Source organism: Hylobates moloch, unplaced genomic scaffold, assembly GCF_009828535.3.
Source record: "Hylobates moloch isolate HMO894 unplaced genomic scaffold, HMol_V3 SCAFFOLD_18, whole genome shotgun sequence".
Taxonomy (NCBI): domain Eukaryota; kingdom Metazoa; phylum Chordata; class Mammalia; order Primates; family Hylobatidae; genus Hylobates; species Hylobates moloch.
Window position 1 is genome coordinate 63,272,215 of NW_026652293.1, and position 138,107 is coordinate 63,410,321.

At 43.4% G+C, this 138,107-nt stretch overlaps 2 protein-coding genes and 1 pseudogene across 4 annotated transcripts; 1 reads left to right on the forward strand and 2 right to left on the reverse strand.

Annotated features, from left to right (window-relative positions):
• Positions 1 to 5,171: 5,171 nt before the first annotated feature.
• LOC116457836 (small ribosomal subunit protein eS24-like) lies at positions 5,172 to 5,578 on the reverse strand (annotated as a pseudogene).
• A 29,253-nt stretch (positions 5,579 to 34,831) lies between these two features.
• Positions 34,832 to 85,611, forward strand: COG2 (component of oligomeric golgi complex 2). 2 transcript variants are annotated; one of them, XM_032137341.2, is made up of 18 exons: positions 34,832 to 35,050; positions 51,801 to 51,962; positions 53,097 to 53,162; positions 55,505 to 55,585; positions 56,833 to 56,936; positions 60,852 to 60,960; positions 61,530 to 61,709; positions 63,694 to 63,818; positions 66,489 to 66,615; positions 70,425 to 70,564; positions 75,093 to 75,154; positions 76,620 to 76,771; positions 78,463 to 78,660; positions 79,596 to 79,668; positions 79,947 to 80,086; positions 81,530 to 81,669; positions 83,005 to 83,185; positions 84,924 to 85,611. In XM_032137341.2, exons 1-18 carry the CDS (start codon positions 34,979 to 34,981, stop codon positions 85,023 to 85,025), a joined length of 2,214 nt encoding a protein of 737 aa, XP_031993232.1. In that variant the 5' UTR covers positions 34,832 to 34,978; the 3' UTR covers positions 85,026 to 85,611. The 2 variants fall into 2 exon arrangements, with proteins under 2 accessions (XP_031993232.1, XP_031993231.1); XM_032137340.2 differs by having other exon boundaries at positions 34,833 to 35,050; positions 79,944 to 80,086.
• An 8,161-nt stretch (positions 85,612 to 93,772) lies between these two features.
• AGT (angiotensinogen) lies at positions 93,773 to 105,782 on the reverse strand. 2 transcript variants are annotated; one of them, XM_032137343.2, is made up of 5 exons: positions 105,691 to 105,782; positions 101,627 to 102,485; positions 97,566 to 97,833; positions 95,819 to 95,963; positions 93,773 to 94,955 (listed from the first exon to the last, which is right to left on the reverse strand). In XM_032137343.2, the coding sequence occupies exons 2-5, from the start codon at positions 102,480 to 102,482 to the stop codon at positions 94,767 to 94,769; spliced, it is 1,458 nt and encodes a 485-aa protein (XP_031993234.1). In that variant the 5' UTR covers positions 102,483 to 102,485; positions 105,691 to 105,782; the 3' UTR covers positions 93,773 to 94,766. The 2 variants fall into 2 exon arrangements, with proteins under 2 accessions (XP_031993234.1, XP_031993233.2); XM_032137342.2 differs by lacking the exon at positions 105,691 to 105,782 and adding an exon at positions 104,276 to 104,296.
• Between the last annotated feature and the right edge of the window lie 32,325 nt (positions 105,783 to 138,107).

Consider the following 138,107-nt stretch of genomic DNA (forward strand, 5'->3'; position numbering starts at 1 on the left):
GTGCAATGGCGCGATCTCGGCTCACTGCAACCTCCGCCTCCTGGGTTCAAGCGATTCTTCTGCCACAATGTCCCAAATAGCTGGGATTACAGACATGCACAGCCACGCCTGGCTAATTTTGTATTTTTAATAGAGACGGGGTTTCTCCATGTTGGTCAGGCTGGTCTCCAACTCCCAACCTCAGGTGATCCGCCCACCTCAGCTCCTAAAGTGCTGGGATTACAGGCGTGAGCCACCACGCCCGGCCATAAGGACATTTTTTGTGAGCTGAAGATATGTGGATTAGGGAAAAAAATACTAAAATATTCAGGTGCATTCTTAACATTTCTATGATTAAAAAGTCAGCTTTGAGATGGGAGGATCACTGGAGCCCAGGAGTTTAAGGCTGCAGTGAGCTATGATCGCATCACTGCACTCTGTACTGGGCCACAGAGCAAGACCCCATTTCTAAAAATAAAATAAAAATTTTAAAAGTCAGTCTTGTATTAATGGATATTCTTTTTTAGTTTTAACTTGCAAATCTCTCTAAGAAATTAATGACTTTTAGATATGTTTGGTAGGCTTCGTAAGTTTCAGATGCAACATCATAATCTTCAAAAGATCTGTGCTTTGAATTTATAATAGTTACTCCATGTTACAGTTTGGAGGAAGATAGGTGGAGGTAACAGGTGGGGTGGACAGAGCCTAAGTGACTTGCTCAGGGTTACCAGCATGATCAGGGGCTTCCAAGGTTTTAAAGTTTAAATTTTCACGTGGACGACATGTTCTATCCTAGAATGTAGAGGGCAAAGAATGGGAAGGTAACTATAGAAACAAACAGCTTAGCTACTAAAAGTGAATATTACATAAATTAAAAATAAGTAGTTTTGAAGGTCATATCTATAGGTCAAATGAGAATTTAGGACAGTGCAGAAGAATCCCCCACCGTGATAATCATGATCCTCTCTCCATCTTTTAGTCTATCACAGTGGAGCTTCAGTTTTACTGTGCTCTCCAGCATTCGTTCCAGAAATTTGCAGGAAGTTGTCATAGAAATGGGATGGAAGCCAGCTATGTTATCTCTCCAAGCTTCCCCAGTGTGACCCTGATTTTATCCTGGAGCCAATTTTATACATTCCTTTCTTTCCCCATCCCATCTGCCCATCATAAGCTGCCCCTGATCTGCAATCATCATGGGTGGCTAAACATTATTGCATAATCGGTCCTGGCCATAAAACTAGAAGCACAGCCACATCTTCAGGATCATAGCAATGCCAAAGTGAACATTCCTATGCAAATACCCTGTTGAACATGTGCAAGTGTGTGTAGAATGGGTTTCTTCAGCTCTACTTTCAACGAAGGGGTGAGGATAAGTACTACCAAGAGGGTTACAATGGAGGACAGAAGATCTGGGTCCAAGATCCTGCTCTACTGCAGCAGCACTGAGCTGGCAGAAAGCAGCAGGCAAACACCTCCTTCTCCTTCTTATTAGGGGATGTGGAGAGGCACTGCACAGGGAAGCGAGGCAAAGCAAGAAAAAAGTGAGCAGCTTCCCTCACAGCAGCAACCAAGTCACACTGCAGATGGTTAGACAGGCAGGCCTGCGTTCAATATCCAGTTAACATTGAGCAGAGACTGCCTCCCACCTGCAAACCAGGGAAAGGAAAGGAAATGGGCTTTGTTATCATTGGCCTCATTGACCAGTGGCTCTCCCTTTTTTATCTCCAGAGCTCATTTGTTGTCCAGACACCCTACATCTGCCTCTAACTGAAGCCAAAGGTAGAAGGTTAGAAGACTGGCAGCTTAGGGACATAAGCAGCGGGGCTCTTGCCTGGATACGGTGCCAGAGACTTGCTGTCTGCTCTTTTCTTCTACCATCCTATCCCACTCCCACCCAAGGGCTCTACAACAATAGGCTCTTAACAGGATAAAGAAGCCTTAGAACCATCCAAATCCATCCTAAACTGTAGGTGTATCAGTCAGGGTTCTCCAGAGAAAGACCACCAGTAGAAGATATATAAAAAGAGATTTTTATAACATATTGGCTCATGCAATTATGAAGACTGAGAAGTCCCATGATCTGCTGTCTGCAAGCTGGAGACCCAGGAAAGCCAGTCGTGTGGTTTGAAGGCCTGAAAGCTAGAGGCCTGGTGGCATAGATTCTATTCCAATTCTAAAAGCCTGAGAACCAGGAGAGCTGAGGGCAGGAGAAAATGGATGTTCCAGCTCAAGCAGTCAGGCAGAATTAATTCAACTTGCTTCTACCTTTTTGTTCTATTGAGACCCTCAATGGATTAGATGATGCTATCTGCTCTTCTCAATTCACCAACTCAAATGCTAACCTCTTCCAGAAATAATGTTTAAACAGCTATCTGGGCATCCTGTGGCCCAGTCAAGTTGACAGATAAAATCAACCATCCCAGTGGGTAGAACAAATACAACTCCCAAGAGGGAGACAGGGGCAATCTTTAAGGACAGTGCTTTCTCAAGGGCAGGAGGAGGGAGGAAGCACCACCTTAAAGAAGAGTATGATGGAAAGCAGGAACAACGGAATCTATTCCACACACATATTTGCACATGTTCAAAAGGGTACATGCCCAAGAATGTTCATTTCAGCACTGTTTTTAGATAGCAAAAAAATAAAAATAAAAAGTTGGAAACCATCTAAATATCCACTAATAGTGGGCTAAATAAATCAATTACAACATGTTCAGATTATATTATTCAGTGAATACAAAAAATATATGAGATTGTTATGCTCTTCAAGCTATATTATTAAGTTAAAAAAACTCAAATTGCAGATTAATAATCTTATCATGCAAAATATTTTTTAAAATTTAAAATTAGGTGTGTAAATAAATTTAATTTACATATATCCATGTACAAAAATGTCAGAAAAAGGTCTAGAAAAGTATATGCCCAAGTGAGGAGACAGTAGGGTTGCTGTGTCAAAGGGGACTCATAACATTTTATTCAATAGGCTTGATTATTAGAATATTTTCCAGTAACTGTGTGTTTATGTATTATTCATGTAGTTATAAACAAAATTGCCTTTGTAAAAGCAGGTCTGACATTTTGAAATGTGGAGCTGTAACTGATCTGTGAACCACAGGAAAAAATCAAAATTTATCCATTCCATCCTTATATTTTTGTTGTACAATGCCCTTGACAGAAAGTGGAGGTAATTTCCAAAGGCACCCTGACTCCCAGGAATCAAGATGGCCAAAAGGCATACTAATTTTCTGTGTTCAGTTGACATTTTGTTATCCAACTAAATGGACTCTTATCTTTCAGTTCTTTAAGGTTTAAAGGTCTTCCATAAAGACCTTTATGGAAAGTTTTGGCAGGAAACATCAAGCTTTGCAAGATGCACATTATATGACCCTCAAGGATGGAGCCTAAGACACTGTTTCACATTTGGGGTCTTCTCGCAGCCTCTAGTCCATGTTTTCCTCAAGATGGAGGCTGACCCAGTGTTGGTTGGCTGGCTCCCAAAGATTCTTCAGGGACATTGGCACTTTGCTTCCTTAAGGGTGCTAGAATACTTACATAAATAAAGAGCTTACTTCTCAAATATATGTAAATCTTAGGGTACTTTGATTTGGATGTAGCTTGACTTATTGTAATGTATTCATGGGTTTTTAGGTCTTAAGATTTATATTGAGAAGACAGTGGCAAAGCATAGAGCATATAATAATCTTCAAACTGGCGACAAGGAAGGGTAATGAAATAATAGAACCAAGTAGCAGAAACCACAAGATCAAAAAGAAGGAATGGGGCTGGGCGCGGTGGCTCACACCTATAATCCTAGCACTTTGGGAGGCGGAGGCAGGTGGATCACCTGAGGTCAGAGGTTCAAGACCAGCCTGGTCAACATGGTGAAACCCCGTCTCTACTAAATACACAAAAATTAGCCAGGCGTGGCGGCAGGCACCTGTAATCCCAGCTACTCGGGAGGCTGAGGCAGGGGAATCATTTGAACCCGGGAGGTGGAGGTTGCAGTGAGCTGAGATCACACCATTGCACTCCAGCCTGGGTGACAAGAGTGAAACTTGGGCTCAAAAAAAAAAAAAAAACAGAAGAAGGGATGAAGAATAGATAAGTAATTTTGTAGAAACTGAGAGAGAATTCTCCCAGAGATGAAGTTATTGTATTTTTTTACTCCTTTCTATTGTCTCCTTTGCTAAAATGTTCCCACCTCCTGACTTAATAAAGAAATCCACAACCCTGTCTCATTCGTAAGTAGCTATGACGCATCTCTCTCCTTTCATTCCCAATCAGTAGTTGTGAATGGTTTCCCACTATCATCACCTTCACAGCTATTCAGGTACATTGGTGAGACTGCAGCATCAGCATGGCGGCACAGTATTAGCTCAGATAGACTCCATCCCCTAGGATATTTCTATAGAAGAACTTTTGTGAGAGAGTGAGTGGCTATAGGAAGAGGGTTTTCTAAACGCGGTGGGGTTTGGGAATGGAGATGTTAGGCTCACCTTTGACCCTGAGCTAGGCAAGTGGCCAGAGGGATGAGAAAGGATGGATTATCTAGGTCTAAACTATTAATAATATCCTCGCATTTGAAACTGGCCATGGCTTTCATAGCTTCTCTCATTCAAATTTGTATTACATGTCATGGCCAGTTTAATCTTCCAAACATTGTTATTACCACCTAACTCTCCTGTCTGAAATCAGTCGTGGCTGCCTTCTGCTTGTACAATAAAGTCAAAATACATTAGCTTGGCTGGCAGGGTCCTCTGGGAGTGAGCACTAATTTAGATCTTCCCAAAGTCCTGGTGTTCTAGAAATGCCTGAATCCACACCTACCCTTGTGCTTCCCACTTTGTACAAGTATTTTCACTTAATTCTTTCTATAAAATATTGTGGGGCTTTGTTCTGAAGTTGGCTCCTTAAGAAGAGGAAATGTTTCAGGACAAAGGCAGACAGCTGTCTCTGCTATTAAGGCTCTTTGATTTGGCTCGGTACATTCCAATCTTGCTTCCGTAAACCATCCTCATTTGCAATCGTGTTATCCACCACCTGAGTCCCACTGTGGTTACCTAGTTCTAATCTCTCCACCTGATTCTGGGGAATTTCAAGGTCTAAGTGGCAGCAGTAGGATGCCTTTCTTTCACTTGAAAGTTTTTAGTTTATTAATCCACACAATGTCTGCGGATAACATCATTGCAGCATCTTTACTCCTTTGGCTTTTTGCCAGCACCAACATTGGCCTTTGCCAACCCCCTGAGTTTCTTCATTCTATTCTTGCATTCGTCTCACTGCTTTCTTGAGGTCTTTTTCTTCTCATGGAGGCAGGCCATGTCTTGCAAGTCTATGTTTGGGTTCATGGTTCTTTACATAATCCAAAAAAATCATAAATCACACCAAAGTCAGCTATCTTGCCACCACCAAAATAAGTTCTGAATCCAAATACAAAGATGACATCCAATGTGGTCTTGTATATTTTGACTAATTTTTCCAGAATTTCTGTCTTAGGTACTGTTGCCTTCCCAGTGTTAAGGATATCTATGACCATTTGTTTCCTTTGAAGTAGTTGGTTGGTCCTGAGTTTCCTGGTCCAGATAGTTACTGTGTCATTCATGATGGCAGGTGATCTGCAGGCAACCAGGGAAGAAAACTCAGGAGGATGCTTTAAATCAGATGAGTCTATCTGTTTCTGAGCCCCAGATTGACACTGACCTAGTATGTGTATATGTGTGTGTGTGTGTGTGTGTGTGTGTATACACATACACATTTTATGTGGTATTCATTAATTCTATCTATGGCTATGTAACAAATTACCCCCAAACTAGCAGCTCAAAACAAGAAATATTTAAGTAATTATTATTTCACACAGTTTCTGAAGGTCAGAAATTTATAGGCAGCTTAGTTGGGTGGTTCTCTCTTAGGGTCTCTCATGAGGTTGCTATCAAACTCTCAGCTGGGGCTGAAGTCATATGAAGGCTGGACAATGCACTTTCAAGTTCATTTGTGTGATTATTGGCAAGTCTCCATTCTCTGCAGGGCCTCGGTTCCTCACCACATGAGCCTCTCTCTACAGATTGCCTGGGTATCCTCAAAAGCCAATGATGAGAGAGACAGAGAACAAAACAGGAGCTGCAGTGTCTTTTGACCTTAATCTTGGAATTGGTACATCATCATTTCTGCCATATCCTATTGGTCACACAGATCTGGGAGGGTACTATGGAAGGGTGTTCACACAAGGACAGAAGGATATTTGTGGTCATTTTGGTGGCTGGCAGCCACACCCAGCCATGTTTTTATGCCTTCCCATACACATTCTAACATCTTTGAAATTGGGGTGCATCTTATAATCAACGGTATGTCATAGTTTAATTGGCAAAATCTCTAGTTAGTGGTATATAAAGTAATCATGTGTCTTATAATTGTATCTTATTCAGGGAAACATCCCATAGGGATAGGAGGCTTTCTGACTCCTGGCTACCTGTCTCAACCATGTTGCTCATGGTCCCATCGAAAGTCTAGTTCCTGTCCCACCATATGATGCTCAGCTCCTTTTCTACACCCTTGCCCATACCGGTCCTTCTGAGGTGGCTTCTTCATAACTTAAATGACTACATCAGGCCTAAATCCTCCAAAAGCTTTCCGTGACCACCCTAGAGCACCATAGTCTCAGTATCCTCTGTAGTCCCATAACACTTGTTAATGATTCCATCCATTCGGTGCTTAATTTTGTACCTTGTAGTAATTGTTGAGGTTTCATATGTACCTACTTCACACGTACGTGCTGTGTATATGCCCAGTGTGAACACTAAATGTTGCTGTATGCATCTGGATTCCTGTTTTCTTTCTAAAGCAGAATTTTGGGACTCTTCATAAAACAAAAACAACAAATCTCTGCTCCTTGGGTGAAATTTTATAGCTAATCTGATAGACAAAATTATAATAATCAGAAATGTACAACTACACAAAAATGTATAAGTCAAAGATGCAAAGGCTGAGTTAGAGCACCTCAGTTTCCAACAGTTCATCTACTTCATGATTGTTTTGTTCTCTGTAACATCTAAGTTATAAGATTTATTTGAACATGACTTCTGTGCATTCCATTGCACCATGGGGTGGGGAAAAAGGTGTCTGGTCTATTTTTGCCCACAAAAATAAGAATTTTTTCTGGGAACAGGGTTAGGAACAAAAGATCAGTACCTAACAAAACTCCTGTAAGTGGTTTAGCTTATTGTCTTATAATATTTTTCAGGATTCGTTTAAACAAGTGAATTGATTTCATCTATCTATCTATCTATCTATCTATCTATCTATCTATCTATCTATGTTAAGGGAGGTTCAACAGAATGCATATTATAAGAAAAAAAAGTTAAGGGAGGGTAAAATATATGAACTTCAAATAAAACTAACTAGAAATCCAGCAGACAGTATTGCTAAATTTGGGTATTTTCTTTCAGTTCCTTGGATCATTTACCATCCGCTTCCTCATAAAACAAGCAGTTCAGGATTGTTGCTGGAAATGCATTGGTAAGGCCCAGCCCAGCTCTACTCTGTCACTGGCTCAAAAGCACTTCTATCACCAGATATATATAAGAAAAAATGAATCATCACTTCTACCTCATATCACATCCAAAAATTATCTAGAAATGGAATATAGGCTTACACACAAAAGCTAAAATTATAAAACCTCTTTAAAAAGCATAGGGCAAAAATCTTTATATATTTGGGATAGGCAAAGTGGGTTAGGGCAGGTAGACTGTTCACTGGTCACCACTTTTCAATTCAGAGGGGCAGGAAGTAAGGCGTTTCCTTTCAGTCTTGGGTCTAAGCTGTACTGACCCACCTAGCCCTAAATACCTGACACATTTAACTGAATTTGGTTGGTATCTATTCTCAGTATAGGTTAGAGCCCAGAAAAGGGGATGATTCACTGGCACCTCCTCTGACATCTAAGAGTGCATGGATCTAATGTTCTTTAGTTCTTCCAGGCTTGGGAATAACTATCTTATAGATGACATTACAAGGGTGGATGAGATAGTGTCTATAAAACACTCTGAGATCTCTAGAAGAATGATGTCTAAAATTCACAAGGGATCACTACAGGTAACTACTCTTCACAAGAATATGTTCTGACTTGTTGTTTCCAAGAGTCTGTCTTCCATATGTCTTGGGATGTCTGTTGTCTTACTCTATTTTGTGCTGCTGTAACAGAACGCCACAGAATGGGTAATTTAAAATGAACAGAAATGTACTTCTCACAGTCCTGGAAATTGGGAAGTCCAAGATCGAGGCATTGGTATCTGGCAAGGGCCTTCTTGCTGCATCATACCATGGTAGAAGGCAGAAGGGCAAAGAGAGGGAGAGAGAGAAAGAGGCATACACTTATCCTTTTCAGGGTCAAATTCATCCTTTTATGATAAGCCCACTCCCACAATGCTGTGGTTTGAATGTGTCTCCCAAAGTTCACATAGGGGAAACTTAATTTCCAATGTAATAGTGTTGAGAGGTGGGGTCTTTAAGAGGTTATTAGGTCATGAGGGCTCTGTGCTCATGAATAGATTAATGCTATTATTGAAGGAGTGGGTTATTGTGGGAATAGGTTCCTGATAAAAGGCTGAGTTTGGCCCCCTTCCTCCTTTCTCTCACCCATGGGGTGACTTCCATCATGTGCAGGAAGGCCCTCACCAGATAATGGCACCCTGTTATTGGACTTCCCAGCCTCCAGAACTGTGAGAAATAAATTTCTTTATAAATTACCATCTGTGGTAGACTTTTATAGCAGCACAAAACAAACTAAAATGCGTGATAATGAACCCACTCCCATAATAATGACATTAATCTGTAAGGGCAGAGCCCTGATGGCCTAGCCACCTCTCGTTAGACCCCAACACTATTGACCTAGGAATTAAGTTTCCAATATATGCTTTTTGGGGGACACATTTAAACCACAGCATCTGTGTTTAAACATTTATAGTTAGTTTCAGGGTTTGTGGGTGACTCAGGGAGCTGGTAGGTTAACACAATATACACGATATACCCTGCCTGTTCTGTGCCCTCTGCCTTCCTCCTTATTGTCTAGCTCCCCTTGAGCATGATGACAGACAAAATTTGTTTAAATAAAGCAATTGAAGAGCTCTTGTGTTAACTTGGTCCCTGAGTGTCTAAGTCCCTGAAACATGAAACGGAGACATGTCTTCAACTTAACAACATCACAGCCTCCATCCCTTGCACACCATGGGAAGCATTAATCATATTCATTAAGGATCTAGTTGCAGAGTATATATCAAAGGAGGAGGACAGAAGTGAGGGAAAACAAGAATGTTTAACAAATGAACTAAAACAATTATGCAGCCACCCACTGAGTAGAGAGCTTTGAGCTCTGCTTCAAACGGGTTATGAAATAACTAACTGAGAAACTGTATTGCAATTGAGCTGGACAGCTATTTCAGAGAACTCTTTCACAAGATAAGTCAACCAACATCACTGGTTAGAGAAGTCTAAAAGGTGCTCTGTTATCAGATCTCCTGTGAGTCTACAATTAGCAATTTTCTGTCATTTTTAGAAGTTCAATAATAGCCATATGAAGACATTAAAATGCTGCCTCTGGTCATCTTGTGACAGTTACATTTGTTATAATTTTTGACTGCTCAGCATCTCCTGGCCACTCTTCCTATGTTGAGGAATCTCCCCTATTTTACCTTGCCTCCCCAAAGCAGGAACCAGAAATGTTCTTTCCCATCCTACCTTGGCAACTTTTGGAAACCCACCTCCTCATGATGGGCAAGACTTCTATCATGTGGCTGGAAAGAAACATCTATGACATTTATATTTATTCCATGACCCATGTATCATTTTGTAGGCTGCCAAACATTCAGCCAGCAAGTGAATGGTCCATTTATTTGCAATCTTGCTTCTTACCTCTAAAAGCTAAGAACTGTCATTGCTACCAAAGATTGGTACAGTTAAGCATGGGCATGTGTCCTACGTCAATCAGACACATTCACATGAAGCTTCAATGGGGAAAGAAGAAACAGGTACCACGCAGACCTGTTTCTAAGAAGGATGGAGACACAGTGTTGGAGCCTTACAGCAAGCTTGACCATGGTTCTCTCCAGGCCCACAGTTGGGGTATCACTGCAGTGTTTCTCTGGAATGCTTTGTGGTGTAGCATGTCTGGCTCTGCTGGGGGCACAGCTATAGAACCTGGCTTTGACCTTCCTGTGTTCTTTAAGGTCCCTGATACTCTTTAATAAAATTCTTTCCTGCTAGTTAGAATGCTGAGTGATACACAATGCTTTTTAGAAGCTAAATAAGAGGAGAACATGTGACCGTTTTAGAAAGCTGTTAAAAGTTTATGCCAGTTGGGCAGGCACAGTGGCTCATGCCTGTAATCCCAGCATTTTGGGAGGCCGAGGTGAACAGATCACCTGAGGTCAGGAGTTCGAGACCAGCCTGGCCAACATGGTGAAACCCCGTCTCTACTAAAAATACAAAAAAATAGCCAGGCGCGGTGGCATTTGTATGTAGTCCCAGCTACTCGGGAGGCTGAGGCAGGAGAATCGCTTGAACTCAGGAAGCAGAGTTTGCAGTGAGCCAAGATCACGCCACTGCACTCCAGCCTGGGTGACAGAGGGAGACTCAGTCTCAAAAAAAAAAAAAAGATCGTACCAGTTGATGGTGGCAATGGCAGTACTCAGCTTTTAGAGATAAGAAGCATTGGCCCAAGCTTGCAAGTAAACAGACCACTCACTAGCTTGCCGTATGTTTGGCAACGTACAACGTAATACATAGGTTACAGAATAAATGTCATAGATGTTTCTTTCTAGCCACATGATAGGAAGTCTTGCCCAGGATGAAGGGGTGGGTTTCTAAAAGTTGCCAACACCACTTTTAGTGTAGGAACTCACTGAAATAATCCCTGTGCCCTGTACTGTGACATTAGACACTGGTCCGTTGGGAGGGTAGAGAGACACTTAATTGGTGATTAGCCGCTGAAGGCTGCAGAAGACTTCAGCTGAGTATAAATATGACCCGGGAGAGATAGTGCATGGAAGTGACAGACCTGTGCTATGATTTGAGCCCTTCAGCTAACCAGCTCAGAAAATATACCGTCCTTCCATCTGCAAGGAGCATAATACAGGGTGAAATGATTGTATAGGATTCCCCAGACAAATCCTTTACTATAATGTCTTTCTACAAATATTAGGCTCTGAACAAACACATAGAGCGAGCCACCTGCAACTGTCAAAACAGTTTATAATCTTTTGCCAAATATTGCTAAGCCCAGTTTATGGGCAGGTATTGATTTTTTTAGGTAGACATACCTTTGGCACCCTAATAAGTTCCCCTAAAGTTAATTTTAATATTCTGTGCCAGGTAGGCTGTCTTGGGTCAAAGAAAGTCTACCAATCTCAGGAGATCACAGCCTAGTGTAGGAAGACCTAGGGAAGCTGAGATGAAGGTCTCCATGTTGGCTGCCACCCTGGCTGGCACTCAAGCACCTGGAGAGTTTTCTCTAGCCGTGGGTTCTTTGGGGTCACTCTCAGCAGCAGGCACCTGCCTGGCTTTCATGCTCAGTCATTGTTGTGATTCGGCTCCATTGTCCCTTCTTCCTCCACTCCTGCACTGTGAATTACCTTCCCTCCTGTCTTCAGAAATCCCTCTAGTTTATGGCTTCTGCTTACTCATAAGCACTTCTGCCTTATGGCTTCAGTTGAGTGCCTTTTATTTGTGTCTTTCAGCTTCTGCTCCTACTCCTGACTGCTAATATCGATGACACCAGTTATCTTCAAATTCCTCATAAGAGGCTCCAATGACTTCATTTAGCCACTCTGCACAGCAGAGCCTATTAGAGCTCTCCAGCTGTCCTCCAGAATGCAGACTCCAGCCCGGATAATATGGTAGATGTAGTGGTGTGCCTTGCTTCACCCAGCCAGTTCCCCTTTTGTGTTCCATATTGCACTACACCTCACAAATGGGTGCTTGTGCTGTACTCGTCAGCTCCTTCTCATATATTAGAGCACAGAAAAGAGATAGACAGCTAGCTTGTGACCATTCTGAACTTGCAAGTAACAAGTTGTGCAGAGAGTATCTGGGCAGATTGTATTTTCCAAAGATAACTGCACCAATACATCTCATCCTGCATTTTCTCCTTAGAGTGGGAAGTTGACACTGTGGGTCCATGGTCCTTCCTGTTGAATCTAAGCAGGCCTGTGACTACAGTGGAAGGGAAGCTACCTGACTTCCAAGGCTGACTAATAACAAGTGGTAAGGCTTCCACCTATCTTCTGGGGCCCTTGCTCTTGGAATCCAACCGTGACGCTTGTGGAGGTGTTTCAGCTCAGCCCTCGCTGATGTCCTGGCTGACAGCCAGCATGAACCACCAGATGCACGAGCATTCAGATGATTCCAGCCTTCAGCCCCCAAGCTGCCCCAGCTAATGGTGAGTGGAGCAGAGACAAACCATCTCCACCAAGTTAAGCACAAATTTGCAGATTTATAAGAAAAACAAAAACAAAACAAAACCAACTCCGTCTTAATCATTTAGGTTTGGGGTACTTTGTTACCCAGGACTAGACAACTAAAAGTATCTCTTACCATCTCCCCAGTGATCTTATCCCATCCACAGATCCCCCTCTTTCCTGTATCCTCACCATCATCATCTCCACTGGCTCCTTAGCCTCAGCCTTTAAATGTACTTTATCAGCTTCCAGCCTAAAGGAAGAAAAAAAATCTCTTTATCAAGTCAGATCCCTTCTTTCACTCTTATCCACTAGCTCTGTTCTTTCACATTCAAATTTACTAGAAATTTACTATAATTTATTACTCAATGCAGCTACCTTCAAACTCCTCTGAGCTACTCTATTTACCACAAGCAAGCATTTTCCCTCTGCCCAGTGAGCTTCTAGTTCCAAAACCAATGGACAACACTCAATATGTATCTTCCTACTTGTCTAACACCGCAAATCTCACTGTGGGATGTCATCTGCTCATTTGCTCCACTACTACCAAAATGCCTTCAACTCTTTATGTACTGATGTGCAACTCTTATGCACTAATGACTCAGGGCTGGAAAACAGCTGGGAGGAAAGACAGAAATGTAAACCAAAGAAAATGACTGAAGCAAGTCTCAACCAATTTAGAGGTTTATTTTGCCAAGGTTGAGGATGTGCCTGGGAAAAAGGAACACAAATCACAGGAATATCTGTGATTCATGCTTTTTCCAAACAGGGTTTGAAGACTTCAATATTTAAAGGGGAAAGAGTGGGCAGCAGAGGAAAGAAAAAGAATAAAAGGAGGGAAGGGTAGACAAAAGGTGGCAAGTGGTTTCTTTTGAGGCTGTACAGATCCCCATCCTTCCTGTATCCTCACCATCATCCTCTCCACTGGCTCCTTAATCTCAACCTTTAAATGTACTTTAGCAGCTTCCAGCCTAAAGGAAGAAAAAACAAATCTCTTTTTTTTTCTCATTCTTTTTGAGGCTTTGATTAGCACTCATCAAATCCACATTTTATATGTTAAAGGAGTGGGTAGAGGAACACAGTCAACTATGCACTTGTCTCATGTTCAGTGAGTTTGCATTTTTATATAAGATAAAGTAAACAGAGACCAGGGGAAGCATTCATGAGGCATGTATTTGTCTCAGGTGAGTGGAGGAGGGACTCCTAGTCCTGCCTGTCCTGCACCTGTGAAGATAAGCTCTTAATTTACATTGTCAGGGTGAAATTCACAAGAACTCTGTTTCAGAATAAAGATCTTGGGGCCCCCAATGAATTTTCTCATGAGCAAATTGTGAGGGAGGCCACCTGGGGAGATATGTGACCTTCTATCTTTGCAGCTATCTACTTAGGAACAAAATGAAGGCAGTTTTTGCGTGACTCAGTTCCAAAGCTAAACTTTTCCCTTTGGCATAGTTTGGGGTCCTGAATTTTTTTTATTTTTCCTTCATGTAAACAAGTTAGGATTTATTGAAAGACTTCCAAGTGCCAGGTGCCTGTCTAAGCACTGTCAAGCAATAAAATTTCAACAAATTGAGTTTAATTATCTAACTGGCTTTTATTAGCAATTCATGAATTGGGCAGCATCCCATTTATGAAATAGAAAGGTGCTCTACTGAGCTGAGCAGAGGAATTTGGCTTTACAGAGAGCAAATGACAGAAGAAAGCAAAATCAAGGAACAAAAAACAGATTGTTCATTTTAAAATTATTTTCCTTATAAGGTTAAGGCACATGGGAATTCATTATCATGCTGCCTCAGGCTGACCAGGCCCCTTTGGATTGATTACTGTGAATCTTGCTGTTTAGGAAAACGTCCCATATCTAAGTTCAGTTTCATTACATGGCACTCAGCATGAGTGACTCCATTCTGGTTTGGTTTGGTCTGGTCTGCTGGGGATTAGTGCATGAGCTCAGTCAAAAACTATGGCCTCCCATAAATTTCATTTCACAGCGCTTTTGCCTAGGTTGACAGTAAAGAAGGAAAAGTGTAGTAGAAATGTGGTAGCTGGCCCCAAGCTGGCCCCCAGAGATCCTCACTCCTGGAACCCATGCCCCTATGTGGTCCCTTTTCACAGTGAATAGAGCCAACCTGTGTGACCAATAGGATACCGCAGAAGTGGTGGTGTGTTGCTTCTAAGAATAAGTAATAAAATGCATTGCAGCTGCTGCCTTGGCTTCTGGGGAAGCCAGCTGCTGCATGGTTAGATCACTCTGCAGCAAGGCCCCCACAGAGTGCAACTGAGGCCTCCACAACAGCTGGCACCAGTGTGACAGTCACGGGAATAAACCACCCTGGAACTGGATCCCATCACCCCAAACAAGTCTTCAGATGGCTGCCAGCTCAGCCAACATCCAACTGAGCCTCATGAAAAATCCCAGACATGGTGAGCTCCCACAGACAAGGGAATCAACTTCATCTTTTCTTTTGTTTATATATCGATTGTCAGTTAATTTGCAGACCCCTGGTATCTGGACCTAAGTTAATAGAGGAAAAGTTTTTCTCCCAACAGTAATATAGCGCCTTCAAGGAATGCCATAGGTATCAAAATAAAATAGAAATAATAAAGGAGTACCATTATTAACTTGGATTTAGAGAACCTTAACCCTAGAATCCATTTTGTCCGGTTCCCTGTGTGATGTAGAAATGGAATTCTGCAACTTCTATCAGGGGCTGAGCAGTACTTTTAAGCCACTCTGAGACAAGAAATGGCACATACATGCTTGAGCCAGTGAAAACTGGCTGCTGTTAACAAGGAGATCTTTCAGAAAAATTCTTCTGAGCCAGCCTATGCCTGCCACCTACTCTCTTATCTTCAGTAGCTGATTAGCCCCTCTAGCTCTCAGTTCTGTCTTTCTCTTGGATTTAAGATTTCTAGATGCCCCTAATTACCCTTTGCAAACAATATATTTCACATTACCATCTTGCGGTGCAAAACCGGGTAAAACTGTTCAAATCAAGAGGACTGTGATTTCCATTCCAATTTGCAGGAGATTCGGTCTTTTCTTGCTCCATTATCCCATCTAGATAGTCCTGAGATGCCCCTGCGTGGCCTGTGCTGGTTCCTGGCATCTGCTCCTGCCATCAACCTTCCCCTTCCAGCTGGGAGGTAGTGAAAATGCAGGCAAGGGTGGCTTCTTTTGCTGTGGCCACTTAGCCTTCTGGGGGAGTCTCTAGACCTCCAGCCCAGAATGCCAGGGAGATCTAACTGGCCTTGAGATGGGCAGGCCCATAGTGCCACCCAACAAGGGCCCAGTTGGCAGTGCAGTCATGCCTCTCCCCACAGGTACCCTTGCCCAAGGCTGGACGATGCCCCTAGGCACCTCAGGCAGGCTAACTGGGCTACAATTTGGTCAGCATTGTAGAGGTGCTGAAAATCCCAGCGGCACACCTCATACGGGAAAACACACCCAGGGCTTAATGGAACCCACCTTCTTGTTTTTTTCCATTTTTTAGAAAATTGTGGAAAATATACGTAATATAAAATTGGCCACTTGTTATGGTTTGAATGTCCTTCCCAAAACTCATGTTGAAACTTATCCTCAATGTGGAGTATTGAGGTGAGGCCTTTAAGAAATGATTGGATCATGAGGCCTCTGCCCTGGATTAATCCATTCACAGATTAATGGATTAACGTTATCATACAATGCCCTGTGCCACCTGAGGATACCACAGAGAGTCCTCACCTGCAATAAGGCTCCCCTGACCCCTGACAACCATCATTCTACTTTCTGTCTCTATGCATTTGACTCCTCTGGGTACCTCATATGAGTGGAATCACACAGTCTTTGTCTTTTTGTGACTGGCTTATTTCACTTAATATAACTTCCTCAAGGTTAATCTATGTTGTAGCATGTGTCGGAATTTCCTTCCATTTTAAGGCTGGATAATGAATATGCCATTGATACATTTTGTTTTATCCATTCATCCATCTGATACAGGAGTTAAGAGGAAATCACTTAGGCAGATAGTAAGGGTATGGAAGTCCTCGGTAAGGCTTTTCTTTTTAATGAAAAGCAGCCCAAATCATTTTCTAACAAAGAGCAGCCTTTAAAGTCGAGCTGCAGACATAGGCAAGCAAGTTGGGGGCTTGCACGGGTGAAGGCCGGCGGGAACTAGGGACTAGACATGCTCAAGATGGCGGCTCCATCATCCATTCTCTGCCAGCCACGTGTATAGTAAGAGTAGACAAGATGGCACCGGCCACGGAGAATTCATTTGTGTAATAAGATTAGAGTGGCGCGACCAGCCTTCCTCGTGCTATGACGTGCGATATGACGCACGCTGTGACGTCACACCTGATTGAACCAGTCAGTGAGGCCTGGGTAAATAAGACACCACCTCCTCAAGCTGGACTATAAAATCCCGTGCATTTGCCACCAGCCGTCTTTTCCGCTGGGAGACCCCTTTCTCTCTATAGAGAGAGCTGTTTCTCTTTCTCTTCTATTAAACCTCTGCTCCTAAGCTCCTCGCATGTGTCTGTGTCCCACATTTTCCTGGCGTGAGAAGAGGAACCCCAAGGTATATACCCCAGGCAACGTAGCCGCGTCACATCAATGGACATTTGGGTTGCTTCCACCTGGCGACTGTGAATAGTGCTGCTTCGAACACTGGTGTACCCTCTCTTCTTTTGAAGGGAGTTTAGTGGCCTTCAGTTGTCACTTAAGCAAGTCCCTGGCAAGCCCCAAAGCTGCCAGTCAGAGTAACCCTTCCAGCTACACAGGCTGATCTTATCTCATGACATTTCCAGGGTTGTTTTAGTGCCCCCCTTGTCGACCACCTGGGCAGCCCACCCCTGAGTCTGGCTTTGAGGCAGAAGTTTCTGCTCTTTCTGACAAGAACCTTTCAATTCGTGCACACACAGCCCTTCCCTGGGACATGAGTCTGCGTTGTTATAGAATGGCCGACAGAGCTCGTCTATGTCAGCTGCCTCCAGCCCAGAACCAAACTCGCCTTGTGCAAGTCTCCTTGGGCCCCCATGGTGGATTCTCTCTCAGAGCCTCAACGCTCTTCTGTGGTTGGGGCCTTAATTATCACAGTCACCCCTTCACATTCTGATATTTTTCGCTACTTTTAGGTGGGGAGACAATATACTGCCATCATATGGCAAAAGGAAATGTGGCTTCTCCATTTTTCTTGTCTGTTCTTCCTCATAGACCCCCACCTTGCAGGGAAAGCAAGGGGTGGGAGAGTTTAAAGATTTCAGTCTCTTCTAGTTTAAAGAGAGTCCTGCTGACAACTGAAATGCGGCTCCCTCTCAAGGCCGAGTTAAGCCCTCCCATTTGTGTGACCCAGTTCTTCCAGGTAAAGGCACCCTTTTCCGATTTGTCCTCCCCATCTCTGCCCCACAGTGGTGTGGGCTGGGTGAAGACCCCAGGGCAGAGGGGCAGAAGGGCTCTGGATCTGTGCTGCATCCTCCCGCATTGTAGGTCTTTGTTGGCTTGTGGGTTGTCATGGACATATCTAGTGGGCTCCGCTGCTGAAGTCTGGATCCTGTTGTAAAGTCCCAGTGTGCTGTGGCCTTATCACATTCCCATTCCTCTTACTCTCACTTTCGCTCTCCACCAGGAGTGGGGGCCTCCTATAACCTCTGCACACCACAGGCAGCCGTGGGGAGCCAGGAGCTCTGCCGCAAGTTCAGCCAGCCAGCTCTTCACCCCCACCTCCCAAAGCCTCCTGTACTCAAAGACACGAAGCTTCTTGGCTCAACTTGAGAGTTGGAAAGAGGATTCTCTGTGTGTGAAAGAAACTTTATTCTAGAGTCTATCAGGCCTGGCTCTTAAATGGTTAAAAGAAAGAAACTTCGTCTAGCTGTAGATTTAAAAAAACCCAACTGTGAGGCTCAAAGACGATCGATGACTATTTTGATTTCGGTGGTACCTGCTGTCTTTCCTGAGACTGATGATTTGACAGTAGGAATGGAAGCCCACATGGGAATGTAATTTCATGCCAAATTGAAAATGTATTGACTTCATTTTTATAAAAGATAATCTTCATTACCCACAGTCAATCTTAAAGAGAACAAGAGGGGTTTCTGTTCTCTTCCCTTTGGGGGACCCACTTCTGGTTCTGCAGATTGTCTCACTCACTCCCAGCAAACCTAACCTGATCACAGAGTGGACCTGGGCCCATTCATGGAAAAAGGAGGAGGGGGAGCTCAAGTCAAATGGAAACGTGTTATAGTCTCACTACCAAATAATGGGTGTACTCTTGCTTTTCTTTTTAAGAAATTAAAATGTAAATTGATGTTTCCATCTTCAGAATCCAAAACTTGCCAATACCCCACAAATGGCCGACTTCAAATATGGGAAGCTTACTAACTCCCTGTTTTGGCTCTCTGCCATTTGGACAATGTTTACATCTTTCACTCTGCATCCTGTGTCACAGATGAAGCGTGAGCCATTTCATGTGCTGCTGTTATTGACCTTTTTATTTTTATTTATTTCTTTATTTATTTTTGAGACAACGTCTCGCTCTGTTACTCAGGCTGGAGTGCAGTCCTGCATTCTCAGCTCACTGCTACCTCTACCTCCTGGGCTCAAGTGATCCTCTCACCCCAACCCTTGAGTAGCTGGGACCACAGCCACTCAAAAAAAAAAAAATAGCCCTGCTAATTTTTCCGTTATTGTTATTATTTTTTTTGTAGAGATGGGGTTTCACCATGTTGCCCAGGCTGGTCTCGAACTCCTGGGCTCAAGCAATCCACCCACCTCGGCCTCCCAAAGTGCTGAGACGTGAGCCACCATGTGCAGCCTGATCTTTTAAAACCTGGGAGGCACAGCAAGAACTCTGGAAACCAGAGTCTTTGAGTGAGTGATTCCTTCTAGAATACCTGAAACTATCCCCAAAGTCTTTTTTTTTTTTTTTTCCTGAGATGGAGTCTCACTCTGTCACCCAGCTTGGAGTGCAGTGGCGCGATCTCGGCTTACTGCAACCTCCGCCTCCCGGGTTCAAGCAATTCTGCTGCCTCAGCCTCCCAAGTAGCTGGAACTACAGGCACACACCACCACGCCCGGCTACTTTTTTATATTTCAGTAGAGACAGGGTTTCACCGTGTTGTCCAGGCTGGTTGCAAACTCCTGACCTCAGGTCATCTGCCTGCCTTGGCCTCCCAAAGTGCTGGGATTACAGGTGTGAGCCACCACGCCCAGCCACAGTCTTTTATTTATACCTGCTTTCCCTCAAGTACTAATGGAGGTTCATGAATTGTAACAAATGTACCCTCAGGTTGGGGATGTTGACTGTTGGGGAGGTTGCGCATGGTGGGGGAGTGGGGAAGGGTATATAGGAAGTCTCTGTTTCTTCCACTCAATTTCGCTGTGAACCTAAAACTGCTCTAAAAAATAAATTCTGTTTTTAAAAATGGAAAAAAAATCCAAGATCCATCATGTGTAAAACTGATTAAAGTATATTTCATTACTATAAATTTGTAACTGAAAATTTGTAATATTTACTTAATTTTTAGTCAATGAATAGGAATCATAAGTTGATACAAAAAAACTTGGAATGAGGAGTTATATTTGACAATTAGAGAGTCAGCATCCAAATTATATCTGTTTTATGTTGTATTCATTTGTATTTTGTTCCTTGAGAAAATTTTGATTACAAAGGTAAATAATTACAAATAAAAACTGACTCATAATATTTTGCCTTGAAATCTCAAGGTATTCTTTAATCTAAATTGAAGAAAAGGTAACAGAAAATCTTTGCTTCAAAGTTGAATCACTAAGAATGTCTAATACATGCTTACATTCCTAAATGCAAACATAAACATTTTATAAGGAGTACACAAATTTACACCATGATGTATAATTGTACGCCATCGTGTGCTATTACATGGCTGGCTATCCTGTCCTATGGAGAGCATGAGGATCTCAGGGAGGAAGACAAGTTGAGACTTGCCCGTTTGAGCAAAGTTAGTGTGCATTTAACACCTTCGTCTAAGGTCTTGCAGGTTAGTACAGACCAAGGCATTTTTGACCAGGCAGCAAGGGGAGCCAAAAGCCATGCCATGCTCTGCCCCCAAGTCATGCACCCAACACAGAGCTGCATCTGCCCAGAAGAAGGAGTTTCTTTACCTAATTCGCATGCAGGTGCCTTATAAAGACAATAAGGCACTATATAGTCAGCAGTGAGAGGTATAGTTGTGTATTCACGCATTTCAGTTTTATGTGCATGAATAGGCACAGGCATGAATTTCTTAAAAGAGCAGTTGAGAGTTTCAATTTTTCTAACTAATTACATATTTGGAAGATCAACTATATGCACAATAATGACGAGAACAATTTTATTCAATAGTCTGCACAAAGATAAATTAATCATGGCTGCATAAGTTAATGTAGTGGTATTCTTTAAAGTGTCAAAATTCAGTGTATAATACACCTAAGAGTATTGTTTGCATCATTTTAGTAGAAAGAAAATGAATATTTTAAAGGCATTTAAATGAAAACTAAATGTGCAGTCCCAAAAACTATGGAATAAAAATGAAGTCACATATCCATTAAATCGAAATTAAATGACTTGAATATTTTGTTTGATTGTGTTGTTTTTACTAGAGACAGGGTCTATCACACAGGCTGGAGTGCAGGGTGCAGGGTTGTGATTATGGCTCACTGTAATCTCGACCTCCTGGCCTCAAGCAATCCTCCCACCTCAGCCTCCCGAGTAGCTGGGACTACAGGCACATGCCACCATGCCTGCCTAAGTTTTTAAAATTTTTTGTAGAGACAAGTCTCAGTATGTTGCCCAAGCTGGTCTTAAACTCATGAGCTGAAGCAATCCTCCTGCCTCAGCCTCCCAAAGTGTTGAGGCTACATGGGTGAGTGAGCCCCTACTCCCAGCAAAATGATTTCAAATTCTTACCCACTTCCCTAGATGTAGTTTGAAGGTCAAAGATTGCTGGGCTGTTGGTTAAGATATCCTTGCTGGTACTGCTGCCATTGCAACCACAACAGTGTGCAAGGGGTATTATGGAATCATAAAAAAGAGACACCTAAACCTGATTTAGGAGAAGATGCTGAAAAAATGCTAGGAAAGATTGTATTAACCCTGCCACTTATTTTCTGTATTCTGTTGCTTTTATATCTGAGGCCTTGCTGACCCTGGAGGGACTGCCCATCCAGGACTATTTAATTCCTAGAAATATTAAATGACTTGCCATGGAGTGTGCCTTTCATATGAAAACCAACCAATCCAGAGCCCACACCCCACAACTCCCTTTCTTATTGGGCTCTCATACGTAGGGCCACTATTCTCCTATCCTAATCACCTCATGGCCAGGTGTGAGACAGTTACAGATGACCTCTGTGCCCCAGAGCCTGTTGAAATTATTCAAACTACACCATCCTAGAGCTGCTTCCCTGTCTCACCCATTCTTTCCCACAAAACCACCACAAAAGCTCTCTCCCTGGATCTCCTGACCAACCCTGGTGCTTCCCCATGTGGCCCTTTGTGATATGATATGCCCCCTCCTCTTGGGAACTGTGAGTAATAAATGATCTTTTCAAGGATAATTATCTCCTGATCTGCTGGCCTCATTACACTTGAATAATAATAAAATCCACATGTTAAAACAAAGACTTCCTGAAGGAGGTAATGTATGAGATAAGGTCTGAAGAATGTGGAAGTATCAACTTTGTATAATGAGGCAGCAAATGGTGTTTTAGGTACAGAGAGCAGTATGTGCTGGAGATAAAAGAAGGCAGAAGCCACCCAAGAATTTAAGTAGCTGACTGTGGCTGGATCACAGTACATGAGGAAGATGTGGGTTAAGGTTGAGTTGAAGAGGTTGGCAGACAGCAGATCTGGAAGGTCTTTATGTGCCATGTTTAATAACCTGCAGAAACCATCAGCTACTGAGTTGTGCCTGACCACTATGCTTTCTCATCTTCCTTCTTCTGCAGACAGCCTGCTAATGTCTGTGGGATATTTCTCCCACACTTTATTCTGTCTGGTTGGGGACATCTGATTGGTCCACCTGACCAAATTTGACCAATCAGAATCTTCCCTGGGATTGATATAGAAATGGTGAGAAAGATGCTGTCTTTCCACAGAAGCCACTGGCTTTGGTGGATGTGATTCCAGAGCTGGCAGTGGTGGTCTTCCCTGACACTTGAAAAGATGCTGACTAAAGAAGAAAGCAGTCCAATGGAGACAAGTAGACATGAGACACAGACAGTGAGAAAAAAAATATTCCACTGATTTTAACTCCCGATTTCTTGATCCCGAAATTCTAGTTTTTCTGCTTCTCTTTGAGTACTATGAACTACCATAGAATCCTTTTCTAGATGAACATGAAAATTCCTTTTTTAAAGTTTTGCTTTGTATTTTTTTCCCTTTTATTCAATCCAGTTTGTTTTGGATTGCTGCCACTTGCAACTAATGGGTCTTAAAAAAATCCTTCCCTAAGGAAATTTAGAGATCTTGAGTAATTTTAAGTAGGAGAAGGATGTAATGGGATATATATTTTAGAATGATCATTTTGGAGTTAATGTGGAGAATGAATTGGTGTGGAGAGAGAAGGGAAGGAGACATCTGGCTGGAGGTGGGAAGACAAATTGGAAAGCTTTTGTAGTAATTCTGGCAGAGTATGGTGAAGGCCCAAAACAGAAGGGAAAACTGGGCAGTTGGAAAAGATTAGATAGATACAGAGGCGGGATGATTAATGAGATTTTGGTAAAATCTGAAATTGTTAGGCTTCTAATACACTTATTTTAGGATTTAACATTATCATCTTTAGAAAATTGTCTCTAGTGGTGATGATACCATAATCTTTTCAGTGATTAAAGGCAAAAATCTTAATCTGGCTTGGTTTGTAAATAATCAAATGGAGTTTAAGAGCAATAAGCAGGGCACAGTGGCTCACACCTGTAATTCCAGTATTTCGGGAGGCCGAAGCGGGAGGGTCACTTGAGGTCAGAAGTTCAAAACCAGCCTGGCCAACGTGGTGAAATCCTGTCTTTACTAAAAATACAAAAATTTGCCAGGTGTGGTGGTGTGCACCTGTAATCCCAGCTACTCAGGGGGCTGAGGCAGGGGAATCGCCTGAACCTGGGAGGTAAAAGTTGTAGTGAGCCGAAATTGCGCCACTGGACTTCAGCCTGGGTGACAGAGCGAGACTTCATCTCAAAAAACACCCAGGAGCAATAAAAAGCAATTCAAGGGTTTGGAAGGGTGGGTGAAGGGGAGTGATAGCATTCCTCTCACATTTTAAGAATATCCTTTGACTGCTGTGTGGAGAATGGCTAGAATGAAGGCAAAAGTGCAAACAAGGAAACTAGTCATTCTTCAATATTTATGGAACACCTACTATGTGCCAGGTACCATACTAGACCCCAGAGATGGAATAATTAATAAGAAGGATACAGTTACTGGCTCCGTGGAGCTTCCATTTTAGCAGGGCAGTCAGACAATAAGCAGACAAATTATCTATCTATCTATCTATCTATCTATCTATCTATCTATCTATCTATTTATCTATCTATCTATCATCTATCTATCTATCTATCTATCTATCATCTATCTATCTATCTATCTATCTATCTATTTATCTATCTATCTATCATCTATCTATCTATCTATCATCTCTATCATCTGTCTATCCAACCATTTACCTATATCTATCCATCTCTTTCATCTATCCATTTATATCTATGTATCTAATGTGTCTTCTATCTGCCTACTTACCTATCTTTATCATCTATTTATCTGTCTCTACCATCTACCCATCTAGCACCTATTCATCTACATATCTATCTCTATCATCTGTGTATCCATCCGTCTATCCATCTATCATCTATCTATCTATGCATCTATATATCTGTTCATCTCTCTGTCTATCAATCTATCTTAGGAGTTGATAAATGTTAGGAAAAAAGGTAAAGCAGGGTATGGGGCATGGCAGGTGGAGGTTTACATTAGCAGGTTGCTATTTTATTAGGGCTGTGTCAGGGAAGTTTATCTTATTTGAGCAAAGACCCAGAGGAAATAAAAGTATGAGCAGCAGTAATATCTGCAGAAGAGCATTCCAAACAAAGTAAACAGCAAAGTGAACATGGGAGCCTGCCTGTTGTGTTTGAAGAAAGGCACAGGGATCAATAGGGATGGAGCAAGAGGGGAAGTGGTAGGAGACAGGGAAGAGAGGTAGTGGAGACCTGATCACGTAAGTCCTGAAAGGCCTTTGTTAGGATTGATCCTTACCTCTGTGACCAATGAGAAGCCATTGTACGGTTTCGAATAGAGAAGAGGCCTGCCTTGGCTTAGATTTGAAAAGAATCCCTCAGGCTGCTTTGTGGAGTATAGCCTCGCAGGAGGATGAGCAAGAGTAGAGGGAAGGAGACAGTTCGGAGGCTGCTTGCGTTCATCTAGATTAGGTTTCACAGCCTCTGCACTATTGTCATTTAGGGCCAGATATTTCTTTGTTGTGGAGGCTGCCCTGTGTGTTGTATGATGTTTGGCAGCACTCCTGGCCTCTAACCACTAGATGCCAGTAGTGACCCTTCTCTCAGTGGTGCCACCAAAGATGTCTCCAGACATTGCCAAAACCCATGGGGAGAAGAGTGGACAAAACCTTCCCCAGGTGACAACCACTGATCTAGATGACTGATGACATTGGCATGGACCAGAGCAGTAGATGGGCAGGTGGGGAGAAGTGGTGAGATTCTGTATGTGTTTTGAAGGCAAAACACACAAAATTTGTTGATGCATTATGCGCGGATCCTGTGAACAAGATAAGGATTGGGAAGATTTTAAGATTTTTGGCCTGAGGCACTGGAAAAATAAAGCTGCTGCTTACCAAGATGGGAAAGACTATAGGACGAGCAAGTTAGAGGAAATCAGGAGTCTGGTTTTGGATGTGTTGAATTTGAGATGCCTGTTAAATCCACATGGAGGTGACAAGTAGGCAGTTGGATATATAAGTCAGGAGTTCAGGAATGAGGTCCAGGCTAGAGACAGAAATGTGACAGTCATTAGAATAGAGGTGTTACTTAAAGCCCTGAGGCTGGGAGAGCTTGTCCGTGCAGGGAGTAGAGATAGGGAAAGTGTGTTAGCCAGCATTTTAAGATGGCCCTCTGACATCTGACCTATATTATGTCCTTTGAAAGTAGACAGGACCTAGACTTGCTTCTAACTAGTAGAATATGGCGAGGTAAGGAGTTGTCCCTCCTACAAGTACACCATGTTACATAAGTCTGTTTTTTTGCTGACTGGAGTCAGTGGCTCTCCTGCTGACTTTGAAGAAGCAAAGGGCTTCTTGTCAACCACTGTGGAGAGGTCTCGTGGCAGGGAACTGCAGGAGGCCTCTAGGAGCAGAGGGCAGACTCCAACAGATAGCCAAAAAGAAGCTAGGGCCCTCAGACATATGGGTGCAAGAAAATGAATTCTGCCAAAAACCTAAACGAGTTTGGAAACAGATTCTTCCCCAGCTGAACCTGCGGATGAGAACATAGCCCAGTCATGCCTTCATTTTTGCCCTGAGGGAGACTCTGAGTTAAGCAAAAACAGGTCTGAGTTCAGGAGCACATTGGTGCTGAAAAGTTGAGGTCAGGACAAGCCAACAAATACTGGCAGAAAACAAAGGCAGAGTCAGAAGCTAAGTGAATAAAGTGAAACATTTCGAGAAAAACAGAGGGACTACTGTGTCAATTGGGATGACAGGTTGAGTAATCTGAGGTCTGAGAATGACTTATGGGATTTGGCAAAGTGGTAATTAAGAGTGACCTTGAAATGACCTTGAAAAACAGCTGTCTCCCTAGAGAAGTGGGACTGAAAGCCTGATGGCAGTAACTGAGGTTAAAACACACACACACAAACACACACACACACATCAGGATTTGGATTCATATGGGAACAGCGATCAAGTCTGCATTCTGTTTTGGAGGTAACATCAATAGGACTTGCTGACAGATGGAAATAGGGGAAGGGAGAAGTCATCCCAAAGGTGGAAGCCCTAGCCACTAGGTAGGAGGGAATGCCTTTTGCTAAAATGGGAGAAAACCAGGAGAGGAACAGGTAGAGGAGGGAACCGGTTAAAGTTACGTTAAAAACCTGGTGTCTCTAACATATTCCCATAGAGAAATTCCATAGGCAGTTGGATATGAGTCTGAGCTCAATAAACAGGTCAGGATTAGAACTTCAGAGACTTCCATTTACAGAAAGTACTTAAACCAATGATACTGTCTAGAATCATCAAGAACAGTGGTTCTGAAATTGAAAGATGAGGGTACATAGGAGGTGGCGATTTTGCTTCCAGGGCACACTGGGCAATGTATGGAGGCATTTTTTATTGTCACAATTCAGGCAAGGAGTGCTACTGGCAACTAGTGTGTAGAGGCCAGGGATACTGCCAAATATCCTACAATACACAACAAAGAATAATATAGTCCAAAATGTCAGTTGTGCCAAGGTTGACAAATCCTGGTCTAGAAAGCACGTGGCTATAGAAGGAGACTCAGAATCAAGCTCTGGGGAATCTGAAAATGTGGAGGTCAGATAAGAAAGGGTGACCCTTAAGGGAGATTTAGGATATAGGTCCAGAATGGTAGGGAGAACACCTACGTGACTATGATAAACTAAGAAAAGAACAGGAAGTGAGAACCGGGAGACCCTGAGCACAGGTTGCTAGGAGTAGATGTCTTTGCTCACACACCTCCTGATAGAATTTATGTACCATCTTGAAGATTTTTAAGTTGACACCTGAAATAGTTCATCATAAGTCTATATTTTTTTAAATTATTTATAGGCTGAAAATATTTAGTATTTTAAAAATATAATATAGGAAAAGATTGACCGGATTGGAATAAAACTTGCCTGATACAATTTACTTTTTTTTAAATGCTAGCTTTCGGTTATTTTGTTTATTTAACCATACTAAATCTGAAAAACATCTGTTAAAATGCTGATTTGTGTTTCTATACCCATTGTATCTAGACAGTTTTGATAGTCCCTCAAACCAATTTAGTTTAATTTAAAAGAATCAATGTCACTAACCCAAAGGGATTCTGCTTTTCTGATTTCAGAGCATGTTAACATTAACCCAAAGACTCTTTTTCTAATGATACCCTTTGCTCTTAACAAGAAAGAATGGAAGTCCTAAGTGTTGAAGTTTCTGCTAAAAAATTAAGGGAGACCAGTTTTTTGGGGCTGAGCTCCTGCGCTAGGCCTCAATGGACCAGACTCAACCAAAATGGAGTCACTCGTGCTAACTGCCATTTAATCAAACTGAAACTTTGAGGAAGCAGATAGATCCCCAAACAGACCAGTTTTTTCCTGAAAACAGGAGATTCCAGTCTACTTGTGTCAGCATCATATGGAAGTTTCCCCTGCTTTAACCCCTACAAAAGTCACCTCCTGAAGTAACCTGATGTTAACCAATCAGCTTCTTTTTTTCTATTGTTCTGGTTCCTTGTTCCCACCTTACAAAACCCCCCACTCTGCAATTTCCCAGTGGGACCTCTTGTTCTATTTTTTTTTTTTTTTTTTTTTTGAGACTGAGTCTCTGTCTGTCGCCCAGGCTGGAGTGCAGTGGCGCAATCTCTGCTCACTGCAAACTCCACCTCCCAGGTTCAAGTGATTCTCCTGCCTCAGCCTCCCGAGTAGCTGGGATTACAGGTGCCCGCCACCACACCTGGCTAATTTTTGTATTTTTAGTAGAGACGGGGTTTCACCATGTTGGCCAGGCTGGTCATGAACTCCTGACTTCAGGTGATCTGCCCACCTTGGCCTCCCAAAGTGCTGGGATTACAGGCATGAGCCACCACATCTGGCCCTCTTGTTCTATTTTGTAGGATGGTGGCTGCCCTGATCCATGAATCGCAAATAAAAGGAAATTAGATCTATCACTAATGATATCTGATGCATTCTTGGGCATACCAGTTTTACTAAAGAATGTATATGGAAAGAGAAGATCTGGAAAGAGACTCTCTTACAATGATCTGTGCACAAGACTGTATAGCGAGTTTTCAGGTATCCCCAGGGGAATGGTAACCAAGCTGGGCAACCAGGGTATAAAGAAGTATTTTACAAGCTATACTGTGAATGACGGCAGGGCAGGAAACTCAGAGGTTGCTGACAGGAGCGGTCCATTAGAAAGTAGGCATTGAGGTCAGGTGCAGTGGCTCACACCTGTAATCCCAGCACTTTGGGAGGCCGAGAAGGGTGGATCACTTGAGGCCTGGAGTTGAAGACCAGCCTGGTCAACATGGTGAAAACCCATCTCTACTAAACATACAAAAATTAGTTGGGCATGGTGGTGCATGCCTGTAATCTCAGCTACAGTGCCACTGCACTCTAGCCTGGGCTACAGAGTGAGACTCCATCTCAAAAAAAAAAAAAAAAAAAAAGAAAGAGAAAAAAGAAAAGAAAGGAGGCATTAAGTTACCTCCCAGAGTGGAGTCCTGGAAAGGGCTGGAGAGAATGAGTCCCAAGCACCTGAGGAGGGACCTGCCTGTGTGACAGCGGGGATACTTGCCCCCCTATGACATTCTCTCACCACTCTTCTCACTAACTCTGCTTTATCTCTAGTGAACTTTTAGTTTTTATTAGTTTATTGTGCATCTGTTCAATTACAATGGAAATTCCATGATGAGAGGGACTTTTCTGTATTGTTCATTACTGAATTACCAATGCTCAGTGTATTGCCTACCATAGAGTAGGTGTTTAATAAATGTGTGTGGAATAAATGATAAAAAATGAAAATACCTGGACACAGATATAATATAGATTTGATCTGATGATAAGAACATGTGAGAATTGTTGTGCAATTTGCTTCTGTTTCCCCAACAAAAGGTGACAGAAGGGCATGAGCTAAGACGGAGGGTGCGTTGTGGGGAAGAAGTAGGGGAGAAAGTCGCAGCAAGTCTTGAAGGCATGAACTAGTCATTTTCATTAGAGGGAAAGCAAGCCCGCTGGAGATACAAGGGAGTTTGCAGTCACTGCTGAATATTCTGCTGGGGCTCAGAAACTGGTGCCCTGAAATATGGCACTTTGACACGTTGAACTGGAGAAGCAGCCTCAAGGTCTCTACCACCCCCTCGTCTTCTCTGGCTCCAGTTCTTTGTCTCTCCTAAAGCACAGGATGAAGTTCTCTGAGGTTCCCTAATATACCTGGAAGCCAGACCCCCAAAGAGGAACACAATTGCCCTCCACCAGTTCCCTGAAATCCCATTCTCTATCACAGGAAAGAAGACTGAGGAGTGCAACCACATCTGGATGGACTTTTCCACAAGACACTATCTGCCTCTAGGGCTCATCTAAATTCCAAAGAGAATCACTTTCAGGTTAATTTCTGTCTCCTGGGTCCATTTGTTTCCCCTGTAAATTATTTCACTCCTACACCCCCATCTCCCCACTTCCCAGTGAAGAGCATACCTAAGCATCAACCAGCTGGCTGTTTTGGAGTTTTCATGTTTTGTATGATTCTAGTGCACATGTGTGCACATAGTAAATTTCTGATGCTTTTCTCTGTTAACCTGTCTTTTGTTGTAGGAGTGTCAGCCTTGACCCCTTATGATAGGGAGGAAGGGGATCACCTCTTTTCTGCCTCTACACCCATTTGAGGTTTGTGGTTGAGAATTTTAAAGTGCAACCGGTTGGCTCAGTTCTGTGATTGATTTCTGGGTGTTTGGCTTATGCAGCTGGCATTTGGTGGAGCCATTTATCAAGAAACAAAATGAAGGAGGATAAGCAGGCCTTTCGGGAAAGATAATGAATCAATTTCAAACATGCTGAGTTTGAGGCATCAGTGGGACATCAAAGTGTAGTAGTATTATACATGGGTCTAGTGGAGCCGGGAAAGAAGCACATGGTGAAGATGTGATGGGAGAATTGTGAGTGTGTGGACCAGAGCTGAAACCCTAAGGGCACAGCTGAGATGACTGTGGGAGAGGGTAGCATGGAAGAGAAAGGTTAGCAGAACCCCAAGGAGCACTAATGTGAAAGAGTCACGTACATTTATCATGCTTGAAGGTCGTGTCTCTCTAAGCAGATTCTGAGCTCTTCAGGGTCAAAGGCTGGGTCTTGAGCTTCATTCATTCTTAGCCCCTGTCATAGTGCTGGCCACACAGAAGACAATTCTGAAATTCACTCTGATTTTATTTCTCTGCACTTTCATTTATGAGGATCCTATCACAGTTTATGATTTGAAATGCTGCTAAGGGATAATTTTTTAAAATCATAACTTTCATATGCATATAAAAAGAATACTTGTAAAGATTTGAATTCAGTACTTAACAAGAGAACTAGTAAAATGTTACCACCACTTCAAGAGACAATCTAAAGGGCAGACAAACATACAGCCAAGGATGTGCGAATGAACTTCCCTAAGATACGCAAAACTGGCTTTTTTCAAAGGAAATTGCGGTAAGATGGGCAACTGTACTTTCACAGGATAAAATTTATTTGCATTTTATAGACAAATGTTACTATTATTTGCATTGCTATCAGTTATGCACAACTTACAGAGTTGTAAAATAGCTTAAAGTCAAGAAAGGCACAGGATACACCATACAGTCACATCTGGAATGGCATGCTAGACTGACTCTTTTTCCTTTGAAGACAACTGTAACCTTCTTGGTTCATTTCAAAGTCACAATTTCTCCTGTAATGCTAAAAAGGAAAAGATATTATCCCTACCATTTCTATGAGCGGGGTCTATTACAAAACATAGATGGAAGTATATTTGGGTATTACTATAACATTTCCTAGTTGATGAGGGAGACGAGGCCGAATTGGGGACCCCCCTAACATAATGTCTTCTAATTGGCATGGGAAATGTTCACGAATCAAACCAAACCACCTCAAATCCACCCTGGAATGAGGCAGAGTTATAAACAAAATACAGAAGATGTTGAAATAGCCCAGTTGGTTCATTGAGCTTTCCAGGTCAGAGTGCAGGTCCTGAAGGTGGTGACTGTCTCCCCTGTCCCCTCCTGCTCCACCCCTACCCCCATGTCTGCCCTCCTCTAGGAATGCAGGACCGTCCGACTGTATCCTCAGCCTTCAGGTCAAGCACATGATCCATTTAAAAATGGAAACCCTCCTATCCTTTGGTAGTGAATAAGGGCGACTCTGGTTGCTTTTGGAAAATTCAGCTGCTTTAGTCCAACAGTTCAGGAGAGGATCAGCATAAGAACTTGGTGATGATTACTAGAGAAAATGCTCCTATGATTTCCTGAGCATAATATTTCCCCTTGCAATTTTTGAGTGTTCTGTAGCAAACCTGCCAAAAATGTGGAGCCTATAAATAGGGGAGAGTGGGAAGAAAAAAAATGGGACCTGTCACAATGCCACTGAAAATAGGGAACTAAAAATTTTCCAGAGATGCAAAGTCAAAGGGGGATTAATATTTACTTAGAAATGAAGTAGCAGGTGCATGCTTTATAAAGAAAAGCCAAGAAAGGATGAAATTAGGGGAGAGACTGAAAAAGATGGAAAAATGTGTCAACTAAAGTCTCATTTTGAAGAAAGTTACAGATCAACAAAGAGGGAAAAACTCAGGTACAAAGACTCCATATTATGTCTTGCATTGATTAGGTAGGTGTTTTATATGCACTTTTAAATTTTCTCTTCCTGCAAATACTGTGAAATAAGTATCACTACCAGAGATGACATTCAAATATTTAACTGCAGACAAATATTTAACAGCACAGACACTAGCCAATCAGAAGCTGGCTACAGGAGCCCTGCTAAGCCAGGCACTAACCCTCTAATGGGTGGATCATGAGGCCAAGGTAGGGGTCAGGGCAGCAGCAGATTCTGTACAGAGGCCGTTCACCAACCTTTGAGATGTTGCAATATTTACCAAGTAGCGCAGCTGAAATAGTGTGTGCCAGTTGAACATCAGCTCTGAGTGGAAACCCAGGGCCATGTCCTCTGGGCAGGTGTAGGCTTTCTCTCTTGCCTTTGTCCTCTGTAGAGTATGATGCTAGCATTGAAGTCTTTCTTGTTGCGCCTGGCTGTGGTGGTCTGCACCACTATCTGTGTCTCCAAGCCGCAGCCCACTCCATGGGGTCCTGATGGTTGCCTGCTGAATCTTGGGAGGACAGCAGGCAGCAGGGACCCTCAATTGCTGTTGCCACTTAATCCCTTTAGCATCCTCAGGATAAGCCCAGTCTGTACAAATTTAGGTTCATTTTATTTCTAAAGCCTCAGGAACAATGTCAGAAGGGAATTACAGTGAAGAAAGAAAGAGTTCAAGTTCCAGCTTACCTAGACTTCCTGCAGAGCCTCGAAAGAGAAGGCAGGGTTGCAGATATCTTTGTTTCATCTGTCCAGCATCCTCTCCCGTGCCTTGGTATGGGGCTTTGAAGCCAGGCTGCCTGGGTTTGCAACTTGCCACTTATTAACAGTGTGACCTTGGGATAAAGGCCCACCTTTCAGAGCCACTATAGATTGGTTATTAGAATTGTTGGTTTTGTTAGGTGTTAAAAAATGTCAGGGCTTTTTTTTTTTTCTTCTTTTGATGTGTAAACTGAGGTATTAGGAGATAGGAAATGATATGGTGTTTGGAATTTGCTTTAAAACATATTCCAACAAAAGGGCTGGACTCAGTGGCTCATGCCTGTAAACCTAGCACTTTGGGAGGCTCAGGCGGGTGGATCATCTGAGGTAGGGAGTTCGAGACCAGCCTGACCAACAGGGAGAAACCCCATCTCTACTAAAAATACAAAATTAGCCAGGCATGGTGGCACATGCCTGTAATGCCAGCTACTCGGGAGGCTGAGGCAGGAGAATTGCTTGAACCTGGGAGGTGGAGGTTGCGGTAAGCAGAGATCACGCCATTGCACTCCAGCATGTGTAACAAGAGCGAAACTCCATCTCAAAAAAAAGAAATATATATATATATATATATATAACAACAAAAAAGGAAGGTCTTGATGCGGTGGATGGGGAGGGGCAGAGGAGACAGGTTGAGATGGTTGAAGCGAGGTGCTAAGTACATAGGGTGGGGTTCTTGCGCTCTCCAGACTTCTGTGTATTTGAAAATTTTCATAACAAGAGAAAACAAAAAATTAAACAGAAAATGAAGTTTTCATTTCCTCTAGCAAAACAAACATAACAGGGACTTAGGATGCACTTTTCCCGATCGCTCCTCTGGCAGAATATTTTGATCCTCCAGCTAGCTTCCAGCTCTCATCCTGTTCATCTGTTCTGTAGACACTGGCAGGAAATAGGCTTTTCAACAGGGCCTGCTAGGTCCAGTGCTAGGGAGTAGAGCGTTTTGGATTCTATGCCCACATTTTTTTTTTTTAAGTGACCAGTTTTCTACTTGAGATACTTGAAATACAAAGTCTCATGGTGAGGTCTTACCCTCTGCTGTCCCATTCCTTTTTACGGGCCATCATGGCGTTAATCTTATCTCCAAGGAGAAAAATTGGGAGGAGAGGCCTAGATTCCTCAATAGAAGCCGGAAGGAAAGGTCTGCAGAATGAAGAGTGTGAAGTGAGGTTTACGGTTTGAATCATCCGAATGTCAAGGAGAAAAGAAGAAAAATGAATCATCATCATTTGACCACGGTATTTACAGCTAGCGGAAGGGACGAGAGGAGAAAAAAGCAAGGGAGGAGAAAAAGGAACAACGTCTCAGAATAAAATTGGGGTGGGTGGGGGGAAGAGGAGGAAGACAGTCTGAGAAAATGGTTTGGTTGCACCAGTACTGGCCGCAACACAAAAATTTGTCCGTTCCTGGTTGAAATTAAAAATAAATATGCATGCACATGTATTTGTCTGCTGTGTTTAATCAGATAGCGAGGCACTCCTTTAAGCACCTTGAAGACCCAAAGTTGCGCTCAGAGGCTGCCCACCTGGAACGGAGCCCGAGGTTGAGCAGGGAGCTACTCAGAGGACCCAAAGCCGCCTAGCTGACCACCTTCTTCCTTATGAGTTCCCAGTAACGGAGCCCAGTAGAGGAGACGCTACACTTCTCTGTGGGTGCAGAGGCTAAGGGCAGGTGTCTCCATAGAGGCGTCAGCGCCCACCAGCAGCAGTGACCGCGCACAGGGAGGTGAAGAATGCGACCACAGTGATACGTCCAACCTGGAAAACGGGCCTGAGAACCAAAGGGCCAACTTCTGGCCATGCATAACGAAGTAGAGCAGTCTCAGGGGAGAAGGCACTGGAAAAGCGTTGCAGGCCAATTTTTCCCAGTAGAAACGGTGGGGTGGGAGGGAGACCCGCTCACCCCTTTTGACCCACCCCTGCAGCTCAGCCACGCCTCCTAGGGAGGTGGGCAGCCTCGCAGGAGCCCGCACGAGGCTGCAGTACCGCCCTCCGCCGCATGAGGGCAGCACGGCCTGCCCGTGCAGCAGCGGCGGACCCCGCGCCCCTCTTGGCCAGAGCCAGGCGCAGGCCGGCTTGCGGTGCCGTCGTTCATTGGCCGCGGCGCGGGCGCTGCCATGTTGGCGGAAGCGGACCCCCTGTGCCGTGGAAACTGGCGGTGCCCGTGGCCGCGGCCGCCGAGTCCGTCTGCGCAGCCTCCTGCGTTTTCTCGCTTGCATCTTGGCACTGAGAGGCGGTGGCCGGCGGGATGGAGAAAAGTAGGATGAACCTACCGAAGGGGCCAGACACGCTCTGCTTCGACAAGGACGAGTTCATGAAGGTGCGCGCGGCGTCCGCTCCCCGGAGCCGGGCCATGGGGGTGCCTCTGCCCTGTGCCCTCTGGGGCCCTCTCTTCGGTCTGCTGCTCCTGCCCGCGCACGCTCAGTGTCAGGTCCTCCGCCGAGTCCTCGCTGCACTTCGCAATGACTCTTTTGGCGTCAGGTTTGGCGGGTGCAGCCTGGAGAAAGCACTTCTGTAAAATAGTGCATGTTACATGAAAAGGCCTGAAAGTTCTGGGCAAGTGGTTTTGAGCTGAATGTCAAAGCCGCTGTTACCCGTTCCTGTTACCATGCAGTGCAGTCAGATTGCCAGTCCCCTTGTCGGAAAGAAGCTTGTTGAGCGGGGCCTTGGAGCTCATTAAGTGTGTGTTGAATAAATCTCTGAGCCCACCTACTTTCCTAGGGACTCGGGTCGGAAAGAAAAAGAACTTAATCTGAAGTTTTGCTTAACATTCAGCTAAAGCTTCCGGAATGGGATATTTAGAAGCTTAGAGCATTCTTACTGGCTACTGCAGTACGACAAAACAAACCACTACTCTTTAAAGAAGTTGCTCTACTTCTTTTTACATGATGCATTTAAAGAAGTTGGTATAGTTGTAGGTCATAAACTTAGAGAAAAGAAATATAAACTGAAAACACTTCACTGATGATAAAGTTCATCAGGCACAGCCTTGAAAATGGCCAGGCTTTGAGTGAGAGCTAGGACGAGCTTTGCTCCTATTTGGTATATTCCTCTGGGTCTGCACTTAAACCATTCAAAAAATGTTTATATTTAATTTCCTGAGGACTAGGATTTTTGACACCGTTTAGTAGCTGCTTTCTGTGTTAAAAAGCGAAAAGTTTTAGCTTGTTAGTAGACACCTACAATTTTGAGCAAGTGAGTTGAAATCTTAACTCTGCCTTTCTTGGTGACTTCTGTTTTCTATTTTTCTAGATTAATTAGCCTGTCTCTTTTTGATAATATTTGCATTCAGATTACATCTCCAAAGCTCTGTTTTTTTAAAAAAAAAAGTATATCTGTATCTTCTCCAGTGTGACCGTATCATTTTTCATATGTAGGACTTACATATACCCATGAATGATGTACCTTATTCTTGTAAGTGATATTCCTATTAGACCACTGTATTAAAAGGTGTAACTTCATTAGGATGTCTGAAAGAATGTACAGGATCAACTCATTGATCCAAAAACCCTTTGTTTTGCCTAGTGGCTAAGAACTACCCTGAAATGAGGGTAGAAAGAAACAGCTAAGGGTACATGTTGGGGAGAGGTGCCCTGGAAGAGGAAAGGCCACACACAGAGATCAGGGGCCTTGTTGACGTCAAGAATCTTGGAGTACAGGATAATCTCAACTTGTCCATCTCTTGACTTCTTAAGGCTCAACACCGGCATCTTCTCTGACTCACTAGCCCCACCACCTTTCCCACTCTGAGTTGACAAAATGCCTTTGGTAAATGCAGCCTCAGGAAGTGAAATCACAGAAATATAAGTTCTAAAATAGAACTTAGAGTGCAAACTGGGGGGGTGGCTAGAATGCCAGCAATTGCATATTTCGTGGCTCTGTGAATATGCCGTACATTTTGTAGTGCTTATAAAAGTGACAACATACATAGAAGAAAATACATAGAACAGCTGTTCTGTGTAAAATGTTGATTTTTTAGGTGGAGCTTGGAGATAAAAGTTATTTGCAAATTTGTGTTTCCTTAAACGTATAAAACTATATATAAGTTGCACTTCCATGGCAGAAAGGATGGTTGGAACACTTGTCGTCCAGGCTCTGTTTCTATGTTTGTGTCTCATTCAACACATTTTGTAATTGGATAGGTTTTGTGCGTGTGAGAAGATTGCGATATGACATTTGCATTAGGAGATTTGAGATTGCTTGAAAATCCAGATTTGAGGTTGCTTGAAATCCACTCTCTTCTGGTATTACCTCTCTTCTGGTATTGATGGGAAACTGTGTTTAGGTTGCCATAGATCATGAGGGCATGCTAGTGCAGTAGTAGCAATTGTTCAGTCAGTGGGCATTCCATCATCACCTGCTATGTGCAAGTTGCAATGGGCCTTGTATACTGTACTGACGGATTTGCACTTGATGCAGTATTCATCGTGGAGTTATAGTCAGGTTAAAAGCAGGAAATGACCTGATCATGTATGTTGCAATTGGAACTGACTGGTGGTGGGAGGCTACTTAAAAAGTTATTTCATTGGTTTTTATGAGATCTGAGAAATACAGGAGGAGATAGTTTGTGAAAAATATTATGTAAATGATCAAAAAGCAGGAGTGGCAGATGAACGAATCACTTAAGGGGTCAAAGGTGGTGGTGGCATGATACTGTTGACTTTGTCAGCTTAATAAAATATACACACTGAGCAACATAGTGAGAATGCATTTCTACAAAATATTAAAAAATTAGCCAGGTGTGGTGGCACATACCTGTAGTCCCAGCTACTTGGGAGGCTGAGGTGGGAGGATTACCTGAGCCTGTGGAGGTCAAGGCTGCAGTGAGCCAGGATTGCAGCACTGCACTTCAGCCTGGGCAACAGAACGAGACCCTGTCAAAAAGAAAGGAAAAAAGAAAAGAAAAAGTACAAACACTCTTACAGAGGGTTGACGATCAGTAGATGAATTAGGATGTAAGATACTGGTAGTAGGAGAGAGGTGGTAGGCTAACAGGGATAACTTAAACCCACTTACCTAGGTGTGCTGTGGAAATCACATCCTTATGTCTCACGTATGACTTCATCTGTTTTACAGAAAAAATAGAGGCCATCAAGCGGTAGCTCCTTCATCTTGCTGACAACAACCTCATTCTTGCATTTGTACCTGTTCTCACTCCCGTCATTAACCTGTTGTGTAAGGCAGTGGTCCCCAACCTTTTTGACACTTTTGGAAGACAATTTCTCCATGGACCAGGAGTGCATGGGATGGTTTTGGGATGATTCAAGTGCATTACGTTTATTGTACACTTTATTTCTATAATTATTACATTGTAATACATAATGAAATAATTATACAACTCACCATAATGTAGAATCAGTGGGAGCTCTGAGCTTGTTTTCTTGCAACTAGACAGTCCCATCTGGGGGTGATGGGAGACAGTGACAGATCATTCGGCATTAGGTTTTCATAAGGAGTGCCTAACCTAGACCCCTCGCATGTGCAGTTCACAGTAGGGTCCATGCTCCTATGAGAATCTAGTGCCGCCACTGATCTGACAGGAGGCAGAGCGCCGATACACAGTGGCTGTGAATACAGGCTGCGCTCCTCCTGCTGTGCCACCCAGTTCCCCACAGGTAGTTGGGGACCCTGGTGTAGGGGTCTTTCCTTCCTCCTGAGGTCTGCCTCCCATGCCTGGATCCAGTGCCCTCTCCCTTCTCAGGACCCTGTTATTCCCACCCTCTCCATACTCCTTCCCATTGGCTTTCAGACACACTCCTATTTTAGTTTCTTCTACTGGACCCTCCAACCTCCAGTTAAAGCCCATCGCTCTCTTCCATCTTACAGCCAAATGCTCAACGGTTGTCTTTACTTTCTCTCCCTTCACTCTTAAATTCACTTCATTCTGGCTTCTGGCCCCATCATTCCACTAAAGACTTCTCACCAAAGTTAACTAGATGGAAGTCGATCCACCAGACCTTTTCTGCTTCCTTCCTGACCTCAGTAGATCAAATGCTCCCTTCATTTGCTTTCTGAAACCTGGTGCTTTCTGGTTATCTTTTGGCCTCTCTGGTCTCCTTGTCCCTTTTGCATAATCATTCTCCTCATAGCCATTAATTGGTGGGTTATGGACTCAGCCACGTGTCTGTTCCTTTTCACATGCTGTGCACTTTTCCCAGGTGACCCACTTCATGCAGCTTCAATGACCACGTGTAGACAGGTGAAAGGTTCATACTTCTGGCCCAAATATCTTCCGATCTGCAGCCTCATGTGCACAGCGCCTTGACATCTCTTCTTGGCTATCTCTCTGGCACCTCAAACTCAGCATATTTAAAACTGAATTTGTGGGGGGAAGATGAAAAAAACCAACCTCCTCTCAAACCTAGCTCTATTCTGGTATTACCTATCTCAGGTAATACTAGACTTGAGGTAGTCCATCCATCTGGTTGTGAGTCAGAAAACCAGGAGTCATCCTTGATAACACCTCTCTGCCTTCACATTCTTCAAATCCAATCTGTTACTAAGCCTTAGGATTTCACTTCCCAAATATCTCTGAAATTTGTCTACTTCTGTCCGTCTCCTCTTTTCCCACTTTCTGACTCATCATTATCTCCGGCCATTATAATCTAGTGGCTTCTTACTATAGTCCCCTGGCATCCGTTCTTGCCTTTTTCTAGTCCATGTTCTACATCACAGGCAGGGTGCCCTTTTCAAAACGCATCTCAGTGCTTGCAGGTAACAAGTGCTTGTATGTAATCAGACTGCCACCTGTGTACACCATGAAACCATGAGAAAGCATTTTCCAGAACATTTGGAAGTATTCCAGAGCAGCTTATTGCATTGATGGACAGTTTCTATTGATTAGTAGCTATCTTGGTTATCAGATTGAAAAAACATAGCATATATAGAGTTGGGTACTATCTGTGGTTTCAGGCATTGACCATTGACCAGGGGTCTTGGAATGTATCTCCCTCAGATAAGGGGACCCCTTACTGTAGTTCTGAGGCTCCTCTGTATTCTAAGTGTGTGAATAGGGAATATTGAAACAGGAGGTGTGTCCAGGAGAATAATGCCTGGCTGATTGAATAGCAGTGACCTGGAGATGTGGGCCCCAGTTTCAGCTCTACTGACCACTCGTGTGATTTTATGCAAATCACTGGCCTCTGGGCTTCAGTTTCCTCATTTGTGTCATGGGGTGATGCTTATCTCGATACTCTTTGCAGTGTTTCTGGCTCTCGTCATTTTATGTTTCTGCGAATAAAGAAACTTACAGTTGCCCCTCAGTATCCGCAGAGGATTGATTCCAGGACACCTCCCACCCCTTCACAGATAGCAAAATCTGCAAATGCTCAAGACCCTCTTGTAAATGGTGTAGTATTTGCATATAACCTACTTACATCCTCTGGAATACTTTAAATCACCTCTAGATTACTTATACTACCCAATACATTGTAAATTGTTGTTATACTGTATTTTTATTTACATTACTTTTTATTTTTTAATTATTTTTTTAAAGAATCTTTTCAATTAATGGCTGCTTGAATTAGAGGGTGTGGAATGCTTGGATACAGAGGGACAACTGTAGCAGATTCTTCCACTTTGCAGATAAAGAAACTGAGGTCCAGAGGTGTTGTGACTTCCCCCCAGAGTCACACAGCTAACTGGGGCAACCCAGGGCCCTTATCTCGTGACTCCCAGGCTTCAGTACTGGAAAAATAATTGTGTCATGCTTTCCTTTCTAGATGGTAGGATCTTTGGAATGTGTGATTTTGAATACTGAGAACAGTCCAAAAATGTCACATAGTCCCTGTGCTAAAGCACATGCATTTTATCAGTAGGGACAAGATTGAGGGCCATCACTTATTTAAAACAAATTGTAACCCATCTAGTGATGTGGACTCTTGGCCTGTAGATGAGATACAGGAAAGCGGATGTAAGCGTGAAAGCAGCACAGCCCAGTGTTGCTGAGTGCCCGGCACAGCATGTGCATCATTTCACCGCAACTAAAATGCTGACCTTACAGGTTCATGGTTTCATTTTCGGTCTTTATGAAAAGCTTGAGTTCTCTTTGGCTTCAGTTTGCAACAGAAATAAAGAATGTATTTGAGACTGATTGTCACAGAATTTTCTAATTACCCACATGTGGAGCGATTTCCTAATGTGAAACACTTTTCTTCATGGTATGAGATCAGTACCATTGGACATACACAGTTTATTCAGTTGGCCTTTGGTAAAAAGAAGTTCTTTGGTACGCAAAAAAAAAAAAAAAAAAAAAAGTTTTTTGAGCAGTTCTGGCTTTTGATTTTCCAAGTCACTTCTTGCAATATTATAAAATGTATTACTTGAATAAAATGTTGAACTCATGGTCCCTTGAGTTTTTATTACTTGGGATATTTCTTTGTTCAAAGTTAGATAAACATCATGTAAATAGATCTTTGTTGTTTAGTCGTATAGCATTTAACATCAAATTTCTTTGAAGGTTTAACTAAACAAATTAATCACAAAATGGGGCTTGGGCTTCCTCAGGTGTCCCTAATTCACCCACAGCAGTGAGCACTTCAGAATGAGATCATTCTGCTTAAGAGCTCAGGAAATTAAGTGAGAAAGTAAGCTAAAGACCACATAGATTATCATTAGTGTTAAATTGGGGTAAAAAGGAGAGAGAGAGAGAAGAAATCAGCTAGGACAGAGCACAAATATTTGTTAAATGGAAGTGAGAGGTTGTAGGTTTTCTTTGCCTTCTCATAAATACATCAAACACAGGTACAGTATTGAACAGAGGATTTAGACATAAAATCGATTAATCCATTTAAACATAAGTTATTTAGAACTTAAGTGCTGCTATTTCATAAAACTTCTAAGATCATCTGTCCATAGATGCTGGAAAGCACTTGAGCATACATTTTTAATTTCTCAAGCTTCAGTAATTTGGTAACCAAATAAAGGTTTAGAATGAGCCTTGGAAGACACGAGTTCCAGACTAACTGGGTCATGTGTCAGTGGAGCCACCCTGCACTGGGGACAGCACTAGGTTTGAGGGCAGGGGCTAGAGGGAAGAGCTCCAGGGACGTTTTTGCCCATAGCTTGCTGTTGTGAGGAAGGGTTCCCTTCCCACAGTCTTTCCCATGGCTGGTGCCTTCATGACTTTCAGATCTCAGCTCAGATTCTGCTTTGTAAGGGTCTTCTATCCCCTTTTCATCACTCACTTTCATAGGGTTCCATTTTATTTTCTTTGTAGCACTTACTACTATTCATAATGTTTGCTTACATGTTTATTTTCTCATTTCCCCATTAGAATATATGCTCCTTGAGAACAGGAATGTTGTCTTTGCTTTTCATTGCTGTGCCCCCCTGTAATTACAGCAGTGCCTGAGTCACACTGAATATTTATGTATTTATTGGGTTTTACTTTTGTTACTTATTTATTTTATTTTATTTTAGATTCAGGAGGTACATATGCAGGTTTGTTATGTGGTTATAGTGTGTAATGTTGAGGTTTGTGCTTCTAGTGTACTCATCACCCAGATAGTGAATGTTGTACCCAGTAGGTAATTTTTCAGCCCTCATCTTCCTCTATCTCTTCCCGTTTTGAGTCCCCAGTGTCTATTAATTCCATCTTTATGTCCACATGTACCTATCATTTATGTTCCACTTAGAAGGGAGATTATGTGGTGTTTGACTTTGTGTTTCTGAGTTAGTTCATTTAGGATAATGACCTCCAGCTCCATCCATGTTGCTGCAAAAGACATGATTTCATCTTGTTATGGCTGCATAGTATTCTATGGTGTATATGTACCATATTTTCTTTATTCAGTCCTCTGTTGATAGACACTTACGTTGATTCCATGACTTTGCTATTGTGAATAGGGCTTCAATAGACATAGGAGGGCGGGCGTCTTTTTTTATATAATGATTTCCTTTGGGTGGATATTCCCTAGTAGGATTACTAGGTCAAATGATAGTTCTATTTTTAGTTCTTTGAGAAATATCCATACTGTTTTCCATAGAACCTGTACTAATTTACATTCTCACCAACAGTGTATAAGCATTCCTTTTTCTCACATCCAGTGTTGTTTTTTGACTTTTTAATAAAAGCTGTTCTGATTGTTGTTAGATGGTATCTCATTGTGATTTTAATTTGCATTTATCTGATGATTAGTTACGTTGGACATTTTTTCATATGTTTGTTGGATGCTTGTATGTCGTCTTTTGAGAAATGGCTGTTCATGTCCTTTGCCCACTTTTTAATGGAGTTGTTTTTTTCTTGTTAAGTTCCTTGTAGACTGTGGATATTAGTTTTCTGTTGCATGTATAATTTCCAAATGTTTTCTCCCATTCTGTAGATTGCCTGTTTACTCTGTTATTTCTTTTGCTCTGCAGAGCTTTTTAGTTTAACGAAGTCTCATTGGTCTATTTTTGTTTTTGTTGCATCTGCTTTGAGGTCTTAGTCATAAATCCTTTGCCTAGGCCAATGTCCAGAAGAATTTTTCCTAGGTTTTCTTCTAGGATTTTTATAGTTTCAGGTCTTACATTTAAGTTTTTAATCCATCTTGATTTAATTTTTATATATGGTGAGAAATAGGGGTCCAGTTTCATTTTTCTGCCCGTAGTGAATATTTAATATTTATCGAATATGCAGGGGCATTTATTCTTATCTGTTGGCCCTCTGTCTTAAAGAATGGTTTGAAACACACAGACCTACAGGAGCTCATACTAATCGTTTATGACTTTCAACCTGTAGTTTATTTAGTCCACAGTTTAGCACATAATATTTTGTATTGGTATTTATCTCAATGAGACTGAACATGTTTTGAGTGCAGAGATCACGTCTTCAGCTTGGTGTTGCCTCTTAGTAGTACCTCCCATCATTATGAATACAGAATGATGATGTCTGGGGGATTTGGGTTCTGTCACCGCTGCAGTAGCCAATGATTTGATAGTTTTCTGTATTTGGGGAACATTTTTTCGGCGTTCAGCATGGGACAGCTTGGAGAATTTTGCTCTTCCGTTAAAAGTTCTATGAAATTTTCTCAGTGTTAAGGATATTGATATTTGGGTCTCAGGGAAGCCGTAAATGATTACTTCCCTAGTTCTCTTGTGTTAGTCATTGTTTGCCATCCTTGAGTACAACTAGTTATTAGAGCAGCTAAACTTCTAGACTTTATTTGGTTTTAAATTTGATTGTCACTGCTATTCTAGTTAATGGTTCTTAAGTTTTCCACAGCTGGTTTGTTTTGCTGTCTTATTATCCTGTATTTGATTTGTTAGTCAAGTTCTAGCTGTTTGGGGCATTTGTACTTTACCTGGGTTTAAGTCAGAAATATCTCTGAGTATAAAGAGAAATGATTTTTCTTTTAATTTCTGGACTTACAGACCATAATTCTTGACTTCTTCCAGCTTTTCAGACACAGGCATATATATTTTAACAAGAAAAAGGTCTACTTTTAAAAATATTGCTTTTTAACTAAAATAGCTTATTTTCAAAAAGTGGGTACTATTCCATTCAGGAAAAAAAAGTTTATCTACCTTAGTATTTTTTAATTAATAGACTATTTTTTGGAGCAGTTTTAGCTTTATAGAAGAACTGAGCAGAAAGCACAGAGGTCCCATCATCCCCTCCTGCCTCCCCCTTCACAGTTTCTCCTAGTAACATCTTGCATTATTATAGTACCTTTGTTACAATTGATGAACCAATATTGAGGCATTATTTTTAACTGAAGTGCCATAGTTTTTATTAGAGTTCATTCTTTGTGTTCTACATTCGATGGGTTTTAATAAGTACATAGTGTCATGTATCCACTATTACAGTATCATACAGAACAGTTTCACTGCTTTACAAATCCCTTGTGCTCTGCCTGTCCATTCTTCCCCCTCTCCCAGCACCTTCAGCACCCCCAGCACCCTCCCATCCCTAACCCCAGGCAACTACTGATCTCTTTAGTCTCCGTAGTTTTGCCATTTCCTGATATGTAGTAGGAATCATACAGTATATATAGCCTTTTCAGATTGACTTCTTTCACTTAGAAATATACATTTAAGATTCCTCCATGTCTTTGTGGCTTGATATAGCTCATCTCTTTTTATTGCTGAGTAACGTTCCATGTATGGATATACCACAGTTTGTTCATCTGTTTACCTATTGAAAGAAATCATATTTGCTTCCAAGTTTTGGCAGTTAGAATAAGGCTGCTATAAACATTCACATGGAGATTTTTGTACGGACATACATTTTCAACCCATTTGGCTAAATACGGAGCACAATTGGCAAGACTGTTTAGTTTTGTAAGAAACTGCCGAGCTGTCTTCCAAAGTGACTTCCATTTTGCATTCTTACCAGGAATGAATGAGAGTTCCTACTGCTCCATAACTTCAGAAGCATTTGGTATTGTGTTTTGGATTTTAGTCATTCTGTTCATTAGTGTCTTGTTTTAATTTGCAGTTCCCTAATAATAACTCATATTGAGCATTTTTTCAGATCTTTGCTCATTTTAAAATTAGGTTTGATGTCATATTGTTTGCCCACCCTAGCTTTATTTAGGTATGATTGTCAAATAAAAATTGTGTGACAAATAAAAATTATATACAGTGTGATGATTTGATAATGTGTATACATTGTGAAATAATTACCATAATCAAGGTAATGTATTCATCACCTCACATAGTTAACCCCCTCTTTTTATAGTGAGAACACTTGAGATCTACTCTTAGCACATTTCAAGAATACAGTATATTATTAACTATAGTCATCATGCTATACATTAGAACTCCAAAATTTATTTATCTTATAACTGAAAGTTTGTATCATTTGACATTACTCCCAGCCCCAATCTCTGTTCTCCAGCACCTAGTAACCACCATTCTACTTTTTGTTTCAATGAATTTGACTTCTTTATTTTTTGTTTTTTGTTTTTTGTTTTTTTTTTTTGGAGACAGAGTCTTGCTCTGTTGCCCAGGGAGGGGTGCAGTGGCACCATCTTGGCTCACTGCAACCTCTGCCTCCAGGTCTCAAGTGATTCTCATGGCTCAGCCTCCCAAGTAGCTGGGATTACAGGCGCGTGCCACCACGCCAGGCTAATTTTTGTATTTTTAGTAGAGACAGGGTTTCACCATGTTGGCCAGGCTGGTCTTGAACTCCCGACCTCAAGTGAACCACCCACCTCAGCCTCTCAAAGTGCTGGCATTACAGGCGTGAGCCACCGCGCCCAGCCAGAGTTTGACTTTAGATTCTACTGAGACACTCCATATTAGTGCGTGTCTAATTTTGTGCTGCTAAAACAGAATACTTGGGACTGGATAATTTATAAACTATAGAAGTTTATGTGGCTCACAGTTTTGGAGGTTGGGAAGTTCAAGATCAAGAGGCCACATCTGGTGGAGGCTTTCTTGCTGTGTCAAAGTGGGGTGTAGGGCATCATGTGGCAGAAGTTGGATGGGAGGAGCATACAAGAGCAAGAGAGGGCTGAACTCACTTTTATAACCCCCTCTCAAAAATGAATCCACTAGCATGGTAACAGCATGAATACATTCATGAGGACAAAGCCCTCATGACCACTTCTTAAAGGTCTCCTCTCAACTCTTGTATTGGAGATTAAATTTTCTTGTATGTTTAAGTTCTTTGTAGACTCTGGATATTAGCCCTTTGTCAGATGGACAGATTGCAAAAATTTTCTCCCATTCTGTAGGTTGCCTATTCACTCTGATGATAGTTTCTTTTGCTGTGCAGATGCTCTTTAGTTTAATTAGATTCCGTTTGTCAATTTTGGCTTTTGTTGCCATTGCTTTTGGTATTTCAGATATGAAGTCTGCCCATGCCTATGTCCTGAATGGTATTGCCTAGGTTTTCTTATAGGATTTTTATGGTTTTAGGTCTTACGTTTAAGTCTTTAATCCATCTTGAGTTGATTTTTGTACAAGGTATAAGCAAGGGGTCCAGTTTCAGTTTTCTGCATATGGCTAGCCAGTTTTCCCACCACCATTTATTAAATAGGGAATCTTTTCCCCATTGTTTGTGTCAGGTTTGTCAAAGATCAGATGGTTGTAGATGTGTGGTGTTATTTCTGAGGCCTCTGTTCTGTCCCAGTGGTCTATATATCTGTTTTTGTACCAGTACCATACTGTTTTGGTTACTGTAGCCTTGTAGTATAGTTTGAAGTCAGGTAGTGTGATCCCTCCAGCTTTGTTCCTTTTGCTTAGGATTGTCTTGGTTATGCGGGCTCTTTTTTGAGAAGTTTTTTCCAATTCTGTGAAAAAAGTCAGTGGTAGCTTGATGGGGATAGCATTGAATCTGTAAATTACTTTGGGCAGTATGGCCATTTTCACGATATTGATTCTTCTTGTCCATGACCATGGAATGTTTTTCCATTTGTTTGTGTCCTCTCTTATTTCCTTGAGCAGTGGTTTGTAGTTCTCCTTGAAGAGGTCCTTCACATCCCTTGTAAGTTGTATTCCTAGGTATTTCATTATCTTAGTAGCAATTATGAATGGGAGTTCACTCATGATTTGGCTCTCTGTTGGTCTGTTATTGGTGTATAGGAATGCTTGTGATTTTTGCACATTGATTTTGTATCCTGAGACTTTGCTGAAGTTGCTTATCAGCTTAAGGAGATTTTGGGCTGAGACTGTGGGGTTTTCCAAATATACAATCATGTCATCTGCAAACAGAGACAATTTGACTTCCTCTCTTCCTATTCGAATACGCTTTATTTCTTTCTCTTGCCCGATTGCCCTGGCCAGAACATCCAATACTATGTTGAATAGAAGTGGTGAGAGAGGGCATCCTTGTCTTGTGCCAGTTTTCAAAGGGAATGCTTCCAGTTTTTGCCCATTCAGTATGATATTGGCTGTGGGTTTGTCATAAATAGCTCTCATTATTTTGAGATACGTTCCATCGATACCTAATTTATTGAGAGTTTTTAGCATGAAGGGGTGTTGAATTTTGACGAAGGCCTTTTCTGCATCTATTGAGCTAATCTTGTGGTTTTTGTCATTAGTTCTGTTTATGTGATGGATTATGTTTATTGATTTGCGTATGTTGAACCAGCCTTGCGTTCCAGGGATGAAGCCAACTTGATTGTGGTGGATAAGCTTTTTGATGTGCTGCTGGATTTGGTTTGCCAGTATTTTATTGAGGATTTTTGCATTGATGTTCATCAGAAATATTGGCCTGAAATTTTCTTTTTTTGTTGTGTCTCTGCCAGGTTTTGACATCAGGATGATGCTGGCCTCATAAAATGAGTTAGGGAAGATTCTCTCTTTTTCTGTTGTTTGGAATAGTTTCAGAAGGAATGGTACCAGCTCCTCTTTGTACCTTTGGTAGAATTCAGCTGTGAATCCGTCTGGTCCTGAACTTTTTTTGGTTGGTAGGCTATTAATTGCTGCCTCAGTTTCAGAACTTGTTATTGGTCTATTCATGGATTCAACTTCTTCCTGGTTTAGCCTTAGGAGGGTGTATGTGTCCAGGAATTTATCCGGTTCTTCCAGATTTTCTAGTTCATTCGCCTAGAGGTGTTTATAGTATTCTCTGATGGTAGTCTGTATTTCTGTGGGATCGGGGGTGATATCCCTTTATCATTTTTTATTGCTTCGTCTCGCTTTTATTCTTAATTAGTCTGTCTAGAGGTCTATTTTGTTGATCTTTTCAAAAAACCAGCTCCTGGTTTCACTGGTTCATTGACTTTTTGAAGGGTTTTTCCTGTCTCTATCTCCTTCAGTTCTGCTCTGATCTTAGTTATTTCTTGTCTTCTGCTAGCTTTTGAATTTGTTTGCTGTTGCTCCTCCAGTTCTTTTAATTTTGATATTAGGGTGTCAATTTTAGATCTTTCCTGCTTTCACTTGTGGGCATTTAGTGCTATAAGGTTCCCTCTACACGCTGCTTTAGACGTGTCCCAGAGATTCTGGTACGTTGTGTCTTCGTTCTCATTGGTTTCAAAGAAAATCTTTGTTTCTGCCTTCATTTCATTATTTACCCAGTAGTCATTCAGGAGCAGGTTGTTCAGTTTCCAGGTAGTTGTGCGGTTTTGAGTGAGTTTCTTAATCCTGAGTTCTAATTTGATTGTACTGTGCTTTGCGAGTCTGTTTGTTATGGTTTTCATTCTTTTGCATTTGCTGAGGAATGTTTTACTTCCAATTATGTGGCCAATTTTAGAATAATTGCGATGCAGTGCTGAGAAGAATGTATATTCTGTTGATTTGGGGTGGAGAGTTCTGTAGATGTCTATTAGGTCCTGTTGGTCCAGAACTAAGTTCAAGTCCTGAATATCCTTAATTTTCTGTCTGGTTGATCTGTCTAATATAGACAGTGGGGTGTTAAAATCTCCCACTATTACTGTGTGGGAGTCTAAGTCTCTTTGTAGGTCTCTAAGAACTTGCTTTATGAATCTGGGTGCTCCTGTATTGGGTGCATATATATTTAGGATAATTAGCTTTTGTTGCATTGATCTCTTTACCATTATGTAATGCCCGTCTTTGTCTGTTTTGATTTTTGTTGGTTTAAAGTGTGTTTTATCAGAGATTAGGATTGCAACTCCTGCTTCTTTTTGCTTTCCATTTGCTTGGTAAATATTCCTCCATTCCTTTATTTTGAGCCTATGTGTGTCTTTGCACGTGAGGATGGGTCTTCTAAATACAGCACACTGATGGGTCTTGACTCTTTATCCAGTTTGCCAGTCTATGTCTTTTAATTGGGGCATTTAGTCTGTTTACATTTAAGGTTAACATTGTTATGTGGAATTTGACCCTATCATTATGACGCTAGGTGGTCATTTTGCCCGTTAGTTGATGCAGTTTCTTCATAGTGTCGATGGTCTTTACAATTTGGAATGTTTTTGCAGTGGCTGGTACCAGTTTTTCCTTTCTACGTTTAGTGCTTCCTTCAGGAGCTCTTGTAAGGCAGACTTGATGGTGACAAAATCTCTCAGCATTTGCCTGTCTGTAAAGGACTTTATTTCTCCTTTGCTTATGAAGCTTAGTTTGGCTGAATATGAAATTCTGGGTTGAAAATTGTTTTCTTAAAGAACGTTGAATATTGGCCCCCAGTCTCTTCTGGCTTGTAGGGTTTCTGCTGAGAGATCCGCTGTTATTCTGATGGGCTTCCCTTTATGGGTAACCTGACCTTTCTCTCTGTCTGCCTTTAACATTTTTTCCTTCATTTCAGCCTTGGTGAATCTGATGATTATGTGTCTTGGGGTTGCTCTTCTCAAGGAGTATCTTTGTGGTGTTTTCTATATTTCCTGAATTTGAATGTTGACCGGTCTTGCTAGGTTGGGGAAGTTCTCCTGGATAACATTCTGAACAGCGTTTTCGAACTTGGTTCCATTTTCCCCGTCACTTTCAGGTACACCAATCGAATGCACATTTGGTCTTTTCATCTAGTCCCATATTTCTTGGAGCTTTGTACTTTCCTTTTTATTCTTTTTTCTCTAATCTTGTCTTCTCACTTCATTTCATTAAGTTGGTCTTCAGTCTCTGATATCCTTTCTTCCACTTGATTGATTCAGCTATTGATACTTGTGTGTGCTTCACGAAGTTCTCATGCTGTGTTTTTCAGCTCTGTCGGGTCATTTATATTCTTCTCCAAGCTGGTTATTCTAGTTAGCAATTCGTCTAACCTTTTTTCAAGGTTCTTAGCTTCCTTACATTGGGTTAGAACATGCTCGTTTAGCTTGGAGGAGTTTGTTATTACCCACCTTCCAAAGCCTACTTCTGTCAATTCGTCAAACTCATTCTCTGTCCAGTTTTGTTCCCTTGCTGGTGAGGAGTTGTGATCCTTTGGAGGTGAAGAGGCGTTCTGGTTTTTGGAATTTTCAGCATTTTTGTACTGGTTTCTCCCCATCTTTGTGGATTCATCTACCTTTGGTCTTTGATGTTGGTGACCTTTGGATGGAGTCTTTGAGTAGATGTGCTATTCCTTTCTGTTTGTTAGTTTTCCTTCTGACAGTCAGGCCCCTCTGCTGCAGATTTGCTGGAATTTGTTGGCGGTCCACTCCAGACCCTGTTTGCCTGGATTTCATCAGTGGAGGCTGCAGAACAGCAAAGATTGCTGCCTGTTCTTTCCTCTGGAAGCTTCGTCCCAGAGGGGCACCTGCCAGATGCCAGCCAGAGCTCTCCTGTGTGAAGTGTCTCTCAGCCCATACTGGGAGGTGTCTCCCAGTCAGGATACACAGGGGTCAGGGACCCACTTGAGGAGGCAGTCTGACCCTTACCAGAGCTCATATGCTATGCTAGGAGGTCCGCTGTTCTCTTTAGAGCCATCAGGCAGGGACATTTAAGTCTGCTGAAGCTGCACCCACAGCCAACCCTTCCCCCAGGTGCTCTGTCCCAGGGAGATGGGGGTTTTATCTATAAGTCCCTGACTGGGGCTGCTGCCTTTTTTTTCAGAGATGCCCTGCCCAGAGCGGAGAAATCTGGCAGTCTGGCCACAGCGGCCTTGCTGAGCTGCAGTGCACTCCGCCAGCTCCTGAAGATCTTGTTCAATAGAATACTCAACATCCATATAAAACATGAATGCAAGTTTATATGGATTATGAAAAGACATCCAAGTTATATTGTTATATGGGGAAAAGCAGTTTACATAACAGCATGAATATTAAGTTTCTGTGTATTCATGTGACATATAGAAAAACATCTGGAAGGATGTGAATCACAATGTTAGGTAGAGAAAAAAATTAATAGTGCTTATCTCTACAGCATGAGAATTTCAGTGATTTTTTTTTTTTACTCTGATGGAGATTTTTAATGTAATTCTTTGTTGTTTGAAAGTTCTACATTGAACATGTTACTTTAAAAGTAAGGGGAAATGTTTCTATTTTGAGGAGAACCTGATTGAATTGTGTTGTTTTGAAAAAGAAGTTCACTTTTAGAATTTTAGGCAACAGGAGAGGATGGTCTCAGTCAGGGGCCACCCTTCTTGGCACCTTTATAACGCAGACAGACACCTTCATACTGTCATGTATAAGCTGAGATACTTTCTTCCTGCAGCAGCATGGCCTTGTAAATGACGGGAATGGGCTTTCTTACTCTTTCTTCCATTTCATTTGTATGTGTCACTCTGATATCATTGCCATAATTTTTTCTTCTCTGGTTTTATTTTTCAGGAAGGTTTCGATGTCGATCATTTTGTGTCTGACTGTAGGAAGCGGGTCCAGCTGGAAGAACTGAGAGATGACCTGGAGCTCTACTATAAACTTCTTAAAACAGCCATGGTCGAACTCATCAACAAGGATTATGCAGATTTTGTCAATCTTTCAACAAACTTGGTAAACTAAATCCATGGCCCCATTTACACACGTACAATTTCTTTCTCACTCATACTTATTCTTAGAAGTGTTGTGTGTTTTTAGAAACCTTTTAGTTGATGTCCTCACAGAAATTTGAAGAGATCACTAATGTCATCAGTAAAATAACCAAACTTTCTTGTTATACAATTTTGCTTTTTTACTGATTTAAGACTATTCTAAATTAAATATTTTTTGAATTTGATATTATTAGTGAAAAACAAAGGCTAGCAATAGCAGACTGGTTGTTTTTGTTAGCTGCTGATTACCATGAAATCTCTCTGGTTTAGACCAATTTGCAAGAGCAAATATCAACTGTTCTTAAGGAAGTGTTTAATTTACTTTCAGATACATATGCTAGCCAGAGCTAGATTGAGAGAACATTGGCCAATATTGATCTTTAGGAGGCTTGGTTTTATAAAATGTAAGAATAGTTTGTCATGAGCATATCAGCTGTTTATAAAAGTAGGTTAGAAGTGCTTATGTTTTAATACTCCCAAAGTTTGCCTTTTGGTCATCCTGTTCCTATTTTATTTTACTTTTAAAACTCTCTCCAAAGAAGTACAGAAAGTAGCCATCTCCATGGAAATTTTAAGAAGCATTAAAATTAATGAGCCGTATTTGCATTTGGGAAATGTACATCTAAGATAAATGTTGTAGTAGGATTAGAAACCTAGAAAATTATATTTCTATTCTGTTTCATTTGGATTTTTCTCAAGGGTTATAATGGTTAGGATAGTTATACTCCTTGAGACTTTCACATCAACTGATTGAATATTGTAAATTACGGACAGATAGCTCTTTATCTCCAGTTAAAATTTCTCAAATTCATTAAAATATTTTATTTAGAGGCAAATTGTGCCTAAGGAGGCTTTTATTTATTATGACTTCTCTTAGTTTTATAGTTTTCATGTACATCAAAGGTTTTTTCACGTTCTAGCAACAATATTTATTATAAAATAACATTTGTTATTTAGTTACTTAGCAATATATGGTTGTTCATTTTGTTGTACAGAAAGAATAACCTAAGTCTAGCACTGCATTGATCATTAAATAGATACTTAGCTTTTACTCTTGATTGTGAGGTGTGTGTGCCAACGTGATTTCTGCATTTAGGTTGGCATGGACAAAGCCCTCAACCAGCTTTCTGTGCCTTTGGGACAATTACGAGAAGAGGTTCTGGTAAGTTTCCCGAATAACATTAAACAGTTTACCCTAAAGCATGATATGCTTGTTTGCCCCTCCAAAAAAGAATTCCTTTAATCTGTTAGGTTGTTGCTTTTTGTTTTTTGAATGTTTAGTAATTATAATACTCATCCTCAGAAAAGTTGTAAATCATTCTCTATTTTTTGCATGTGATACTGTAACCAAAAAAAATTATGTTTGATTTGAATATGACAGATTCTTAGAGTAGACAGCCTTAAAATGTGGGGAGAGGAGAAGAAGGCTATTTGAAAACTCAACTTGTTACTGTCAGCTCACTCATATGTAGGTAGTCACTAATTTAAGAATAGCTTCCATTTTAAAAATTTGTAGTTTTACAAATATTTTCCCAAATAATATTTTATATATTGTTAGGTTCCTAGACTAGTCCACAGAAGCTCTTTAAACCCTAATGTAACCAAAGGATAATATACAATTAATGTAATAACTAATTGTATTTATTTTAATGTTTCTATGAGATAATGTCTGCTGTGAGTTGGGACTCCCCATGTCTCCCATGTCTAAGCCATTGGAGACAGGGACTCCATCCAGATGAACAGTAGAGAAGGGAATTTTGGCATCATTTTCAACAGAAAAGTGTGCTACCCTGTCCTGTCCCTGCTGGTCCACCCCACAGTCTGTGTCAGGCACCCTGACTTCCATGCTGTCTTAGCATTGATGAACTGTCATAAACTTGGTTCATTGCACCATTATTACCTGTGTATGTCACCATTAGATCATGCGCAGCTTGTGTAGCCTTATGCACTTAGCCCCTAAGACAGTCCCTGGCACATAGTATGCTCACAGTAGGTGACATAAGGAAACATTCAGTGCATGTGTAGTGCTGAAAAAAAAAAAAAATGCAGAATAATAGAAATGTCAGTGTTTAGAAGTCCATAGGAATGGCAGGCAAGAAATAATTCTTAAAGGAGAGGTCTCAAGTTGTGCCTTGAACTAGCAAATATTTTCAGATGCTTATGTCTTGTTTGATTTTTTTAAAAAGCTTTTAAAGTACTTCTTCTTGGTATGGAAGGAAAACTGTTTTTGTGATCCAGTGTTGAATTCCACACTCTGGGTGGCTTTTACATGGCTCTTGGGTGGCTCTCCTGCCTTCTTTTCAGTGTACCTCTTCCTACCCCCAGCCTTGGAGATAGGGTGTTTTCCGAGCCTCAGTCCTCAGTCCTCAGCCCTCTCCTCTCCTCTCCCTCCTCTCTTCTCTTCTCCCTCCTCTCCTCTCCAAATTCTCTCCCATGGAGGTGGATTTACTCTCCCAAATTCTGCTCTGTCATTGTTGACTGCTCTCTCACCTGCAGGCTCTAGTCTTTTCTTTGCCACCTGCCAGCACCATATGCTCTCCCTCCTTTCACAGCTGTCTCTATAGCCACCTTTTTCCTGATTGGTTTAGCAATAGACCTGTTCTTCCTTTTTGACCTCCAACTGGTGAAGCTACTCTGTGAGATTCTGCAGTCATTGAGAAGTGAGACTATTTCTATCTTGTTCACCATCGCATCCTCATTGGCTTGCACAATAGCTGACATTTAATAGGTATTTTGTAACATTTGTGGGATGAATGAATTTATTTTTCTATAGAATTTTTGTGATTTCTCCAGTTTATTCTAGTTTTTCCATTACTTTCATTTTGGCCCTAATTTCTGATTAATTCATTAGCTTCTGGACAGGTTTCTCCACCTACGACCTCTCCCTTTTCCTTGCCTCCTGTTCTTGACTTCTTGATTCTGAATTTTCCCAGAACAACTTTTTCATGATATATTAGTACTTAAAATGTGTAGAATCTAGCCTAAAGTCTTACCTTGTCATAGCCCTCTTGAATTAACCGTTCCTGTTTTATTTCTACTTTTGTCCAAATTGATGCCTACAGTACCCCCGGATGTATTCCTCACTGGCCCTGAAATATGTCATAACTGTTCTATCTTCCTGCCTTGTCTTCTGATAATCTTTTCTCTTCGCTTGTCAGCATCCACAAATTTTTACAATCTACCTCAAGTCTCATCTCCTCCACCAGACACCCTTATACTTTGACTCAGGTTATCCTTTCTTTACCCTGACCACCTGTGATGCTCGTTGTATATATATTAATTTTCTTTTGGCAGGCAATCCTGTATGACCTTGGCTTTATATGTCATTTTCCCCCTAAATCTTGAGACACAAACAGCAATTGTGTCTAATATTTTGTAATTTGTCAATATCTGTGTAATACTGGCCTATAGGTGTTAAGTCCTGTGGAATTGAATTAAATGTGTAAATTTCATAATGTTACAAAACAATCTCTGCAGTACTTTTTTCTTTTTTGTCTTTTAAAGAGCCTTAGATCGTCTGTCAGTGAAGGAATTCGGGCAGTTGATGAACGAATGTCTAAACAAGAGGACATTAGGAAAAAAAAGGTATACTCAAATATTACAATATTAAAGCATTGATTCACTGTAGCACCTTGTAGTAACAAGCACTTTCAGGCATATGGTCTGATTTACTCTTCTTGATACCTTTGCAGAGAGGAGTGTGATGTCTGTCTTTTATATTAAAGTGTTTTCTAAATGTATTTATTAGATGTATTTATGTATTTATTTTTCTTTTGATAACTTTAGTACCCAAGCACACTTTTTAAAATCTCAAGGGAGAGAAGCCTGTTTTAGAGATTTTCTGTTTAATTCTCCTTTAGATGCCTTCTCAGCTTTTGTCCAAAGATTCAAGAATGTAGTGCATTGCTAGAAAAGATTGTCCACTTCATGAGAAGGGGATTTTTGCCTGTTTTACTCACTTAATATCCCAATGTGTAGAAGAATGTCTTGGTTCATGGTAGATGCTTTGTAACTATTTATTTAATGAATGACTTTATTTTTGTTATTTTAACAATGAGTTTTTATAATGTTCCTTGATAATATCTGCCTTGTGTAATAAATGTCTTTAATGAATTGGCACTTAGGTTTATCGGTATATCATGCACATGTAAATGAAGAGGACAAATATGATCGGAAACTAAAAACATGGAAAAAGGATCTTACGAACATAAATGTAGTACCAAAATAAAGGTTTATTTAAGATGCGGAAAAGAGTCCAGGTGTGGTGGCTCACACCTGTAATCTCAGCAGTTTAAGAGGCTGAGGCAGGCGGATCGCTTGAGCTCAGGACTTTGAGAACAGCCTGGGCAACATAGCAAAACCCTGTCTTTACAAATAATACAAAAAAATTAGCCAGATGTGGTGGTGTGTGCCTGTAGTCCCAGCTACTTGGGAGGCTGAGGTGGGAGGATCACTTGAGCCTGGGAAGTTGAGGCTGCAGTGAGCCAAGATCACAGCACTGCACTCCAGCCTGGGTGATAGAGTGAGACCCTGTCCTAAAAAAAGATGGGGAAAAGAAAGAGGGAATAAGGATATAATATAAGAAACCAAAAAAATAAGTTTTTTTTTAAATTCTAAAATTGTGATAGGATATTGAAATATGTTTGTTCTAGAAAGCCAAAAGATTTGCATTCTTGGGAATTTAGTGTTATGTAGAAATACTAAAAATATAGAATGCTATAGGTAATTTTACGTTGACTTTTGACTTTGTATTTTCCTGCACTTAGGATGAAGAAATAAGATAATTAAGATTAAACATGACAAAAACTTTTTTCCTTAATTTTTGTTTATAGATGTGTGTATTGAGGCTTATACAAGTTATTCGGTCAGTTGAGAAAATTGAAAAAATCTTAAACTCTCAAAGTTCTAAAGAAACATCTGCACTAGAAGCAAGCAGGTAAGTATTTTTTTTACTAAATAATTCATAAATTAATACTTCACATTCAGGGTAAAAATTTTTTTAGTTAGAACTCATTTCTGATAAAGAAGAAAATCCCAGTCTGTGGCTTAGCGTTTTTAAATGTAGCTCAAGCAAAGCAGACTGCATGAAATGGTAAAGCTTATACATGTTATTATACAGCCTTGATGGTCATAGGCCACTGTTCCAACACAGCACCTTTCAGGGAGTCAGAGAATGTGTACTTTCTGTGGAAGGTTTTTATTTTTGAAATTGCCTTACCCATGGACTAGTAAAATCCCTACTGACCTTCAAGGTGTGGAATAGCATTCATCTTATTTAGACAGGCCCAGAGTATTCCAGTTGATGTATCTTGTGGTTCAAAATGCATGGGTGTTGTATCATTAAGAAATAGTACAGGACACATTTCACTGAAATTTATAGACAGCAAAGAAAAAGCTTATGAAATAAGCAAAAGATGACTGTTTCCTTTGTTATACTGTAGTGTCTTATTACCTTCCCACACTGAATTTAAAATCAGTCAGGTAGTTGAGTGACTCAGAAAATGAATTGAATGGATCATTATGAACATTAATGGGAAGCCCCATGGTGCAGTGGAAAGACCATGGGCTTAGGCTTACGTTGCATGTACCAGCTGGGTAGCCTGAGTCAGGTTACTTCACTCTGTGTCATCTCTCATATAAGGCTAATAGGAACTTCACTTGCAGGATTGGTAGCCAGAGAGTAGATCCTCATACATGTCTAGTTTGGGCCTAACACAAGCATCTCTGAAAGTCATGTTGATAGCCATCATATTTTTCCTTGACTAATATGGGATAAGCTACAGGAAAACCAAATGGAGTATACCTGCAGTTCAAAGTCCTGATCATACTATCAAGAGAAGTTGAATTTCTTAATTTTAGGAATCAGAATTTTAGATCTGGAGAGACTGTAGAGACAGTATGCTCTGTATCTCTCATAGATGAGGAGATGAGGGATCCCAAAAGGAAATTATTCTCATGTCCTAGGTCTCTACTTTCTTTCCTGATCGAGATATATAAATAAGTGGTCAATCGCTGCCATCTTTTTTCTTCAGCCTGTAGTACTTGTGCTTCTGTCTCTTCTGCTTCCCTTCATCTGCGCTCATCAGAGTCCCTGTCAGTATCAGTTCTGAGAGCCCAGTGGAGCCCTGTTCCACTAACTGCTCTGCTTCTGTCTTCCACTCAACAGCGTTGACAGCCCCTCCCAACTGTGTCCTCACTCGGCATCTGTGATACCTGCCTCCCCGTTTTCTTTTCCTCCTTCCCCATTCCTACTCTGTTCCTTTGATGGACCCCACTGCCCCTTTTCATGCCAGCTTTCTCCAGGGCACTGTTCTTGGCACTGTACTCTTGATCAGCACTTTCTGGGTAACCTCATCCAACCCCATGGTTTTAATGGCCTCCTGGATGCTGATCTCTTTATCTGCAGATGAACTTCTATAGTCCTCAGACTCATCAGTCTGATGACTGCGGGGAGTCTAGCGGACGTTCTCCAGGCACTTCACATTCATCATATTGAAAACTGAGCTCTCATCTTCTTTCCCTGCCTTTCTCCACCAGCAGAAACATTTTACTCCTCCCTTTCATTTCTTGTCTTAGGAAGCGGTGCCTTTATTTCCTTCAGTAACCAGGTTAGACATCTTGGGGGAGTCGTTTTCTCCTTTTTTTTCCCTTCATCTCCTTCTTTCTAGGCAAGCCCTGGAGAGTCTGCTGCTGTAGTGTCTCTGAGATTGAGAAATGTCTGCCTCCCCCTCTCAGTTCTCCCACTGCCTCGTTTCAGGCAGTGGCCTCCTGACTGACCTCTCATTTTCTCTAGGACAACTAACTCTGTAGCTGCCACATGGATCTTTTAGATTGGTCTAATCACATCTTACTATGTGATTGGGAAACAATGGTTTCCCAGTGCTTTTAGGGTAAATCTTAAACTCCCAAGCTGCTCCTTGCCACTTCTGTATTCTTCACTAAAGCTATTCGGAACTACTTGTGGTTCCCTGACTGCCCTGAACATTGCTGACTTATGCTTCCTTAATTTTACTATGTATGGCCATTCGTTGTACTAAAAGCCCTTCCTTTAACTTCCACCTCCCTTTCACCTGCCTGATTTCTCTTTATTCCATCCAAATCTAGCTCAGAACATGTTAAAGTATGGAAAGTTTCTGAATACTGTGCTAAGTGGAAAAAAAGCAGGTTATAAAACGATACGGATTTGTTTTGTAAAATTTATTCTTCTCTTTTGTGTGGAATACTGTTGATCCCTTCTGCTTTCTTTAAAACTGTCTCACTCAGTTCTGTGAAAGTACAAACAAGACGCTACAAGAGTTCCCTTCCATAAAGCTCAATTACAAGACCACCTCTTTTAGGAAGTCTTCCCTGACCTTTCAGATTTAGATGCTCCATCTCCATGCATTCATCAGGCCTCTGGGTCATCCACCAGACAACTTAACGGTTGAGACTGGAACTGTTGATTGACTTGCATGCCTTCTTCATCGGTCCGTAAGGCCCCTGACATCTTTACACCCACAGTGTCTGGAACTAGTAGGTACCTAAGAAAAGATACCAAACGTCTCCCACTAGTGGGGAATGGGCTTCTGATGACCTCAGTGATGTCTGTTTCTAGACATACTCTTATATTATTGTATTATATTCAGTATAATAGACACTGCACTCTTCCTTGCTCCAAATCATCTTTGAGGAGCTTTTCTTAAATTTAGATCTGCAAATTTGAGCTGTAGTGAAGGTAAAACTAGAGCAATATTACTGAATAGTAGATATACCATGCTTGTTAAGCCAAGAAACATTTAGATAATTTATAAATAATTAATTCACACGAGATTATTCAGGAAAGAGTTAGGGATATTCAAGACAGAGTTCACCTTTTTGGTTGGTCACAGTGGGCAGTTCCTGTTCCTCTAAACTAGTTTGGATGCTACAAATACAGAACTGGGTAGACCACTGATGGTCTCAGTGCAGCATTTTATATGTCCTCATGATATGGACATTTTTCCTCACTAACTGATGAGCCATCAGTGTACACAGGATGCCTCAGTATACACAGCAGGTGATTATGCCTTTATACTTCTCCTCTGCTATTTTACTTCCTTTTGAGTGATATTGACACTTTATAATATGTTTGGGGGGAAAAAGTGCATGTATTATATTTTGTGCCAGATACGTAAAGAATGCCCTCTCACTAGGACCCAGAACATATAGGTTGACTGCTCTTGCTGTTTGGTAAATGTTATTTTAAAGTAAGTTATTACTATTTAAATTTAAAATAAGATATTTTGAGATATTTATTGCTGCTGGAGGGTCAGTTTCATTTATTGAGGAGACAAATATATTTGGTATTTTAGAAATATTTAGAGGTATTTTAGCAAGGAAAGTGAGGCAGGCAGAGAAGTGGAAAGGATTCAGCTATAAGAAGTGAGATGGAAAGAGAAAGAAAAGATAAGGAGGGAGGGGGGAATGGGGAGGGGGGAAGAGGGAAAAAGAAGGGAGGTTAAAGCTGAAGAAGAAGGTCATGAATGGGAGAGCTTGGAGTCGGTGGCAGAAACACATATTGCATGTACACAGGCCTGGCCAGCCCTGCTGCTGTCTGGTCCCTGTGGGTCAAGGCCAGGCAGCATCGGCAGCTTGTACTCAACAGATTCCCCAGTGCACTTAGAACATGCTGTGCATATGGCTTTTGGGGAACATTGACTGATGGCACAAAAGACGCTTTAGCTTTCACCTTGTAACAAGGTGGCCACGTAAAACACTCTGACAAAAGTCAAAATATAGTGGTTATGAACGTCTCTCACTGCCAGGCGTGTGATGTATTCTCGTGGAAATAGAGACCTTGGGATTACACTTCTGTAATTGTTTTCTCTACTAGCCCCCTTTTGACTGGACAAATTTTGGAGAGAATTGCCACAGAATTTAATCAGTTACAGTTTCATGCTGTTCAAAGCAAAGGCATGCCTCTTTTGGACAAAGTAAGACCGGTAAGTGTTGTTTTGGATTTCCACAGTTTGATGTTTAGGGACTTGCTAAATAATTCTGGTTTAAACTAGTAATATTGTTGATCTACGGGGTTTTGAAGCAAACCTTGCAATTATTTTCAATTTTTAATTTTTTGGGCCCCAGCTTCCTAAGTGTCACACATTATAGATTTTGTGTAAAGACTCAGTCACATTCTCCAGATGATAAGAGTAAAATTAATTCTGAATTTCATGGAATTGGACATATTATATGATGTAGATAATTAATTTATCCAAAGCCCTTAATTGGATTTTAAATCCGTGATGTTTCCTAAAGATTGACTTTGTAACTTAAGAGGAAGATAACTTTTTTCTCATTCTGTAATTCTGTCTAAATTCTTCTTTGATGAAGCAGAGATTTACTTATAAAGTGATTGGGGTGAGGGGTTCATTATTATTCTCCAGGAAAAGTTATTATTTTTATTTTATCTATGTCATCATCTTTGGTGTAAGAGGCTTGTTATATATCTATTTGCAGTTTCAGAAATTGTTACAACTAGAGCCTTTTTTCACTTACCCACCTTTTCTTGCAGCGTATAGCTGGCATTACAGCCATGTTACAGCAGTCACTGGAAGGTCTCCTATTAGAAGGCCTTCAGACGTCTGATGTCGATATAATACGGCACTGCTTGCGGACTTATGCCACGATTGACAAGACACGGGACGCGGAGGCCTTAGTTGGCCAAGTACTAGTGAAACCATACATAGACGAGGTCTGTACCTCCTTCAACAAACATTCATGAGCTTCTGTTCTGTCTTTGACTCTTTACTGGGTGTGAGGAAGATAAGAAGAGAGAACAGAGATCTTTCTGGAAAGATTCTCAGTTCCTACAGTACCAGCTGTAAGGAAGGCTTGGTCTCTGTGGGTTACAGTTGGGAAGTAATGTTACGATGCTAGGAATTGGGCGTGCCCTCTCAGGTGTCCTAGCAATGCTGTGGCTCAGGCTTCAAGGGCGAGATTCTCACCTAGGGAGAATGTGTGCATCCACGTGCTTTTAGGTCAATTTTATGGGAGGCGATTGTTCCTCAGTAGTTGTTAAAAGAATGTTTTCAAACTACTGGTCTTGTGGGTGGGCTAAGGCAATTAAGCAGTGACAATACTGCAGTGTACGAGGAAGGTGCAGAGGGTGCTTGAGTGTGGAAAGGTGCGTGAGTGGAGTAGACAGTGGTACCCTCAAGTCTTCAGGGAATAAATGGCATTTGGCCCAAGTCTTGAAAAATACAGAGGAGTTTGCTAGACCAGGAAGGTGAGAGGAGGAATATTCAAAGATCAAGGGCTTTTATAGCAAATTAGCCGAGTAATACCTTAAATCTAGAACTTGGCTATGCAGTATCCTTCACCTAGTAGGATATAGTTAAAATATAGGAAATAAGTATATCCCGCTTCTGAGCAGCCAGAGTATAGATTGCGCCATATAAAGTTGCTGATATTCAACAGTTTCTGACATACAAAAACAGCAGCTTTGTCTGCGTCAAACTGAGAGAAGTCACTGAGCCCGTGCTCGGTGTTTGGGGACTTTCCTCCAGTGTCCTGTCAGTATGAATGTTCTGACTGTTAGTAAATACAAAGATTTTACTCACGTGATTTCAGGGTGAAAGTCTTGTATTTTTTAAAGTGGAAAGTTGAGATTCCCAATGATAAAAATGAAATGTAGGGACTAATTTTAATAATGATTTTGGCCTTGTTAAGATTATTAAAAATAAATGATCTTTCAGTTCTCTGTGTTTATATCATGTTATATTCCATAGCTGTTTCTATGGGGGTGAAAAAAATTATGTACATTATTTGTCAGAAGTGAAAATTTTTGTTTGTGGTTCGGGGGACAGGGTCTCACTGTGTCGCCCAGGCTGGAGTGTAGTGGCATGATCATGGCTCACTGTAGCCTCAACCTCCTGGGCTCGAGCAGTCCTTCTACCTCAGCCTCCCAATTAGCTGGAACTACAGGTACACACCACCATGCCTGGCTAATGGTTTTTATTGTAGAGACGAGGTTTTGCCATGTTGTCCAAACTAGTCTTGAACTTCTGAGCTCAAGTGATCTACCTGCCTTGGTCTCCCAAAGTGCTGGGATTGTAGGCGTGAGCCATTGTGCCCAACCAATGAAAATATTTTAGTCACTAACCTATTCCTGTTTCACTGAACTGAATCTAGTGTGCTAAATTAATATTTGAACTTTCAGTGGCACATTAAATTCAGTAGCCACATTGTGTTTTATTTAAACTCAACTTATCTTGTCATATCATTCTTGACTCCCAATTTTATCACAAAAAATAAAATAATAAACTAATATATTTTCTTCTATCTTTCTCTGCCTCAAACCCTTCCCTAATCTGAATGATGGTAGAAGAAAAGGCCAGGATGAAGACAGTGAGGGGTTGTGGTGGAGAATCGTGTGCTCTGCTTTCAGTCTTTTTTTAAAAGATTTTATTTTATTTTCAGACTCACAGGGAAGCAGATGAGAGTGCATGGTTTATCAGCCCATGTCTCCCCCACAGTCATAACTGTGCAGCCTAATCCGAGGAACTAGTTTTGAATGCGACCTGTTATTTACTTCACTGTTTAGAAAATGTGTCACAGGGAGGAGGGTGAGCGTGAGGAAGCAGATTTGTAAAGTTTTCTTTATTGTTTTCTCTGAAATACATAGTTTGTACTTCCCTTTTAAATGCTTTTTTAAAAAATGATATTCCTTTTAATAGGTGATTATAGAGCAGTTTGTTGAATCTCATCCCAATGGCCTTCAGGTCATGTATAATAAACTCCTGGAGTTTGTTCCTCACCATTGCCGCCTTCTTCGAGAAGTCACAGGAGGTGCCATCTCCAGGTAATTTAAACGACCCCGTGTGGACCCCCACCTCCCTTTCAGTGACCGCACCTGCTAACTGGAGGTGCACGACGGACGATGACTGTCTTGTATGAACTGTCTTGTATGAATCCATTATGAATCTTGTTATTTCATTGTTTCTACCCGTGGTACTGTGAGGCAGGTTCCATTAGCCTTATTTCAAAGTTGTGGAAACTGAGATGAAGCTGAGACTAAAGACATTTCCGAATCCAAAGCCTAGCCTTTCTTCTTCTCTGCACTTCTTCCTAAATTTGGTTTGAAGTCAGAATTGCTTTCCTTCCATGATTTTAATATGTCATAATCTGTCTATAAATATTAGTTCAGTTTAATTCAACAGGTTTTATACTAATTGTGAGGTCATCTTCAGTTTTTCCTCCTTTTGTTCAGTTTCCATGACTTCCTGATTCTCTTTCATAAATATCCCATTACTTTTCACCATTGCCATTGTCCCAGTCCAGGCCTTGTCATCTGCTGTCCACAATAATAGAATCTTCCCACCCTTTCTTCCTGCTTCCAGTCTCTCCCTCTCTTGTCTAGGCTTCTGACTGTCATATTTACCCAGAAATCTGAGATTCATAGATTTCTTCATAAATCTTTAGTGGCTTCTCAGTGCGCATGGAGGAAGATCCAGGCTTCTGGAAGCAGGGCAGGAGGCCCTTTTTGTTCTTGCCTGGTAGCTCTCCACTGTAGAACTCTCTCTGCTGTGGAACTTTCCCTCCATAGCCCTGGATGCTCCAGCCACACAGTGCTAGCTGCCTTTCCCCAGCTCCCTTGTACTCATGTGCTTCTGCGTTTTTCCTCTGCCTGCCCTGCCCTTCCTGTGCCCTTTGTTTTCCTGTCAAACTGCCTCTCCACATGAAGCTCCAGCTCAGATACCACCTCCTTCAAGAGACCATCCTTGACCAGGTGTAGTGGCTCACACTTGTGATCCCAGCACTTTGGGAGGCCAAGGCGGATGAACCTGTGTTGCAGGTTCTGCATATCCCTTTCCTTCCCATGCTCGGCTCCTGGCTTCAGATTTCCAGCTTGGTGCTCCCCTTGTCACTCCTTTTTTTTTAATCATGTGCCACCCTTCATGAGCTTTATAACTGGCAACACCAACAACATTCGTGATTTCTCCTCCAGAGAATACAGATGAGCTTTTCTAATCCGTCAATTGTTAATCTTGCAGGTTTTACATTCTCTCTTTGGGGCTTTCATTAGACATTAACTTTGGGAATGAGGAAATGTTGTCATTTAATGGTGATTATATTATGTATATCTGTAGTTTGGAGTCCTCAATTTTGTGCTTTGTTTCTCTAGATACCTTAACAGAGCCTGCTCTTACTATTATTTGAAAGTGTATAATATGATGTGTGGAATTGGATATATGAGAGGCAGTCATCTTCTTTCCCCTTCCTGGCCCTCCTCCACCCCCACCAGTAATTTCCTAACAATACTTAGGTGAAACTATAATAACATTATTTGCTAGCTCTTCCTGGACAGTGAAGCAAAGCTTCCTTGATAACTTATCTGTCTTGATAGTTTTTGTTAAGCAGGAAAATTACGAAAACTTTTAAAAAATTTATTTTAATACTTACCAGAATGTTAAGTCCCATTTTGATATGGCGGCTTAGCTACAAAACTCCAGTTTTGCTAAAATAAGAACATTTATTAAATTGTTTGCCATTTTAAAAAAATTACCTTAAAATGGAGCAGAATACACAATATGAAACAAAGTGGGCAGATTAGTGAAATGGTGTTTGCCTAGAATGGAAGTTTACGGGTCTTTGGGTTTGCGAGCGACTTAAGGAATCTCACTTATTTAACCGTTACTAACATAGGGCTTTTACTATATGTTAGGCTCTATCCTAAGTACTTTACAAATACTACTTCTTATAATGACTTTGTGAAGTTGGTACTATGATCATCACCATTTTGAAGATGAAGAAACCAAAGCACAGAGAAGTTAAATGATTTGCCCGCGCTCCAATATTTGAATCGGGCACACTGGCTCCAAAGTGCACGCTTTCCCTCAGTGCTGCCTGTCATCTACATTTGGGAATTTGGAATTTAAAAGTCTGGTGCTAAAAAGAGACAAAATAAGACAGGCACACACACACACACACACAAAACATTAATCTGTTAACAGGTTTTTGTGTCAAGATTGGTGATAAGATTTCACATTTGATAGTCATAGAATTTTAGAACTGAAAGTAACTTAGAGATAGCTCAGTAAATACAAAGCTGTTAGTAATTTATAAATTAGCATAATTTACAATGCTGTGTGGTTTAGTGGTGTTCAGTAACATGAAGGTTATTTTTCCTGTGGTATTAGACTACTGTACTTTTTGTTTCCAAGGTAGAAGTATAAAGGGGGTGGGAAGTATTTTAGAGGGAAAAGTGTACCAAGGTGATTTTTTTCCCTTAGCCTTGACACCAGGTGGAGGAGTCAGGATCCAGGAGATTTGCCAGGTTTGAGGTGAGACTGAGATTAAGGAGTGAAATAGAAACTCAGTCTAGAAACAAACTAAATTACAAATATGGTTTTTTTAAAAAGTTGAAATAAGTTTTAGACTGCGGATCTTTTGGCAGAAGCAACACAGTGGAAGTTTGCTCTTTGTAAGTAGATTATGGTGTATTTTACTGATATGTGCCCTTATTTTACAGTGAAAAAGGCAATACTGTTCCTGGATATGACTTTTTGGTGAATTCTGTCTGGCCACAAATAGTACAAGGATTAGAAGAAAAGTTACCCTCGCTTTTCAATCCTGGGAATCCCGATGCATTTCATGAGGTATCTCCCTCCATCATCTTGATTCTTGAAGATGTTAACCGGAGACTGGAGAAATACCGTGTTCTCTCCTACTTAGTCTTGGTTCTGTGGTTTATTAAAAATAAAAATTTGAGTTGCTAAGTGAACAGTTACCTTAAAACACACACATCATCTTATCCAAGATATGATCTATGATACTTTTAGGAATAAGAACATTTTCATTTTATAATATAAAGTATAATTAAGGCTAGATACAGGTGTGAGTAGAAATGTACATTATTTTGTAACTTTCTTAAAAACATCCTGAGGACCATTAAAAGCCAGTGTTTTTGCGGTTTTCTGTGAAAAATTAAGTTTGTACATCTCTGCCATGTAATTTTGAATGAAAACAAAAAGTATTCATTGAATGTTTTCAAGCAGCAAGTACAAAGGAATTGGTTGGATTTTAAAATATACTATATAAATGTCCTTTATGATTTAAAAAGTTAGAAAGCCCCAATATTTATTTCCTTTTTTAATTTATATTTTATTTTATTATTACTATTACTATTTTTGAAACATGGTCTTACTCTGTCGCCCAGAGTAATTATGGAGTAATTATATATATGCAGTGGCATAATTATAGCCCACTGCAGTCTTTGACTTCTGGACTCAAGCGATCCTATGCCTCAGGCTGCTTCCTGAGTAGCTGGGATTTCAGGCGCACACCACCATGCCTAGTCAATTTTTCTTTTCTTTTCTTTTCTTTTCCTTCTTCTTCTTCTTTTTCTTTTTCTTTGGAGATGGGTCTCACTATGTTGCCCAGGCTAGTGTTGAACTGGCCTCATGCAGTCCTTCCCCCTCAACCTCCCAAAGTGCTAGGATTTCAGCCCCCACGTCCAGCCCTATTCCACCACCCCTGCTTCCCCCCTCCCCCTTAAAAAAGTAATCATTATTTAAAAGATTTCATGGTTAGGATTTCAAAAGTTAATGTATAAGTTTGTTTTCCATTGTATCATTTTAAAGGCTCAGCCTGTTGGCACTTTTCTTCCTTCTCCTTCCCTGGATTTTGGTTTTTGGTTTCTTATGCAGTGAGATAATCTTTGTTGTTTAATTAGGTACTTTATTAAATTTACAGTGATTCTAATTGTCAATGCATTTGACTCTTATTTTGTACTTTCTCTTTGTTGCAGTTTTCCTCCCTTATTTCCTTCCTCCCTTCTTTTTTCACCTTCTTTATATTTTAGACTTTTGGGGATCTGTTTTCCATCTTTATTCCATTTTGTCCCCTCTACTAATTTGGAAGTTGTGCCCTTTATTTCTGTATATATTGAGTAACCTTAGTGGTTACTTAATGGAATCTAAAGTTGACTGATGTTCTTGAGCCTTCTCCTGGACAGTAGCGGAACTTAGAGCACACTAACGCCAGCCATCCCTGCTCATAGTTTATATTTTTGTTTCCTCGCGCGTACTCCTATTTTGTTTTTTTTTAATCTTAAAAACTGGGCATTTTTATTGTTTTAAATAGTCATCGTCCTCTGGGAATTACCCTAAATGTTTGTCATTGCTTACTGTTCCTTTTTGAATGTCAGCTCATCCTTCTTGAATCATTCTTCTGAAATTCATGTTAGAAGACTTTTTAGTAAGGCTCTGTTGATGATAATTTACTTTTTTAAATAATTTCTCAGTTTGTGTTTGTCTGAAAATAACTGTATTGCTTCTGTTGGTAAGGTCAATTTGCTGGATATATTAACAGAATTCTCAGCACTTTGAGTATTGTCTTTTGAGTTGCATTATTAAGTTAGCTGTTAATTTAATTGTTATTTCTTTGTAGTTAATGCCTTTTTTCTCTGGCTGCTTTTAAGATCTTCTGTGTGACTTTGGTGTGCTAAGTAAGTTCTGCTATGATATGTCCAGTAGAACTTCTTTTTTTAATTATTATCCTTAGGATTTGATAGGTTTTCTGAATCTGAGAATTGGTGTCTTTCATCCATTCTGGAACATTTTTATTTATTATTTCTTCAGTTGTGCTTTTCTTTCATTCCTCTTTCATCTCCATCTAGATCTCTTGTTTAGACAGGCTCACCCTATCCTCTGTATTTGCTGCATTCTCGATAATTTCACAGTCTGTCTTCTAGGTCACTAATTCCTTCTTTAGTTGGGTCTAAAAACTTTTCCACCTGCACATTGAGTTTCCAGTTAATTATCATATTTTTTTATTTCTAGAAGTCATATTTGTTCTTTGTCTAGCCTCCCTGGTGAATTTGTTAATTAATTTTTTAAGTGTAGAGAGGCACAAGATAAGCATAAACAGCCTAGGGCCCAGCAGGTTTCCCACAGATAAGACAACACATTGGGAGGTTTACCATCCCAGAAATGCAACTTACCTTATCTTTTGGCTGATTGTTCCATGTTACAGTGCATTGAATAACAGGATTGTGCCATTTTCAATAAATTTTGTAGCAACAACATTTGTGATTTTAAAAAGTAGGGCTTTTTAAGTAAGATAGCATAAAGAGAGTGAAATAATGGCTTTAAGCAGTAGCAATTGTAAGCTTTAAGCACTAGCAAATGTAAAGACGCTTTACAATTTGCTATGTGCTTTAGAGACTCATATTGACCGTGTTTGACTCAGGAAATGTTTCAGCTCAGAAATGAATCTTTCTGATAGAACTTGACTGTAGAATTTTAGGCTAATACTTAACATTTGTGAGTATAGTTTCCAGCAGATAGTATTCATTTATTTCCAGAAATACTTTCAGCTTTAAGCCTTAATGTAACGTGCTTCATGTAAGAGGGCAATATCTTTATATTTGTTTTAGCATCCATTATACGCAGAGGTATAGTTTGTCCCAAAAGGGAAGAATAATCCCTATTTTTGTCCCAACTCCACACACCTAGACCACCCTCTGGGATAACATAAGATAGCCCAAAACCATTTGAAATAGATTTAAAGCCTGTAGTTTTTACTACTATAAGATCCTGTCTAAGCACAGACTTTAGCATATTTAGATTAATGGTTCGATGACCCTGGATTGAGCCCCTTTTAATTGAGAAGAACATAAAAAATTCAACAGTGTTCTTAGAGCCTGGGGGCTTCGGGAATAAAGTACCCACAAAAGCAACATGCAGCCGCAGTTTTGCTCAACTGACTGACTAGCATTCTGCTTCCTCTACCTCCTAGCTTGTCTTTTGAGCAGGTTCTCTGTGAGCCTCAGCAGAAGAAGAAGTGTCATTTGTAAAATGGGGGATGATGATGATGATGGTAGTTGCCTTGTGGGGTAGTTTTGTGGGTTAAATTAAATAAGACAATTCTAAGCACAGTGTGTTGATGATAAATGCTACAAGTTAGCTGCCACTCTTAATGGTTTTGGTACATCTCCCTGTCAGTTTTCATGCTATCTGATTTATAAAAATAAAGTGAATACTCACATGGTTTGATTATTTCTCTTCTCTCTCTCTCTTCTTCAGAATTTTCTCCTTCTTTCTCCTTTGTGAGGCAATGATGAATTATGTCATTTAATCTGCTGTCAATTCTAATTCCAGTGGGCTGGGGTAGGGGGCCCTAGAACGTGAGCACTGCCATTTAAAGAGCACCAGACTTAGAGTGCCTGGGTCTCAGGTGGGCTTTGCCATGGAAGACACGGAAGACATATCACAGAACCACTTTGGGTATTTATGCATCTTTAAGTGGGGACATTGGAAGGAAGATCTTGTACAGTCCCTGTTAACTCTAGAAACTGTGATTCTTATGTGTTGAGCTTCTTTATCTTGATTACAGTTTTCAGTACATGCTCCCTGTTCTAGTTAGTTTTCTGATAATGAAAATTTTCCATTTGTTTTTATTTTAGAAATATACCATAAGTATGGATTTTGTCAGAAGATTTGAACGGCAATGTGGATCACAGGCTAGTGTAAAAAGATTAAGAGCACATCCTGCCTATCATAGCTTCAATAATAAGTGGAACTTGCCTGTTTATTTTCAAATAAGGTTGGTCATTTATTCACCGCCCCCCCCCGCACCCTTCTAAAACAGAATGTGAATGCCAGTTAAGGATATTGCCTCAGTTAGTGGCTCCTTTTCTCTGATCATCATAATAGGCTTTGGGAGACAAAATTGAAAATGGAGAAAAAGATACAAGAAGTATTATAGTTGCCAAAGTCTGGCTTGCATGACAAAAAGATAAGTTTTCTTTTTTGGTAATTGGAGAGCTCAGAACACAAGAGTTGGAAGGAGCTGACTCCAAGCCCAGCCTCATTCCCACCCACCGTGTCCTCATTCATTGTGAAAAGAGAAAGTAGGAGTTAGACAGCAGCTCTTTTTTTCCATTTTCCCTGTTTCATCGTCTGCCTCAAATAATGAACCTGTCTCACATCTGTTTTTGGTCATCTGAGATACTTCTCCCCTAGAGGGAATGGGGAGAAGCAGAGCTTTAAGTGTTCTTTGCAGCTGGTTCCACCTATTAGTTTATGAGAAGCCTAGTCATTATTTTGGCCTCCCTTATCATCTTTGTGACATTTGTGCCCTCTATTCGGGAAAATGGTGACATTTTTCTTCCAGGTTTCATGATGATATCACCTTTGTTAATAAGCCATTCTATAAAATACTTGGGGAAATTAGGATGACCCCTTAACATCATACACTGCATTGGAAAAACAATGATAATAGCCATTTTTGCAGATTCTCTTGAATGAGGTCATGGTATCTTCTTCCATAGAATGGCATTTTACTTGAAATGCTCTTTGAAGAATCATAGGCTTTTTTATTTAAATTGCTGGATGCTTTCATTAATTATGATGCATTCCTTTCCCCTGCAGTTCTGATGAATAATTACGGAGAGGGAAATCAAGAATTAGGTACCCTGATGATAATTGCTTGAGATGATTGAGAATGTATGTAATCATCTTTTTATAATGAAATCACAGTTCTCAGAATGAAGTAGTAAGGTGCCCTCTCACTTACAATACGGTGTTTTATGCTAAATTTTCCAAGATTGCATCATCACGTAGTTTGTCTCTCAGCAGGAAATTATGGATTTGTTCATCTAAGATATTAATGGGATGCACTGGAAATAGTTGGTATATGATAATCAACATCAAGCCAGGGCAAGAAGCCTTTTTGATTTGTGAGCAGGATTTAAAATAGCAAAGCATCATTTTATAAAATGATACTGCTATGGAGAAATAATGTTTACATTTGTCCATCTCTTTTTGTCGTCCAGGTTTGGTGTTAGATTGCTTTAGTTATCTAATGCTGTCACCTCACAAACATACTTCTCTGCTTCCTGCCTCCAAACTCTTTCCTGGTCCGTTTCCTCAGACCCTGGGACCCATGCACCATCACCTCACTCTTCCATCCCACCACTGCACCTCCTGGAGCCCCCATGGGCTATTTCAGCCCATGCTCTTGGCTCTGCCAGGCTGGGCCCCTTGGTGATGGCACAGCTTGGCTTCAGCTGCATCTCCCTTCATTCAGTTTCTCTCAAAGCTGGTAATTGGACCTTAAACCACGTTGAAACTCAGCCAGTTCCCTGAAAGTCTTTTTTACCTTCACCAGATTCCAGCCTTAAGCCTTCAAAGGAGCTGATTAGCCTTTTTTAAAAAAACCTCTTTTATTTAAAAATTCACGAAATTTTTAAAAAATACGTTTGAGTTATGGAAGTGTAGAACTTGTCTTTAGTACATTTGTTTTTCCATCTAAAAAGTAAATTCCATAAAGACTTTGTAGAACTTTTCTGTTGATTTTTATCAGGTGTTGGGTTGTTTGCTCTGAAGGATGATAAAAAGTTCCGCAAACATGGTTAGGGTCAGAGTTGCATTGTCATCAGATTCATTTCAAGGTCGTTTGAAGTAAACCTAAAGACAGTGGGGTGGTGATGGTTGGACATTTCCTGAGAAGAAATATTAATATTGCACTCTCAGTAATAGTTTTCTGCTCCTGGATCTGACTATATACCCACATCCCAATCATCTTCAGGAAGAAGGCCACCTCCCCACCCCAGCCCTCACCACAATTCTTGTGAACACGTTTTGTATACTCTCACTCTCCCTGAGACCCCACTGTGTCTACATTTCATTTGCACCTACGGGCATATTGAAAAGTAGATGAGGACTTAGTATCTCATAGGAAGAAATTAAATGCAGATGTGATCAAAACAGCCTCAAATTATAATGAGTCAGTGGCTGCCTGGAAACTGCAGGTGTTAGCCCTTTAAATGCCAAAAGCTAAATTTCAGTTTGCTGTTCTTTTTAAAATTGAAATCTTTCTAGTACATTCACATGTATATACTGTATTACATAGTATATGCTGAACAGTCTTATGATGTGGAATCTACATAGTAGTATTAAGGTGCAAGTAGCCCTTTCCTGTTCCTGCACTCCTCTCAGACATGTGTATCCACAGAGACGGGTGCACTTATGATGTTTCCAATACTTCAGAGAAAAAAAAAATAGGCATCACTATTATTATCACCATTGTTATTTTTATTTAAGTGTTATTGTAGACCTGTGATGTTCGTGGAGGAATATGTCTAGAGACCTTCCCCAGGCCTATATTTAAGAATTTAGAAATGTTTGTATTTGGGGTCACCCTTCTTACATGGATCCTGTTGAGAGTAGAATGACATTCGATGTGCACATGAAAACCACAGCATGGCTTTTCAGATTTCAGCAGAGGTTCCCTCTCACTTTTGGCCATTTTCCAAGAAGAAATATGATATGTTGCTTCCTTTCTGGAAGTTACTGCACAGCAGACCTGTGTGGGGGGCTGGTCCCCTGGCTGGGGAGCACACCTAGGCCAAGTGACTCAGGCAGTTGTGATCATGCATCATTGTCCCTGCTCACAGACAGGCAGAACCTCTCTGTGAAGTGCAGGGGTCAAGGTTCTGCTGCATTTTTTTGGTCCTTTTTCATTTGTATGCTTTTCAGAATTATCATAAATATACATAAAACTTTGTGTCCCATGACTTTGCATAGTACTAAATTATACCTGTTTTTCCTTATTGGTTTATAGCATCAAGTTTCCACATTAATACTGCATACTAGCCCATTGAATATATCGCAGGTTCCATAACTGTGTTCTTTTTTTTTTGGCCATTTAGGTTGCTTCCAGTTTTTCCCTGATATAAACAGTGCTGTGCCAGCTATCAGGCCTTTTCTGTATCAGGGCTAACTTCCTGTATTTTGTTTAGATTTTGAAAAAAGGCAGGACGTGGGGGTCTGAGATTGAGCTCTAGGTGCTGGTTTGCTGTCCCAGGTACAGAGCAATCCCATCTCCCTTGTTCCCGTGCTCAGTGTCACTGCCTCCTCTTACTGCTGTTCCTGGGCCAGTTTCCAGTGCTCTCTTATCCCATTTTTCCATCAGTCACTTGTTCCTTCTGTACCTCTCAACTGCAGCTTGAAAAGAGTAGCCTTTTGTAAGCTTCACTGGGCAATTAGAGAGTTCCTTTCCTTCCATGGGGCAGACGGGACAGCTACTGGAAACCAGCCAGCTCTAATGGTCCAGGATAGCCTTAGTGTCTTCAGTGCTCAGCTGTGTTGGGTAGGGCTGCTGCTTTTTGTCTCAAGCTGTTCTTTTTACTCTTCCGACAGTTGCCTTTAGCTCAGTCTGTGAACCGCTCTGTAAAAGCACATTATGTACTACAAAAAGTAATTTAATATGAGTTGGATAAATTGATATTGAGTATGCATCAGAATTCATTACTAGTAAGGCAATTAGCAGGTGACAAAAGAGCATGCTAGTAGAGATATATGAAATGGGAAGAGTTATATAGTTAGAAAACAATGCCTGCAAAAGCAGCTAGCTTAAAAAAACTATATAACACATTTGCCATTTACAAAGTCATAAAAACATGTCCATATCCATTATTAGAACAGAAGTCTGTGACAGGATGAGCTGAGGTGCCAGGTGGGCCAGCTGTCATCAGGGAAAAAAGAACGCACATCTAGGAAGCACTGGTACAGACACTGAGCCGTAGAACCTGAAGGGCAAGTACCATGGACGTGGCAGAGGGTCACAGATTAGAAGAGCACCAAGCAGCGAGTTCTAGTTTTAACTGGCTACTTCCTGTGATTTTTCTCAAGCTGCCAACATAGGTACAGAATGCAGCTTTCTTAGCTTGGGGACGTTTACCTTCCTGTGATGGTGTTAAGATAGATGGGTTGGAGGAACCAAAGTTTTATGGCCTTGAAGTGAATAGAGGATCATAATCAGGTGCCACTCACCAGCAACAACTTCTTGATGGAGACTTAACTGGCAGTTTGTTTAATTTGAGAAACATGGAGTAAGTTATGATTCAGACCAGCTGCAAATAACAGAGAACCCTTATATAACAGTGGCTTAGTCACGATTTCTTGTTCAGTTTAAAAAAAAAAAAGGCTGGGAGAATAGGCATTCCGAGGCTGGACTTACCAGCGAGTGACAGAGGAAGTTCCTGTTACTTAGGAAAAACAGAGAATGGATAGGGAAAGGCATCTGTCAGAGTCATAAACACTAATTTGTGTTCTTGTTTTTATCTCAGATTTAGAGAAATAGCGGGATCCTTAGAAGCAGCACTTACAGATGTCCTGGAAGATGCCCCAGGTAACTCCCTTAAAGTGATAAGTGGCATGGTATCCTAAATGAGTTCATTCAGTTCGCCAAGTCAGCTAGATCGTAATACTCTGAGCATACTTTTACTGTTTTGTTTTGTTTTTTTTATCATACAGTAAGTTGGACCTTAAAAATCATTTAGTTTGACTTCTTTTTTTGGGTTTTTTTTTTTTTTTTTTTTGAGATGGAGTCTCGCTCTGTTTCCCAGGCTGGAGTGCAATGGCATGATCTTGGCTCACTGCAGCCCCTGCCTCCCAGGTTCAAGTGATTCTCCTGGCTCAGCCTCCCAAGTATCTGGGATTACAGGTGTACACCACCACACCTGGCTAATTTTTGTATTTTTAGTAGAGACGGGGTTTCACCATGTTGGCCAGGCTGGTCTTGAACTCTGACCTCAAGTGATTCACCCACCTTGGCCTTCCAAAGTGCTGGGATTACAGGCATGAGCCACCACCCCCAGCCTGACTTCTTTTTTTTTTAACAAGGTAAAAATAAACCAAATAGTTTTGGTGTATAGAATATCTTGCTTTATAGAGATGAAAAAGGAATAAGAATATAGAAAACAGACCTCATTTTCATTCCTGAATATAACTTGTCCAGGGGATATGGCCTCTTGGTGTGCTTATGTGATCAGCTGTTTTTTTTAGCAAATTGGCTGTGATCTGCCTTCCTCCCAGGCTGAGGACTGGTCTGCATGGTAGAGGGTCAGGGTGCTCCTGCCTCTCACTGAGAATGACTCACAGCTGGAGCATGCATCCTGGGCCTCCTGTGCCCTGGCCACCTATCCTGGGATGTTGGGCAGGTAACAGCTGTAGGTATGTGGACTTACCAGTACATGTTTGCATACCCTGACAGCCTCATTAATTTTTGTATCATATATTTATTCCTAGTGACCACTGAAATACTGTGTGCTGATATCTAGGTTCCTCAACTTAAATTTCCACTCTCTTTTACGCAGCTAAGTCTACTGTCATTTTGAATCAATTTTAGCTTCAGAGTTAGTTTTCATCTGTCTTTGCCAAAAATGGTCATATGTAGTTAACTTCTTCTATAAAAATAAGAAGTATGTTGAGATAGAGGAAGACTCTTGTGAAACAGGACAAATTTGAAACTGAAGTTTAAACCTCTGCAAGTGATTGCCACTCCAGCCCATGTTTGTCGATTTGGTATAAAGTACCTATTAAACATTATTTCTGAATGCTATATGTGTTTGATGTTTATCCAAACACCTGGGAAATAGTGTCGTGTAAAATTGTGCGTGGCGTGAAGGATGTGGTAGGGAACATGGATTGTGGCCACTCCTCATCTCTGTGCCTCCAACAGCTTTGCTGACCACATGGTTTTCTTCAGAAGGCCTCTTTCTTTACCTTTGAATCGTACATCGAAAGTCTCACATTAGATTATAGCCTAAAATTGCCTGAAATTCCTTAAATGTGTGTTGTTGTTTTTTCTCTAGCTGAAAGTCCATATTGCCTTTTGGCTTCTCATAGAACTTGGAGCAGCCTTAGGAGGTGCTGGTCAGATGAGATGTTCTTGCCATTACTGGTGCATCGCCTGTGGAGACTCACTCTGCAGATTTTGGCACGATACTCTGTGTTTGTCACTGAGGTAAGGGCTGGCCGTGGAGCTCATCCATAATCAATACTGATAAAAATTAAAGATATGTTAGGCTAACTCCTTAAGATTTTTGTAAATGCCGTGAGAGGTTAATTCAGGAGACCACAGTGTCTGACTTCCCAAGATTGTCTCCAGCTCTGTTTCTGTGTTTCATTTTTACTCCTGCAAGCATTGCATTTAGGGGTGTCTATTATCACAAACTTGTTTTGTTGAAAAGCACCACTCTGGCAAGTCCATTTTTTTCCTTCTCAAAACCAGAATCTTTGAACTGCCTCCAAATTAAAAAAAAAAAAGATGTTCATTTTAATTTCAAGGTGATTAGAAAATGATTAGACATAAAAATGTATGCATTTTAATACTTAATATTTGGAAGTTTACAAAATGATATTGTCATCAACATAAAAAGGTATTAAAATTATCTTTTCTTTTTTGAATATCCTTTTCCCTTTTCAAATAATCAAATGTATTTAAATGCCCCTGATGACTTATTAATACTCTACGAAAAGCCAGAAATTCTTGATCCACAAGAGCGTTGGTCCAGTCCAGTGCTGAGCACCAGCCCAGCGGGTCCTTGCTAGGACCTCGGATTGCAGTGCTGCCCTTTCTCTGGGGACAGCATGAGTAATAGACACTCAGGTAAACCAGTCACCGCAGTGTGAGGAGTATGCAAAGGAGATGTGTTGTAAAAATTAAAAAAGACAACATGGAGAAAACAGCACACTTTGAATGAAATCTTTGTAATTTGGAGTAAGAAAGGATCCCAGTCCTCCTCTTGCAGTGTATTTTAATGGAAAGAGTGTCAGCTTTGGAGCTAATGTCAAACGTTGGCTCTTCAACTTTTAAATTCTGTGGATCTGGAGAAATTAAGCTGAGTCTTCATCTGGAGAATGGGAAAACAGCTTCTAAACGTGGCTGTTGGGAGGATTCATTTGGACTAAAGCTCCTGTCAGGTAATGGGAGTCTAGTGAAATCTAGTTCGTCTTTCCCTTTTGCCTTCCCTCTGCTCAGAAGGGTCTTAGTGGACCACCCTGGGCTGTCAACTGTTTCTGAAGACCACTGTATGATTCCCCTGACAGAGTGGGGTTAGGACGATTATTCAGTTAGGCTAAGCATGCGTTCTTGCTAGCCAGAAATTTTCCATTTATCTCTAATAGATCACTTTGCCCTGAATGCTCATTATCCCATTCTATCCCACTCTTTTCTTGATGCTAGCTTGCTTCTCTTTGATTTTTTTCCCTTATAAACAATGTTACGCAAAGAACACTTTGTTTTTTGTATTGGAAGGTTTGGATTTTGACATTTTACCTTTATTAATTATAATTACAAATGTATTATGGTATGTTATTTGCCTAATTGATTTTTTTTAAACCTGTGATGTCCCCAAAATTAATTTTATTGTGGTTTGGGCACTTTACTTTTCACATGTTGTTTTTATCACCAGAAATTAGACAAGTTCCAGAAGGTAAATGTACACAGGGCCGTAGTTTGTCCTTGTTTCTCTCTTAGTGTTTAACTCCTTCCTGTAGATACAATATTGTGTACTTTTATTAGTAAGTTTTTACTAAATGCTATGTAGACAGCTAGCATTTAATGGTGAGTTATTGACACACACATATATAATATATAAATGCTCATGTGTCTTGCTAGTGTAAAAGTAGTTAATCAGTGAAATCCTTTTTCAGCTTTCACTCAGGCCCATTTCTAATGAAAGTCCCAAGGAGATCAAAAAACCTTTGGTAACTGGTAGCAAAGAACCTTCCATCACCCAAGGAAACACTGAAGACCAAGGAAGTGGTCCTTCGGAAACAAAGCCTGTGGTTTCCATTTCCCGCACTCAGCTCGTGTATGTGGTTGCAGACCTGGACAAGCTTCAGGAGCAGGTAAGCCTGTGTCCCAGAAGAATTCCAGGTGCCTGGTTTAATGTTTTCACGGAAGGTAGTATGTGTAAAAGGTAGACACCATTGGGCCTTACGGGGCTTAAATTGGGGGGCCCATGGGTGCCCCAAGAGAGAACCTCTCACTCACCTCCCTTTCTAGGTGTCTCTCCAGCTTCCCCTGACAGATCATGTCCATGTAGGGTTTCTAAGGGTATGCACTTCTCCTCCTGCGTGGAGTGCATTCTGTATTGTAGTCACCTCCACGCTGCTTCTTTTTCAGTAGTGATGGGCCAGCTTGAGCAGCCACGCTCCCCCACCTTTTTTCCCATTGGCTCACCTTATTCTGCTCAGGCATCATCTTTAGTGGGCTGGATTTTAGTTACTTTACATTAATTTACCCCGATATTTTCGGTTGATGTTTAATCTTCAGCTATACTTTGAAAGTGCTAAAATATTAAAACTTCTTCCTCTTTTTTCTCTGTATTGATCCATATGTTTTTGCTTTTAACATTAACTCTGTGGGGTGAATTTAGTGGTTAAGTCCTCTGATACACAATTCTACTTTCCTCAAGTTTAGATATTTTGTGGTGCTTGAATAAATACTGTTTTGAATTCTAAAATTTGTATGTTTTCAGTAAGAATACGGTCTTTACTGTGAGCTATTTTCGTATTATGGAGCGCCATAGAGTAGAAAATGTTTTTGCTTATTCTCTGTGCCTGTTAGTAGCCATTAAACCGTGTGATTTCTCATGTTGTTGAAATCTTTTTATAGTAAAAGCATTAAAACTGTTTCTTTCCTTTGATGAAAATTACTGAAATTCCTGATTTTAAGTTCACCATTCATTAGCAAATTCTAGAGTTTGTAGATGCAAATAGAATCGCCTCTTCCTTTGATTTATAAAAAGTAACTGAATATATAAAGTGCATATTTATTTCAGCTTCCAGAACTCTTGGAAATAATCAAGCCAAAACTTGAAATGATTGGCTTTAAGAATTTTTCTTCTATCTCAGGTAAAAATGAATCTTGACTAAGCAAATCTTTGAATAAGAAATGATTTAAAATAAAATCTCAGAGACTGTTTGAGAAATTTAACATTTTCTTCTGTAGTTGTAAATCCTTGGTTGTTTCTCTATTCTGTTCTGTATTATAACTTCCCTAAATAAGATGTCTTATTTAATTCATTTGATCTGATTTATTATAGTACACACTGTAAATGCTGTGACAGTATTTCAAATGAAGTTCACATCTGAGCATGATGATTAAATCCAGTGTTTAATCTCAACAGCAGCCCTGGAGGACTCCCAGAGCTCTTTGTCAGCCTGTGTGCCCTCCTTGAGTAGCAAGATCATCCAGGATTTAAGTGACTCTTGCTTCAGTTTCCTAAAAAGCGCCCTGGAGGTTCCCAGGCTTTACCGAAGAACCAATAAGGTCAGCGCCATTCATAGGAGAGAATTTTGAGGTGGGGAAATGTGTATTAGGAAAGCCAAAGAGGAAGGAAGGAAGCGGCAGATTCCCAGGGTAGCCTGAGACAGACTGAGTTCATCCCATTCTGAGAATGGTATTGATGAAGAGAGGGAGGTTCAGCAGGGGTGGTCAGGGGCTCTGGGCCACAAACTGAAATGGACCTTTCCCATCCTATCCTAAAAGTATTTAAGGATATACTCAGTTTCCTTTTGGTCTTGAGGAAAAGTATGTTTTTCAGAAGAAAGCATTTTAATAACATTTTAAAGTCCTATACATTTTTGTCTCCATATCTGGTATTCCACACTTTATATCTTGTTCCCTCTTTATTGTTACTGGAAGTATAGTTGGCCCCTTGTCTCCAGGTTCTGCATCCACAGAGTCAACCAACTGTGGATCGAAAATATTTAGGGGAAAAAAAAAACTACAACAATAAAAAATAATACATGCCAGATGTGGTGGCTCACACCAAAATCCCAGCATTTTGGGAAGCCGAGGCAGGAGGATTGCTTAAACCTAGGAGTTTGAGACCAGCCTGGGCAATGTCGTGACATCCAGTCTCCACACACAAAAAAAGTTTTTATTTAAAAAAAATATAAATTTTAGTAATCTAAAGATGATTTAAACTAAACTGAAGGATGTGTGTAGGTTATATGCAAATCTTATGCCATTTTATATTTGCTCTTTATTGTCTGATTTGAAGCTGCCACTTGGAAGTGGGAGAGAGAAACCAATATGTTATTTTTCTTTAGTAATCTACCAACTCTCCCTTTCTATTCAATAGGCTGTTAGAGTCATATATTTACTGAGAGTTCGTTATGGGTCATTCACTATGCTAGACACTTTGCATAGTCTTATTATCCTCCTACGAAATGGGTGCTAGTATTGTCATTTGCAGATGAAGAAACCAGAGCTAAGAAAGGTTACATTCCTGACCCTGGATCCTTGCTTCTCAAGTGGTGGTCTGGTGATCAGCAGCATTCACATCACCTTGTGGATGGGAGCTTGCTAGAAAAGCACAATCCCAGAACTCAACCCTTCCACCCACTGCCCCCAACAGAATTAGAACCTGAGTTTTACGAGATCACCAGGTGATTGGTGTGGACATGAAGCTACGGGAAGCAGTGCCCTAGTTTCGGTGCCCTGAGTGGTGGGTGGCTGTGCCAGCCAGCACCTCAACCCAGCCTGGCTCCAGACATCACCTTCTTGTGCTGGCTCTTCTTATTCCCTCGTGTTCTCCAGGCAGCTTTCTGTGGACCCCAGTGTTACTTTTGGGAGGGATGGAAGTTGTCCATGTCTCAAAACTAGAACATTAATAGTATCCTTTTGGACTTGAGGTCTGGGTAACTTACTCTGTTTCTTTTCTGTTTTTTTCCTGTGCATCTTTATCTCATACCAACCTCATTCCAGGAGGTCCCAACCATAGCTTCCTCCTATGTGGACAGTGCTCTGAAGCCCTTATTCCAGCTTCAGAGCGGACACAAGGATAAGCTCAAACAAGCGATAACTCAGCAGTGGCTAGAAGGCGCTCTCAATGAAAGCACTCATAAGTAAGTAAATTAAAAGCAGACCTTGTGGGCCTTGCTTAGAAGAGTCTGCAGCAGAAACCCCTGAGGCAATCAAGCACTGTGTGTGGATAAGGCAGTGAGACTGTCTAGCACTTCTTCACTGGATTAGTCAGAGTGTGGTCCCACGGTTTGCTTCCTCCCTCCCCACACCCCTGTGGACGGCCTGCCTTCCTCTGCCTGGGCCGCAGCCTCGGGGCCGGGCCATGTGCACAGTGCTCCCGCATCTCCGGACCCTGCCTGTGTTCCCTGCAGGTGCCGTTCTCCCGGGTCCAGCCACATTCTTCTGGGAGGCCCTTTCTTTGCTCAGATCCCTGTCAGTCCAAAGTGGCTCTAATCATAACAGATACTCAAAGGACTTAGGTTGGTGAAACCCTTGTAATCAAGGAAGAGAAAACATACATTTAAAAGTAATTACAGCTGACAAGGACTCAATTCCTAAAACCTCTAAAACACTTGAATGTCTTTTTCTAATGAAATCTGCTTTTCCCAAATCAAAAAGTATGTTACTCAATTTTGTTACCGATTTTGTTTAATTATTAAATAATAATTTTCCAGTAGTATTTTATTTACTTGAGATTTAAGTGGCCATTTATGGGTTAATTTAGAACATAACAATGATGTATAATACAGTTTTTGTGGGCAAATGTATTTCAGATGCCAAGTAACCAGCTTGTAGACAAAGCTTTGAAATATAACTCATTTATAATTTGAAAATTATATTGAAAGTATTTTGAAGGCAATGAGCTTTATTTAAAATTCTGAAATACTTTTACACTCTAAAAGATGAACTGTTCCTAGAACTGATTGGAAATGAACTTGTTACTTGATCTGGGGCATGAGCTACAAATGTCCACCCTCGATATATGAAAGACAAAATTGGTCTATAGTTTTCTCCATGTTCAGGATTAAAAATTTAAGCAAAATCCACGCACATACGTATTTCTTAAATTCTGAGGGAATGCTATGTTAGACACTTAAGACGATATATATGTATGTATATATATATATGTGTATATATACGTATATATGTGTATATATATGTGTATATATACGTATATATGTGTATATATATGTATATGTGTATATATACGTATATATGTATATGTATGTGTATATATACATATATACATATATATATACACACACATATATATATAAAATGATCTTCAGAAACTTAAATACTTACCATGGCTGAATTTTTGTTGGAAGTGAATTTTTATCTTAAAAATCTCTTTTTTTGGTCCACAAAGCCAGTTACTCTATTTGGTGTTACACACAAATGCCTCTTTTCACCAATAAACATGTCTTATATTCAAGGTACTATGAAACTGTGTCAGATGTATTGAACTCTGTGAAGAAAATGGAAGAGAGCCTGAAAAGGCTGAAACAAGCCAGAAAAACCACTCCTGCCAACCCCGTCGGTCCCAGTGGTGGCATGAGCGACGACGACAAAATCAGGCTGCAGTTGGCTCTAGATGTTGAGTACTTGGGAGAGCAGGTAACCCATCAGCCGCCGGCAGCTCCAGTGAGCCTGAAACCAAATTCTGAGAGCCGGGCAGTTACTTGGTGGCTCACGTGATCCCAGAGATGCTGTTGCAGTGGCTAGGGAATTGCTTCCTGTGTTAAGACAAGGAGTCGGGGTTCCCAAATTACTTTGCCCCTAGGCAATATGAGAAGAAAAAGGTAGAAGAAAATGGAGAATTCCCATTTTGATGTCCGGCGGCGTGCTCTCTGGCGCTGTTGCCATCTGCTTGTTTCCCCAGTGCCTGTGCTCACGGAGCTCACTACAGTGGGACTTTTTGGTCCAGTTCCTGATACTTAATTGGTGCTAACCCCAGGCTTTTGAAATGCTTGCTGGTTTAGCTTAAAATAACTGAAAGCATTACCCCTCCATGGTGCATGAGAAATCCTTTGAGCACAACTTCTCTGCTTCCCTGCTTGGCTTTTGTAGGTTTCCTATAAAACACAAATTTTAGAATCATGGCATGTGGTTGAACGGTAATGTGGATATTATCACTTAAGAGGTGATATGGATAACATGCAATGAATGTCTTTTCATTTTCACTGAGGTAAAAATGAAATTTCACCATAAAATGAAATTTTATGATACTGTGAGGACAGTATCATAAAACCTCTAGATGTTCAGAAACTGGCCTTCTAAATTGTTAAAGTGTCACACATAGTAGTAGGTCCTCAGGGAAGGCCTTTCCAGAGGGAAAAAAGTGAAATCATAAAGTTTCCACAAGAGGACACTTGGTGGTAATTTGGAGAACTGATACAATGTTAATAGAAAAAGCAAAAAAAAAAAAGCAGTCAAAACAAGACACTGGATTTTCTGGCTCACTAAGGAATTTATTTTACACATCATGATCATCACTGAAAATTCAACTTTTTTCTGCTTTGAGATGAATTTAGAGATATATCCCAGTAAAAGTCAACTGCCATGTTTCTTTATTTGGCAAAAAAACCTAAAGACTTTTTACAAGCAAGAAAGTATGTTATAGAAACATGAAGAACCAATGAGCAAAAGAAAGGGAAGGAAGGAAGGATAGTGGGATAGGGAACTAAAAGGAAAGAGAAGGGAAAGAAAAGGTGTTCCCGCAGTCCCGGTCCCCAGAACAAACCACAAAATGCTGACAGAGACTTGGTGTGTATCTTCCTGGATCTTTCTCTGTGCGTGTGTGTGGTGCATGTGTGTGTGTGTGCGTGTATGGATGTATACGTGTGTGTGTTGTTATTGTCATTTTTAAACAAAAGTGGGAACATAGTGTGCCATGTCTCCGTGACCAAAATAATCCACAGTAGTTGCTGTGCCAAACAAAGTGTTTTCAACTCATCTGATTCTAAAATGTTTTTGGCAATATGTTAAGAAACTAAGAGCACAGGCCAGTACTTTTTTGAAAATTCTCTACTTAAAAAATAGTTCACTTTTTTATTTCCTCTAGTGTGGATTTTCTTTTCTAGAATTTTTTTAGGCCCACAAAAGAGGCTCTTATTCTGTCTGATTTGATGAACTGAGATAAATTAACATACTGGCTTCTTAGAATGCTAAGTGTTTGACCCCAAAATCCTCACATTTTACAAGTAAATTCTTTGCTCTAGAGGAAAAAATATCCTACAAGTCTTCAGGGAACTGTCTTCTGGTTTAGTAGAGGATGAAGATTTTCTTTCTTTTTTTTTTCCCCCATATTCAGCTTGAATTGCAGTAACATAATTCATTCTCATGGCCTTTGCAGATACAAAAGTTAGGACTGCAAGCAAGTGACATAAAAAGCTTCCCAGCTCTCGCAGAGCTTGTTGCTGCTGCCAAGGACCAGGCAACAGCAGAGCAGCCTTAGGCATCTGGGAAGATCCCGAGGTTAGATTCTTAAGCAAGAGAAGAGTTGGACTTCCAGGCTGAAGGGGAGAAAGTGACTCTGTTCTCTTAGCAACCGTCCATAGCAAAGAAGTGCTTCCAGCATCACTCCAGCAACACGCCCATGCATCTTCTCTCAGCGTATTTGGGTGTTCCTTTGCCCAAAAAGAACACAAAAGCCTTTTTCCATTGTATGGAAGATAGTTTTTAAGACATTTGAAACTTTCTACTATAGTTTACAGAACAAATTATTTTATTTTTATTGTAAATCTTAGTGTGGAAGAGCCGATTTCTAAAATATGATTAAATATATACCTATGAATATCAAGAGTCGCCTCCCTGAGCCTGCAGTTGGAAGTGACGACTGTAGTGGAGTGATGTCCTGTATAGAAATGCCCTTCTCTGAAATAAAGAGAACTCCTGGGCTTTCTACAGAGGCTGCGGGAGGCCGTCCTCCGCTCCCACTGTGTCTGAGAGCAGTGCTTCTGATCCTGCTGTCACCCCGACCTCTGGCGGGAGCCGGCGCCAGTAGGAAAGACCTCCTTCCTAAATAAAAGAAGTGTCTCCCATGAGTGTGTGCTCCTTTTCTTTGGGAATTCCCCACCAGGGAAGCACTCCTTGTCACTTGTGCCCTGTAATGACACACATTCCCTTCCAGGCAGATGGTCCTCTTAGCACTGATGGGAAGGGTCCTGGCCAGCACCGACCCTTTCTTTCGATGTGTGGAAGTTCCTTTCCTTGGAGGGGTAACACCTTCCTTAGGAGTCGGCAGGCCCTTCCTGGCAAGCTGATGTGGATAGAAGGAAAGAAGATTGCCCTGAGAAGAAGAGCTGGAAGCAGTGGGGAGAGGCACTCCCAGACTGGTTGGTTGGTTGAACTCACATAGGCAGCATGGAGTGCCGTGCAGCCCCCGCCTAGCTGTGGCTTTGACCCTCCCAGCCTGATGAGGAGCTGGAAGCAGCTATGTTGAGTCCTTAGTCTTGCATTCCCATGCATCTCAGTCCCTTCTTTGTTCAAAGGTTAGCCCTAGGGAGAGGAAGTAAACGGTAGGGAATGAGGGCAGGTCCTGTAGTTAGCAGGCTTGAGTTTTTTAGCACAGACCGGGATGAGGAGGGCTAGAGAAGTCAGAGGAAACCCCAGTGATGAAAGCACCAACAACAGCCAGGTGTGTGTGGAGCCCCAGGGGCTTCCACGCAGCCCCCAGCCTGCCAAAAGAGGGGCTTCCACTTTCTGTTTGCAGGTAACAGACCTTGGACATTGGTGCCCTGTGTAGAGAGCGTCTGCTTTGGGCTTAGCACTGGAGGCCCTGCCCCTGGAGGGGGAAGTGTCCAGTTCTGGAGTTCAGTGTTGGGAAATTTGGTCAGTGACAGAACCATGGGAGAGAGACAAAGAAGGGATTTCTTCTCAGGGCTTGACCTCCCTGGTGTGGGAGCTGGCTCACCTGGCAGGGCTGTGGTAGGGTTGGGTACCATCAGCAGGGGGCCATCAGAAGGAAAGACGGGCGTGCAGTGGGGGAGCGAGAATGAATTGGAACCCTTGGGGATAAATGGAGCCAGCATCTGGCTCTTGCTGCCTCCTGGTCTCCCCAGTTCAGTGATGGGGTGACGTGCAGAGGAAGCTGCACATGCACTTGGCCCAGGATTCAGGGAAACTGAAGGAAGAGACCCAACAGGAGCTGGAGGAGTTGCATGCCTGCCTCCTGCCCCAAGCCACCAGGAGAGCCTGCAGCTCTGAGTCAACGTGCAAGAGCTGCAGTGGAGCCCGGGCTGCAGCAGCCTGCTGCGTGTCAGCATGCAGCCACCCCACCCCACCTCCTGCAGCTGTTTCCGGTGACTAAAGCCAACCTCAAACCATCCCAGGAAGGGAGTCGTGGGGAACACAGGTTCAGCCTAGCTAAGCTGATCCAGTGCAAAGCTACCTCAGTAGCCACATGGAGGTAAGCTACTTCCTCCACCCCAGCCTTCATCAATAGACCCCAAATGTTTGTCCCCATCTCCCTGAGTGCTCTGCCCTTCTCATTTGTTTTAGAACATAGGAGGAGAGGGTTATGACTAAACAGCCCCTCCAACTCCAGCATTATTATTCCCATTTCACAGATGAGGAAACGGACAGCTTAGGTCATCAAGATAACTAATAAGTAGGGTTGAAACCCAAGCAAGATAATCCCAGAGCCTGATTTACTAATTGTTACGTAATTCTCCATCCCTAAAATCAGCACTACAGGAAAGAAGTTGACAATCAGGAATTGGAACGCAAGTTGTTGATTTCTTTGACCCTGTCAAGCCCCAGGCTGGCCCTGGACTTGGCACACTGCCTTTCTCAGTGACAGCCTTGATGCCATAACACCTATTTCTAAGAAACACGCCTGTAATCCCAGCACTTTGGGAGGCCGAGGTGGGCCAATCACCTGAGGTCAGGAGTTGGAGACCAGCCTGGCCAGCGTGGTGAAACCCCGTCTCTACTAAAAATAAAAAATTAGCTGGTCGTGGCAGCATGTGCCTGTAGTCCCAGCTACTCAGGAGGCTGAGGCAGGAGAATCACTTGAACCCGGGAGGCAGAGGTTGCAGTGAGCCAAGATCACGCCACTGCACCCTAGCCTGGGCAACAGTGTGAGACTCCATTTCAAAAAAAAAAGAAAAGAAAAAGGAAAGAAACAAGAATCTTTCGGTAAAAAGTGAAAGGCTTCAGAGCCTTTGTCCATGGCTCCCCCAGAACATCTCTCCTTTCTTTGGTATATGTTTTATTTGCTTTGCTTTGGAGAAGTTACTACTGAACAAAGCTTAAAGATGAAATAGTACTTATATACTGTAAACCTGTAATTAGTTTCAATTTTTCTAATATATAGACTCAAAAGTGGGTGTCAGCCACAGGAGAAGTTTTTTTTGTTCTATAACACTGCTGGGGAGGCCGTGAGTAGGTCATTCGGGGACCCATGCTGACTGGAAGTCAGCCATCTCCATCCTATGGCTTCCAAGTTCACCCTGGGGGAACCTCCTGCATTCATTTCTAGGGCTGCCGTAACAAATTACCACAAGTGTGGTGGCTGAAAACAACGGAAGTGCATTCTCTCACAGTTTCAGAGGCAGAAGTCTAAACTCATGGTGTCCGCCGGGCCATGCTCCCCCGGCAGGCTCTAGGGGAGATTCCTCGCCTCCTCCAGCATCTTGTGGCTGGAGGTGTTCCTTGGCTACAGCAGCATCGCCCCAGTCTCTGCCTCCGTCTTCACGTGGCCTTCTCCCCTTCTGACTGATAAAGACACTGTCATCAGATTCAGGACCCATCCGGTTAATCCAGGATGATTGCATCTTGAGATCCCTTGCTTAATTACATCTGCAAAGACCCTTTTCCAAATATGTTCACATTCACAGGCTCCAGGGGATGAGACGTGGACATATCTTTCTGGAGGCCAGCATTCAGCCCACTCCCCCTCCACTGCAGCCTACCAGAAAGGGAGAAGAGTGTGAAGTGGGGCGCCCAGAGTGTGACTGTGGCCCCAGTTTGGATGAGCACAAAATCCTTCCCCCTCACTCCAGTGTGTGGAGCTCAGGCACGTGGGGCCTGGAACTGTAGTTTTAGCTGTGTGTCCAGGAAGGAGAGAAAGAAAAGGATTTGGAACTTCTGGAGACAAACTCCCCAGTCTCTCATCTGGGATCTTTATTGGTAATTCCTCGCAGCTCCCTAGAAGTGCTATATGGAGTTGCCCGTATGAGAACCGCACAGTCACCAAACAGTGCTGCCCATGGCTTAATGATCCTAGTGATGGAATAAAAGCAGGGTCACTCTGGAACTCTGTAGTGCAGGAGGTGAGGGCTGATTTTCCTTTGCGGGACCCTTTTGAAATAACCATGAAGCTCTCTGGTACTGGGGTCTAGATGTCACTCTAACAGCAGCAACAGCTCTCTGGTGGTGCAGTAATTGGAGCCAGCATGGCCGAGTCATTGACAACGTGGACACCTCCATGGTGTGTTCGTGTCTCAGAACTCAAAAGCAGTGATCAACTGCAGATGCTGAACTGTTAGATTCTTAAGCAAGATCTGTTAGGGGTCCACGTTTGAAGGCAGTGTTATTTTCTCTGTTCATGGCATCTGAATAGATCTGGTGGATCTCTCCCTCCCTATCAGCAGCCAGACAGTCCAGTCGGTTCAAGCAGTTTGTGAAAAGCAGGCCTTTGCCAGTTGGCAATCCTCTCTCCGTGTAAGACCTCAGCCTCAGCACCCTAAGGGAAACGCTGTCTGTCTTTTGAGATGTGCAGACATTCTTGGTGCTGCCCGTGAGTCTCAGTTTTTACCCTGAAAGTATCCTGCTACTTTTGATCAGCCACTAAGCTTCCTGTTGGATGGCTGTGAACATCTGTAAATTGTTGAGTGAAGGAAGTGTTACCTTCATTTGATTGTGAAAGTTTCTCCATTTGCCACTCAACCCTCAGCTGGTTTTCATGTGGAGACTGAATTTCAGAACAATCAGCATTCTCATTTTTCCTTAGCTCTCACTAATCTTGAACTAAAATGTATTATTGGCCAGGCGCGGTGGCTCACACCTGTAATCCCAGCACTTTGGGAGGCCAAGGTGAGCGGATCACCTCAGGTTAGGAGTTTCGAGACCAGCCTGGCCAATATGGCGAAACCCTGTCTCTACTAAAAATACAAAAATTAGCTGGGCATGGTGGCGGGCACTTGTATTCCCAGCTACTTAGGAGGCTGAGGCAGGAGGATTGCTTGAATGCGGTAGGTGGAGACTGGTGAGCAGAGATTGCACCATTGCGCTCTAGCCTGGACAACAGAGCGAGATTCCGAGTGGCATTCTGACTGTTTAAATCTCTTGTGTAATCCAGCTTGATGGCATGTTGGGACTTGATTGACCCTCCCATCCTGAACAACTGAAAATCGACTCTGTGTGAAACAGCGCTGCTCAGTGTTGGATGCCGGCAGTGCCGGGTCCTAGAGAGAAGGGGCAGGTGGGGGGTCCTGCGATGGCCCAGCCTCTAGCATGGAGGGTCTCTGGATGCACAGGAGCATCCAGAGCCCAGCCCACTCCCTGAGAGGAGGCAGTGTAGAGTTTGAGGACACTGAAAAGGCTGGAACTGGGGGTGCAGAGTAATGGAGAGGAGAGAGGTCTGTGGAGCGTCGCTTTGCTTTTGGAGCTGGGAATTGACCAGCCAGCCTGTATAAAGAGGTTGTCAAGGCCAAGGAAAGAATCCCCAGAAAGGAGCAGGTAGAAAAAAGCCCCAGAGCAAAACGGGCCCGGGAAAAGTGTGTCCAGAGTGGAAAGATGTGGAGGGTGGGGGTATGGCCCCAGCAGTGGAGCCAAATTAACCTGATGTAAAGGGCTGCGCTGAAGCCACCTCACAAAACATAGAATCAAGCCTCGAAGGATGACACTCACTCCATGTAACTTTCTGTTTTTCATTTTAGCTGCAGGGTGTACATATGCATGTTTGTTACATGAAGATACTGTGTGATGCTGAGATTTGGGCTTCAATGGAACTTGTCACCCAAATAGTGAACATAGTAGCAAGTAGATAATTTTCCAACCCTTGACCTTCTCTTTTCCTCCCGTTTTTAGAGTCTCCAGTGTCTTTTGTTCTCATATTTATGGCCCAATGTGTACCTAGTGTTTAGCTCTCCCTTATAAGTGAGAACATGTGGTGTTTGGTTTTCTGTTCCTGCATTAATTTGTTTAGGGTAATGGCCTCTGGCTGTATGCATGTTGCTGCAAATGACATGATTTCATTCTTTGTTATAGCTGCATAGTATTCCATGGTGTATATCTACATTTTCTGTATCCAGTCCACCACTGATAGACACCTAGGTTGATTCCATGTCTTTGCTATTGTGAATAGTGCTGTGGTAAACATGAGTGCATGTGTCTTTTTGGTAGAATGGTTTATTTTCCTCTGGGTGTATATGCAGTAATGGGATTGCTGGGTCAATGGTAATGCTATTTTTTTATTCTTTGAGAAATCTCCAAACTGCTTTCTACAGGGGCTGAACTAATTTACAATCCCAGCAACAGTGTGTGTGTTCCCTTTTCTCCTCAGCCTCACCAGCGTCTTTTGTTCCTTTGATTTTTTTCATAGTAGCCATTCTGACTGGTGTGAGATGGTATCTCACTGTGGTTTTGATTTTCCTCTCTCTGATCATTAGTGATGTTGAACATTTTTTCAGATTTGTTGGTTGCTTGTGTGTCTTCTTTTGAGAGGTGTCTGTTCATGTCCTTTGCCCACTTTTTAATGGGGTTGTTTTTACTCGTTGATTCGTTTAAGTTCCTTATGGATTCTAGATCTTAGACCTTTGTTGGATGCATAGTTACTAATATTTTCTCCCATTCTTTAGTTCATCTGTTTCCTCTGTTGGTAGTTTCTTTTGCTGTGCAGAAGCTCTTTAATTTACTTAGTACCAGTTGTCAATTTTTGTTTCTGTTGTGTTGGCTTTTGAGGACTTAGTCATAAACTCCTCTCCTGGCTCCAGCTAACTTAACAGAAGAATGAGGTTACTCAAGTTCAGGGGTGTGGGCCCTGAGACCCTTACTCTCTTGAAGGGATAGAGTCACTGACATGTTTGTGGGTCTATCAGAGTCACTCAGAACATCTCTGATCATTGAGCAGCTTTTAAAATTGTGTGGGGTAAACATGTCTACACAAAAACCCACACATGGGTGTCTGTAGCAGCTTTATTCGCAATTGCCAGAACTTGGAATCAACCAAGATGTCCTTCAGTAGGTGAATAAATAAACTGTGAAACATCCAGACAGTGGCATAGTATTTAGCAATAAAAAAGAAATGAGCAATATCATGAAAAGGCATGGAGGAACCTTAAATGCATATTACTAAGTCAAAGAAGCTAATCTGTAAAGGCCACATACTGAATGATTCCACTCTATGACATCCTGGGTGGGAAAGGCAAACTATGGAGAAGATGGGAATAGAGTCGGTGGTTGCCAGTGGTTAGGAGGGAAGGAGGCGTGAATAGGAGGGACACAGAGGATTTTCAGGTCAGTGAAACTCCTGAAAATTGTCTAAACCCATAGAATGTACAACACCAAGAGGCAACCCTAATGTAAACGATGGACGTTGAGTAATAATGATGTGTCAGTGTAGGTTCGTGGGTTGTAAGAAATGGACCACTCTGGGCGGGGGATGTCAATAATGGGGGAGACTGGAAGGGAGTAGGGGGTATATAAGAAATTGCTGTATCTTCCTCTCAGTTTTGGTGTGGGCTTAAAACTGCTCTAAAAAACGAAAATCTGCTAGAAAAAAAAAAATTACACAGGATGGTATTCACATTCACCATCCGCTATTCAAAACCTTCAGTCCATGTTTCAGTAGCTGAAATTTTTCAGATTTTAGGAAGGTAAAGTGGCCCATATAGTGTATATCCCATAACACCCCCAGGGGCTTCTGGAACAGCACCTTATAATCACACGTACATCTTCGTGTGGCAAATTTAGGAATATTCACACTATCAACTTTTTCTTCTGAGGATCTTAAACAGCCTGACGTCTGTCCCCATCAGGTTTTACTGCCAAGTGAGTAATAAAAATCTTTCCATTTTTCAAACGCACTAGTTTCCTCAGAGGCTGTTCAAAGCATCCCCTGATCGTGGTCTCATGCCCAGCTGAAATCTCGGATTGACAGTGATTGTAGTTGGCGAGTAATTGCTTTGTCTAGGAGATAGGCACTTGCAACTCCAGGAAGACTTAGAATTTAGTGAAAAAGTGTTTCAGAGAAACTGACCTGTGGAATTAATTTTTTGTGTGTGTGTGTGTGTTAAGTAACTTGCAAAATGTTCATATTTTGTATCCTTATAATAGCTGAGAGATCTATCCTGACCCAACTTCCCATTTATAAGTGCACAGAAAACAGCGGGAGAACAGCGCTGGTTGGCAACTTTATACTCCTAGAGACTTCCAGAAGCCAAAGCCGCCTCTAAGTAGAAGAAATTGGTTTGTCGACTGCCAGCTGCCTTTTAAAATAAAGTCACAAACTTAAATGCTCTGTTTCTCCAGCACATGGCTGCGCTGTCTCAGGTCACTACGAGCAACTTCCAAGCCTGGACCTCCTGTAAAACTGCAGATTCTGACTCTGTAGGTCCAGGAGGGGCGTGAGAAGCCACATTCTAACAAGCTCCCAGGGCAGCTGCTGCCACTCCATGTCCAAGCGCCACACTTTGAATAGCGAGACCTTAAGGCACTTCTGGTCTCTGTGCTTCCAGTTCTCCCGAGAAACTTGGCATCCTGCAGCCGTTTCGGAGAGTCCATGTGTGCCAGCTCTACCCGCTTTGAAAGCAGAACAAGCCAGGAAGCACTGAGAGTGGGACTGGAAGATAACTGAATAAAACTGGTGACCGGGAGTTACGACAAAGCAACTAAGGGCACTGCTGTCGCCGACAGAATCTCTCACCTTGACATCGAGCTAGAGAGACATGTTCAAAACCAGGGGAAGACTTTCGGGAACATGAGGGGGAGAAGCCAAGATTTGTAATCCCCGTGGCTGACTTCACTTTAGTTCTGATCAATAGCTAACACATTGCACGGCTTATTTATTTCAATATGTATGGAAGGGAGGAAGATCGAATGCCTTACACACATAGGTAGGACAGCATCACCATTGCTATCAGCCGACGGCCATGGGCCTGCTGGGTGCCTACTGCCTCCTTGGCTGTCCCCAAGATTCTGAACTGTGGGCCTAATCCCATCGAGGAGGAGCAGGCAGAGGCACGCAACAGATGGGGAAAAATTGCAAATATTTATTTGTGAAGATTTATTTCTCTACCTTCCACTCCCGGGGCACAATACCAGCAGCAGTCTGGCCCTGTGTCACCAGGACAGAAGAAGTCCCATCTGCCTGGTTCCTTTCCCAGGTGCCACATAGGGTATGGGGCCTTCCCTGTCACCCTCTTCCCGCCCCCTGTCCATCACACAGATGGCCACCACTGCTTACCAATGGAAGTGTCCAGAGAAAAGCATCACCTAAAACTTCAAAGGACTGCTAAGTACTGGCTCAGACCTCCCATGGAAATTCCATCCAAAGTCCAGGAAAGCACTTTCGTCTGCACAGTCTATCTGCTAAATTGTGTACATCTGTTTGGCTGCTAAATGAAAGATAAAATTTTGGGAGGCTTATTGTGGCAAGACGTTTATTACTAACACAAGGGAGAAATAACCAGCTGTGGTTCCACATTCAAACAGAAATTCTGATGCTTGCATCTTTCACGTGTTGTTCAAAAATCACAAGCATCTGTGGAAAAAACTAAGGTGTTGTAGACACTACACGGAGGTCATGTTCTTACATTCAAGACACTAAATACAAACCAAAGGCAATGCAAAAATGTATACTTTAATTTTAAAACCCAATTTTTGTTCTCAACTTGAAAAGGGAGCACTTTTTTGTTTCACAAACAAGCTGGTCGGTTGGAATTCTTTTTGGAACAGTAGTCCTGCACTAAACACTGGTTCTTGCCTCCCCACCCCCATTCTCTAAAATAAACCAGCAAACTGGGAGGTGCATTTGCGCCGCTGCAGGCTTCTACTGCTCACTCCATGCAGCACCACTTAGACCAAGGAGAAATGGCTGCTTTCCAGCTCAAAGTCGACTCATTAGAAGAAAAGGTGGGAGACTGGAGGTGACACATCGCTGATTTGTCCAGGGTTGATATCTGCTGCTGGCCTTTGCCTCAAAGGCCAGGGGCAGAGGCCTTGCCAGACGCTGTGTTCTGGGGCCCTGGCCTCACGCTGTGCTCAACGGGTTGGCCACGCGGCCCAGGAAGTGCAGGGCAGTGGCGCTTTGATCATACACAGCAAACAGGAATGGGCGGTTCAGGGTCACCTCCAAGACCTCAGGCCTGTTAAGCTGTTGGGTAGACTCTGTGGGCTCTCTCTCATCCGCTTCAAGTTCAAAAAAAATGCTGTTCAGCACCTGCAAAGCAGCAGACATCAGGATCATTCTGAGGGCGCACTGGGGGACCCAGGGTGCTGAGGGCTAGAGGGCCGGGGTGGGCTCAGGACCTCTGTGCTGTGCACTGTCCTGGAGGGGGACATTTTCCAGCCTGCCAGGAGGATGCACAGTATATGCCTGCCCCTCAGTGTAGGCAAGGGTGTGTCTGTGTGTAGGTGACCCTTAATGGGCCACAATGGCCAAACTCAGATGCCGGCTCCTCCCCAACACACCTCTTACATCCTCCCATCTTCACATTCTGCCCTGATGTCCCAGGCAGAATTCCTGGCTCCCTTGGCCATGGCCCACCAGTGCCAGGACTTAGCTAACTCAGCACAGAGGGCTCATCCCGCTGGCCCCTGTAAGAACTCCCACTTTCTCCCCAGCACTGAGCACAGGGCCCAGAACATCAAGGCACATCCTTGGTAGCTGCAGATGTGCATGGTGCCACATGGCAGGGGGACACTCTGTCTGCTGCTCAGCATTTCCCTGAAGAAGGGGCTGGGCCCAGGGCACCAGGTCCAGGGGTGCTTGCTCTGTTCGTCCCGGTTTCAACTCCACTGTAGGATCCCTGGAGGACCCTGAGGCCAGGCAAGGCCGAGCAGGACCGTGCAACACACACCTAGCAGGAGGAGGCAGAGCAGGGATGGGGAGGGATTTGCTGCTCTGCACCTGGAAAGCCCCAGAATGCTCTGGCCACTTCTCTCCCACCTTTGGCCCTACTCTCCTCTCCCTCTTGCCCTGCTGGCCCCACCCATAGCCTCCTCTGTGTCCCTTCCATCCATGCCTCCCACCCTGTGAACACTCAGAACCCAGGTCAGGCAAAGACACAGGCCCGCACATACCTCCCCCACCCGGAGGTTGTCATTGCTCAATTTTCGCAGGTTCAGCTCGGTGTGCAGAATGGCGGGCAGCTCAGCCTGGGCGAGCAGGTCCTGCAGGTCATAAGATCCTTGCAGCACCAGTCGGGGCATGGTCAGGTGGATGGCCCTGGAGAGATGATGCACAGTTAGGAAGGCTCCAGGCCACACAGCGAGGGCTCTCCCAGAGGCCAGGCGGGCATATGCTCCTTGCACCCAACCCTGACGACAGGGATGTTTGCTCCCCCCCTCACCCAACTAAGTCATCCTCCCCCTTGGGGAAAATTTCAGCAAAACCTACAATAAAAATCCTTCATGTCATTTGAAATACTATGAGAGGGACATAGAACATTTACCGATGAGGACCTAGGAATGGTTGTCCTTTGGTGCATTCTGTTTTTAGGTTGGCTGCATTGAAGGTGTGTTACTTGGGTAATTTTTAAATGCTATTCTCTAAAATAATGCACTGTGTCTTACTACTGCCACAGCAGTGTTCTTGATGACATGACACCCATGAAAAGGAGAGAGGCGGGAGGGTGCAGTGTCAACCTCGTGCTGGACACGTTGCTATGTCAACTCGATTGATCTTCGTATAGAGCCTCTTCCATCTTTCGGCATCCTTCAGAGCCCATGGACATTTCCAGTGACGTATCAAGCACTTATAAGAGCTGACAGTACACCCATGTTTACAGGGTACACTGCACTATTCACAGCAGCTCAAAGGTGGAAGCAACCCACGTGTCCATCGATGGATGAGTGGATACATAAAAGGTGGTAACCACATGCAATGGAATATTATTCCGCCTTCAAAAGGAAGGACATTCTGACACGTGCTACAACACGGGTGAACCTCAAGGGCATCGTGGTGGTTGCCAGGGGCCGAGGGGAAGGGGAAATGGAGAGTTAGTGTTTCAGCGGGATGGAGCTTCGGTTTGGGAAGATGAGAAGATAAGCGGAGATGGACGGGGGTGATGGCTGCACAACAGTGGGAATGTGCCTAGTGCCACTGAACTGTGCACTCGAAAATGGTTATGATGGCAAATTTTGTTCTGTGTATTTTACCATCACACTTTTTAAAACATAAAAAACACCCAGAGTTGATGTCAAGCCATCGTGTCACTCAATGCCTGCCTCTGGGAGCAGATTTCCAGGCCTCGATGATCTGGGGTGATGTGTAGTTTGAGTCCAGGGCTCTATGGAAAGGAATTGCAGCAGGAAAGAGGAGCTAATAACACCTATCCCCGCCCAGCCGCCAGCCGCCAGCCACCAGCAAGGGTGTTCTGGGGTCAAGGGACGAGCCCTGAGAAGGCCCCACCCCCGCTCACACGGAGTCCGAACCCTCTTGGCAAGTCAGTTCCAAGAAGCTCTTGGATGCCACAGATGTGCTGTGTGTCAGGTGTGGGACCAAAATGGTCCTCTCTCAGAGGGCGGATTGCAATGTTTTCTCCCCCTCCAAAACTACCAGGCAAGTGTAAGTGTAGAAAAAGCATTCTTCCGCTCCTCCTTTACCTTGCCTGCACCTGAAAGACAGACACTAACTGGAGAGCTGGGTGCTGGCTGGCTGGAGAACTGGTAGACAGACACACAGGCCGCCTGCCCAGCCCCGTGCCACCGCGGCCCTGCCCTGCTCTGCACCTAAGGCTCAGCTCAGGTGTGATACTCCCCACCCCGCCCCCAACCTGGGCAGGACAGTGTGGCTCCCACATTCCAGGGGAGATCGGGAGGCTCCTACCGGGGAGACAGTTTCTTCATCCAGTTGAGGGAGTTTTGCTGGAAAGTGAGACCCTCCACCTTGTCCAGGTCAGAGGCGTAGTGAGGCTGGATCAGCAGCAGGCAGGCGCTCTCAGTGAAGGGCACTTGAGTCACCGAGAAGTTGTCCTGGGTGTCACTCCAGTGCTGGAAGGTGCCCGTGCCAGAGAGCATGGGAACAGACACTGAGGTGCTGTTGTCCACCCAGAACTCCTGGGGCTCGGCCAGCAGCGAGAAGCCCTTCATCTTCCCTGAAATCCAGACAGGAGACAGGCAGGGAAGTCACCCGGGACAGGGGCAGGAACAAGGGCTGGCAGACACCAAAGGCCCAGATCCTGCCCCTGTCCCTGCCTCAGCCTCCTTCCTTGGCCCGCCCCAGGCCACTTTGCATTCTCCTGGCCACAGGACCGCAAGTGTGGCTCAAATCTTCCTCCTGTAAAATGCAGCCATTTGAGTTCACTGAGGCAGCCCTAACCGCCATCTGCAAGACACACAACATGCCAGGCACCAAACCGGGGGTTTTGCATCTGTCACCTTAAGGGACATACGCCACTGGTACCTGCCAGGTCAACTCAAACCTAGAACTGTCCTGACCCAAAGGCTGTGGTTTGACATACTCACTTTTTAAAAAATTTAAGAGATGTTATTTTTTAGAGTGACTTTAGGTTCACAGCAAAATCGAGCAGAAAGTACAGAAAGTTCCCATATAACTCTTGTCCCCCACTACACAGCCTCTCCCGTGATCAACATGTCACACCAGAGTGGCCCATTTGTTGCAACTGATGAACCTACATTGACACGTCCTCAGCCCTCAACGTTGATAGTTTTCTTTGGGTCTCCCTCCTGGTGTTTTACACTCTGTGGGTTTGGACGCACGTAGAATGACATGCGGCCACCACCGCACTATCCCACTGCTCCTAGAGACCCCTGCTCGTGCTCACTTCTTAATCCGTGTCTAGCCCCAGCCATGGCAGGACCTGCCAGCTGTCCTGTGGCCCCCACCCTCCCCCATCACAGTCATAGAATACAGAGCTGGCCATGCATGCCCCGGGAACGAGGGCTCCATTCCTCAGCAGCCCTTGCTACTGGGGAGACTCACACAACCTCGTTGTGATGAGTGGATTTGCACACTGGCCCTTGGGGGCAGGGGTGAGCCCTCTGTTTCCCCTCCTGCTCACAGGGCCGTGGAGATGACAGAGAACTCGGGAGAGCCCGTTGTGGGAGAAGGACACGAACTTGTGTGTGAGGCAGTTACTGGGGTCTCGCCCTGACAGCAGCCCACCCTCTGCCTCGACCTTACACTAGCACGTCCCTGCCCTCGGCTATCCTCCCACTCATCTAGAAAGGCCTATTCTGTGGTTGTTTTTAGGAGAATAGGGTGAAGTTGTGTATGAGTTTGTCACAGAGCAGTCCCCTGGGCACGTGGCACTTGGGAGTCTGAGTAGAGATGGTTCAGAAACAGTGAGGTCTCCCTTTGTACTGAATCGGAGGTCCCTGCATGAAAGTAGGGCAGCTGGGAGGACAGAACTGGCAGGTGGGAGCTGAGCATGGCTGGGCCTCCCCTGGGTCCGGGTCTCGTGAGAAGGCAGTGGCAGACCTGGCATATTCCTCATCCTCAGTCCTTGGAGCACTCAGTCTCGGAAGGGCATGTGAGCGGGAAGCTGCAGGGTTCCCCTTGCATGTTCCCTGCAGGGACCTCGGTGCTGCCCACCCGGGCTGGCAAGGCTTTTAGATTAGAGGGGGGAAAAGGACAATTCTTTTCTCCCAACAAACTAAACCAAAAAAGGGAAGCTGCCTCCCAAAAGACGCTGGGATTTGTTCCTCATGAGAGTGGCTGCCGTCTTCCCTCTGCTCGTCTGACACACACAGCTCACCATTCTCATCCGGAGGCTAGGTCAATCTGTCGAGGTCAAGTCAGGACCTGGTGTCATGGAAACCGCCGGGGTCAGCGCCCCGTGCTCAGGAGCACAGCAAGGGCTGGGCAAAGGGTGCCCTGGAGCCCATCGGGCCCCAGATCCTCAGGTCCTCTCTAGTGGGACACATCTAGCTGCCTGCTGAGGTCACGTAAATAGAACGTCATTGCTAAAGGGGAACCTAGAGGTCCCGAGACAGCCTCCGATCTCCTCACTGGACAGACCATGTGGGCAGGAAGAGGCTGCCTCCTTTGATGGAAACTGAGGCCAGCAACGGTTAGGAAGTGGGGCAGGGGCAGGGCAGCATGCGGTGGAGGCCGGCGAGGATCCCGGGCTTCCTTTGAGGCCCAATGTGATTGGCTTTTTTATTCTTCCTCCTCTTCCTCCTGGCCTGGCTGTGCAGTCCGGGTCAGGGGGATGTGCTGTCTTTCGAAGGGACACCCATTTCAGATGCCACTGGCTTTCTTGCCTTTGCCTTCTGCAGGATCCTCCTTCTCAGTGAGCGCTCTTCCCAGCACTCCTCCTAGGAACAGCAGGCTAAGTCCACGTGTCCCCGCTCTGCCCTGCACAGTGTGCTGCCACCCTCAACCGGGCAACCCTCGGGCTGGCCTCTGCCCCAGTGACCAGTCAGTGCCAGGGCTGAGCAATCCCCCCATCTATCGCCTCCCCCTGAACCCGAAGGGAAAGTCCTCAAGGAGGTTGTCGTGGTAAGAAAAGTCACTGTGCGCCACTGACCCTCTTTCTCCGCAGTCCTGTCTGTCACCGCCCGCCTGGCTCTCTGTCCCTCACGAGGTTAACATCTTGACAGAGCCTCCTCAGTGTCTCTTAGACACACCCCTCAGCCCCACCCCACCCATGGATTCGCCGAGCTGCTCCCGTGACTGTGTGCCTGGACTGTTGCGTAACCTTCAAACAATCCTCCCTGCCTCCAGTCCACACACGGTAGGCTTCCGGGATGACCTCTGAATGGAACGCGTCCCCATTCCCACACCTACCAAGCATGGCATTCAAAGTGTCTCCAGCTCTGCCCTCCCCAGGCCCATTTTCTGGTTCAACACTCATGCCCAGCCAACCACCCCATCCTCATTCCTTGCCCCAAACTCTGCAGGCTGGGCTCATCATGCTTGCTCCTAGCTTCACCAGCCCTATTTCCCTCACTGCCAGGCAAGGCCTGCTCTCCACTCCCCAGTGACCTCTGTCCTCTGAGGGCTCCGAGCCTTCCCTGAGCACCTTGTAGAGCACGTTTCCCTGCAGCTCCATATCCTAGGCATTCACCCATTGACCTTTAAAAGCCTGGAGGCAGGGCCTATATAGCCCTCCTCTGGCCTCCTCTGAGATGCCAGGCTTAAAGTCTTACAAGCAACAAATCCTCAACACGTATTTGTTAGATGAATGCTTTAAGCAATTTTTGGCTGGGTGCAGTGGCTCACACCTTTAATCCCAACACTTTGGAAGGCAGAGGTAGGAGGATCGCTTGAGGCCAGGAGTTCAAGGCTACAGTGAGCAATGATTGAACCACTGCACTGCAGCCTGGGTGACAGAACAAGACCCTGTCTCAATAAAGAAAAAAAAAAGAAGAAGAACAAAAAATCAACAATCTTTGTAGTAGGGGGTTTTCAGTAATGCCCCTCCTAACACGAAAGGGATTTAAGCAAGCCAATTGCTTATTTCTGCATGGGCCAGGGACCCCAGTTCCTGACCTTCTCAAGAGACATGAACCTGTCCCTTCTGAGTGTAGAGCTGGGCTGTGGGGCCAGGAGATGTGGGTTTCAATCCCAGGACCCCCACTGGTGGCTGTGCCATCTTGAGCAAGGCACTTTGTTTCTCCGAGTATCTATTTCTTCACCGGTAAACAAAGGCACAAATACCTCTTCACCACACCATAAGGGGATTAAATGATGTAAGAAAAAGGATGTTGTATAGTCGTGCACATAGTAGGGCAGCAGGTCCGGGAGGTGGACGGCCCATCCAGGGACCCAGCGGAGCAGCCACTTCCCCACTTCTCAAGAGCGGTCACCAGGTATGTCTGCAGGGCTGCCCCTGGCCCATCTCCAAGGCCTGACCTGCTGAGCTCAGCTACGCATTGGAAACTAAGTCCTAGGTCCGGAGCCGGCAGAGGGGTTTGCCTTACCTTGGAAGTGGACGTAGGTGTTGAAAACCAGGGTGCTGTCCACACTGGCTCCTGTCAGGGAGCAGCCAGTCTTCCATCCTGTCACAGCCTGCATGAACCTGTCAATCTTCTCAGCAGCGACATCCAGTTCTGTGAAGTCCAGAGAGCGTGGGAGGACCACAGGGGCATAGAGAGCCAGGCCCTGCACAAACGGCTGCTTCAAGTGCAGGCCTGGGGCTGTGAACAGGCCCACCACCGTGGACAGCAGCAGCTGGGCCTGGCTATCAGCCCTGCCCTGGGCCACCAGCAGGCCCTGTACAGCCTGCAGGGCAGAGAGGACCTTGTGTGCATCCAGCCGGGAGGTGCAGTTCTTGTCCTTCCAAGGAACACCCAGGATCGCCTGTAGCCTGTCGGCTGTGTGGTCCAAGGCTCCCAGGTAGAGAGATGCCAGGGTGCCAAAGACAGCCGTTGGGGAGAGGATGGTGGCCCCATGGACCACTCCCCATAGCTCACTGTGCATGCCATATATACGGAAGCCCAAGAAGTTGGCCAGCATCCCGACCATCGCGGCCCTCAACTTGTCTTCAGTGTCGAGTTTTGCAGCAACTAGCACCAGCTGATCCTGTAGGGCCTTTTCATCCACAGGGGATGTCTTGGCCTGAATTGGAGCAGGTGTGAAGGTGGGCTCTTTGGGCTGCTCGGCATTGGCCTTTGCCAGCTGCTCACAGGTTTTCTCGTTGTGGATGACGAGGTGGAAGGGGTGTATGTACACCCGGTCACCTGCAGCCAGGCCAGCCCAGGCCAGGAGGCAGAGGATGGTGGCCCTCAGGCTCACGCCGGCAGGAGCCATCTCAGACTGGGGTGCTCGCTTCCGCATACCCTGAAATATCATTTTGCAAAGGGTGAAAGGTGATTATTAACTGACCGTTAAGTGCCATCTAACCAGATTTTTCATTGTCTCAATATTGCCTGTCACCATTTAGCCCAGAATAAGTCCATTCATGTCTACAAAAAAACGAAGAGAAGAAATGGATTCAAAGCTCCATGGAAAATATCTACATGATCCAAGTGCAAAATGCACCAATATAAGCTGAATTGTGTCCTACCTCCCCCAACGGCCATAATGCCTGTGTTGAAGTCCTCAACCCCAGGACCTCAGAATGTGACCATTATTTGGAGACAGGATCTTTAAAGAGATGATTAAGTTAAAATGAGGCCATGAGGGTGAGCCCTGATCTAATATGACCTGTGTCCTTATGAGAAGGGGAGCTAAGGACACGGACACACACAGAGGGAAGACCATGTGAGGACACAGAGAGAAGATGGCCATCTACAAGCCAAGGATAGAGGCCCCAGAGGAAACCAACTCTGCTGATGGCTTGCTCCTGGGCTTCTAGCTTCCAGAACTGTGAGATAACACATTTCTGTTGTTAAACCCTCCCAGTCTGTGGTACTTATGGCAGCCCAAGCAGATTAAGACATGCTCCTGCCTGCAGCTGTAAGTTCCCTCCTAGAGAAACAAGTGTGTGCCAATCAGTAGGTCTTTGTGGAGGCCTCCTAGACCCCGAGATGCTGATTCGAGGGCCCTAGGGTGAGGGCTGGGGATGGTTTCTTCGTCTCCCTGTGGTCCCAACATGCAGCCAGGATTGAGCACCATGGGCTCAGCCCAAAGCCCAAGTATTTCCCACGTGTCCCAACCCCAAAACCAGCTCTCAACCATCCCTGCATAGCGCTATCCCCTGCAGAGCCCCAAAGGCACACATACCTAACATGGCTTGCCCAATGATAGTTGGATTCCTTAGTCTGTGCTGGGACCAGGTATAAAAAAAAAAAAATTCTCAGGTGACTCCGATATGTAAGCAGGGTTTAGAACCCCTGCCCTAGACGCGAGTCCGGCACCACGTTCTCTCAAAGGCCTTGCAGCTGGGCTTCAGCCTCAGCTGCTACAAATGAAAGCTACCCTGAGACCCCAGAAGAGAAGGTTCTTGGGCTGGCCCTGCTAATTCGTTTCATCTGACTCTTCTTGATTGAAGGGATGAACATTTATTCTATTGATTCATTCAATTCTAACATTTTGCACCACATCTCACTCATTTCTTGTGGAGGGAGGTGTACTGCAATATCATCACCTCTTAGCCTTTTCTGTCCCCCCAGGGCTAGGCCAGGCTTCCTTGGAGCTGTAGCATGTCATCACTGACTCAAGGCCACCTTGATGCCTAGATTTTTCTGCTTCACCTAAGCACACCCCGTCATTCTTCTTACATTGGCAGCTGGCTTCCCTCACCCAGACCGGTAACCAGCACCTGCCCTCAACACGGTGCAGCTGCTGAAGTACCTGGTATGTTTTGTTCTGCTTCAGTCATTCAAATGCCAATGAGACTGACTTCTGACCTCAGCTACCATCTCACCCCACTCCCCATGCATTTGACTCCATCCGCTGTTCTCAGGAAGAGCCACATGACATGGAAAAACAGAACAGAAAACTCTCCCTGCTGCTTGCAGGCCTTTCTGTGCAGAGAAGGCTAAGCCACCACTTCACACCTAATGTAGACAGTCCCATCCAATCAGGTCATCAGGGGAAACCTGTGGGAACCAACTGCTGGGAAGTCCTGCCTGACAAGCGCCACCTGTTCGGGGTTTGGATGGCGCTGGTTGACGCAGCCCACTCACTGTGCTGCTCCTGCGCAGGCACTGTCTCCAGAGACGCAATTCCATGGGCCATTTTCGAGGCAGAGACTGTCGTTTGTTCTCAGTTGTGATCTGCGGCTGCTCCCTAGGCTGGTTCCAGGTCTGCACCCAGCCGCGTCCTGGGAGTAATGGTGCTCTGGAGTGGCGGGCCTGACACCCTCGCCCTGAGCACCCCTCCGCCTTCTCCCCTCCTGCCCCTGCCTCTTCACCAGCACCTGCCCCTTCTATGTCTCGCTACTTCTCCCGGGCTGAATGCTAACGGTGAAGATGATGGCTCACGCTCCTGTGGTGCCTGTCATTTGCAGGGCACCATTCTTATATCAACCCCTCTGACCTCACCATAGTCCTCACCTTCCCTGAGGTTTCCTTGATGCGGTATTTCACCCTGCAAATTTCCCCACCACACCGGGCACTCCCAGCTCTCTCATCCGGCTCCCCTTTTCCCTCCTTATAACCCTCTGTACCATGTAGTTATGCACTTATTCTGTCCAGCGTCTTTGTCTCTTCGCTCTGATGTGAATGTGAGCCCCGGAACAGGGTTCCCGCTGTTGTGTTTACTAATACAGCCCGCATTCCTAGGATAGTCCCTGGGACCCGCTGCCTCCTGCAGAAGTAGGTAATGAATTGGTTCATGCTGTTTTGCAGAGGAACAGACAGGTCCAGTGACTTATTCAAAGTCACACAGCTGGCAAGAGACAGAACTAGGACTCAGAACCAGGCCCCCTGACTCTGTCATCCACAAGCTTAAGCACCAATCTACGCTGCCCTCAAATAAAATTGGAATCTGCCTTTTAGCTTATCCCAAAGCTTAGAAAGCACTTTCATGTTATATTAGTTCTCTTCAGCTATACCAGAGCCCCTGAGAGAGGGAGCCCAGGCATCATTATTAGTCCCATTTTATAGGTGAGCAAATCGAGGTTCAGGGAGACGGTGACCAGCCTGATGGCACACAGGCAGGAAGTCTGTCTCGAGGGAGGGGTAGGGTGACCACTCTGGGGATCCCAGCTAGGGACTGACTGAGCCCAGCCCTTCCCTCCAGCCCCACTTCCTGCACAAGCCCTGCTATTTCTCCTGATGGCAAGAGGACCCTGTGGATTCTTGGCCATGATGACTCTGCTCCTGTGCCAGTCTGCTCTGTCCCTGAGGACCCTAACTCTTCTCAGCAGAAGCAGGAAGACGTGACCATCTTGTCCTACTGCTAAGGAGGAGCAGCCCCTCCTGTAAGTCTCTGGGTGGGCACTGAGTGAGGGAAAGCCCGCGTCGGATGACTGGTCTTATGGGAGGGGAGAGGTGCAGTCATCACCGTGCCTCCTCCCGGCCTTTTCCTCCTGGCCCACAGCTCAGTTACATCTGAGAGAGACAAGGCCAAGGAGGAGCTGAGGGGGACCCCGGCTTACCTTCTGCTGTAGTACCCAGAACAGCGGCAGCGTCTTCCCCTGGCCGGGTCACGAGGCCCTATTTATATCTGAGGGGTGGGGATGGAGCTGTTTCCAGGCTGCCTGTGCACAGGCTGGAGAGGGGGGTTACATCACTTGGCCAGACCACAGGCTGGCCAGAAGGACAGACGCCAGAAGTGACACTCACGCTGGGACCTCTTCCAGGAAGTCTTAGTGATCGATGCAGAGTTTCACTGCTGAACAGAGTGAGCCGGTGCAGGGTCGGGTTACACATTTACCGAAGTTTGCAGGAGTCGGGGCCAAGGTTCCCAGAAACGGGAGCATCTCCCTAGGTGTGTGACAACCTGAGGCCAACCACCCAGGCCTTCTGACCCAGCCCCGGGAGATGTGCCCCCAAGAGGCCACAGGGACATGCAGGCCGGAGGTGTGGAGGGCAGAGGGCAGGGGAGAGTCTTGCTTAGGCAACACGGGGGCCACTTCTGACCCTGCTGCCTGCTCATGGGATGTGTGACCTTCAGCTGCTCCAAAGAGCCTACCCTGTGCAAAGGCCTCTAATAGACACTGGGAAAAACACACAAGCAAGTGAAAAGTGCCTTCTGGAAGCTTCCAGTGTAGCTGGGGAGACTGCTAAACACCAACAATAGCGCAGCCAGATTAAAAGACACAAACAAAATGCCTTCAGGGTGCAGGCATTGAAAGATGTGCTGTTCTATGTTTACGCTGTACAAATTGCAAGTGGCAAGTTTCACATGACCAGTAAAAGGGTTATAATTCTTATTTTCCTATAGGTAAGACTTGCTTTTGTAGTCATTATAACGGGGCATGATAGAGACCTTGGTCAGAGTCGCCAGAAGCCAGTGATCACAAGTGACGCAGTGGGTGAGGCAGGTTGGGAGTGGTGATGTGTCCAGCCTTAAATACACGGTATTAGGGCACTGAAGGGACAGGAAGGAAGATCCTGCTTCAACACAAGCAGGTTCAAGGAGCCACGGCATATCCATGGTGGCAGACATGAAATTACCCAGGAATGGATCATTTAACAACAAAGAGCAGCAAGAGATGGTGCCTGGATATAAGGCAGAAGCTGTACATTCACTGACTGAACAATAAACAAATACACAAGTACCTCTTTTTTACCCATTACTCTAAATCTTCATTAAAAAAAATCGTATCTCCCATGGGCCTGTAAATTCTGAAATACATTTTTAAAATTACTTTGTTCCTATAGATAGGGACTCCTCAAAAATTACTTGTCTGGGGCCCCACAGCGACTTAGAGGTGGCTTTGTCTGAAGAGAACATTCAGGCCAGGTACAGCGCCTCGCACCTGTAATTCAAAACGCTTTTTGAGGCCAGGAGGTGGAGGTTACAGTGAGCTATGATTGCACCACTGCACTCGAGCCTGGGCTACAGAGTAAGACTCTGTCTCTAAATAAATAGACAATTTTAATTTAATTTTTTTAAACTAAGAGACCATTCAAAGTGCTCCTGCCTGCGAATGGGTTAGTCGGAACAGTAGAGACCGGGGTCCTAGGCCTGGCTGTGCCACTAACTAGTTGTTTGAGGATCAGCAAGTGGTTTAACTGCAGTAACAAGTAGACCTGGACACAAGGGGGAGGTAAGGATCTAGCACTGATTAAGCACCAACCTTGTGCCCAGCGTTTAAATATTTCAGTTCTTTAAAGCCTCACAATTTGTTTCATTCATTCACTATTCCTGGTGCTCAGCGTATGTCAGGGAACAAAACAAAGCTCCTGGTCTTTGGGAGAGTTTCCACTGTGCCTGGGCCTCCTGCCTCTGGCCCCTGGAATGATCACTCCATTCAACAGCAAAGATAATAAACAACTGATCAGGTAACATGCTGGAAAGCGGTATAAAAGAAAATAAAATTTCAGGACCCTCTAAATTTGGCCTCTAAGCAAGCCAAACTTCTCTTAATAATGACACGTTACTGGGGAGAATATAAGAAAATAATTTTGGTTAGATTGGACCCAATAAAGAATATCTGCTTAAACTTGTTGCAAGATTGGTTAAAAGCCCTTAATCCATGCCCAAGTCTGACTATCAGCTGGGGGATCTTCTATGTAAGGCTTTAAAGCTCCTTAAAATCAATCAGAAAATTGCTAGAGAATTTTATTGAGAATGTAAATTATTCCCATTCAAACCGACCACAGACATTTGACCCAGCTCAGATTCAGGCCAGTTTTCTTCCCAGTAGGCACCTTCTGTTTCTTACGTGTTCATTCCATCAGTGGAAGTTAGGGACAGAGCTTATCTGTGGCTAAATGAAGACAGTTGAATGAAAAGCAGAGGTTCTACATAGAAACCAAATAAGCCATCTGATATGGTTTGGCTGTGTCCCCACCCAAATCTCGAATTGTAGCTCCCATGATTCCCATGTGTCGTGGGAGGGACCCGGTGGGAGGTAATTGAATCATGAGGGTGGGTCTTTCCGGTGCTGTTCTCGTGATAGTGCATAAGTCTCATGAGATCTGATGGTTTTATAAAGGGGAGTTCCCCTGAACATGCTTTCTGTCTTTTGCCAGCCACCATGTAAGATGTGCTTTTGCTCCTCCTTCACCTCCCACTATGATTGTGAGGCCTCCCCAGCCACGTGGAACACGTAAGTCCATTAAACCTCTTTTTCTTTATAAATTACCCAGTCTCTAGTATGTCTTTATTAGCAGCATGAGAACAGACTAATATACCATCAGTCAGAATCAGATCCAGGAAACCAGCCACATACGGAGTCAGCAGAGCATGATTTTCAGTCAGGCAGGTGCTATTGGGATGATGATGTTTGGGATCAGTTCTACTCTCTGGTTTCTGAGATGAGATTTGCTCTAAACTGGAACTCCTACTTTCCAATCTCCTGACCACCCAGCTAGTCATGGGACGAACACATAAAATCCTCTCTCCAGCAAAACTAAACCAAACCAGGAAAGCAGGAGATTATTGATTTATGTATATGATGCAATCAAACCTGGAACCAGCTGTATGAGGTAAGGAAAGAATGAAGGGTAAATACAGGAATGGGGTTTCCATTTTTTGCCTCTGAGCCAAAACTAATTGTTTCACAGGAGCCTTGTCTCTGCTGGAATCAGAACTGCAACCCCACATCATGCCTTGGGAGAGGCATGTGAGCCCTGAACATCATTTACTGGAAAGCAGGGAGAGGGGTGGAGCCTACTGTCCTGCATCCCATGATGGATCCTTGAAGTTCCAAGTTTTCCTTGCATGACAAGGACACTTCCCAGCATTTCTGGTCCTCATTGCTGCCCATCTATATCATGGGGGCTGGAACCGGGCATTTGGAGCTCTCAATTTGTAAAATGGGCTCATTAGGGAAAAGTCCATTTCTTTCTAATAAAGAACACTCAAATACAAACAGAATTTTCTTAAGTTGGCTCACATGGGCTTTAGACTCCTGACAAAACAAAATAGTCCAAGCTCCTCCATTTCACCCAGGAGAAATGGCTGTATTTTTGTGTGTTGTTTTAGAGTTGGGGTCTTGCTCTGTCCTCCAAACTGGAGTGCAGTGGCAAGATCATGTCTCAAAGAATCCTCCCGCCTCAGTCTCCAGAGTAACTAGGACTACAGGTGCATGCTACCATATCTGGCTAATTTTTTTATTTTTATTTTTTGTAGAGGTAGGGTCTTGCTATGTTGCCCAGGCTGATCTTGAACTACTGGTCTCAAGTGATCCTCCTACCTCAACTTCCCAAAGTGTTGGGATTACAGGCATAAGCCACCATTCTCCACCTGTTCTTTCTTTTTTAATAATAATTTTTATTGTATTTATATAAGTTGTACAGCATGATATTTTGACATGAAGATAGTAAAATGATTATGGTAGTCAAGAAAATTAACGTATCCACATCTCACATAGTTACTCATTTAGGTAGCAAGGACACATAAAGTCTATTCTTTTAGCAAAAATCCCAAGTGCAATGTGACGTTTTTAAGTATAGTCGTCATGTTGTACACTGTATCTCTAGACTTGTTCATCGTACATATCCGCTGCTTTGTATCATTTGACCTGCATCTCCTCCCTGCTCTCCTCCTCAACTCCTAGTAACCACTGTTGTATTCTCTATCTCTGTATATTCACTTAAAAAAAAAAAAAAAGATTCCACATATAAATGAGATCATGCAGTATTTTCCTTTCTGTATCTGGCTTGTTTCATTTAGCATGATGTCTTCCAGAGTCATCCACATTTCCACATTGCAGCAAGAAGCACAGTTCCACACTGTTTTTTTTTTGTTTTTTTTTTTTTTGTGAGACAGGGTCAGGGTCTCACTTTGTCACCCAGGCTGGAGTGCAGTGGCACAATCATGGCTCACTGCAGCCTTGACCTCCCTGGCTTAAGTGATCCACCCACCACAGCCTCCCTGGTAGTTGGGACTACAGATGCATGCCATGACACCTGGCTAACTTTTTTGTACTTTCTGTAGAGACAGGGTTTCACCTCCGTGCCCAGGCTGGTCTCAAACTCCCGAGCTCAAGTGATCTGCCCACCTCAGCCTCCCAGAGTGCTGGGATTAAGACATGAGCCACCATGCCTGGTCTTTATGCTTTTTTGAAGGCTGAATAGTATCCCATTGTGTATATACAGTATGCCAAATCTTTATCTATTCATCTGTTGACAGACAGAAGTCGTTTCCGTATCCTGGCTATTGTGAATAATGCTGCATTGAATTTGGGAGTGCAGATGTTGTTACTAGGTGTTGACTTTATTTCCTTGGGTATATTCCCAGATGCCTGCTCCTCCTATTGAATCCTTTTAGACATCACCTGATACCTCGGGCAGTGCCCTGTGGACTGCTGTTGATTCAGACATAACTGTCCATGAGCTGGAGGAAAACAGTCATATAAGATAAAGTTCTGGGAAATTTTGTGATTGCAGCACATTTCTTTTTATTTTTATTATTATTATTATTATTATTATGTTTTTTGAGACAGAGTCTCACTCTGTTGCCCAGGCTGGAGTGCAGTGGCACCATCTCGGCTCACTGCAAGCTCCACCTCCCAGGTTCACGCCATTCTCCTGTCTCAGCCTCCCTAGGAGCTGGGACTACAGGCGCCTGCCACCACGCCCAGCTAATTTTTTGTATTTTTAGTAGAGACGAGGTTTCACCGTGTTAGCCAGGGTGGTCTCGATCTCTTGACCTCGTGATCCGCCTGCCTCGGCCTCCCAAAGTGCTGGAATTAGAGGCATGAGCCACCATGCCTGGCTGATTCCAGCACATTTCAAAAGTTATAACCAAGCCAGTGGCTTTTCTTGTCAACAGTTGCAGATTTATGAATAAGAAATGAGTCGTTTGCCTCTATCAATGTCAACATTAGCTGACATAATTGGTGAATCCAGTTTCAGGTACTTATGAAAAGTGGTGTTATCAAGCAAAAAGTGATTGCTGCCTGATGCAGTAGAAGCCAATGCTATGATTCTGGGTTTTTGACAAAAGAAAAGCTTTCTATTGCAACAGGGGTCAAGCTCAAACCTGTCTCCCTGAGATGGCTTTAAGGCAGGGCATAATTTTATTAGAAAAGGTTTAGGGGGTAGATATTGGGGTTGTAGGTGATTAGTGAAAGGAAAGGGGAGGTGTAGAAAGTCCTCAGGTTTGCACAGTTATCTCTTCATGCTGCCTCAGGGGTCCCATGAGAAAATTTCAGGGGGTTAATATGAAGCACGTGGTAGAAATTCAGGGCGTGACTTCAGCAAGCCCACTGTGTGCAAACTCCAGTTGGCCATGGTGGTTCCAACTGATTTCTGCTAGTTTTATCTCACAAGCAGAGGGAGTTTCAGCATTTGAGCAAGTTGTTTCTTACCTTGCAAACTCAAGAATTTCTGTTAGTTACTGACTTCTTTAATTCTTTAGGGCACAATTTCAGTGGTAATAACCTGTTGGAGGCTGACTACACCCCCCTATTCCCTAGCCCTTTCTCCTTTGTCCACATCCACAGAGAAATTGAGAAAATGAAATGCTCACTTTCCTACTAAGAGCAGGAGGAGGCAACCAAATGCCTAGGCAGATGGGGCGGGTCCCCGGTGAAAGCCCCCCTCCAAGCTGAAGAGAGTTTAAAGCCTGAAAGCCAAGCTACAAGTTAAATCCTTGGACCGGATTGAGAACTTGTCTTCCTATTTGGTGTGCTTTCCTCTGATTGATCCCCACCCTTCACCTATTTTACATATACCTGTCCTTTCTTAACTGATTTTCTACACTGTCATGCCCACCTTTGAGTAGAGTCTTTGCTTTAACCTTTTTTGCATACTCATAAACCAATCAACATGTACTCCCCATTCTGAGTCCATAAAAAGCCCCAGACCCAGCCACATGGGGGACTTGCCCACCTTCTGGTAGGGAGACCACCCCTGCATCCCCTCCCCACTGAAAGCTATTTTATTGGTCAAAAAAATTCTCCATCACCCTCACCCTTCAGAGTTCAGCAAAGCCTCATTCATTTTGGGCATGGGACAAAAACTCAAGAACTGGTGTACAAGCCAGACCTGGCCCGGGGGGCTGATTGGGTGAGGCACCTCTAGTGACACGTAGTGTGCCCAAAGCAAGGACTCCAGCATCACCAGCCAGAGGTCCCTGACTGGCAAAGGGACCAAGAAAAATCCTGCATCACTGCTCTCCTCTGTAACCATTAGTGGTCAAGTTAAGATAGTTCTGACCAATGAGACAAACAGAAATCTGTTGAGGGCTTTTAGGAGAGCTTTCTCTGTCCCTTTATCAGCAGAGTCAGTGGCTCAGACACTAACCCTTCTTCCTCCTTCAAATGTTGATGTAATGTCTGGAGACAAAACAGCCATTTTGCAACCATGAGGCAGTAAGTGTAAGGACCAAAAGCCAGCAAGCAAAGAATGATAGAAAACATCTGGGTTTTTGCTTGGCATTTAGAGTTATTTAAACTAGTACAAATGATTGCCTATCTCTGCACTATTGTGTGAGTACTATTTGCAGCATTTTTAGGCAAGTAAATTAGTACCACAGAGAGTGGGACACTGCTGTAAAGATATCAAAAAATGTGGAACCAACTTTTGAAATGGGTAGCAGGCAGAGGTTGGAACAGTTTGGAGGGCTCAGAAGACAGGAGGATGTGGGAATGTTTGGAACTTCCTAGAGACTTGTTGAATGGTTTTGACCAAAATGTTGATAGAGATGTTGACAATGAAGTTCAGTCTGAAGTGGTCTCAGATGGAAATAAGGAACTTATTGGGAACTGGAGCAAATGTCACTCTTGCTATGCTTTCGCAAAGAGACTGGTAGCATTTTACCCCTGCCTTTAGGATCTGGGGAACTTTGAACTTGAGAGAGATGATCTGAAATAGGAACTTATGTTTAAAAAGGAAGCAGAGCATAAAAGTTTTGAATATTTGCATCCTGATGATGGGGTAGAAAATAAAGAACCATTTTCTTGGGAGAAATTCAAGCCAGCTGCATAAATTTGCATAAGTAATGAGGAGCCAAATGTTAATCACCAAGACAATGGGGAAAATGGCTCCAAGGCATGGCAGAGACCTTCACCACGGTCCCTCCCATCACAGGCCTGGAGGCCTAAGAGGGAAAAATGGTTTTGTGGGCAGGCCCAGGGCCCCCCTGCTCTGTGCAGTCTCTGGACGTGGTGTCCTACATTCCAACCCCTCCAGCTTCAGCCATGGCTAAAAGGGGCCAAGATACAGCTCAGGCCATTGCTTCAGAGGGTGCAAGCCCCAAGCCTTGGCAGCTTCCATGTGGTGTTGGGCCTGTAGATGCACAGAAGACAAGAATTGAGGTTTGGGAACCTGGATTTCAGAGTATGTATGGAAATGCCTGGATGTCCAGGCAGAAGTCTACTGCAGGGGTGGAGATCCCATGAAGAACTTCTGCTAGGGCAATGTGGAAGGGAAATGTGGGGTTGCAGCCCTCACACAGAGTTGCCAATGGGGCACTGCTTAGTGGAGCTGTGAGAAGACAGCCACCATCCTCCAAACCCCAGAATGGTAGATCCACCAACAGCTTGCACCATGCACCTGGAAAAGCCACAGACACTCAATGCCAGCCCGTGAAAGCAGCCAGGAAGGGGGCTGTGCCCTGCAAAACCACAGGGGTGGAGCTGCCCAAGGCCATGGGATCTCATTGCTTGCATCTGTGTGACCTGGATGTGAGATATGGAGTCAAAGGCAATCATTTTGGAGCTTTAAGATTGAATGACTGCTCCACTGAATTTTGGACTTGCATGGGGCCTGTAGCCCCTTTGTTTTGGCCAATTTATCCAAATGCCTGTACCCCCACCGTATCTTGGAAGTAACTAACTCACTTTTGATTTTACAGGCTCCTAGGCAGAAGGGGCTTGCCTTGTCTCAGGTGAGACTTTGGACTTGGACTTTTGGGTTAATGCTGGAATGAATTAAGCCTTTGGGGGACTGTTGGGAAGGCATGATTGGTTTTGAAATCTGAAAAGGCATGAGATTTGCGAAGGGCCGGTGGAGAATGATATGGTTTAGCTCTGTGTCCCCACCCAAATCTCATCTCGAATTGTAATCCCCACATGTCAAGGGAGGCACCTGTAATCCCCATGTGTCAAGAGAGGGAGGTGACTGGATCATGGGGATGATTTCACCTATGATGTTCTCATAAGAGTGAGTTTGCATGAGATCTGATGGCTTTATAAGTGCTTGACAGTTCCTCCTTCACACATGCTTTTCTCTCTTCTCCAGCCTTGCAAAGAAGGTGTCTCCTTCCCCTTCCACCATGATTGTAAGTTTCCTGAGGCCTCCCCAGCCATGCAGAACTGTGAGTCAATTAAACCTCTTCCCCTTATAAATTACCAAGTCTCAGGTATTTCTTTAGAGCAGAGTGAAAATGGACTAATACAGGCAGTTATGTGCAGCTGAAAACATTCTTAAAGAGCACAACCTTTATTCTCACTTGGAGGCCAGAAGAGCATTATTCAAGAATTCAATTCTATTAAGCACAGTATATTTCTTGTTGAATTTTGGCTCCCTCTTTGTAATAGGCTTTGCCTTTTACAATTGTTTTAGTTGTTTTGTTTTTAGGGGAGTCATAAAAGTGTAGAGTATAATATTTTCCTAAGGCCAGAGCTTGTCTGCTATACCCAGATGACACTAGTAACTCTAAGCCATGACTGAATACCAAAGCTAGTGTCATGCTTTGCTTTCCTGTTAGTTTTTATTTTATTATCTAATATGCTCCATCTATAATTAGTCCTGTGACGTGAGTCCGGGTGATTTTTCTGCTTCTATTTTCAGTAAGATAGGAAAAAACGGTTATCTTCTCTTTGTCCATTCTCAAGAGGTTTTATGGTTCTTAATTTAAGTCCACAGGGTATTGAGCTCCTCTAAGAAAATTGTATATAAGCCTGGTGATATATACATTGTTGGTACACAGAGCTTTGTATAACAGCTGTGATCCTGAAAAACTGGGCAAAAAGAAAAACTTTTCCAATGTACATTCCAGGAGCTCTCTATTTATGGTAGTTCATGGTCAGCCTGGCAACTAAAGAATACTCTAACTAAACAAATAATAGCATGAACATTTATCTGTTCCAAGGATTGGCAAACTACAGCCCATGGGCCAAATCTGGGCTGGACCACCATCTGTTTGTGTAAATAAGTTTTATTGCAACACGGCCATGCTCATTAGTTTGTGAATAGTCCAGGATGCTTTTGTGCTACAACAGCACAGTTGAGTTGTTGCAACAGAGAACATATGAACTGCAAAGCCTGAAATATTTATTACATGGCCCTTTATAGAAAAAGCTTGCTAACCCCTGCTCTATTCTGTTAACTCAGATTGTGCATGACAGAGGAGTTAGCTCTAGACTTATATATTGTCCTTTCATTTAAAAACTAGCTTTATAAACATCTACTGTATTTACGACACTTATTTGATGTATAATTTTATTATTCAATTCCTATATGAAGGGATGACTCTTCTGGGAATTCTGAATATAATGACACCAAAATAATTAGACAATATGTTTTATCCAATCCATAATGAATATTATAGGTAGAAATAGTCACTTTGTCACCAAACAAAAATTGATTAAAAAGAATATTGCTGGCTGGGCACAGTGGCTCACACCTGTAATTCCAGCACTTTGGGAGGCTGAGGTGGGTGAAACACTTGAGCCCAGAAGTTTGAGACCAGCTTGGGCAACATGGCAAAACCCCATCTGTACAAAAAATACAAATAATTTTCTAGGTTTGGTGGCACATGCCTGTAGTCCCAGCTTCCCCAAGAGGCTGGGGTAGGAAGATCACCTGAGCCCAGGAGGTCAAAGCTGCAGTGAGCCATGATCATGCCACTATACTCCAGTCTGGGTAACAGTGTAAGACATTGTCACAAACAAACAAACAGACGAAGAGAATATTGCTGGCGAAATTTAGATATGCAAAATTTGAGCCTGAGACATTGGACTTGACTATGGCAGGGGAAAAATAAAACAAAAGGAAACTTTGGATCTGGCCATAAAAGAAAACTCACAGTGGCAGAAGCTATACTCAGGAAAACCTGATGAGGACAAAAATCAATTGATTAATCAGCTCTTTATTATAAGCTTTAAATGGAAAAGAATCTATCCTGACGAAAATTACTTTTCAGAAATAAAAATAGAAAATGTTTCATTAATTAACTTTTAGAAAAATAAAAATGATTTAACTACACTACATAAAAATTGATTAGGAGATTAAATTGGTTTAATGGATTTTATTCCAGAAAATACTTTTTTGATGAAAATTCATCAGCAGCCACATAAATCTGAGTAAAATACTGTTATGTAAAATGCAAATTCTCCAGTGTCCTCAGTTTGTTTTGATGGGGGATGCATCCCTAGTTCAGGGATGGCCCTGGGCAGGCCTAGGGTGCTAGCTCCATGTCAGTAGAGGGAAGGACCATGAAAATAGAGACAGAAAGTACTGTTTCCAAGTCCGTTATCTCTATTCAGACTTATTTGCCATTATACTACTGCAGCAACATGTCAGTGGTCCGAACTCTGTGTGTTTGCTTTGGCACTCAGGGTTGGGAAAAGTCTACAATGAAGAGTTCTGCTCACCATTTAATAAGTTTAGATAAGAAACAGCTATCCAAATGGAAAAATGTTGTCATCCTTTTCCCACCAAAGCCCCATAGTTGCAACGATATAAATATTGCCCTTGTGAGACTGAAATGCTATCTCTTGCGAAAACTGAGTTCTAGAAATAATATTTATTTAATGTCCAGTTTTTCTACAGAAAACATTGCAAAGAAATTTGGAAAGAGAAATATCAGTTAATGCCTTTCTACTGCAAAGAGAAGTAGAGAATTCAGAGTGGATCCAAGAGGCCAGTTATGGTAGGACTGCTAGGAAAGGCTCCCAACTAGAGCCAGTAGGACAGTAGTCACTGGGATTTCTGTCACCATTAGGGCCCCCTGCCAGCCATTCCACAGAGACCTAAAAGACTGAACATCATCGTGAAGAGAAGTGCCCACAACAACTGCTTTGCTCACCTTAATGATAAGAAGGATCAACTGCCTTATAAGTGGTTCAGTGGAAATGATCAATTCACAATGTCTGGGGCTGGTATTTCTCTTAGGGACAAGGCAGTGTGTACTATTTAGACTGCAAAATTGGAATGACTTCACTTGGCATTATGGCAGCCAGAGCCAACTTTGAATGGATCCCTGGATCTTCCAGGTGAATGGAATTTAACAAGCACAATAATAAACAAGTTATTGATGACTATGTGCCAGGAGTTGTGTTAGACACTTTATATGCAATGCTCCATCTTATTATCCCTAAGACACAGACAGTGTTATTTTCCCCCATTTTACTGATGAAGATGACAAAAAACAGAGAAGACAGATCTCAGTTAGTTAGGGAGCCAAGATTTGAATCCAAGCATTTTGTCTTCTGATACAGTTTTTAAACCAGCAAACCTACTGAAAAAAAAGTCTGAATGTCATTCCAGTCCTTCCATACCCCTTCACCCATAAGTGTCATTTTTGTCATCCTAATCCTCCAAATTTAAAAACTAAAAGAACAACAACAACAACAAAAAGACTTGAACTAAGATGTCACTCTGCTGGCTAAGGTGGGAGAGGGCTCTATTTAGTTTGCATTTACTATGTTTAAAAAAAAAGTAGCTTGATGAATGACTTATATCACTTCATTACATCCTTAATCAATAGTAGGGAGTCTCATGGGTGAATGAATCTCTTCAATCATCCTTTCCAAGCATCTCTCCTCCAAAATTCAAAAAGTCTTATTCAAACTGGGAGAATCCTGATGTGGAGAGGAATAACACTCGAGTGCCATTCATCTCATTCTTTCTCCTGTCTGCAGATTTGTCTCAACCCAGCAGGGCCTCCCAGAAAAACTAGATGCTATGTCTCCCCAACCATTTGCTTCCCACCCCACACCACTCTCTCAGATCTCCCAGTGCTTCCTAAGAAGACGTCTGGGCTAGCTGAGTGACGAATAAAGAATTTGGATAAAATACTGAAAGTTCTCCCTTCTCCTTTTCTCCTAAGTGGTCATGTGAATGGTGACCTTCTGGAGTCAAAGTTACCATCTCTATTTTCTACACCGAGGATATGAATGGTGGGACGTTCAGGGATGGTGGCAGGAAATTAGAACCACAGTGGGCCTTGGAGAACCCTAAAATCACACCAGGAGTGCTCAGGGATGACCCTAATGCCTAGAAAGGATTCTCTCTCCTCCTAAAATGTTGAGGCAAGTGAAAAACACAACTCCCCTCAGCTTCCTGCTCCAGACGTTAATGACTCCACTCTAGTCAGGAATTGTTACTTATGCCTTAACCCATGGGTGGCCCCCCAAGCCAGGGCAGAAAGATTGTCTCAGGATACCAAACATCCAGATTGTGAATCCCAGATGTCCTCCCAGGAGACAAATATCCAACTGCCCTCACTGCACTAGTCCATGACCGTAACCAAAAACTATCACTCAGACTCAACAAATATTTACTGAGCACATATAAATAGACTGCAGTTACAGAGGAGATTAGAAAATTGAGAGGGAATACTAGGTACAGATTTATGCCATTAAGTATGAAAACCTAAGTAATATGCATAATATCTAGCAAAATTTAAATGACAAATACAGCCTCCAGAAGAAATCAAGACCCTAAGTAACTAACTAAGGAGGACATATAAAGTTCAGTCAGAGCTCTGTCCCCTAAAAGGCACCATGTCTGGAATGGGAAAATGACTTCTAGGGAACCAATAATCCTCATCTTTTATGAGTAATTATTGATACCTAATCTATATAAGGTACTGACATGGCAGACATAAATTATATGACAATTTCCTGCCTTCAAGAACCTCAGTCACATTGAAGAGGTAATATTGTAACCACCCAATTAGCTCATCTTCCCCACTGCCCAGATAGAGCTGATTTACCAAGACAGGGGAGTTGCAATAGAGAAAGAGTTTTATACACATAGAGCCAGCTGAGCGGGACACCAGAGTTTTATTATTACTCAGATCAGCCTCCTCAAAAATATGAAGGCAGGGGTTTTTAAAAGATAGTTTGGTAGGCAGGTGGCTAGAGAACAGATGCTGCTGATTGGTTGGAGATGCAATCATAGGGGTGTGGAAAAAATGGTCCACATATGCTGAGCCTGCTTCTAGGTCAGGGACCACAGGTAGGGGTCATGGGTCCAGGTAAAGTCCCCTGGTTTCAGAAATACAAAAGTCTGAAAAGGAATCTGAAAAGGCCAATTTTAGGGTCTACAGTAGTGATGTTAATTATAGGAGTAACTGAGAAAGTTGCAAATTTCATGACCTCCAGAATAACGGCTGGTGATTGTTTAACTGTGTCTACATCTTAGCAGAATTCAGGCCCCTCTCATCCTTTTGACCTGGTGGTCTTTCATTAGTTTTACAAAGATGACTTAGTTTTGGGAAGGTCTATCATCATTTAAACTATAAACTAAATTTCTCCTAAAGTTAGCTTGACCCATGCCCCAAAATGACGAAGGACGGTTTAGAGGTTAAAAGGCAAGAAGGAGATGGTTAGGTCAGATGTCTTCCACTGTCATAATTTGCTCACTGTTATAATTTTCGCTAAGGAGGTTTCGATATTTATACCCTTTAAGATATAACTAGCAAAATGATAGCCACGATAATAAAATGCTGCCACTTACTGAGAACTTTTGAGGTATGGGTCACCCTTTTAAGCATTTTGCATCTACGGCCTCATTTTCATGCTTTGTAACGGTGTCCACAGCAGCGTACAGAGAAGAGGAGAAAAGGTTTGTGTGTACTCTTTGCACCATAGCTCCTTCAGCACACGCATTAGTTTTGCTCTTGCGTCACATCCTCTTTTACTAATGCCAGGAAACACATCTGACACAATTTTATACTCCCTGCAATCCCTGTCTCATGGGAGGAGACAATCTTTATAGTGAGAATTGAATTAGTTAACATATGAAAGCATCTGGAGCAGAGCCTGCCAGTCAGTGAGCCCTGGGAGAGCATTCGTTGCTATATCACTCGTGAAAAGCCTTCTGGAAATGTGGTTGTCCACCAGTAGACTGAGCAAAGAGAGTCAGGTACCCATGCAGTTAACTCAGGCTAACAGGAAACAGATCTTCAAAGGCCACCTGACCCTCTCCCCTGACCCAGAAAGCCTGAGGCACCTGCCTGTTGCAGTTTCTCCACCATCTTCCATGCAGGGCACCACCATGCCCTTTGATCCCCACCTTCCACTCTCTCTCTGGACTTTCATGCGCCCTCAGCAACAGCCTGTTGGCGCCAAACGGCCTCCAGCCCTAATTGCTCTTCCTAGCTCCTGGGCAGTGTTCCCAACACCTGGTAGCCACTGTAAGGACAAATGCAGCTTAAAAACAAGAGGCTTAATTCTCCCAGTTGAAAATCGGGGAAGAGATTTCCCTCCCTTCCTTATTCTCAGAGAATTTACCTTAGAAAACTTGTAATTATAAGCACTTTCTCCTCTCTTTCAAATGCATATAACATTTTTTTGAAGATCAGATAGGCCTTTTGTCAGCTTGATTACCCAGGCATGTGTTTCTCAAGGACCCAGGAGCCATCTCCTGGAAACGCAAACATCAAGGGAGAGACAGTGGCCCCAGGTCCCAGTGTCTGCAGGAGGGTGACAGCCTGCCTTCAGTGGGCATCTGCCTCCAAGTTGCAAAACTGCCTCGCATCACAAAGATGTAAGAAGCTTGTTTTTCTCTAGATAAAGACCATTAGCTAATACAGATGGTCACCTCAGTTACCAGGTAAAGTTAGAATGAGCTGCATGTGACAAGTAGTGTTGTCAAGTTCTCTTACTACTTATGTCACCCAGTGTAATGCCTACATGACATAGTTGAATTTCTACTCTTCTCTAACCTGTCTTCTCTATCTTATCTTTAAGAAACAGGAAGCCAGGCTGGGCACGGTGGCTCACGCCTATAATCCCAGCACTTTGGGAGGCCAAGGCAGGCGGATCACGAGGTCAGGAGATCGAGACCATCCTGGCTAACACAGTGAAAACTCATCTCTACTAGAACTACAAAAAATTAGCCAGGCATGGTGGTGCACACCTATAGTCCCAGCTACGCAGGAGGCTCCTGACCTTGTGATCTGCCTGGCTAATTTTTGTATTTTTAGTAGAGATAGGGTTTCACCTTGTTAGCCAGACTGGTCTCAAACTCCTGACCTCAGGTGATCCATCTGCCTTAGCCTCCCACAGTGCTGGAATTACAGGTGTGAGCTACCATGCCCGGCTATTTTTTTGTTTTGTTTTGTTTTTTGTCTTTTTAGTAGAGATGGGTTTTTGCCATGTTGGCCAGGCTAGCCTCAAACCCCTGATCTCAAGTGATCCGTCCACCTCGGCCTCCCAAACTGCTGGGATTTCAGGCGTGAGTCAGGGTGCCCAGCCAAGATACCCTATATTTTAACCCCCTCACCTCTCGCTAGACAAGAAGTTGATTTGCGGCCACGCTCCCGCTTCTCCATTCTTTGGCCATTGAATGAAGTCTGTACTGCTTGACGCTCGATTTGGGTTTCAGGTATTGGCTTCCCGATATTATCTTTAGGGGAAAACCTGACTCAGTTGGTAACAGTTACTGTCTGTCTTGAAAACGTGTGTGGAACGAGCTGTGTCTGCTTGGCTCCATAAGCAGATGAGCTTCCTTTCTGTCTTGGCTGTCTCTTAGCAGATTGCTTGTGGCGTGTAACACTTCCTGGTTTAACGTATTTTTCAATAATGAGAGTGTTTTCTTTCTTTGCTACCTTTATAGAGAGGACTTCTGGGTTGGGAGGTTTTGTTTTCCATTATACTTCTCCAACAGTGCCCACAGCTGTTGAAGAAAGAAAATAATTTTTATCTGAGGAATATGAGCCTTTTCAAATTATTAGGCCCAGATAGGCATCAAAATGAGACATCAATCGCATCCTACATGCCCCTTTTGAGCTATGTATTCATCCACTGAAACTGCTTGCTATTGCCAAGAGTAGTTATGAATTAGCATAATAATGCTTCACTGGACACTGTAACCCACACCCCATAGCTTAACAATGTATAGCCAATCACTAATCAATGTTATTTCTGGAAACCAATGAGAACTCCTGACGGAACTTTGTATCAGGCCACTCCCTGACTCCTCCCTTTTTGTTCCTTTAAAAACCTTGTGACAAAAGCCAAATGGAGTTCATATCCAAAGTCACTTGTGTCTGAGGCTTCCAGGCAGCTGTGCTTATTCTGGCTCGAGTAACATTTGTAAATCACACTTTGTGCTTCAGCCTGTCCCTTTCAGGTCCACACTGTTTACCTAGTGCAGGGGTGGCTTCTAGTGGTCCCACAGGCTTCCCAACCTGACTCTCTGCTTCCCCTCCAGCCCCCTTCCATCTGTTATCACACAGCACCCATTATTTCTTCAGTATAAATCTATGAGATTTCCTCCCAGAGGAAAACTCCCCAAGGCTGCCCATTGCAATGAGAGGAAACTCCTGAATCCTTGCCGTGTGCAGTCATTTACACGACCTGGCTGCTGCTCTTCTCTCTACAGCCTTGGACCATGCACCTCCTTGTCCTCTGCATCCCAGCTGTGCTGACTTCCTCTGTGTCCATTAACACAGAAATTCGGCCAGACACGGTGGCTCACGTCTGTAATCCCAACACTTTGGGAGGCCAAGGTGTGTGGATCACTTGAGGTTAGGAGCTCAAGAGCAGCCTGGCCAACATGGTGAAACCCCATCTCTACTAAAAATACAAAAAATTAGCCAGGCATGGTGGCACATGCCTGTAATCCCAGTTACTTGGGAGGCTGAGGCAGGAGAATCTCTTGAGCCTGGGAGGCGGAGGTTGCAGCAAACCAAGATTACACCACCGCACTCTAAACTGGGTGACAGAGTGAGACTCCATCTCAAAAAAAATAATAACAACAACAACAAAAAAAAAAAACACAGAAACTCAAAGCTTCCCAGGGCACGACTCTTGCTGTTCCCTCTATCCAGCGTCTTTGTGCAGCGGCTCCTCATCACTCATATCTCAGCTCAAATTTCACTGGTCTGATCACCCCCAGAGAAGAACCCTGCCCCCCAACCCTATCTCACCTTATTCCACTGCACCACCCCTATCTTCTCTATAGTGACTATCATCCCATGAAATTATATTACTTATGTCCTGGTTTATGTACAGTGAGCATTATTTTTTGTTGTTTTTTGTTTGTTTGTTTGTTTGTAGAGACGGAGTTTTGCTATATTGCTCAGGCTGGTCTCAAATTCTGGGCCTCAAGCAATCATTCCACCATGGCCTCCCAAAGAGTTGGAATGATATGCATGAGCCACCGCACCTGGCCACAGTGAGCATTTGGAGGGTTGATCTTGTTCATTGCAATATTTCCACACGTAGAACAGTGTCTGGCCAGAGGTAGGTCTCAAAACCCTCTGTGCCCACCAAGAGTGGGGTGGGGCTGAGATGGGATCAACCCTGGCTTTCTTGGTGAACTACAGTTGATCCTTGAACAACACTGGGGTTAGAGGCACTGACTCCCTTTGCAGTTGAAAATCCAAGAATAACTTTTGACTCTCCCCAAACTCAACTCCTAATAGCCCACTGTTGATCAGAAACTTTACTGATAATGTAATGTTGATTAACACATATTTTTATGTTGTAGGTATTCTATACTGTGTTCTCACAACAAAGTAAGCTAGAGAAAAGAAAATGTTATTAAGAAAATCATAGCAAAGAGAAAATCTATTTACTCTCCATTAAATGGAAGTGGATCATCATCAAGGCCTTCATTCTCGTCATCTTCAGGTTGAGTAGGCTTAGGAGGAAGAGGGGGAATTGGTCTTGCTGTCTCAAGTGTGGCAGAGGTGGAAGAAAATCCAAGAAGTGGACCCACATAGTTCACATCTGTATTGTTCAAGGGCCAACAGTATTTGAGGACTATACTGTATTAACACAGTGAATGCAGACAGGTACCTAAAACCATCCCAGGCACAGAGGACAAGCTTAAATAACTGATCTGTTAAAAGTCAGTCCCTGCCAGTCACGGTGGCTCACACCTGTAATCCCAGCACTTTGGGAGGCCAAGACGGGCGGATCACCTGAGGTCAGGCGTTCAAGACCAGCCCAACCAACATGGAGAAACCTCCTCTCTACTAAAGATACAAAAAATTAGCCGGGCGTGGTGCACATGCCATGTAATCCCAGCTACTTGGGAGGCTGAGGCTGAAGAATCACTGAAACCCGGGAGGCAGAGGTTGCGATGAGCCGAGATTGCGCCATTACACTCCAGCCTGGGCAACAAGATCTAAACTCTGTCTCAAAAACAAACAAACAAACAAAAAAGTCAGTCCCTTTTTGCAAAACTCCTTTCTGATTGAAATGATACAGTATTACTATCAGCTCTGAAACTCAGTGTTTCCAAATACACTTTTCCACGTTCACCTAGAAAAATAACATCAAAGGGCAAAGCTTATGAAAGCAAGGGCCAAGGGTCCATGAGAAATGCCACAAGGAGACTCCAGTGAGCACCTTTGGTTGAGGTCAGTTTTCACTCGACAAATCCCTAAGTGATTTGTTTGCCTTTGTCTACACCCTGACAGTTGTCTCATTTGCTACAATTTAACAAGTCACGCCAAAATGTCATCCTTGCTTATTGTGTGAAAACAGAAGGCACTAGAAGGACAGACTTTTCCTCTGGAGAACTTGGCAATGAGTTCATTGAGTTGGGATGAGCTAATCCAATCATATATTACAGGAGACATACAAATGGATTTCCACAACTGTTTCACCCTAGTCTCTGCCTGGTCATTTCATATGATTTGATGGGGCCATTTAAGCACCGCTGTGAGAACTGGAGTAGTCTTCATCTTGGCTGGTCTACCAGTTAGCCACTTCCACACAGCTGTCTTCTGTGTGGAGACCATTTCAGGTACTTGTTCTGCCAGTCATTCAGGGACCACTACCCAAGAGGCCGGGCCCAGACAACAGTCCAGGCTCCTCCTTTGGGATGCACAGAAGCCCAACTCAAGCTTCTTGAAGCTTCTCATCTGCTCTCTTAGGTTGGCACATGTATTTTCTCTTTCTCTTTTATAGATGACCCTTTAACAAGTGGGGGTCCCTGGCACATACTGGAGTTTGTGTGTCATTGTGTATGTGTTATATTTGCAAAAGGTGAATGCAACCTAAGTGTCCACCAACAGATAAACAGAAAGACAAAATACGACATATCCATACGATGGAATATTATTCAGGCAAAATAGAAAGGACATTTTGACACATGCTACATCGTGGGTGGACCTTGAAGACATTATGCTAAGTAAGATAAACCAGTCACAACAAGACAAATGCTATATGATTCCACTTTTACAAGGTTCTTAGAATAGTCAGATTCACAGAGACGGAAAATAGAATGGTGGTTTCCAGGGGCTGGGGGAGGGGAGAATGGGGAGATTTTGCTTAATGGGCACAGAATTTCAGCTGGGGAAGATAGAAAGAGTTGTAGAGATGGCTGGTGTGATGAGTCCACAACAATGCAAATATACTTGATGCCAATGAACTCAGCACTTAGAAATGGTTAAGGTTGTAAATTTTATGTTATATGTATTTTACCATAATTTTTATATATGCATATATAAATATATATATGGGGTGTGTGTGTGTGTGTGTGTGTGTGTGTGTTTCATCCCTACGTACAGAGCAAGACTGCTTCCGGTGAAAAATTTAATTCATAGCTGGTGAATATAACTGGCTGTGTTTTTTTGTTTTTTTTTTTTTTGAGATGGAGTCTTGCTCTGTCACCCAGGCTGGAGTGCAGTGGCGCAATCTCGGCTCACTGCAAGCTCTGCCTCCCGGGTTCACGCCATTCTCCTGCCTCAGCCTCCCGAGTAGCTGGGACTGCCCGCCACCATGCCTGGCTAATTTTTTTTTTGTATGTTTAGTAGAGACGGGGTTTCAACGCATTGGCCAGGATGGTCTCGATCTCCTGACCTCGTTATCTGCCCACCTTGGCCTCCAAAGTGCTGGGATAATAGGCGTGAGCCACCGCGCCCAGCCATAACTGGCTGTGTCTATCCCTGGAGGAGAGGGTCTGAGTCTATCCCTGGAGGAGATGGTCTGTGTCTATCCCTGGAGGAGATGGTCTGAGTCTATCCCTGGAGGAGAAGGTTGCTCATCGCCTCCACGTTGCTCATAGAGGACTGTGCTTGGTACTTTACATGCCTCCTGCCCTCCTGCGGGAGAACATTGTCAACATCACCACTGGCTGGCAGGGCCATTGTCTTTACAGGCCTCCCTGAACGCTTCCTTCCACCACCTCCCAGAACATGGAAATCTTCTCGCCCTGACTGCAGCGGGAGAAGGGGGTACAGTGCTGTTTCTCCTTCCTCCTCCTTCTCACTCCTTCTTAGAGTGGGCGAGCAACCTGGTTTCACCTTCCAAAGTGTCATTAGTTATCTCAAGAAGGGTCATCAACTTCTCATGAGATCCTCAAACTCAATGATTTCCAAGTCATGTTTAATGTTTTTACATTTCTATTTTAAAATTACAATGCAAATTAATACAGCCTTTTTTAAAAACTCGATACAGAAGTATGTAAAGTGGCTTTTTTGTTCTCCTCTGCCCCCCTGCCCAACCCCACTTGGAGGAGGCCTGCCCCTGGTCTTAGCAGCTGGGCCCTGGGTTGATTCACCTGGTGGCCCCTCCCTCAGAGTGCACTTGTCACCGTGCTCCACCTCCTGGGAGGCTGATTACACGGGGCTCCCTGGCTTCCCTGTCTTCAGGGCTCCCTGGCATCCCTGGCTTCCACTCCACAGCTTCTCCTTCCCCTTAGGATGGTCTCAGGTGACTGCATCCTCCCCCATCAGCTCCCCTCCCACCCTCCTTCCTGAAATTGCTGCTTCTTCACCCCCTCAGAGCTGTAGATTCTAGGGGTGCCCTGCTGCTTCCAGTCCCCCAACTGTGCAGTCTATCATGGTTTTCCTGCCCACATCTTTGTAAATAGTTCATTGATTAAGCACTCCTCCAATTGCCCCATTCAAGTGTCTTCTCAGGACACTGACTTTACTGTTTAAAAGAAAACAGTCCCACCCGTCATTTAGGTGGGGTTTGGGAAAGAGTGTCGAAACACAAAGGTGATGTCTTAAATCCAAAGAGTTTGCATATCTTTGCTATATTTCTTGATGCAATTGAAAACACGTAGGCTGATTAATAATACTCAGCTCCTAAAATTGTTTTCTACTTCCAAGCTTGAGAAACACATTTACGTTTAAGGCAAAGTTTGTATGCGTGTGTGTGTGTGTATGTGTGTGTGTGTGTGTGTGTATGTGTGTGTGTGTGTGTGTGTATGTGTGTGTGTGTGTGTATGTGTGTGTGTGTGTGTGTGTTTTAACACAATTGACCCCTTATCATTTTGATCCTGATCGTAAGAATTATTTCGGCCGGGCACGGTGGCTCATACCTGTAATCCCAGCACTTTGGGAGGCTGAGGCAGGCAGATAACGAGGTCAGGAGATTGAGACCATCCTGGCTAACATGGTGAAACCCCATCTCTACTAAAAATACAAAAAGCCGGGCATGGTGGCAGGCGCCTGTAGTCGCAGCTACTCAGGAGGCTGAGGCAGGAGAATGGCGTGAACCTAGGAGGCAGAGCTTGCAGTGAGTCGAGATCGCGCCACTGCACTCAGCCTGGGTGACAGAGCGAGACTCCGTCTCAAAAAAAAAAAAAAGAATTATTTCGAACACTTTTGTTTCCGCAGTATTCTTGCAACATCTGGGGCATGAACACAGTTCTCAGATATAAATGGGAACTGAGCAAGGAAGAAATAGGTTACTCTGGGTGTTCAGGATTTCATTAAATGTTTTCACTACCTCAGCTTTCTTTTCTCCCTAAGTAGTCAGCGACATGGTGGTATCCTATCTAATCCAATTCTTCTAGCAGCACTTTGGGGCAAAATTTCAAGGCCCGAAGCTCAGTTTCCTGCTAGGCTGGGCTTCAATCCCTTAAAAGGGTAGAGGTGGTCACAACTGAATGCTTCCCTGGAGTCTATGGGAGGCATCTATCCCTTTTCAGCACCTGGATCGCTGTTGTTCTTGAGTGGAGGCTGGAAGTTCTGTGAATCGAAAGCTCTGTGAATCGAAAGCTCTGTTCTCCTTGGGCTGAGAGGCAGGTACCCACCAAGCCAACCACCCTGGAGCTGGAATCTGGAGCACAGAGATTTGAACGCTGAAGACAGCTGACTTTCAACCACAGGCATTTCTGACCCTGGTGCAAGACCATTTCTGCTCCTGCTCCCCGATCTCCCCTAGTTCTTGCTCATTTCCATGCCTGGTTCTTAGCTTCCCAGTCCATTTTTTGAGCTCCCCAAACCCTTCATCAAATACCTTCCTGCCTAATTTATACTGATCAGACTGCATTGCCCGCAAGAAAAACCCTGACACACGCAGGAGTCATCTGCACAAAGTGCCATGCGTAGGTGACTGCTAAGAATAATACTTAGAAACTGTTTGTTATTATTATTATTTTGAGACGGAGTTTCACTTTTGTCACCAAGGCTGGAGTGCTATGATGTGATCTCGGCTCACTGCAACCTCTGCCTCCCAGGTTCAAGCAATTCCGCTGCCCCAGCTTCCTGAGTAGCTGAGAATACAGGCGCCCCCCCACCACGCCTGGCTAATTTTTGTATTTTTAGTAGAGACGGGGTTTTACCATGTTGGCCAGGTTGGTCTTGAACTCCTGACCTGAGGTGATCCACCTGCCTCGGCCTCCCAAAGTGCTGAGTGAGATTACAGGCTTGAGCCACCACGCCCAGCCTGTTTATTATTATTATCATTATTGCTATTAAGTCTCCCTTTTAGTACTACAACTTTACAAAACACTGTAGGAGGCAAAATGAGGCACAGAGCTTATTTATTTTTTTAAGATAGCTTTGAGATGTAATTCATATACTGTACATACAATTCACCTATTTAAAGTGTACAATTCAATGATTTTTAGCATATTTAGAGTTGTGCAACCACCACCACAGTCAATTTTAGAAGATTTCATCATCTCAAAAAGAAAGCCTTTAGCCATCACCCCCACCCCTCCCACTTCACCCCACCCCCAGCCCTAAGCAACCACTAATCTACTTCCTGTCTCCATAGATTTCCTTGTTCTGGACTTTCTATGAATGGAGTCACATAGTCTGTTGTCCTTTGTGACTTGCTTCTTTCAGTTAGTGTGATGTTTTCAAGGTTTATCCAAGGTGTAGCATTAGTACTTCATTCCTTTTTATGGCTGAATAATGTTCCACTATGTGGATATACCACACATTATTTATCCACCCATCAGCTTTTGGACAATTAGTTGCTTGCACCTTCTGGCCGTTATGAATAATGCTGTTGTAAGCATTCATGAATAAGTTTTGTGTGGACATCTGTTTTCAGTTCTCTTGACAGATACCCGGGAGTGAAACTGCTGGCTCCTATGGTAACTCTATGTCTAGTTGTTTGAGGACCTGTCAGACTCTTTTCCAAATTGGCTGCACCATTTGACATTCTCACCAGTTCATACTTTTAAAAATTACCCACATTAAACAAGAAATGATGTTTATAAATCAGTCATCATAATTGAACTTCATACCATGGTAGTCTCATGTGTAAAAAGTGCTATAAAAAATAAGTGCTTATCATGTTACTTTATGTCTCATAGCTATGATTGTCAGTGGCCTTATAAATTAATTTTTCCTAGAGACCCAAGCTAATAAATCTCTTTTGAAAGTTGAATCATAAAAATTGCTATGACACTTTGTGAAAGCTATAAGCTCAAAAGAGACAAATAGTTCTCTTCCTGAGCCTTCCATCCACACAAATATTAGGTATGCTTGCTGGCTAACGCTGCCTTGCCAAAGGGGGAGGATACGTCATTTATAAGAATCAGAAAATGGTGCATTAAAAAGAGAAAATGGAGAGTGGGAAAGGATGAGACGCATAAAGAGAAGCTGGAAATAAACCTTTACCACAAAAAGATGGGAATTCAATTAGATGTATGTCCCATAACTAAATACACAACTATAGATGTAGGAGATAAATCAAATGAGATATTTCAAATTAAATTATTTTAATAAACCCAGTATATTGTACACAGACAATATAAAAATCTCTGTAGTCAAAGGACTTTTAAAAAAATTACATCTCCTTCTGCTATAGAAAAACTTCACACACCTCCAGCAGCAAAGAATCTGATTTCTCAGTGATAAGGCATGTTAGGGATACTCTTGCTACTATGTAACAGACTTTATCAATGTTCCCTCCAATTAAACATAATAAGGCCAGGTGCAGTGGCTGACATCTGTAACCCCAGTACTTTGGGAGGCCAAGGCAGGAGAATCATTTGAAGCTAGGAGTTCAAGACCAGTGTGGGAAACATACTGAGACTCCCTCCTCTACAAAATATATATATGTTTTTAAATTAGCTGGGTATAACTGTAGTCCCAGCTACTCAGGAGGCTGAGGCAGGAGGATGGCTTGAGCCCAGGAGTTGGAAGCCACAGTGAGCTATGATCGTGCCACTGCACTCAAGCAGTGTCTCTAAAATATAATAATAATAATAAATGTCCAATCACAATTTCCACTATGGGGTGGGGTGGGCTGAGAATTAAGAGTCACCTTGTCCACTGGGTGTTGCCCTGAGCAGGGCATGAGATGGTGTGGCAGAGTCTGCAGAGCTGAGAGCCCAAAGCTGGGGACCACTGAGAAGAGCAAATGAGTTTCTGAGGTTCGGCAAGCACAGAGAAACCAGGTGGAGGGCCTATCATTAATGGGAAATGCTGGAGCCAGGCTGAGCTTCCAGGGTAATTATGGTGCATTGCCCCGATAGGAAAATGAAACACAAGTTATGCTAGCTGTGACCCCTCTACAGCAAATACCGTAAGGAAAGAAGCCCGTTCCCAGAGACACCTCAACCAAGAGATCCCAGAGAGTCAGAGGTCCCTGCTCCAGCGGCAGGTTTGGTAAGATTCACTCTGACCTAGATGCCACTATCATAAGGTGGAAGGAGGAGGAAGATCACTTATTTGGGGAAAAGTGGACCTGTTACCGGAAAAGGGTCCTGATCCAGACCCCAGGAGAGGGTTCTTGGACCTCACGCAAGAGAGAACTCAGGACGAGTCTATAGATGGAAAGCAAGTTTATTAAAGACGTAAAGAAAGAAGAATGGCCACTCCGTAGGTAGAGCAGCAGTATGGGCTGCTCATCTGAGTATACTTAGGGTTATTTCTCGGTCATATGCTAAACAAAGGGTGGATTATTCATGAGTTTACCAGGAAAGGGGCAGAGACTTCCCTGAAACAAGGCTTCCTCTCCTTTTTAGACTATAGAGGATGACTTCCTGACATTGCCATGGCATTTGTAAACTGTCATGATGCAGGTAGGAGTGTCTTTTAGTATGCTAACTCATTATAATTAGTGTATAATGAGCAGTGAGGACGAACAGAGGTCACTTTCATCGCCATCTTGGTTTTAGTGGGTTTTGGCAGCTTCTTTACTACATTTTGTTTTATTTATCAGCGGGTTCTTTGTGACCTGTATGTTTGTGACCTGCCGACCTCCTATGTCATCCTGTGACTAAGAATGCCTAACCTCCTGGGAATGCAGCCAGGAGGCCTCAGCCTTATTTTACCCAACCCCTATTCAAGTTGGAGTCATTCTGGCTCAAACACCTCGACAAACCTTACAGGATATTTGAACTTTGAAGTAACTGCTAGTTTACAGAGACAGAAGAAGAGAGAGAGAGTAAGAGAGACCATTTTAAAATGAATAAGAGTGTCACACAACAAAATCTAAATACAAGTTTTGGTGCGAGGTGGTAACTGGGAAATCCAGAGGCAAGAAGAGATATTTTTTTTTTTAATTAGGATTTTTGGCCAGATGCAGTGGCTCATGCCTGTAGTCCCAGCACTTTGGGAGGCTGAGGCGGGTGGATCATGAGGTCAAGAGATCAAGACCATCCTGGCCCACATGGTGAAACCCCATCTCTACTAAAAATACAAAAATTAGCTGGGTGTGGTAGAACACGCCTGTAGTCCCAGCTACTCGGGAGGCTGAGGCAGGAGAATCGCTTGAACCCAGGAGGTGGGTTACGGTGAGCCAAGATCGCGCCACTGCACTCTAGCCTGGCAACAGAGGAGACTCTGTCTCAAAAAATTAGGATTTTTTTGTGCCCTAAACTGCGGAGAGTAAATTCCTATCCTGCTACACCTGTGGTTCCAGTCATCCTAAGATCTGTGCATAGCATCATCCTCAAGCTCCTAGATGAGAAGGAGAAAGGAAATCGTCTTGGGCTGAGGTCAAACTCCAGGGAAAGAAATCCCAGAGAGTTAGCAGAAGGCAGACAGGGATATTTATCATTCTTCAACACTGAATGTTTAAGGAGTGAAACTACTTCTCAGGGATGGAAGTACAATTTCAACAGTGTCACCTTAGGCCATAGGGGCAGTGATCTAGAGCTTATTTAGGGAGATTAGGCCTTGGAGGAAACTAGATTCCACAATCAAGCCAGAAAGCAAGGCCAGAGCTGAGAGAAGCTACAGGCAGCTTGTGCAGCCCTGGGAAATCAAGGGAACCACCAGGTCATCCACGAGCCTATGAGCCTCCAAACTGGGATCTCTTGAGTCAGACAGCTGAGGCCAAAGACTGGGCATCGCCGTGTGGAGCTGCGGGTGTGGGGGAGATTTGGGCTGGGTGCTCTGTTGCCTTTCAGGAGATGGCTCTCACCCTATGGTGTGATGCCTGAGCACGGCTCATTCCCACTGAAGAAAAGCTTTGTTATGGTTCATGAATGAGTGCCCGCTAGGACAGGGGTGAAACGAGGAGTGTTCCAGGGATGGACAAGTCCCCGGATGAAGAAAGTGAGACCCTCGCCTGGTGTCAGGCTTACCAATGACCTTGGGAGGGGATGGATAGGGAAGCAAGGTCTGGGTGAAGATCTAGTTCTCATCTTCTAGGAAATGGGGGTGGCCCTCAGGACAGAGAAGCTCCTTTGCAAACATACAGACGTCTTGCGAGGCGAGATACATGGGGGAGGGAAGGCAGAGCCCACCTAGGCTAAAACATCATTGTGGGCTTTAAGTTTCAAACTAGACTTTTAAAAGTCGACAGCAGTTAGGGCTAGTGTTGTGGTGCACACCTGTAGTCCCAGCCACTGGGGAGGCTGAGGTAGGAGGATCTCTTGAGCCCAGGAGTTCAAGCCTTCAGTGAGCTATGATCATGTCACTGCACTCCAGCCTGGGTGACAGAGCAAGACTCTGACTCTAAAATAAAATTTTAAAAAATTCAACCAGGTAAATCTATAGGGTTAAAGCTAAAAAGGTATAAAAGGCATATAGAAAAGTCTCCCCACATTCCTCGACCCCCATCTACTCCCCCTACCTCCAGAAAACAGAACCACTATTATGAGTAGATCTTTGTGTGGTTTCTGAGAGATTTTTATGCAGATATAAATAAATATTTTTTGCCTTCTTTCTCCACAAATGCTGGCATACTCTACATGCCATTCTGCCTTTGAATTTTCTTTTTTCTTTTCTTTTTTTTTTTTTTTGAGACAGAGTCTTGCACTGTCACCCAGGCTGGAGTGCAGTGGCGCCATCTCGGCTCACTGCAACCTCCACCTCCTGGGTTCAAGCAATTCTCCTACCTCTGCCTCCCAAGTAGCTGGGCTTACAGGTGCCCGCCACCACACCTGGCTAATTTTTTGTATTTTTAGTAGAGAAAGCGTTTCACTATGTTGGCAAGGCTGGTCTCGAACTCCTGACCTCGTGATCCACCTGCCTTAGCCTCCCAAAGTGCTGGGATTACGGGTGTGAGCCACTGCACTCGGCCATTTTGACTTTTCAATTGAACACTGTATCCCAGGGACCTTCCCACATCAGTGTATGCAGAGTTTCCTTGTTCCATTTTATGGCTGTATACTGTTGCACTTCATGATTCGCTGAACCATAGTTTTCTTTACCATTCCCCCAATAGAGGGCACTAAGTGCTTTCTAACTTTTTTTAACGTAAACAATGCCACCATGAAATGAACAACCTGGTATACCTTTCACTTTTCGGAGTGCGGCTCTATCATCAGGATAAAGATAAATTTCTAGAAGGGAAACAGCTGGATCAGAGTGGGTGCATTGGTAGCTCTGAGAGGTATTCATAAATAGTTCTCCAAAAAGGAGACACCAATTTACACTCCCACCAGCAAGTAGGGGGGTGTTTTGCTTTTTCTTTTTGAGATAGAGTCTCGCTCCTCGCCCAGGCTGGAGTGCCATGGCTCGATCTCAGCTCACTGCAGCCTCTGCCTCCCAAGTTCAAGCAATTCTGCCTCAGCCTCACAAGTAGCTGGGATTACAGGCACCCCCACCACGCCTGACTCATTTTTTGTATTTTTAGTAGAGTCAAGGTTTTACCATGTTGGCCAGGCTGGTCTTGAACTCCTGACCTCAGGTGACCCATCTGTCTCGGCCTCCCAAAGTGCTGGGATTACAGGTGTGAGCCACCACACGCAGCCGTCTTACTCTTAACATACCCAAAGTGTTCAAATTTTCTTCCAAGTCTGCCTCTCCTCCTTCTGTCACCACCATCACCCATTTGCTCAAGTCTGAAGGCAGGACGCTACCCTCACACCTCCATCCTTGTGCCCCAGCAGAACACCCTGACAGTACTTCTCCTAGAAGAATCTGTCCCCTTCCCGCCTTCACTCTGGTTACATCTGGAGTTAGCCTCAGCCCCTCTCACCTGGACACCTGTGCAGGTCCCCTGCCTCTCCACTCTCCACCCTCCTCGCCAGCCCACCCCATCATCCACACTGCAAACCAAGGGGCTATAAATGTCGCAGCTGGGTGGGCTCACTCTCAGCCCATCATAGGGGTGGAAAATAGGACACTCCTCTCTGCAGGATCCAGGCTGTTTGGCATATCCCTCAAAACCCGGGCCCTGCTGTAAGGCCTGGACCGGATGGGGTCCTAGGGGTCGTCTCCCTGCACCCATGTGAAGCTTCCGAGCATTTGTCCTTGGGGTTTTGCCCCATGGCATCCCAGAGCCACCCAGGCACTATGTTCACCTCCTGCTGCCCTTCAATATGAACAAGAAGAAGAGAAACAAAAGGAGTTCGCCACAGGCCTGAGTGTGGAGGAGAGAGAGAAAAAACAGCACAGAAAAGAGAGGCCAGGAAGGCCCCAGATGCCGGGTCAGGTTCACTTCACGTAGAAATCACTTCAGCAGATTGCTCTGCTAAAGAGAGGAACATACACGTAACATGATGCATGGTCCCCGCTTGGCTCAAAGCTGATTGCGTCTCTAGGCTGGCGACAAGCAGGCAGGGCTTATTAAAAGCAGTGCATATGGTTCTCTGCCCAAGCTCAGAGCCCGTTCCCTCTGAGCCACTCAGAGCATTTCCCAGTGTGGGTGAGGAAGTGTGCAAGGCCTGGTAGACCTTAGACTGCGTGGCTGCAGTTTCTGTAACTGTTGTTCATCCTGAGAAGTGAAGGTTTGGAAAACTAAATGAAGAGACCCAAGAATGCCATCTGCTTTCTTGAGGCATTGGTTCAACGTTTACTCAGCAAATGTGCATCGTGCTCCTGCCCTGCACTGGGCTGAGCTGGGAGCAGGATTAGACACTAAGACGAAGTCATGGAGAAGTCCGGTGCCATGAGCTCTGCAGGAAAGATGGACCCAGGGCTCTGTGGGCAGACTTTGGGCAGGAAGAATGATGAGGCTGTAAATCCTGAGAATGCACTCCCTCCCGCAGACATTCTCAGAGTCCCAGAGTGTTAGGGGAAAGGAGGAATTCCAGCTGTGGTTCTGGAGGATTGTTAAACCTTTTTGGTGTGTTTCCTACTCTGAGGCATGTTTGCTTTACTCACAACAACGAAGTAATTCTCCAATTACCTAGCAACTATACTAAGGCTCTAAAGAAAAAGGCAGGTTCTTCCAATAAATAGATAAGTCCCAGGTGGAAGGACAAGACCCCAGCCTGGAGAGGTGTTTGTATCGGGAGGAGAATGAGAACGTAAATCCCTGAAGCTGGGAGTGGGTCTGGTGCTGAGCAAACCCTTTACGATTCCGGACAGTGCTGAGGTTTACTTCAAGGTCCTTGCTCAGTTGCTGGGGCATTTCAAGGGGATGTTCTCAGAGATCTGGGCTGGTAATCATTTCCCTGCCGAGATGTCACAAGAAATGGATGGCCCTCACATTGCCACACCTGTCTCCCTAGGTTGCCCTCCTTAATCACTTCAAACCAGAGCCGTCTGCCAGGGCAGCGGGCAATGGGATGCTCCTGGGCAGCTCCATCATCTCTAGCCAAGAATCATTTGGACTGGCCAGAACTGCACTCCGGTCCCAGCCAGAGGACCCCAGTTCCAAAGTCCTTCATTGTGCAAACAAAGAGACACAAGAGATGCCTTGCGCGTTGAGGCAAGTCAGGCTCAGAAGGAGACCATGAAATTCAGCATCTGTGGGAGGGGCAGGGGGGTGCAGAGAGGATGGGGAAAGGGAGGAATCAGCAGCTCCTGATCTCTTCCATGTGCCCGACTCTGCAAGCGGCTTTGTTTCCACAAACCTGCCATGCCTCTAGGAGGCAGCACCAATTGTCCTGATTCACAGCTCGGAAGCAGGGACAGACAGCATGGATAACTCGCCCAAGATCACCCCAGGCAAAACTGGGAATTTGTCTTAGTTCATTCAGGCTTCTATAGCAAAACAGCACAGACAGGGTGGCTTATAAACAACAGAAATGTGTTGCTCACAGTTCTGGAAGCTGGAAGTCCAAGATCAAGGCGCTGGCAGATTCCATGCCTGGTGAGTGTCTACTTTCTGGTTCCTGTGTCCTCATATGGTGGAAGGGAGGAGGGGGCTCTCTGTGACCTAATCTTTCATAATGGCACCAATCCCATTCATGAGGGATGCACCCTTCTGACCTAATCATCCCCTAGAGGCTCCACTTTCTAATACCATTACTTTGCAGGGTATGGGTTCAACATACAAATTTCGGGGTGGGGGAGGAATACAAGCAATCAGGCCATAGCAGAGTAAAACCCAAATATCCCCAACTCTAATGTCTAGACTTCCCCTGTAAAACCATATGCAGGATCTACTAGACAGAACGTGTGTCAGACTGAGTGCACACTCCTGGGAACTGTGAGCTTATATAAAAATTCACATCATGGCCTTTTAACTGAACCCATTAACTCAAGACCCCTTGTCTCCAAACCCCAACTTTGACTAGTTAGAGAATCACACAGAAATCATTATAAAGTGCTTAGAACATCAGAGTTTTCACATGGTGACTAATACTTTTATTTACTTATTTTTATTGATACATAATATTTGTACTTGTTGATGGGGTACATGTGCTATTTTGTTACATGTGCAGAATGTGTGATATCGAGCTGGGGTATTTAGGCTATCTATCCCCTCCAGTATTTATCATTTCTTTTCTTTTTTCTTTCTCTGTTTTTTTTTTTTTTTTTTTTTTTTTTTGACAGAGTCTGTCTCTATCACCCAGGCTAGAGGAGTGCAATGGCACGATCTCAGTTCACTGTAACCTCCACCTCCCAGGTTCAAGGGATTCTCCTGCCTCAGCCTCCCGAGTAGCTGGGATTACAAGCGTCTGCCACCACACTGGGCTAATTTTTTGTATTTTTAGTAGAGACAGGGTTTCATCATGTTGGCCAGACTGGTCTTGATCTCCTGACCTCAGGTGATCAACCCTCCTCGGCCTCCCAAAGTGCTGGGATTACAGGTGTGAGTCACTACACCCAGCCTATATAATCATTTCTATGGGCAAACACATTTATCAAACCACCTCCATCCTCTAACATTTGTTTTTTCTCAGACATGAGATCCTACTTATAGGACTGTAACTACAAGGAACTTTATTTATATGATGTCTAGAGAACTAAAGAGGCACATGTGCCCTAGAGGAAGAGCAG

Coding starts and splice junctions, on each gene's coding strand:
- COG2 (XM_032137340.2), top strand. CDS start 34,979: ATGGAGAAAAGTAGGATGAACCTACCGAAGGGGCCAGACACGCTCTGC. Junction 53,163..55,504: donor AATTACGAGAAGAGGTTCTG/GTAAGTTTCCCG, acceptor TGTCTTTTAAAG/AGCCTTAGATCGTCTGTCAG. Junction 61,710..63,693: donor TGAAACCATACATAGACGAG/GTCTGTACCTCC, acceptor TCCTTTTAATAG/GTGATTATAGAGCAGTTTGT.
- AGT (XM_032137343.2), bottom strand. CDS start 102,482: ATGCGGAAGCGAGCACCCCAGTCTGAGATGGCTCCTGCCGGCGTGAGC. Junction 97,834..101,626: donor CACCTACGTCCACTTCCAAG/GTAAGGCAAACC, acceptor TCTGGATTTCAG/GGAAGATGAAGGGCTTCTCG. Junction 94,956..95,818: donor ACAACCTCCGGGTGGGGGAG/GTATGTGCGGGC, acceptor GCTGCTTTGCAG/GTGCTGAACAGCATTTTTTT.